This window comes from Heteronotia binoei, unplaced genomic scaffold, assembly GCF_032191835.1.
Source record: "Heteronotia binoei isolate CCM8104 ecotype False Entrance Well unplaced genomic scaffold, APGP_CSIRO_Hbin_v1 ptg000294l, whole genome shotgun sequence".
NCBI classification, from domain to species: Eukaryota; Metazoa; Chordata; class Lepidosauria; order Squamata; family Gekkonidae; genus Heteronotia; species Heteronotia binoei.
In genome coordinates, this window is record NW_026800011.1 from 303,853 (window position 1) to 415,093 (window position 111,241).

The 111,241-nt window shown below is 42.3% G+C and overlaps 1 protein-coding gene across 1 annotated transcript; it reads right to left on the minus strand.

Moving 5' to 3' along the window:
- Positions 1 to 21,517: 21,517 nt before the first annotated feature.
- LOC132590554 (von Willebrand factor A domain-containing protein 3B-like) lies at positions 21,518 to 99,213 on the minus strand. Its single transcript, XM_060263486.1, has 29 exons — positions 99,188 to 99,213; positions 99,023 to 99,064; positions 98,004 to 98,231; positions 96,438 to 96,532; positions 95,139 to 95,389; positions 91,843 to 92,002; positions 90,618 to 90,787; positions 89,773 to 89,897; positions 77,566 to 77,682; positions 74,996 to 75,186; positions 73,171 to 73,325; positions 71,776 to 71,914; positions 71,415 to 71,546; positions 69,922 to 70,020; positions 64,596 to 64,778; positions 63,750 to 63,877; positions 62,706 to 62,890; positions 55,130 to 55,222; positions 53,396 to 53,435; positions 53,146 to 53,302; positions 49,122 to 49,240; positions 43,247 to 43,297; positions 41,797 to 42,016; positions 34,773 to 34,890; positions 33,086 to 33,210; positions 32,845 to 32,982; positions 31,375 to 31,472; positions 29,622 to 29,872; positions 21,518 to 21,829 (listed from the first exon to the last, which is right to left on the minus strand). Exons 2-29 carry the CDS (start codon positions 99,054 to 99,056, stop codon positions 21,522 to 21,524), a joined length of 4,110 nt encoding a protein of 1,369 aa, XP_060119469.1. The 5' UTR covers positions 99,057 to 99,064; positions 99,188 to 99,213; the 3' UTR covers positions 21,518 to 21,521.
- Between the last annotated feature and the right edge of the window lie 12,028 nt (positions 99,214 to 111,241).

Consider the following 111,241-nt stretch of genomic DNA (forward strand, 5'->3'; position numbering starts at 1 on the left):
TCTGTGCTTACAGCTCATTAATTTTGTTGGGTGCCCACAAGTTCTTGTATTGTGAGAAAGGGAGACAAGTACTTCTTTCTCTACCTTCTTTATCCCATGCATAGTTTTGTATACATCTATCATGTCACCCCTCAATCATCTTTTCTCCAAGCTAAGAGAATTCTTGGATGCCATCTGGGCCCTGAAATCTGTCAATTTTTAATTTGTCCATCAGTCACAGCCTCCTCTCTTATCACCTCAATCCACCTCAGTTCTTTCAACATCCCTCTAGAAATTGGCAGTTCTGGAGTGAGCAAGCACCTTCCCATCTTCCACAGTGAAGACAGAGGCAAAACATTTATTCGACCTCTCTGCCATTTGCTACTTATTGTAGCGCTCCATTTTCCATTGTTCATATAACCAGCAGCAGCTACTCCCTGTTGCTTCCTGAATCCCATCTGAAAACTCAGTTTCATAAGGTCCAGTTTGTTGAAGGGGTGGCATTTTAAGACGCTCACGTGGGGGAATTCCGGGACTCCTTGGAGCAAGGGTTTTTCATTTTCCCTCACTAACAGGCCACAAAAGAATCTTAACACACTGGTTTTGGCATTTAATGGGGGAACTGGCATGACAGGGTTAGTCAGCAGTATTTTCTTGTGGGCCCCTCTGTGCGTCGTGTGACTACAAGCTGGCCCTTTTCAGAGTGAGGAAAGACTCCTGGCCCCTCCAATATTGTTTCAGAAAATTGACTTGAATACAGCATTCCTCTGCTCTGCAGCAAACAGTTCAACTGTCTCTCATATTGTGAGTTGCAAGCATCCAGCCATAAAGATATAACAGGCCGTGGGAGCAAATAATATGCTCAAGCTACTTAAGCTTTCTGTTTGAAAGGACTGAAACCCTCATGTATTTTTCCAGGATTTTGCTTTCTGCTTGAAGAAGCATTTACTTTTCTTCCCATGTCATTCTTATTTTACTTCTTTTGAAATTATCCACTTGTGTTTTATCCATTCACTCTAATGACTCATTATGAATGAGTCTCTCCTTCACATTCCCCATTGACAATGGTGTGTTCTTTCTTTCAAACTTCCACACAACCAGGTTTTTTTCCCAACTAGAAACACACCAGTGACAAAGACTCTGCATCAAGCTGATGGACATGGCTACTTACCTGCATATTTAGTTTGTACTACTAGCCCAGAGGCACACCAAGGAACCATATTTTGCACTTACAGGCACACTAGAAATATGAGAGACACTCTATTAGAGTTTATTTAATTCCAGTAGCTTCCTAACACAAGATGTTAAGGTAAGCCATCTATGCTCTTAGAGAAGGTAGCTAACATCTCAAAGGAGCCATTGCAAGCTGATGTGTCTGCAATAAGTTTGGGGCTTCCTGGAAGCAGACTATTTTGGGAGGCAAGGAAGAAAAACAAAGCAAAGAAAGCATCCTGGACTGAACCTGCAAGCCAAGGAATTTTAGCCAAAACCACAAGGGACTGGTCAGCAGAAGTATTCATAAGGGGTATCTCCATGCATATTGAATTAACCAATCATATCTAGATAGCTAATCTGCATAACTAATAAAATCTGCTTTGTATAATGATGAGTGATGCCATTTTAAGTATAAAATGACCTGCACTTTCTGTATTCCTCAGAAACTGGTAGGATTTCATTGAGGGTCTTTTTCCTCTGTACAGCCTCTCATAATTTATTAATAAATTATTTTCAGCTTCCTTTTTACTGCAGGACTCGAGATTAGATTATATTAGATTAGATTAGATTAGATAATTTTATTTGTATCCCGCCCTCCCCGCCGAAGCAGACTCAGGGCGGCTAACAATATCATACAAATTTCAATTATACAAAGAAAGCAAAAAACACAAAATTACATTTAAGCATTAAAATTCTGATTAGGTTTAAAAATTAGTTAATTAAGTTAATAAAAGTGCTAATACTGTTCTTTTAGGATGGCGGTTATCATTAGCAATTTCTTTCTTCGTCAGCGAAAGCCAGTCGGAAGAGGAAGGTCTTGCAGGCCCTGCGGAATTGTTCAAGATCCCGCAGGGCCCGCATTTCCTCTGGAAGTTGGTTCCATAGGCTCGGGGCTACAGAGGAGAAGGCCCGGTTACGGGTACATTGCAGGCTGACTTGGCGGTGGCTGCAATCTGGGCCTCCATTGATAATGAAGGCTCCAGTAAAACTCCCAGACTCCTAACCCGGTGCGCCGCTTTCAGCGGTGCCCCGTCGAAGACCGGAAGAGGTATTTCCCCTTCCCGAGCGCCCCGACCCAGACAAAAGACTTTTGTCTTCGCTGGATTCAATTTCAGCCCGCTCTCCCTCAACCAAGTTGCCATGTCCTGCAAGGCCCGGTCTAAATTCTCAGGGACGCAGTCAGGCCGGCCGTCCATCAGCAGATAGAGTTGGGTGTCATCTGCATATTGATGGCACCCAAGTCCGTATCTCCTGGCAATCTGGGCAAGAGGGCGCATATAGATATTGAATAACATTGGTGAGAGAACTGCCCCCTGGGGCACTCCACAGTCCAGTGTGCGCCTCCGGGACCGCTCGCCCCCAATAGCCACCCTTTGTCCCCGATCCTCGAGGAAGGAGGAGAGCCACTGTAAGGCAGACCCCCTCACCCCTATGTCGGCGAGGCAGCAGGTCAGTAGCCGATGGTCGACCGTGTCGAATGCGGCCGACAGATCTAACAGCATCAGCACCGCCACACTGCCCCGATCCAGATGCCGTTGGAGATCATCTACCAGGGCGACCAGTACTGTCTCCGTCCCATAGCCCGGGTGAAAGCCGGACTGGCAAGGGTCTAGGATGGAAGCGTCATCCAGAAAGCTCTGCAACTGCAACGCCACTGCCCTCTCTATTATTTTACCTAAAAATGGTAAATTGGAGACCGGTCGGTAGTTTGCCAATTCGGCCGGGTCTGCTGTACTTTTTTTCAAGAGGGGTCGGACCAAAGCCTCTTTCAGAGATGATGGAAAACGCCCCTCCGAGAGGGATCTATTTATGATGTCCCGTAAAGGACAATCTAGCTCCCTCAGGCAGGATTTAATTAGCCAGGAGTGGCATGGGTCCAAATCACAAGTTGTAGGGTGCGCAGAGGAGAGGATTCCGTCAACTTCCTCCAGGCTGAGCAGGTCGAAATGATCCAGAGTTAAATCAGAAGACAGGCGTGGGGCCTCGGGCTCATGTACTGTGTCTAAGGTGATGGGCAAGTCCTGGCGGAGCGACGTGATTTTGTCTGCAAAAAATCTCGCAAAAGCCTCACAGCCTATTTCTAATTCTCTAGCGTTTGGTCTGCCCTGGGGCAGTGTAGTTAATTGTCCAATTATTTTATCGAGGTATGCCTTCAATTGGGTGAGGGGGGCACGCTTGCCCATAGGTTGTTTCGCACCAGGAAAACAATAGTTTTTCCAAACCATTAAATTCTCTGTGCTGTGCCATCTCCAGAACTTCTGCTGAACCTTTCAGTGGTACTTACATTTGATATAACGCAGGGCGCTTTCGCACTGACCTTCAAGTGGCGCGACCACCCGCTTCACACCGGAGGATCTGCGCGGATTTCGCACAAGAAGCGCCGGAGCACCCAAAAGAGCCGGCGACTTCCGTCGCGAAACCCGCTCAAACGGAAACCGCCAAGAAGCAGGAAAATGTTTGAGCGGCTTTTGCGACGGAAGTCGCCGGCTCTTTTGGGTGCTCCGGCGCTTCTTGTGCGAAATCCGCGCAGATCCTCCGGTGTGAAGAGGGTGGTCGCGCCACTTGAAGGTCAGTGCAAAAACGCCCACAGAGTTACAGCAAAGGAAATGAAACCGAAGAGTAGCCCTAACCACAGTTACCTTGGAAAAAAACAGATCCTATTTGATTTTATTTCCCTTTTCCTCTCCTCCAAAAAGTGGCTTGAAGACTGCCAGTGAAAGGAGATCACTACCTCCCTCAATAGCTGATTCCACTCTTACTGTAAAAAGGTTTTTCCTGATATCCAGCCTGTACCTTCCTGCCCTTAATTAAACCCATTATTGTGAGTCGTCTGCTGCCAACAGGAACAGCTCCCTACTGTTCTCTAAATGATAGCCCTTTGAATACTTAAAGAGAGCAATCATGTCCACCCTCAACCTTCGCTTCTCCAGAATGAACATTTCCTAAGCCCCTCAGCCTTTCCTCATAGGGTTGGTCTCCAGGCCCCTGATCATCTCATCACTCTCTGCTGCACCTGCTCCGTTCTGTCCACATCCTTCTTGAAGTGAGACCTGCAGTACTGCACACGATACTCCAGGTGCAGCCTGTCCAATGCAGTGTACAGCAAGGCAATGACATCTTGTGAACTGGAGGTTATGCATCTGTTGACACATTCCAATAATATGGCTTCTGAATTTCTAGTAGTGGTGGAAAGTACCTTCAAGTCACAGCTGACACAGGACTGTAGCCAGGATTTCATGTTTGGTGGAGCCGCCAGCATGATTTGTTGTTGGGGGGGGCAGGGGGCCACCCAGTTCAGCAGCCCAGAGCTCTCGGCACTGTAAGCTGCCTTGAGTTCCATAAGCAAACCCCCCTTTGTGCCTGGGCAGTCACAGCAGCTTTGCTCCCCCCACCGCTTTCTTAAGTGCCCCTCTCTGAGAAACAGAAGCCTCTTGACTCTCCTTCCCCCTTTGCTCTGCAAGGTGTGTTAGGGAAGGGGAGGGGGGAGAGTGAAAAGACCATCAGCAGTGCTACTACTTGTTCAGAGTGGTGGTGAGCAGATTGGGGGCCTTCCAATGGAGGGGCCAAATAGTTGGAAGGGGGATTGAAAGCAATGGGCCTGAGCTGACATATGGTGGCCGCATGGGGTTATCAAGGTAAGAGATATTCAGAGTTTATTTGCATTGTCTGCCCCACATCACAACCCTGGACTTCATTGGAGGTCTCCCATCTAGGCACTAGCCAGGGCTGACCCTGCTTAGCTTCCAAGATCTGACAAGACTGGACTAGCCTGGGCCATCCAGGTCAGGTCAGCTTCTGAATTAGCTTATAGAAATTAAAAACGTTAATTGAAATCTACGATAGTGAAGTCTCTGTCTAGGCACAATAGAAAGATGCAACTATTTCTAACAGACATTTCTAACTATTTCTAACAGATGCCTGAGTGTTTCTTTGTCTTCTGGACTCATTGGTGGCAATTCTTAGCATCTGGAATTTAACAATCTGATCTTCAACTTCACAAAGAAAACAATCTGCTCACACACATCTGAGGTTTTTTTTAGAGGTATGAGAGAACACTAATATTTCCCATTCTTTCTTCATGCAAGCCATTCAGAAGCCATGTCATTGAACTTGCCCACTGCCATCTCAAGTGTTGTGCCTCCTTTAGCCTGCCCAATGCCCATCGTTCACTGTATGTTCCATTATTATGGAGAAGCAGAAAAAAGTTCTCTCTCCACTTTCTCTGCCCCTTGCATAATTTCATAAATCTCTGTTACATCTCTCCTTAGTTGTCCTTTCTCCATACTAACAAGACCCAAGCTCCACATCCTTACTTTGTAGGGAAATCCTCCAGCCTCATGGCTGCCCTTTTCCCAGTGCTACAATCCTCATCAATACCCAAAGCTGTACACGATATTCCAAATGTGGCTGATCCATAGATCTATACAATGAAATCATCTATTTAGTTGGTAGGTAACAAAGAAAATTGACAAACGGCCTAGTAACAAAGTAAATGACAACTCAGCCCAAATCTCTGGATGACCTCATTCAGCTGTTTTGTGTAGATGTTAAAAAAGATAGGGGACAAGATGAAACCTTGCAGAACTCTGTAGTTCCCCAGTACCATTGTCTGAAACCTAGCCTTCAAGTAGGATCAGAACCACTGCAAATGGTGCCTCCCAATATCAGTCCAGAAAGGTAACTCAGAAGGGCAACCAAGGGGAAACCAAGGCTGTTTCTGTCCCATAACCAGCCTAAAACCAGATTGCAAAGGATCTAAACAATTTATTTCATCCAGGAAAGCATGAAGTTGTTCAGTCACCAAATGTTCAGTCATCTTGCTCAAGAATGGAACATCTGAGACTGGTTGATAGTTATTGAGATCTCACGTTCAGCCTTTAGTATTACAATACTAACTATTTTGTTTTCAGTCCCTTTCCTAATAATACATAGCTTAGAATTTAGCTTTTTCAACGACAGCAGACACTGAGCTGAGATTTTCATTGAGCCATCTACCATGACCCCAAGCTGTCTTTTCTGGTCTGTCATCAATAGCTCAAATCCTATTAGCATATAACTAGATATAAAGTTAGTATTTTCACCCTTGTATAAATCATTTTACACTTATGAACTTCATTTGCTACGTTGTCTTCCAATAATCCAGCATCTAGTTGGAGAGAATGTACCTATTTCTTGTTAGCATATATTTGTTTCTACAGTAAAGTGCACAGCATATTATGTGAAAATAGTTGTCTGTTCAAGAGATAACTTACAATAATATCCTAGGCAGAATCACACCCTTTAAGTCCATTGAAGGAGTGAGGAGGGTATAATTCTGCTTAGGATTGTTGATGACATATAGTAGATCTGACCATGGAAAGAATCTCTCAATGCTTTGAAGACTACATGCTCTCCAAGGAAGCTGAAAGTAAGAATCCAAGAGGAATCCTTAAAATTGACTTCAGTAAGATACACGACAACAGTGGCATCACCATCTCTTAACTACCAATGCACCTTTCTTAGTCCATTGACTTTAATAGATGTAGAAGAGTGTAACTTCTGCTTAGCATGGCACTATATGTCTGGCACTTTAGGTGTGCTTTCTTGAGCTGAGTTCATTGGTCAGTGACAGAAACCCAGTGAAAATCTGAACTGGAATGGCTATTTCTGATTTCAATAAATGATTCATACTTTTAAAAAGAAACTAAATCTAATTCCTGTTCAAGTATGAATAAAATTACCATAGTATATGGGCACCTTTTGATTTAGAAAGGATTAGATATATAATATTTTGATAAATATATAAGATAGATATGTAAGATTTTGTGCTAGAGAATAAATATAGGTAGCATTGTGTCCCCTTATGGGTTAGGAAGTCTCTAAAACAGTGGTTGAGAATTAGTATTAGATAACATTTCATATTAAATAATGCCAAAAATTGTCACTTTTCTGACTATTCTTATCAATGACTACCAAAGCACTCCTGCCTTGATCGCAGTTTTCTCTCTCTCCTCTTTTCCATGAAACTAGATAACATATGCAATCATTTTTAACAGTTTGCATTTCTGCATTTCAATGCCAGTTCAGATAGTTCAAGAACAGCAATATATTCAACTGATCAGACAGAGTAGTTTTTCCAGATAACCACCAGACATATTTTTTATTTCTTTAATACATTTTACCCCACGCTTCCTTTAAAAGGAGCTAAAGCTGCTTTCCTTTGTGACATGCCCCATCATCCTTTGAAATGTTATTGGAGCGCTGGTTAATCCTTGCGGTACTGTATGGGCCCATTCCCCATTACTGGAGTAAATGATGCTTGGGATTGATCTTCCTTCTCCATTTCAGTTTGGTAAATTTTATACCTGCCAATCTTTGGTAAAAAAAAATTGTCATCACTAAAGTCTGCTACTACATCATTGGAAGATATATTTTCTTTATTGAAAGGGCACCTAACTTCATATCACCTCCTTCCTGAGTACTAATGACTTCAAACAACTGATGCACCAGTTCTCTTGTCACTCTGTTCTGTTTTGTTTTAACCATAGCTTAGGAGAAAGGATACAATTGGGATTTACATTACAATAGCCTATCTGACAACCCATGGTTTTGTGAACTAGAAAAGCAGTTACCAAAGAAAGAGGGAAAGTATTTTCTCTTGAGACAGGACAATTGCATCTTGTTTATTAAATAAGGCAATTGTCTTCCTTCCTTTGTCCTCAGAGCCATGATAATACATCTAGAGATAACCCCAGAAATACTTTACTTATATCAATCCAATTAACTTCACTTTAAATTGTTTTTTATGGCAAATCAAATCTGTAAAATTGTGTGACCATTTTCCAGTGGCTGGCAGTGCAGTCCTAAACAGAGTGACATCCTTCTAAGTTCACTGACTTCAGTGGACTTAGAAGGGTGCAACTCTGCTTCAGGATTGCACTGTAAAAGGCTGTCAGTCTTCCCTGCTAGCTGCTACCCAAGTTTTCAGGTTCCTTTCATCTGCAATATTTAAAGAAAACCTCAGAGCCTTTGCTTCAAACATTAGGTTGATATGCAAAGGGAATCTTACATTTTCCTATGGAAAATCAGTGACATAACTGGTACTAGTCCATTCAATCTCTACTAAAGAACCATATGCACAAAACTACTTGTAGATGGACTTTTTCACTTCCTGAACTCAACTATATTGGGGGGGTTTGACAACTGGATGATATACTTCAGCTTTACCTTATTTACCTTTACCAATTATTTAACTTTACCAATTTACCTTATGTATATATAAACCTACCCTGTGCTTCAATATGATCAGGATCCTTAGAGCTAATAAATATTAATATAGCTCAATGCTATGAAACATCACCCTTGAAAGTCTTTCCCATATAGGATACAATATACAGCAACTGTGACTGAATATCTAACCTAATATAATTTACCAGTAGAGGAATCTACAGAGAAGTTTTTGGATTTGTTGATTGTAGGGAACCAAGATGCTGGTCACTGATCATATGAAGATCTAAGAAGAAGCCAAATGACAATAGTGCATCATTAACTGAATTAATGCTTCCTTGCTACTTTTATTTTATTAAATTTTTTTTGGATAAAACTGCTAATACCTCACTGGATTCCAAATAGCTCCTAAGGAAGGTGCTTCACACAACAGGCAAAAGACAGAGAAGAGTGAGTGGGAGTTTCCCATCATTCAGTGTCCTTTTCAAAGGAAAAAAGAACTGGCAGTGGAAAATGTGGTAGGAAAACAGGTGGGGTTAGGTATATTACAGGTTTCTTGTACCTGATAGGCAAACGCCTAATGATGAGGTACTAACTTTTACATTTGAAAAAAGATTCAGAGATGGAACTATAAAAGGGGCAGGGGTGTGGAATACTACAACAGTGTATATAGTTCACTGATGCACCACACATGTGAAGAGTGGCTGGTAGAGTCCTAGATGATAAAACTTGGCGGGAAGACTGGACAAGTTGCAGGTATTTGAAAGCAACATTTCTGAAACCATCTCTATATAGCTATATGCATCATTGCTTAACAAACCAGTTAATGTTCAGTGAACAAATGACACAGAAAATAAATTGCATTCCATGATTACAATACAGCTTAGGCCCTGAATATAATAGCACCGAATGAGAGAGAGCAGAAGAGGCAGGAAAATACATTATGTGGATTGCAGTAGTGAAGTTAAACACCCAACTTAATGCATACATTAAAAAACAGAAGACAAAGCAACCCCTAAGATAAGTATCTAGAGCTTTAAAGTTGAAGTAAAATAACACAAAGACTGATGAGAACAGTCAACAATCAGATTAACATAAATTTAAAAAGACATTTGGATCCAGAGCATCAGCCTTAGGGAATAATATGTTCTAACCTGGCTGATAGACAGATAACCTGGCTGATGGCAGCTAAGTACCTTATGAAGGCAGCTGCAAGTTATTATAAAACAGAATGTTATTACTAAGCAGGACTGGGTAAATAATAGCAGGCAGTCCTGCCTCAAAATGTTCCTCTGCTGGGTTTTCCTCTTCAGGAAAAAACAAATATACTTTATTATTATTTTATCATTATAATTTAAAAATATTTATTATTAAATATTATAGTTCATACTATTTGTGTTGATCAGAATGCATTACCATTATTTTTCCAAGCTGATCACCAAAGACTGAGCATAAATACTTTCAATCTGTAACATTAATTTATCATTTGTTTATTAAATTCGATTTTTAGACTGCCCTCCTCTGAAAGCATGCTTTAACATCTTTCCTTATGACTGGGGAAACACTCATAACTCCCATGTCTGTAAGCAATCTCCAAACCAGGGGCACTGATCTTGAAGTGCACTCCCTGGCACCTAGTAGAGACAGCCATGTTTGCAAGAGCAATCAGTGTTGCTCTTCACAGAGCTATGAACTGCTAGCCTTTGTTTGTTCAATGTTGCTTGGAAAGTTGCATAGTTGTCCATTAACCAATAATGTCCCAATTAAACCACACTAGCTTACTTCTCTTGTGCTTGTTATAAGAAGTCTAATCATAGCAGACTCTTCTGCAGCACTGTCCTGCCAATGGTGTCATAAATTATTTCTCAACCATTAATTAAATTAGGCATCACCAGCCTTGGAAAGAACAATTTACAAAAAACTTGGATGAAAAGCAAGATGCTGTTTAGCTTCCTAAAGTAAACACAACCAATTAACATTCAGTTCAGTAGAGACAATTGGATAGAATGCAGGATCCAATTGAAACAACAGGAGATGCAGAACCTTAATACCTGAACTGGAACTTGGCCAGGACACTGAGATTAATCCCACCATGTTTTAGAGACTGTCGTGGGATCGTTAATGAGTGCAAGCTGCCAAGAAGTTGGCATGGCTACTCATCTGAAAGGCAGAAGCTGCCCCAACAGCAAAGTATCCACTAATGCCACACCAGAATGTCTAGTTTTAAAAAGTTTTATTGATTTCAAGGAATTAGGGAAAGGGAATAAGAAAGGATAGGGGTAGGAGTACATATTAGTCTTATTCTGCATAAGAAATACTTTCAAAGAATATAAGTCTACATCTGCAATACTTTCTTAAAATACATAAATTGTCACATATTGTTGTCTCTAAACTATGCATCAACAACATTTTGATATTTTATGTTATAAATCTTTTTGTTAAAGTGTCTATTAAATTTGACAATTCCAATAAAGTCAATCTTGTGATACAAAGTACAGGAAAAAAGGAGATATGAGTTCACACCAGAGAATCTTAAGAGTCTTCAGTGCCTAGCCAGGCATAAAATTCCATCCAATATTTTCTTGCTTCTTCCTTAGATTTCCCAGCCAACAGCTGGGACAAAAAGTCCAGCTCTGCTGTTTCCAGGATTTTTCCCACTAAATCCATTCTCGTGGGCATTTCCTGAGATTTCCATTTCTGCACCAAGAGAATCCTGGCTGCTGTACTGAAATGTGCCAACAAATGTCTCATTTCTTTGGAATAGTCCTCAGGAAATATATTCAATAAAAACAATTCTGGTTTGAATTGAATCTGTGTCTTCATAATTTTCTGTAGTAGTTCATGAACCATTATCCAGTAGTTCTTTACTGTCTCACATGTCCACCACATATGATTAAAGGAACCAACCTGTTTAGTACATTTCCAACATTTGTTAGACATATTGGTATAGATCTTACACAATTTCTGTGGAGTCAAGTACCAGCTATAAAACATCTTATACAAGTTTTCTTTAAAAGTTACTGACCTAGTTAATTTAACATTGAACTTCCACAATTTCTCCCATTCTTCCAATGTAATGTTTTGACCAAAGTTTTTCACCCATTTTACAACTTCATCTTGCGTCTTCATCTGTAGTAGATATGCATATAATTTAGAAATTAGCTTTTCTTGAAGGCCTAGAAGTATTTTGTCAAGTGGATATCGTTCTGTGTTGAAACCTGTCGTCTTATCTTTGGCATACCTAGATTCAACTTGCATTCTCAACCACCAGTTCATTTTAATGTCCATATTTTCCAACTCTTCTCTAGTTTTTAACTAATTATCTTTTCCCAACAAGTCATCATATCTATAGTTCTGATTTGGTTTTAGAAGATTTGGATGAGTAAATGCTTCCACTGGGGAGACCCATCTTGGAATTTTTTGATAAATTCTCATTTTTAACCATGACACGTATGACACAAAGATTTCCAAAACCAATGGTTCTTAAAATAGGAATGTCCTTCAAGTCTTTGATACCATAGGCATGCATGCCACTCCATAGTAAGATCATGTCCCTCTATCAACAGCCTCTTGTCATTCAGTAATATCCAGTCTTTCACCCACACAAGCACAGAAGCTTTATAATACAATTGCCAGTCTGGAAGGCCCATACCTGCTCTTAATCTGGAGTCTTGCAGTGTCTTTAGTTTGATTCTAGGTTTTTTGCCTTGCCAAACATATTTGGAGACCATCTTATTCAATTCTTGAAAAAAACCCACTATTTAGAAATACTGGAATAGTTTGGTACAAAAATAATAATCTTGGGAAAATATTCATTTTTATTAAGGCTATTCTTCCCATGAAGGATAAGTTCAAGTCATGCCATTTTTCCAAATCTTTTTTAATTACTTTGAGTAGTTTATCATAATTGTCTGTTTTTAGATTGCTACACTTATTTGAGATAAGTACACCTAGATATTTGATTTTTTTCTCATACAAAACCCGATTTTTGCTGAACAGATTAGATTTGTTCCATCGTCATATTCTTTGTCAGCCACACCAGAATGTCATGTGCCTGCTTCCAGATAGTGAGGCCTCTGGAGCCATTTGGAAGCATTCAAGGTTGCAATCTGACACAGTTTTGTTTGATGCAAATACAACATGGACCCATGGATAGGGTGTGATTTTTTTTTCACTGCCCCAGTGTCAGCTTGTAACACACATACATAGGCTATTATCCTGTCCCATTCATATAGGCAAATGTCATGAATAAAAATCTATGTACTAATAACCAAGTCACTCAAATCTTTGGATACTTAAATCTAGTGACTGGAGCTGTGAATGGGCAAGGCAAATCTTTCTACAAACCTGAAAAGGGCCCCAGGTTTGCAGAAATATGTGAAATATTTTAAAAAGCATTGAGGGGAGGGGTTAAACACCCTGAAAATGATAAAAGGAGCACCTGCAGCTTTAAGCAATTGATTCCTTCAGTGACAGTTGCTAGGCAACCATAGCATTCCAGACTGGGTTTCTATGAGTAAAAGGCAAGGAGAGGGAGCAGGGTCTTTTCCAGGCTTATTTTGGCCTTAAATATAGTTGAAGATCGGAGGCAGATAAAAGGTTGGCTGGTGAATGACTGAGAAGGAAGGGGGAGAGGATAGGGGGGCTGCCAGGAAGTGAGAAAGAGGAAATAGTGTGAGGAAGGGGCATAAAGGAACGTGAGGTGCTGCCCCACAAGTCCTTGAGGATTCCCTAAAACTTGCAAGCAGTCCTAGCCAAATGGCCACACAACTGGGCTACAATTTTCCTTAGTAGAGGCTGTCAGGGAATGAGAGGTAAAGTTTAAGATGAAGTGGCAGATAAAGGTAGGTTGGTGGTTTGGTGGGAAGGAGACAGGGTTGCCAACTCCAGGTTAGGTAATTCATGGAGATTTGAGGTGGACCCTGGGGACGGTGAGGCTTGAGGAGGGGAGGGACCTCAGAAGTGTTCAATACCACAGACTTAGGACTGCCAAGCCCCTTGTCCAGGTGGGGGTTCCCCCACCCGGGAGGTTCCCAACCTGCCAGCCCACATTGGGCTGGCGGGGGGGAACCTCCCCCGATGTCATCAGCACGAAGACATCACCCAGAAGTGATGTCATCATGCTGGCAATGTCACGCAGCAGCCACTCTAGGCATTTCCAGGAAAACTCTGGTTTTTCTGGATGCTCTAGCCATTTGGGAGGGAAACGTCTATGGTACAATAGGTACCATAGAGTTTTCCCTCCCAAATGGCTACAGCGTCCGGGAAAACCATAGTTTTCCCAGAAATGCCTAGAGTGGCCACAAGCAACATCACCGGCACAATGACATCACTTCCGGGTGACGTCATTGCACCGATGACATCGGGGGGGGCTCTGCACATGCACGAAAGTCCCCCGCTGGGCAATGCTGGGGACTTTGCAATGCTACACAGACTCCACCCTCCAAATGAGACATTTCCTTCAGAGGAACTAAGGTTGCTAACCTACAAGTGGGGGCTGAAAATCACCCAGAATTGCAGCTCTCTCCAGATGATAGATATCAGTTCCCCAGGGGAAAAATGGCTGCTTTGGAGTGTAGACTGTATGGTATTGTGCTATGCTAAGGTCTCTTCCTCCCCAAACTCAACCTTCCAACGCTCCATTCCCAAATTTCCAGGAATTTCCCAACATGAAGCTGGCAACCCTAAACGGAACTGATCTCTGTAGCTGGGAGATATGTTGCGATTCCAAGAGATCTCCTGGTTGGCAGTCCTAGAAGGAGAGAGAAAAGCAAGAAAAGAGGAGGGGCTATAGGGGCTTTCAGGAAAGGGAAAGAGGAAATGATGGGGGAAGAGAAATTAGATGCCTCCCAAAGTCCTTGTAGGTTTCCACTTGTTCTTTTTATTTCTGCAATGACATCAATAGACCCTACTGGCTTTCAGACCAGACTCCCCCAAACACACACACATACAATGTCCCACTGTCAATAGAGTATACCCTTTCTCCAGCTTAATGTTTGCCTCCTATTCAGAATTTCTCCACAAGGGAAATTTAGTTATAAAAGAGAGATAGTTAAATTTTAGAATCTGTCTAATTTCTGTCTTGGATTTTTAAAAATATATTAAATATATATATTTAATATATATTAAAAATATATTGCCATAGCTTCATTTTAAATCTATTTCTGAGGAAATGTCACCATGTCCATCAATTCCTAGCCTGCTTTTAAAAAGAGAATCAGAAAATACACTAATCCAGAACAATTGAAAGTTATATTGTCAACAACCTGTAAGAAATCATCCTTGACTAAAGATTTGCTTTCAACATTGTTTCTTTTAGACAAAAAGAGTCCTGTCATTTTATGGGTGTAACAAAAATCAATTCATGTGATTACTTTTCCAAAGAAATTGGTTACCACGCAAATGTACTAGGACTAATAAACAGCTATTTGTTACAGAAAGAGCATTTGCTGAAGTGCTCTTTGTGATGTTATGGAACACTAATCAGGAGGCACATTTTGTACCTCAAATTCTCACCAATTCACTCTGCCCTACAAAATAATTGTTGACCTCCTCAGCCCCCTTTGTCAAAGCCCAGAGGAAAACAGCTGCAACTATAGCAACAATTCAGGTGAAAAGAAGCATCTAAAGCTACATGGAAAACCACAACAAACAGACTTGTTCTGTGCAAACCAAAGGAGGAAAGGATTCCTCATTAAACACAGCATGTCCCTGAAAATAGCATACCAATTGCTAACAATTTCTCCTGTAAGCTTATCAGCATGACTTGCTGCTGGATGACAACTACTGTCTCTTTCACACTTCCCTTGGAGAATCTGGCAACTGTTTTGGAGGCTATGAACATGCTTCAGTGAAGTATCTGCAACTGGAGGAAGACTCCTATTGAGCTTTTCCTCCAGTGGAAGGATTTCTCACTTAGCAAATAGGAACCATTCCAGTCCTAAGTAGCTAGCCTCTACCTGGGAATTCCTATTAGGTTTTTATCCCATTCCTCCTCTGGACAAGCTTAGACAGTATACACAGGTTATGCATTTTATTTTCCCACACCCCTGTGAAGTAGGTCAGGCTCAGAATCATCCAGTGAGTTTCACAGCTGGTCTGCACTCAGGTTGTAGCCTGACACTAGCACTTATAAGAACAAGAATACGTATAGGACTGATTTGAAGGAAGTTGTTTGCCTTATCTGCAAAGCATGCTGGGCCCATAACCCAGAGGTTGATGGATCAAAACCATTATCTGCAAAGCAGCAGCAGCTTCTTCTTCTTCTTCTTCTGCATTATTATTAGTCACAATCAGATATTTGACTGGTAGGTGGTGTTCTGTAATTCAAGATCTAGCCAAGTTCTTGGAAACTGCAGCTATATCTTGACAAGATTCTTGCTGTTCCAAGCAGCACTATCTTCTGGAGATGAGCTGGTGTTATTTGCTCAGTGCTCAAAATATCCAGATGTTTCTTGATACTTCTAGGCACTGCTCCAAGGGCTCCATTGACAACTGGCACGATGGCAGTCTTCTTTCCCAGAGGCACTCTAATTTTATTGGTATGTCTTGGTGTTTCGTGATCGTTTCCTGTTGCTTCTTTTCTATTCTACTGTCTCTTGGGATTGCAATGTCAATTATTCAAACCCTGTTTCTCATTTTTTGTTATAATTGTGATGTCAGGTGTGTTATGCTCCAAGTGTTTATCTGTTTGTAATTGGAAACCCCAAAGAATCTTTTGTCTCTTCTCCATCACCATCATCATCACCACCATCATCATGATTTGTATTCTGCCTTTCTGCCCTCACAAGAGCCACCAAACCAGCTAATTTAAAACATACCTGATAAAATCAGATTTGAAAACCATTAAAATCAACCACATCCAAACATGCATTAATAAAATATTTAAAAAACATAGTTAAAATACATACAAAACATAAAAACAGCAACTAAAACATTGGTTAGGAAGGATGGATCACTCAGAGAATGTCAGACGAAACAAAAAAGCTTTTATCTGCTGGCAGAAGATAGCAACACAAGGGGAGAGATGGGGAGGGAGTTCCAGACCGATAGTGCCATGACCAAGAAAGCCCTCTCCTGGGTTGCCACCAATACTCCTTCTAAGCTGTGGAGTCTTGTGAGCAAAAATTCTACTTTGTGAGCTACGGCATAAATTAGTTTGCTCTGGGACCATCCTTCCTGAGCTGACAAAAATGTGTGAGCCAGAGGCTAAAAAACTGTGGGCTTGTACTAACTCAGCTTAGAGGGGACACTGGTTGCCACCTGCCTCATCTCAGATGGCAGGGGCACCTGAAATCAGGGCCTGACTGTAGTTGTCAGACAAGTGAAAACTTTCCTCCATAGTGAAAACTGTTTATTAATTCCTACCCCTGCTTCCTATTGTTTAACAGTAACTCATGACAGGACCTATTTTAATTTCCCATTGCTAAGTTTACCGAGGAGCCTTTGGTAAGTTAGGGTTGCCAGGTTGTGTTGGAAAGTGCCTGGAGACTTTGGGAGAATATAAAGAGAAACAATGCATTAGTGGTCCTGCAGTCAATATAACGTATATAATCCAATAGTCAAAAATCTTCCACAGCATCCATTTCAAACCCTCAATGGTAGGTATATTCTAGTTTAATATTGTTGTAAACTTTGTACTGACTTTTGTTAATAGCCTTAATTAAATTTATTATGATTAGTTTGTCTCCAATGGTCTGTCTTGTTTTGCTACTGCAGTTTTAAAGATTGTAGTTTCCCTTTAGTGTTTATCTCTTGGTCAAATCAAATGTGTGACCAAATCAACCCACCGCAGAGCTTTCAGTCTCTAGCACTTTCTATAATCGGAAATATTGAACAGAACCTCTCCCAGATGTCAATCGGCATTATTCAAATCACTTTTCTTTTAGCCTTAACATTTTAAAACAGCATTTTATTCAAATATTTTTGGGTAGTTGATATCAGCAAACTTGAACCTAAACTCTCAGGATTTTAAGGAGTAGTTGTCAACACCAAGTATCAGCGAACCCTGGGAAATCCAGCTGATCTACTGTAATCCTGTAATCAAATGTTGCTAGGTCATCTCATCTTCTATATGAGCTCATAAAATTATTCACAGGAAATCTCAGCAGCAGCCAGTACAACTAAAGGAAGTTTTGATCAAACTGATGAGAACCCAGCTCCTTCCTTTGAATGACAATGTTTAATATGGGAGGAATCAATGGGGATTTAGATTAAAAACTCCACAGGACTACTCTTGTTCATTCTTTTTGGGGGTTTTTAAGCAGGAGGTAGTTCACTATTAAATTGTTTTGTATATTTGCATTTAAGTCTCCATGCAAAAAACTCTGATTATATTATCATCACATCAGACATGTGACACCACTCCTTTAAACCATTCATATGTAGTCACATCTGCTGGGAGGAGCCACACTGTGCTTCATATGACAGGGGTTCTAATGTCCAGGCACAGAGGCTCAGGTTTTCCCAATGACCAATACTTCCTCTCCAGCCCAGAATGTCCATTCTTAGGTTCCTCAGTTGTACTGGCACTTCTGTGTCTGTTGGGAACATCCTAGATTCTGGCAAGCATCAGCCTGGGCCTTCTCCAATTGTTCCCACAAATGCTGCATATACTTACTTGGGAGTCTTCCTGGACCTGCACCACATATTGCTCCTCTCCCAGATCTAGGAATCCCCAAGGGACCTGCCTGTACACTGGCTCAAAGGGAGCAAATCCTGTGGAGGCTTGGGGTGTTCTTGGATGGCAAATAGCAAGGGGTCCACATACAAGTCCCAGGTAGAGGGTTGGTCATAGACAAGCTTCCCGAATACGGGTTTCACTGTCTGGTTAAGATGTTCAACCAGGCTGTCAATTTGGAGATGATGCATTGAAGTAATCTGCTGGATTTCCATGGCCTGGTATACCTGGCACATCAGATGGGCTGTAAAGAGCATTCCCCACTTTTCATGTTGCACATGGGGATACTGGGTGGCTTGCTCCATAAGGACCAGCAGGTATCTGGCCTCCTTGGGGGCTTGAGGTAACAGCCATATGAAATCCATGGCTATCCTGTTAAAAGGGGTTTCAATTATGGGAAGTGGGGCTGGCTGCCCCAAAGTTTTATGACATATGGCATAGGACTTACAAAACTCCTGCACATCTTTGGCCACTATGAGCCAGTTGAAGACCTGTAAAAGGGTATTGTGGGCCCCCTGGTGGCCAGCCCAAATATGGTCATGGGCATGCACCAGTCCATCCTCCCAGTAGCTGGCTGGTATGAGGAACTGGTGTTGCAATCCTCCCTGGCCCTGGTTCAGTTTATACAAGACCTCACCCTCCTTAATCTTGCACAGCAGCCATTATCTCTGCTGCTTGTCCCATACTTCCTCCTCACTCACCACTACCACCCTTCATAGGTCTTCCAGGGTAGGGTTATCTTTTTGCATGGTCAGGAACTAGGTGTTGTGGCTCCACACCCCAGCCCCATGAACCCCACCACTGGGCCACTTCCTCAGATTCCTCAGGGAGGGAGCTCAGGGGGGATGTGATTTCACAGTTTGCCTTCTGAATCTGCCATTTTCTGCAGAGGAACTGGTCTCTGTAGTCTGAAGGAGAAGTGACAGCCTGCTAAGAGTCTAGTTAATGTCAATCCTGCTGAAAGAGTCGCTCAGTCCACCTGTACCCTAGGGGGAGCTTTGGTGTACTCTCTAGGGTTTATGGTTTATTGAATGTTTTTGCTTGCAGTTCAGCCCACCTCTTGTTTCTCTTTCTGCTGTGTGTTAGTATGTGTGAGTGATTCTGCTCTGAAGGCATCTCTGTTGTATTAGTGGCCTAAAGTCAGTTATTGGCTTTTTGCAAAAATCCTGTTGCAGTAAATTCATTGAAAGCAAACTCCAAAGGATGGATCGGATTATTTCCTGAACTCTGCCAACATGAAGATCAGTTGTAACTCCTGAAGAATGCCAGGCTCCACTTTGAGGATGGAAACTCTACAGCCCATTTTTCAAACCACTAGGCTGGGTCCATGAGTATTTGATAGCTCTTAACCTGCTCTACAAATACCAGTTCTACTCTACCCATCCATGAGTGGAAACAATTGCTCTAGAACATTAGCCTTCCCCACCAGCATCACCTCTCTCTTATTTGGATTCATCTCCAGCTTGTTCTACCTTAGCCATGTGACTAATTTAATTTTAATTTAATTTTTAGATTTATATCCTGCCCTATCCTGCAAGCAGGCTCAGGGAGGCTTACAACAATAAAACAACAGAGTTAAAATAATATAAAAACAGGCATTACAAAACAGGAACAGCTAGGTAAACAATCTTACAGACATAGGCAGTAAACAGCATGCAGTTGATGGCTAAAAGCATAGCATAACACCATAATGGTGAAATGCTGGGGGAACTGATGACTTTCAAGGACACCAGCCGGATTAATTAAAAGCCAGGTCAAACAGCTCTGTCTTACAGGCCCTGCAAAACCTTGATAAGTCCCACAGGGCCTGGATCTCCAGCGAGAGTTCATTCCACCAGGTAGGAGCCCGGACCTAAAAGGCCCTAGCCCTTGTTGAAGCCAGCCGGCCGTCCTTAGGACCAGGAACTATGAGGAAATGTTGAGCAGCAGACCTCAGATCCCGGGGGCGGGGTTCATATGGGAAGAGGCGGTCCCAAAGATATGCAGGCCCCTGGACATAAAGGGCCTTAAAGGTAAGGACCAACACCTTGAACCACATCCGGTAGCTAGTACAGTTTGTGCAGCACTGGATACATCCACACCCATGTAGGCCTTGATGCCAACAACCGAGCTGCTGCGTTCTGCACCCATTGGAGTTTCTGGAGCACTGTCAAGGGAAGCCCCACATAGAGAGAGTTACAATAGTCTAATCTGGAGGTGATCATTGCATGAATCACTGTGGCTAGATCATGGGAGATAAGGTAGGGGACCAACTGCCAGGCCCGCCTCAAAATGGAAAAAGGCAGCCCTTGCAGTGGCAGTGACCTGTGCTTCCATAGATAAAGGGGCATCCAGGAACACCCCAGGCTCTTCACCTCTGTCAATGGCATCGATTGGGTGCCATCGAAGGGTGGGTGCCATCAAAGGCTGCTTACCATCTTCCCACTCCCCACCCCCTTCTGACCCAGATACAGGACTTCTGTCTTTGATGGACTCAGTTTCAGCCAACTCTGATGCAACCAACCAGCCACAACCTGCAATACCTCACCCAGTTCTTCAGGGGCAGAGTCCGGGCGGCCATCCATAAGCAGATAGAGCTGGGTGTCATCAGCATATTGGTGACAACCGAGCCCATATCTTCGGACCATCTGGACGAGGGGACAAATATAGATATTAAATAACATCGAGCCTCACAGCACTGGCAGCTACTGAAGCCAGACCTGAAACATCTGACGACGGCGACAACATTGGATTTATATTCCGCCCTCCACTCTGAATCTCAGAGTCTCAGAGCAGCTCACAATCTCCTTTATCTTTCTCCCCCACAACAGACACCCTGTGAGGTAGGTGGGGCTGAGAGGGCTCTCACAGCAGCTGCCCTTTCAAGGACAACAACTACGAGAGCTATGGCTGACCCAAGGCCATTCCAGCGGGTGCAAGTGGAGGAGTGGGGAATCAAACCCGGTTCTCCCAGATAAGAGTCCATGCACTTAACCACTACACCAACTCAATCTGAAATGTTATAACTGAATATTGACAATCCATGTCAATGGGGAAATGTACTGAAGTAGTTAGGTGGGTGGCTTCACTCTGTGCCTGTAAATAAAGTAGGTTTTTGTTTTGCTACATGGACAGATTTTAAAAGATGTCAGCCAAAAGATGTTAACCACTACACCAGCTGGCTCATCTGAAATGTTATAACTGAATATTGACAATCCAGGCCAATGGGGAAATGTACTGAAGTAATCAGGTGGTGTGGCTTCACTCTGTGCCTGTAAATAAAGTAGATTTTTGTTTTGCTACATGGCCAGATTTTAAAAGATGGCAGCCAACACATCTCTGCAGTAATTGTTCTATACTGTACAGTTTTAATATTAAAAATTTAATATCAAATTAAATTGTTTATTTGGCCTTGATCTGATAACAGCTTTGTAGTTGGCAAGTACTCCCCACCCCCACACCTTCACAATTGGCACTGTTCCTTTTTTGCAGCCTTTTCACCTTTCCTCTGAGCTATGTGATACTGCTGAAGCCGCCGCGCCAAATCTTCCACCTTCTCAATACTCGAAAGGGAGCAGTTGCTGCTGCTACTGCTGCTGCTGCTGCTGCTGAGAGTGACACTGCCAAGCTGGGGGGCACTTTGCTGGCGCTCAGAAGGGCAACAGGAGCAGTGGAAATCCATGTGCAGCTTGTGATCCGAAGTGCTTAAAGGCAGCCACCCAGGTCTGCGCCTTGGATGAAAAATGGTCAAAGAATCGCCGTAAGCAGGTGCTGGCAAACAAGAGATCAGGAGAAGAATGATAAATGTTTAGTGACATAAAAGTAAACTGGTGGCCAGTTAGATATAGAAATGCAACAGAACAAACCATTAAGCATAATTTTAAAGTACGAATCATAGGGTTGCCAAGTCCAGGTTGGGAAATTCCTATAAATTTGGGAGTAGAATCTGGGGAGGGTGGTGCTTGGGGATAGGAAGGACCTCGCTGGGATATAATGCCATAGAATCCACCCACTAAAGCAGCCATTTTCTCAAGATAACTTGATCTCAGGAGTCTGGAGATCATTTGCATTTCTGGAGACTGCTAACCCTAGGTCTTCTTGACATAGGTCATAGAGTTGCTGCATTGTGGGTCATTCCTTGATAGTTTTTGAAAGGGCCTTCTGCTTGTGTGCATGCAAAGATAGCCAGATCACCATGACTCCCTGCTCATCTTTGCCCACATGATGTGAAGAGCAGCGGGAAAAAAGGCAAGATCCACACTGGAAATAATTCCTTTTTATCACAGACAGGTTAAGAGATGCTCCTTTGCCTTCCCTCCACCCCTCACAGCTTGGTCTAGCCATCTCCCACTTCCTGAGATTGGTCCTTCAGTACTTTGTGTGTGCTTGTGGTGTGGAACCACCTTCCCTGAACCAAGTCACAAATCTGGTTATTCCTCTTCCTGTCACATGGCTGTTTAGTAGGTTTTGTGTTGCCACTTGGGGGTTGAAGATCTGGAAAGGTTGAAACCACTGTCGTAAGTAGATGAGGAAAGAGACAAATCATCAACTGATGCAAAAGTTCCCCTTCTGACAATATCTGTAGTTTCTCTGACAAAAAAATCACTCTCATCAAAGTTCTAGCATTAGACATACAAAACCTATATATATATACAGAGCTCCGTTTTTATAGCAGGGAAGAGTAATGTAGATGAACACAGAAAGAGAGAAGCACATTAGAATACAAATGAAGTTTAAAGTATCTATGAATTCTCAGTGTAAATCTTGTTGGCTTTAATGGGTACTGGTTAGTGTTCTGCCCTGACCTAGATAGTCCAGGCTATCCCAATCTGATTGGATTTCAAAAACTAAGCACGTTTGGCTATGGTTAGTAGTTGGATGGGAGACCACCAAGGAAGTCCAGGGGTACTATGTAGAGCAGGCAATGGCAAACCACCTCTGTTTGTCTCTTGCCTTGAAAAGCCTACAAGGTCACCATAAATCAGCTGTGACTTGACATAAAAAAAAGCAGGGCTTTTTTTCCTGGGAAAAGAGATGCCAGAAATCTCAAAAGGGAAATGAAGGAGAAATACATGAGTGCCCCTCATTAACTTTTAAACATTTTTTTGATAACTTTGTTTGCACACAGATGTTCTGGAACTCCATTCCACTGTGTTCTCCCAGAAAAAAAGCCCTGGAAAAAAGGGTTTTACAGATGTCTTAATTTAAAAGCTCTTTAGAACATCCCCTTCTACTAGAACTAAGTTGGAGTCCAGTAGCACCTTTAAGACCAACAAAGTTTTATTTCGAATGTAAGCTTTCGTGTGCATGCATAATTTGTCAGACAATGAAATGGGGCACAGTAAACAGTGCTACATATAGCTGGTGGGCAGTGGTTAAGCATACAAAGTAGTACCAGGGCTTTTTTTGTAGAAAAAAACCAGCAGGAACTCTTTTGCATATTAGGCCACAATCCCTGTGGCCAAGCCAGCCGGAACTGTGTTCCTACTCAAAGGTACCATAGAGTTTTTACATGAATACTAGAGTGTACCCCACACAACATGGCCAGCATGATGATGTCACTTCCAATGACATAATCGTGCCAGGCATGCTGCATGATGACAGAGTTCTTTGGGGATGGGGATCCCCTAGCGGCCTGCTCTGTGTCGGCAGGTTGGGGGCCCTCAAGCCGGGAGAAACCCCACCCCCAGTGGGAGTTTGGCAGCCCTAGGGTTATGCCTCTGCCTGCCTCTATTTAGCAAGTCTGGATTTCTTTGGTGGTCTCCCATCTAACCAGGGCCAGACTAGTTTAGCCACTGAGATTGGGCTAGCCTGGGCCATCCAGGTCAGGGCAATTCCTGATTAGTTATTCACCACAACTACATTCCTGAAAACACACCTAAGCCGTAAACATTTATAATCCCCTTGAACCAAGAGGAAAGGCAGAATATAATTTTTAATAAATAAATCATATAATATGTTAAGTTTCAAATCACCACCTTAAAATCATTTAACATGACACTGTTAAGGCGGGAGACTGGTTTTTGCAATAGTGGTTTAGCTTCCTTGAGCACGTGAATGGATCTGACACTATATTTGGGAAACTGCCGGCAAAATATATGAATTTTATGATCTACTAATATTTGAATGGATGTAACCCAGTGATCTCTGACTCTGACTTATTTATACAATTTGATGAGTCTTTCTGTAAACTCTAACTAGTGATGTGACGGTATTTGCAAGGTTATGTATTGGTTCCCCTTGTTGGGGAATGTTATTTATTCAAATTTATTTAAATGTTTCAATAAAATTTAAATTTAAAAAAAAATCATTTAACATGCAAGTAAGCTTTCTTACCAGTTATCGGGAATGAACATGTATGAAGTTGGGAGAAAGAGTGAGAGAGCTGACTACAGACAGGGACTTCTTGATAGCTAAAGATTTGGGCAGGTAAAATTAAAACAATATCCACTAGCTCAGAATGAAGTAGTTCTATATGAAACACCAGAAAACTAAAAGAACGGCATCGACTGTCATAGCTTCTACCAAGGTTGTGGACAAACAACATAAATGGGAGAGAGAAAGAATATGCCGATTGTTGAATAATCCTTGTTGCCTTACTTTCAAGAACAAACTCCTCCTCTTCTTCCCTCTGCCGCACCCCCCCCCCCCGTGACTGTGGGTGGAATGGCAGCAAGAGGGTACAATTTTGTCATAGACAGGGCTCTAAAGTTCCACAGCTTTCAAACAGACATCCTGAACTCAGTGAGGGTTACCTTATTCTCCTTACTGTCCAAGAAAGGATATGCTTATGCTTCTGATAAGCCTCCACATTGATTAGATAGAACATTTGTCAGCATCAAAGAGAAATGCATGGCTCTTGCTCAACGTGTCATTAAATAGTTAAGTTCACTGCCAGTAGACATGCTGATGGCCACTAGCATAGATAGCTTTAAAAGGAGATTAGACAGATTTTGGAGGATAGGTCCATCAGTGGCTACTAACAATGACAACTTATGGAATGTGCACATCCAGAGATAGTAAAACTAGCACTGTTAGGAGGCAATATCAAGGGAAGGCATTGGCTTCTATGCCCTGTTTGTTGGTCCTCCAATTTTGTTTGTGTATTGTGCAAAATAGAATGCTGGACTAGATGGACCAGTTGTCTGATCCAGCAGGGCACCTCTTACATTCTTATGCAGAACGCCATAGCCATACTGCTGTGAACACAGAGTTTCTTGGTACCAATAAGAATGACTCCTGATTGCAAGAAAGCACTGAAGCTACATCTACCTCAGGCTTTGGGACAAAACCAAAATTAGATGATGTTACACACTGCTCTTCCAGATTCAAGCTGTTTGTTACCAGAACTTCTTTAGTACAAGAAAGCAAGCAAGGTGCAGAAAGATAATAGGTTTATCTGGGTTACAAACATAAATCTTGGATTAACACAGGCCTGTTGGAGATTTAATAGGCAATGGAAAGTGCTGAGCAAGCAGAAATGAAACAAAAGATGTGGCACATTTGTCTCTGTTGGGTTGCAAGAACAGGGAGGAACACAGAGATTCCTCTTGTGCTTACACTTTATAGAGGCCAAAGAGAGCAATGCTAAGCAGGTCTACTCAAAAATCTATTCAAGCCTATTCCAGGGAGTTTAGTCTCAGGAATGAACTCTTCAGATTGCACTGAAAAGTTCTCTAAGAGTTTTTTAATCTGAATTCTATCAAAAAGAGATACCTCCAGAAAGGCTAGAGTCACCACATTTAAAACAGAACAAAGTAGCAGTCCAATAGCACCTTTAAGACCAAGAAAGTTTGATTCAGAATGTAAGCTTTCATATCAGACAATGGAATGAGGTACAGTGAGCAGAGCTACATATAGCTGGTGGGCAGTGGTTAAGAATGCAAGGTAGTACAAAGTTAGAATCCAATGGCAAAATAGTGAAATTAACAAATTGAAAGAGCACTTGGTAGGGATAGCAAAAGACGTATGGTACCTCATTCCTCATCTGAAGAAGTGTGCATGCACACGAAAGTTTACATTCTGAAGGAAACTTGTTTGGTCTTAAAGGTACTACTGGACTCCTACTTTGTTCTGTTGCTTCAGACCAACACAGTTTGCCAATCCAGATTTAGAAATGTAGCCCATGAATAAAAATACTCCAAATGCTACTTTTGAGCAGATTTTACAAGGCACACATAGCAATTTGTTATCAGGCTTCAAGGAAAACCAACATAAATTGTTGACATATAACCATGTTGCTGCATGGAGCTTAATGAAGAAATGCCACCACATCAGTAAAAGTCATGATGGTCCAGTTGAACTTTTTTAATGCAAAAAAATATTCTAAATTTAAAAACAAACAAAAAGAACCAATCATTTGCCTCATGCTTTCTGGTTAGAATTGGAGCTTGAAAAATTAACTGCTCCTTGCCAAATGATAAGCTCTCCACTGAGAATTATTTCACTGCTGGTTTTCAAAGTTGTATGAAAACAAGATAAGCTGCTAGTTCAGGACAGCACATCTGAAGACCAACTAGATTCAGACTTTCTTTGCTCAAGAAGACCAGGACATGTAATTGCAGCTCACAATGCCAGCCCAGATGATCTATCAAAGCCATCTGCCCATTGAACAAGGTAGCAGCAGCAGATGGGGGCATTCCATTATCAGTGTGCCTATGGCCTTGCCCAAAAACTGAAGGCTTATTTATTTAGAAGAGTTATATACCACATCTCCAGAGATCTGCTCAAGGCAGATTACAACTGAAACAATAAAACAAAACCATTAAAACACAGCCATAAAAAACCAAACTGAATCCATGCAAAAACAAGCTAGAGCATAAAAGCAGGATAAAACACACATCAAGCAGCCTAAAATTCTATAAACAGTCCTCAGGCCAGAAGCTGACCATAAAACAAATAAAAGAGATATAACCCTTCAAGTTAAAAGTCTGGGTAACTTGGTACTTTAAAAAAAGTAAGGCAGATGCCAGGCAAGTCCAAAGGCATTCCAAAAGTAAAGTGCAACCATTGGGAAAGCCCTGTTTCTGCCTCATCTTTGCATACACAGCAAAAAGAGCAGGACTTCAGAAAAGGTCTCTACTGGTGGTCTAAACCAGAATCAGCGTGGTAAGACAAAGAAATGAGATTCATCCTAAAATTGCAATAGATTCATTCAATATATTTTGTTTCACTGCAAAGCTCACTTTCCCCCAGCAAGCTCAGCCACTTATTTTCAAGAAAACATTAATCTTACCATGGGATCAATGACTAATGAGTTTGGCAAACCAGATTCTGAGAATGGGGCTTATATGTGCTTCTCTACCACAATTATCTTTTTTTTCCTCCCCAACGTATTAATAGCTGAAGGGAGGAACTAAGTTAATAGCAAAAGACATATGGTACCCAATTAATCATTTGGGGGCAATGAAATAAAACCAGATGAAAGGGAAGACAATATACTTGAAATTTTGAAACCCTAAACCTATAACAACAACTGAACATAAAGCTGATAAAAAGCAAATATTTATTATTATTCTTTATTATTATGACATTAGCATACAATGTACATTCAGGGAAAACATGTGAAACGCAGATATAAAGTAAGTACAGATTAGGGTACAGCCATTCAAAAACTAACAAGAATGAGGAAAATGGTACAATAAAAGGAAGCAATTCAAACAGCCATCAAATTTGACACAGTTCCCTAGACATGGGATACTTCTTTATTTGAATATATGGAAGCTACACACATTTAATCAACAAGCACACATTTAATCAACAAGTGAGTGGATTTAGTACTTCAAAACTTGTATTATTCAGCACTTAAATACTGAAACCTAGCAATTAATGACCTTATTAAAGTTATGCACACTACTGAACATAGTAACTCTGGCTAGCTACTGAAGACTAGATTTGGCTAACCAATGTGAAGTATTTGTTACAGTGTATTCCACAAAAATCCATTGTGTGAATGTGAATGCAAAAAAAATGCAGTGTGCACAATATACACAGATGCTCTACCACCCAGTAATACAAATTATTGCAAGCCAATTAAACAATAATATGGGCACCGTGGACTTAATTTACTTTCTTATTTCAAAGCAATTGGCCTAACAGTCAAAATCGTTTCAAAGTTCTAGAGAATCTGGCAAGTGTGCAAGATCTGTTCAGGGTAAGGGAACTACAGTACATGACAGAATAAACAGAGAAACCATAGAGTTGGATCCAGAGAAAAGCTCATAGAATGAGCTGAAAGAGTGGAAGCCTGCTTCCTCTTCCCTAAGCAGGTCTACTGTTTGCTTGAAACACCCTCTTAGAGTTTTGAGACAGCCTCCCAATGACCTCAACTAAATGTTATGTGTGACTCAATTTGTGGTACACATAACATTCAAGAACTATCATTCCCAAGTTCTGTGGGGCTGGTTTCAGCTCATGAGCACAGAGCTGGGGGGGGGGGAGGACTTCAACCTTTTATCCATCATCATTTTCTTGACCCAAAATGGCCATATTTGCCCCTCTCTAGCCTCCATGTGTACTTACTGTGACAGTGGAAATGTACTGATGGATGAGGGAGGAGAAAACACTTTTGTTCTCTTCCTCCAGTGTAGAAGTCTCCCTCTAAACATAAGTTGTTAAGTCTATGAGGATCCCAAAACTTTGGGAATCAACTCTTCTAGGATAAGAAAGGACTGCTGGAGGAAGGAAACATGGGAAAGATCCTTCAAACTACAAATTGCTGGTTTCAAGTTGTGTCAAAAAGTTATTACAGCAACATAATAAAAGCGTTCTAGCTCAAAAGGAGAAGGAAGGCATATGCTACCTTCTAAAGAAACACACTATAGAACATTATGTGAACTTGGAAAAAAAACCTGATTTGGGAAGTTTTCTAATATTTTTGTTGATTAAAAAAAACTAAATAAAAAAAGTTTTAAAGGCAATAACTGAGAACAAGAAAGTTCTTACAGCTGGCTGGTAGAAAGAAGAGAATTTCCTCTAGTGCCCAGTATGGAATACCAAAGAAGGATCAGCCACAACAATATCTGCCAAGGAAGGGCACTGGTTTTTATCCTTGTCAAGTGGCAAATTACTAGTGCTGGAACCATATCTAGTATGGGAGCAATGTGATGTAGTAAAGTATTGGATTATGACCAGGGTGACCTGAGTTAAAATTATTTTAGCCATAAGCCTTGGTTCAATCATTCTCAGTAACTTACTTGATATGGCTGTTTGTGAAGATAAAATGTGGGAGGGAACCCTAAGTTCCTTGGAGAAAGAGCAAGATAAAAGCAAGATAGACAATTGTAGCATTTCAAAAGATTGCCTATGTGAGAATGAACAGAACAAAACAGGCCACTGAAGCAGAGAGGAAACAGACATCAAAGGTTTAGGACAGGGAACTATCAGGAAGACCAGAAAACAATAGTCAGGTGATGTGAACAGACCATCAATACCTACTATTCAGGCAAGAGTATTCATAAGATGGAGACAAGGATGGAGTGATGGGCCTAATGCTACTTTTCTGTCTCTGAGACATCCGATATTAAAACTTCACTAAACTCCTTTTCCAGCTTATTTATGGTACCTTCACTTCCTTCTTTGACATAAGACGATGGTGATGAACTCTTTGCTCTCCGTTTTGCTGTCCTTCTGGGGACAAACAGCTTCTCATCGGAGTCAGAGGAAGTCCACTCCTTGCAGAGCTCCTTCTTGCTCTTAACTCTTCCCTTTCTGGCCTTCTTCTTGCTCCAGTCCCCCCCTACACTTAAAGTTGAAATTTCTTTCTCTTCATCTGGGAGCGCTCTGTGGAAATGCTTCACAACCTTTACATTGGGTCTAGAATTCAAAGAAAGAGATGCACTGACAGTGAGTAGAAATTGTACGCCTAAAAGTTCAGCAAGTAGGGTTTTTTTCATGAATGACAACTAAAAACACGTGAAATATAACATACCATGGGAAATATATATTTTCATCCCCATACACATCAGCACACACACGGAGAGAGGGAGGGAGGGAGAGAGGGAGACAGAGACAGACAGACAGACAGAGAGACAGAGAGAGATAGAGAGACTAGAAGTTCATGCTGGAATAGTTGTGTTATCTCACATCTCTACACAGCTTACTACACTCAGTACACAGCCCCATTCTGTTCCCAGGCTCTTTATGCTGGCATCAGAGTCACAGCAGAAAGAATATTATTGAACATTTTAGGGCCCCACAGCAGCACAGATGTTCTGAGGATCATAGTCCCCACCTTCTCATCTTCTCAAAAACACCTGTGCAGGGCTGCTTCAGCACTGTGTGCGGCGGAAACAAGACTACCTGCTCCAGCCGCACAGAGGGCCCTTGTGGCATTTTTCAGTGGCTTCATTTTTAAATGACATCAGCAGTCACAAATAGGACAATGGCCACTGTGACATCTCATTTGGGCCTCAGTCAGCAAAGGGGCTCATTTCCACAAAGCTAAGCTAGAGCTCTAACATTTAAGAGATGTAGACATAGCAGATAATGTCCATGACAAGTTGGGAAGGCAGAACTGTGATTTGTTTTTCCTTACAAGATTGATAAAGAGGGGGTTTTGGTTGCTGCTTTTCAAATCTGTATTGGCACTGATATCACTTCAGTCTCATTTCAAGGACTACCCTAACTAAAGTTGTCCCTTCCATGTTGGGAGATTCCTGGAAACTTGGGGAAGGGTGGTCTCTAACGAAGGTTGATTTTAGCAGGGGTAGGGAGCTCAGCAGGGATGTAAAGAGTCTTGCCTCTGAAGCTGCCATTTCCCTCAGATGAACTGATCTCTGCCGTCTGAAGATCAATTGTAATTCTAAGAGACACCAGGTCACACCTGGAGTTTGGGAAATCTAACCCTAACAGCGCCATCTTCAAACAGATTATACCTTTCAAATTCCATCAGCATCAGTGGGCTTTGAAAGGCATAACTGAAAAGGATGCACTGTAAAAGCCCTAATACCTTAGCTGGAAGCATACTTTGACTTTCCTGTTTGAGTAGAAGCAATCACATTTCAAACTTCTCCCTCTTCTTCAAGAGCCACCTGCCTGGACCATACTGCCCAAGTGACCCAAATAGAACACAAATCCCGCCCCCACCCCCAATTCCCTCACAGGAAGAAGGTCTTTAGCTTTCATCCTACTCAAAGCTTAGCCAAGTGAGAGCTAAGCCTCTTCCATCACCAATCTTCAACCATCATGGGTATTCTTAATTTCTAATTTATTGTGACTACTGATCATTCTTCCAGCAGGTTTATTCCAGCTTTGTTTGTGATACAAGTGTACACCTATTTAATAAAGTGGAAAGAAGACGATTTATGCATACTCACACAAACTGATCCATCATCTGTGTCATGTTTATGTAACAACAAGAACAGGTATACCTTCTGCGACTGATTTTAATAAGTCCATTTCGTATACAATGTTCCTGCAATAAAAACATCATTATTAAGCTCATTACTGACTTTTAAACCACAGCATTAATGAAAGAAAACTGTATGTTTTAAAGACCTGAGGCTATATACTGCAGTCCTATATATGGCACAATAGAGAAAAGGGATAACATACTGGAATATTCAATAAATACGGCAGATGCACTAAAAATATTTATTTATTTCCTGGGATTTCTATCCTGCCCTCTGCCACAAGCAGGCTCAGGGCAGGTCACAACAAAGTGATTAAAAACAATAAAACAATTGAATATAACACCAGTGAAATGGTTAAATTAAATAAAAATGGTTGAGATACTCAAACAAATGTTAAGAAAAAGATTTTTGTGAGTGATGTATCTTCAGGCCAATGAAAGTAAGGGCCAAACTACGTGTTACAGTTATCTCGAGGCAGGCCACAAGGATTTTCAGATGTTGTTTTGAAACTTCCCTACTAGGAATGGAACTCTGAGGCATACAAGCCCTGATTCAGATGAGAACCATGGCACGCAGAGGAGGGGGCTTCAGTCTCATCCTGTGTCATTTTCCCAACCTGAAACTGCACAGGGAGCCACTATTGGTAGGATTGCTTGTTCTGGGTTGGAAAATACCTGGAGCTTTGAGGTGTGGAAGCTGGGGAGTTTACACTTCAGCAGGGTATAATGCCATATAGTCCACCTTTCAAAGCAACCATTTTCTACAGGGGAACTGATCTCTATGGTCTGGAGATCACTTGTAATTCCAGGGGATCTTCAGTCCTCACCTGGAGACTGGCAACCATAAGTTCTGCTCCCTAATGCAAAGGATGAGCCATGCAAGAGAGAAGATATAGGAGACTCCAGGAGAGAGGCCTCAAGAGGGAAAACAGCTCTGCAGGTCTCTTGGACTGAGACACAATGGAGACTCACCACCTTTCTCCCTGGCAGCAGGTGGCCATTCCTCTCTGAAATCCTCAGGAACCTTCCCCCCACCCCCCCCCCCACACACACACCTGCTGAGGAACTTCCAGTAGGGCTGCCAAGCCCCTTGTGGAGGCAGGGATTCCCTGTTGCCCACCGCCACTGTGCTGACAGGAGATAGAAGTAAAATAAGACCTTGTCTACTTACAGGAAATTCTTGCCATAGAGTTCCTGGAGATTCTTAGAGCTACTCAGAAACTTACTCTATGGCAATAACTTTCTGCAAGTAGAGAAGGGCTTATTTTCCTTTTTAGTTTTTTCTCCCAGGATGCTGCCCCCACAACCCTCCCACCAGCTGCCAGAAAATGCCATTGAACCCTAATGCCCAGTTGTTTCTCTTGCCAGTGTGGCAGCTGGTAATTATTTGGGTGCCCCACACCATGACAACCAAACTGCCTCCCTCTCTACTTACCTTCTTGTTGTTGTATTTCAAAACTGTGAAGAGTTTATCCTCAGCTTCAGCTCTATTAGGTGTTGCTATGACAATACCTGGCACATAATACTCCTCTCCAGACTGTTTCCTTATTCGGGTAAGTACATAGTCACCAACCTGCAGAACCAAAGAAGAACTAGGTTAAGCCCATCCTTTTTAAATGCAAAACTCTCTAACTGATGATGATCCAAACTCTCAAGTAATATTAATGATCAGTTACCTGCAAAGGTGGGCAAGGCAGTGCTCCTCCTACTGGCAAAATGAACTTCAGTGGTACAATCTCAGTCTCCCCATCTGCAAAATCAATAAGTGCATAAGAAGAAGTGATGCTCCTTAGCACTGTCCCTAAAACAAAGAAATAGGGGAAATCTGTTAGTCAGATCACAAGCTTATATTTTACAGATTATGAAAGGAATCTAAATGTCCTTTAACACAAATTCTGCAAGAAGCTAACCAATAGATGGCGTGCTTTATAAATCCTAGATTCAATCTCTTGTATCCCCAGTTACAAGGATCTCAGGTAACTAACTATCCAGAAAAAGACCAGAATCTTAGATCTTGAAAAGGGCTGTCTGTCAGAGATCCACCAGAACCTAGACCAGTGTTGTGATTCACTACAAAGAAGATTCATATGTTCATAACCCTGGCTGTACCACCTGTTGCAACAAAAGGTTAATCTACTTCAAATTCTGTATCCATTATTTATTAAAAACCAGAGTCCCACAATGTTATACTAACATTGGGAAACTAGTACTGCAATGAATTTGTCTATCTATTTTTGCCTTCTAAATATGGTATGAGAGGCTTGTGAAGACTTACTACAGCAGTGGGTTGCCTATCTCTACAATCTGCACAAGCCAACCTCAAGGCTGAGCTGCCTATCATGTGAAAATGCTTGGAAGTGTGAAAGCAGTATTTTAAATTCAGAAACAAAAAGTAGAGTCTAGGCAGGCATTCCAATAGTAAAACTCAAGATTTCTGTATTACACACAATTGCCAAGCCTCAGACCCTGCCCTTAACGCAAATTATGCTCCTATACTAACAAATCCATGCACTGCTTCCCTTTCCCACATTCACACTGCAAGGACTTGCAAGACAAACAAAAAAGTTTTCTGTGTTCAAAATTGTTTCAAAATACTACACACGTTTTCTTTCTGATGTGAAGATTCTAGACATTTGGGCCAGCACTGCCATCCACCCTCTGAAATGTGTGTAAAATCAGGTAAACGCCCATGTAACCAGGTTTAGAGGCAAGTTTGGCATTTCAGTGCTAGCAACCTCTACAGTGTAGAGGCTATACTAACGCTGGTGGACTCCAGAAATCTCAGTGTCATGTGGATAACAACAGCAAGCAATCTAATGGGGCAGGCATGGAAGTTTCAGCCATTAAGGGATGGAAAATAACTTCACTCCAATGTACTTTTAACTAGGTTTCTGTAACTTTCTGTTTTGCAGTAGATGTTTAAGGGGTCAATGGCACAGCAAAGCTGTCCACCCCAGGGACGTCCTAATACAGTCAATTTGTGTCACAATCTCAAGCCTTGGTTTCCAAATCTGCAAGTAATGCTCATTCATGACAACTTTCAGAACTTGCCAGCTCCCTCAGGCCTGCATGCATGCTATTCTCCCTCTGTGTCACTCACCTTTTCCCTGGCTTCTCTCTCCTCGCACCCCCAAGCAAAGCAACAGTTTTTCCAAGTCACAGGCAAGGGAAAGGGCTGCTAGGAAATGAGCTGATGTCATTGTTGTTCACTTAGTGCAAGCACACTAGTTGGGGCTTTCCACTCAAATCAGTTGAAGACGTATCTCAGGTCTTGAGACTAGGTCCTTAGACCATAAATGGTTTTATGACAGAACTCTAGACTACATTTCTGCTTACCACACATACCACACATACAATATTTACCTGGATGATAAAATCCTGTGCTTTCTGATCTGGCAATGACCTTTCGACCTCGGAGAGTGTCAAAAGTTTTTCCTTTTTGCTTCTTTACCTGTGGCCTCGGTCGAAATTTCTGTAGTATCTGTGAAAGGACAGTTGTTTTCATTGCTAGGATAACTTTCAAATCAACAGCATCAGTAGAAAAGAAAGGGTATATTAGTGGGGGTACAACCAAATATTTACACCTTAAGAAATATGTGTCTCGCACATTTTAGGTATTGTTAAAGAACACCAACTCTTTTCAGCTTTCAAAATGAATTACTGGTTAACTGGGGCTCCAGTGACAGAGGAGCAGGTGTTTTGCATGCAGAAGGCTCCAAGTTCAATGTTTTTATACGAGGATCTGAGGCAACAGGACTGGGAAGGACCTCTGAAGGACCTTGGAGAGTCACTGCCATTCTTAGAGGACAGTATTGGGACAGATGTGCTAAATGTGGGATTGAAGGCATTTATTGCAGAGATACTTTTAAAATGTTGTATCTGCCCTGGAGAATGCCGATCAAGTTTCTCAAAAGAAACTACTGATGAGTGAGCAAATAAATCTAGCTTGAAAAGGGAACTGATTTTTACAGCCAGATCACTTTTTTTTTTAAAGGAACTATTCTACAGCTCATTCGATTTCTTTTTTTTTTAATTAAATTTTATTTATAATCAGGAAGACCCCAATACAAATACTCAAGAACAAAGCAGATACAGAATATATGTGGGAACAAAACAAATAAAAAAAAGATGTAGTGTTCATTCAAACTCTTTATCAACACTGATTAGTCATCACTGAACTAATGTCTGGACTGTTTGGAACACCTGAAATTAAATGCTAAGCATTATTTCTCCTTAATTATAAAATCCCAGGATTCAAAGTATAAAGTGTAATCAGAATATTTCATTTTCTGTATTGCTAAAATGAATGGGTACTAGAAAATCTTCCTAGCCTAAGCCATACCTTCTACTTTCCCCTGAAATCTAGTTTGGACCAAAGGGTTGGATCTGATGGATTCATCCTACTGACAGTAGCATCTTTCCCTGGAACAAAGTGCCTTCCCCAATGCAAGAGGCTCTTGGAAAATGCTACCATTAACAGAACAAATCCATAGGATCCAACCCAAAATCTGCAATTGCCATACTTATTTCTGCCTTCCAGAAAGGCAAATGATGAAGGCTGAAAGATATATTTTGTCCTCTTCCAAAGTACTTGAGAAAGGGCCAAAAGCTTAGATTCTAAACGTTGGTTCTGCTTGTACTAAATTCTTTTCCATTGTGCTGTGAAACATATTCTTTATTGTGGTCTGGTCCTCCATTGTGCAGTGCATTCCTCCATCACTAGGAATTCCTTTCATAAAAGGCTGGCATTTTTCAGTGGGCCACAATCTGAGGCTTGCAGCCTGCGGCAACACTGCTAGGCTGCTTCAGCCTGGTTTGCCGCCTTGGGAGGAGGGAGGAGAACTCGCCCGTTCGGGCGTGCAATGTTGTGGGTGGGGCCTGGCTGTCTTAACAGCCAGACCTCCGCTCTTCAGTGTCAGTCCTGCGGATGATCGGCCCTCCCACCCATCCTGTCTGTTATGTAGGTGATTGCTGGTTGCCTCATTTGGGGGGCCGGGTAAGAATTTTTTGCGCTCCAGCTGATTGGCAGTTGCTGGGGTGTGTTTTTTGCCTACCCTACATAGCAGTTCAGTGGATTGTGGATTTGGCTATCGGGAGGTGCTGTTAAATAGGCGGTCACTTTAGTTGGCAAATTTTTGGGGGTTAGGGCACTATGCGGCTAGGGGAGGACTATGAATCATCCCCCTTTTGGAGAATTAGGGGTCTGGCATGATCAACCTTGGGGTTTGGTGACCCAGGGTGTGAAGAATGCAGACTGTCCTGGAGGCTCGACTAGAGGGTGCCTTCCGTCGAGATGTGCGTCTGGGTTGGGCCCTCTGGTGCGTGCCTCCCTGCTGGGCCTGCCTGGCAGGAGCCGAGTTATACAGCTCTGGCTGGGGGGCTGAGTCTCTCGCCCGTTAATGGCAGGGGAGCAGTCTTGGTGACCCCTAGCCCTGGCCAGGCCGCTGGTTGGGTGCCCTTGCCGTTTATTATGATGTTTAAAAAAGTGGCCCAGTTATTATACCAATGCATTGTGTCTGACTCTTTATTCCGACCTTGGGGGGCAAAGCATAGTGCTAAAAGAAAGCACTCCATGGGGAGGACCATCTCTGCAACAGACAAAAAAGGGTACAACTGGAATCAGTGCTTCAGGATCTGGTCTTTAGATAACAAGCAACTGTCACAGTTATCCACATACACTATAGCAATCTGGCTGTACAACAGAAGTAGAGGAAGTTTTGACCCAAGCACTGAAAGAAAGCAACATTTATGGGTGAACATTTTTCATGTGTTGGAAAATAACAGTGGGGAAAGACATGGTATACTTGGTCACTGTGGTTGTGCCACAGTAGCGTTGCCAGTACTTCAAGGGCTTCTATTAGACTCAGTTGGTGTCCACACATGTCTAGGAAGTGATGATGGGCATAAGCCATGCCCACTGCCTTCTCCCACAACACCAGTCCAGCGGCTGAGTAGTTTGCCTCAGTTGCTTAGGCCAAGAGCTGGCACAGCATGCCAAAATGGTCCAGCATCCCCTTGTTCAGCACACATGTCAGAGTTTGCTTTTCTCTTTGTCCTTATTCCACCACACAAAGCTCCGATAATACAACTCTTGAACTTGCTGGTAACACACACTATTCTAAGCTCATGCATCAAGGACATTAATAAATTATTACTGTATCTCTATAAATGGCAGTAAAGGGATTCAGTTAGCAATTTTTAAAAAATGGCTTTAAGAAGGATTAAGAAAACATGTCTATTTTAATTTACAACTGAAATTACCCCCTTCTGCCTGTTTTTTTAAATTGTTTTTTCCATAACAAATATCAGGTGGAAGATTATGTGTGTGTTCATTCATTTAGGAAAGTGAAATCAAACAGAAAAGCCTAGCGATCATCAGAAACATTTCATTTCCATGAGCTCAATGCAGTTTTGAAGGCAATTTGCATTTCTGTCACTCACTCTTAAAGCATTACAGTTGCAGATTAGCAATTACTGGTGCTCTGATTAGACTTCTAAAGCAGGTTGTCTTAGGATAAGTGATTGCACAGCACTAATCACATCAGTGGTGTGGTCAGACAACAGCACATCAAATATGCAGCATGAGCCAGCAAAACCTAAAAATATTTTGACAGCTGCTAAGTTGAAGTATAAAATGATGTCAGGGAAAGATGAATGACCAGTTACCTTCTTAACTGAATATATATAAATTAAACAGCGTATAGAAAAGAGCAAAAAAAGTATTTATTTGAAATAGCAATATTCTGCCTTTCCCTTGAAATGTTCATGGTTGTTCAGTTATTCATATTATAAACTTCTAAACCAAATAACAACCAACACATATTGTCCCAAGTAATTAAATTCTATACATCTATCAATTCCATAATCTCAGAGAATTTTGAAATGGTCCCAGAGGTTGTAGTTCCAGCACCACTTGTAGTGAGCTACCCTGATGTTACACTTGTATCTTCCAAATCAGAAAATTACAGAGCAATTCTAAACAGAGTTATTCCATTCTAAGCCCATTGACTTCAGTAAACTTAGAATGGCCCAAGTAGGTGACCACAAGGCCTTGCGGGGGGGTTTCATTTCCCCCTCCCTTACAATTCCTTCCTTCCCTTCCCAGAAAGCCCCCATTGCCTCTCCCCTCTTTTCTGCTTCCTTCTCTTTCCTGTCCACTTTTCTCCTTCTCTGTCCACTTACCTTTATCTACCCCCTTCTTTATCTCTCTCTCTCTTTCCCTCCTCCTGGCAGCTTCTACCCAGGAAAATGATTGCCGAGTTGTTAGGTGCCCTCCACAGTCCTAGTTGTACGATAGGGAACCCACAAGGATGTGCAGAGGCACCTCAGTTTCCCATGTATCCCCATCCTCACATTACTTCCTCTTTCCCTCCATCTGCCAACCCCCATACCCTTTCCCTGGTTCTTCTCTCTTCCCTACCCACCAATCTTTTATCTGCCCTTCAACTTCAGTTAGATTAACTATTTCTTTACTTCCATTTATATCCTGCCTTTCTCCACAATGAGGACTCAAAATAGCTAACATCATTCTCCTCTCTCCCACTTTATCCTCACAAAACCCCTGTGAAGTAGGTTAGGCTAGAAGAGAGTGGCTGGCTCAGCCTCAGCCTATGAACTACCATGGCAGAGTGGGATTTGAAACTGGGTCTCACAGATTCTAGTCTGAAACTCTAACCACTACATCACAGAAGCAGGCAATCAGACCAGAGTGAGTCATGCAAGTACCATGGTAGCAAGTTGTGTAGTGTTTGCTGCCAGGCCTAGTCCTCATAAGTCCTTCCACAAAGACCAAAATATCCCTGGAAAGGGCCCTGTTCCCTCCCCTACCGTTTACTGAGAGATATCAAGGCTAGGCTGGCAATACTGTTGTGGTTATCTAGCAACAGCCATTGAGGGTGTTTCTTAAAACTACAAGGTCCGCTGTTATCATTTTGGAGAGTTTTAACCCCCAATGTGTGTTTTTTTAAAAAATTCAGATGTCAGGAAATTTTCAGATTTGTAGAAAGGTCTGCTTTATCTGCTCACCCAACCTCCAGTTTAACTATCTGCAGATTCTTAATTGAGAATTAGGTATATGGCAATGTTACAACAGAACTAGAAACCAGCTACTGCCTCTGCAAACAGTGCTCATTGTCTTAAGCAATTCATTGTTATTTGTGCAGTAGTAGATTTCTACAGGATCCCCATGAATATATTTAAATGCACCTAATTTTGTCCATAATTAATGTCATAATGTTAATACACTACTGAAAAACTCAATTTCATTGATATAAAGTTTAACTCTCAACATCACTCTAGATCCTTCCATTAGTCACCTTTATAAAGCCTTTGTCAAAGAGCAAGTTTTGCCCATAAACACCCTAAAGAAATCCTAATAGTTAAGTTCCAATGTCTTCTTCACATGTTATGTTGTGTAAGTGTTGGATCATTAGTGTTTCAGATTATTAATCCTGCAATTGCATGGACACTTCTTTGGTAATGTCTCATCACTGAACTATTCTTGTGAATAGATGTGTCTATGACAGGATGGAAGTTCTCACTCTTGGAATTTAAAAACTTTTTAAGTTCAGAGACACAGAGGACTTCCAGTTCTAATCTATACACACTTTGTTTAATTGGGAAAGAAAGAAAGAAAGAAAGAAAGAAAGAAAGAAAGAAAGAAAGAAAGAAAGAAAGAAAGAAAGAAAGAAAGAAAGAAAGAAAGAAAGAAAGAAAGAAAGAAAGAAAGAAAGAAAGAAAGAAAGAAAGAAAGAAAGAAAGAAAGAAAGAAAGAAAGAAAGAAAGAAAGAAAGAAAGAAAGAAAGAAAGAAAGAAAGAAAGAAAGAAGAAAGACTTTTCTTTTGTATGATTTAGGGGAAATGGACAGTTGAAAATCTGCCTGTCCATTTCTCAAAAGATAATGTCTTTCTGTTATGCTTGTCAAGCACCTCTATTTTAAAAAGCTTTATTAGCATTTTAATAACCGTCCTTTCAATAATTTCTTTGTTTCTCTGATTGAATGGTTGGTTTAGCATAATCCTGCTAGGCAAAAGTTTTCATTTATTAACTGCCCATTCCAATTACAGATTACATCAGTCAATCAAACACAGAAAGCATGGCTTCTCCATCTCAAAATTGCCCACTGCCATCAAATGAACACTATTTAAAGATGAACTAAGGACTGCTAGATATGTTACGTTTTCCTTACCCGCCAGATTTACACAGGCTTAAGGAAACACATATATCTGCAATGTTTACAAGTGCCAAAGAACAATGGCTTATCCCCTTATATATATCTGAAGAAGCCACCATTCTTGTGGTACCTAATGTATGGGCTGCATGCTGCCCTACATGTGATACAAAGCAAATATGCACCCATATAGAAAAGGGGGGGGGGGAATCAGTAAACTAATCCTTAATTTGGTCTTTAGCATTCTTCATTTAACTGACAGGTTAAGATGCTGTCTGGATACTTTCACGTCTAAGTTGTATTTAGATGCCATGATCCACCATGATCAAATCCCAGTTACTTGTGCTATTTTAAATACAGGCAATACCAAAGGGATTTCCAATAATTCTGCAGGGCCTGTAAGACAGAGATGTTCCACAAGGCATATGGGCAGGGATAGTGATAATAAAGAGCACTGTCCTTCCTCTTATGGTTCTGTTCCCTCTCACCTACCTCAACAGTAACCACCTGTGATGCTTTGATCTGATATTATTGAGCACTATTGTAGATGGAATGATTATTTTAATATTGTAAAGTTATGTTTTTTAATTATATATTATGATGCACCCTGCTCTGAGCCCTGCTGTGCAAGGAAGGGAAGGTTAAAAAACCTGAATGTATAAATAAACAAACAAACCCATCTTTGTACTTGGTTTCTTGCTCAGATTGTATTCATTGTGGTTTCCTGCAACATGAATTCACAAAATGCAGTTTGCTGAGTAGCACATTATGACCTCCTGACCACAAAGACCACAGTATAGAAAAGATGTCCTCATTGATGGGAGAGAAGCAAGAAGCAGATGAACTGGGACATTTATGATGAGCAGGTTAGTCAGAGTTTGTTGCAAAAACCACAGTTTAAACAAACTCAGTCATATTTAAATGCTGAGAAAAGTTAAACAAGTAAGTAAGTCTGCATAACCAACTGTCTATACACTGAGGGGGGGGGGGGGCTTCAGCGTCCCATCTTTCTCTGCTGTTCTTTTTCAACAGCAATATTGCAATAATGTTGCTGCTCACAGAAATGTCAGCTTTTGCCCTATATTTTAAGACACATTACGTATGCACCTGAGTTATGTTCGCATGCCTAACAAAACCTACCAAGATTCGAAATAAATTCTGCGTACTGGACCTTTATCAAAAGGAAAGGTTTTTTCCCTCACTGCTAAAGATACCTACCTCTTTACTGTGACAAAGATGAAATCGGCATATTTTCTGAGCTTCCTCTTTGGAAGCTTGCTGAAGTTCAGAGGCCTGCTCTATATATGTCAGCCCAGTCAGAATCTCATCCTCCAGCAACGTCACATCTTCGTAGGTGATGGGCCATTTCAGTTTTTCTAAAGCCTGCAGCAAAGTTTCCTTGTTTTCCATGTATGAGACTGGATGGTCCTGTCCATACCTTAAAAAGAAACAAGTAAGTTCTAATTCTGCATCACTGTCAATACTGTGATCAATAGCTACTAGGTACACGCAATGGGGGGGGGGGGAGTAGGAATAGCTTGCCACTTTCTTCTTTTTTTAAGGTCCTGAACCTTTCACATATGCTAGATTTCCTGACATGGAAACACAGTGGTAGGGTAAGCTTCACCAGACAAATTTTGACTGTTTTGCAGCTGTTAAAACCATAGAGGACCTGCAATGAAAACTGGCAACAGATTCACTCCACATAATTCTGAGAATATGGTAAGAAAAATCTTTTGATGACAGATGTATCAATTGCCATGATAGGCACTGGGAACCTTTGTATTCAAACTAAAGGTATTCTGGCTGTATCTATTACAGTGCTATCCCTCTCTTCTCCCAAAGGGCAACATACATACATGATTCTCTCACTTCATCTTATTTTCACTAGTTAAGGTAGGCTGAGAGAAAGTAAGCAGACCAAGGTTTTCTGGTGAGGCCCTAACTGTATGACATACTAGGAGTTTCACAAACAGAGCACTCACAGCACAAGGGGAAGGGGCTTTTAAGCTGCCCCCCTGCTCCATTTTCCCAATAAAAATGACTCAGAGAAAAACAATTGTGGAGGGGGGGGGACCATGTACTGGTATCAGATGAGTGTGCATTTTCTCAATGGGAAAAATAGTACTTTCCTGGGTATATTTTTGATTGGGAGAATGGAGAAGGCTTAAAAGCCTCTTATTGTGGGGTCCTCATCTGAACTGGATTCCTGCATGGCTAGTGAATTTAACAAAAACACTGTGATCCAGACGTGGAACTCCCAGAGTACAGAGAAGCCTGAAGAAGCTGATTCCTACTGCAACACTCCACACTTTCCCAATACCATCTACTGTGGCAGCCCTACTCAACTGAATGAGGTTTATTAAAAGTTCCATCTTGCAGACGTAAAAACAGCATCTGTTTGTTATTTCATCAATAGCCACATGAAGCTGCCTTATACGAAGCCAGGGTCCGCCAGGGTCAGTATTGTCTACTTTGATTGAGAGCAGCTTTCTAGGGCCTCTAGTAGACGTCTTTACCATCATCTATTATTTGATCTTTTTAACTGGAGATCTTTTAAATACTAGTAGGATACATTTCAGAAGACACTGAGCACCTCTGGATCCCATTCTATCTATCTCGTAAAAATTAATTCCTGGGCTGTAAAGCTAGAAATGAACATCCTTACTTGTCTCTTTCCTCCTGAGACAATGCTCTCCAAACAATCAGATCAAGGCGCCTGTTAACAAAAATACAACAGTTTCTTATATCAGTCCATGTGAAACTGGGTAGCTAAATATCAACTAAATAAAATGGAGCATAATGTCATGCAGGTGACTGTGATAAGTTGTATTCCAAGAGGGTGAAGTGTTAAACTCTGTTCCTAGTCAACAGTTATGAAATTCAAATTATCATTTGAAAAGAAAGGTGAAATAAAAATCTCTCATAGTAGCAACATGATCATTTCATTCACAGTAGCAACATAATCCATTCAGGATCAGTGACAATAAGAAGCAAATACTCACTGCTGCCTACAAGAGTTTCCCATCCAGAACACAGTATTATAAATAAGTAAATGTTACCAAAGATTACTGTTGTTTCAGTCATGTTATGCAATGGCTTGTTTCAAAGCCTACCGTACACCTGAGGAAGGACTATAGCCTGCAGGTATATCCGTAACATACAAGCTTCATACATAAGTATAGGATCCAAGACAGTGTACATATAATAAGTTTATGGAAGCCCTTTACCAGGGGTGGGGAACAGTGGCTCTCCAGATGTTTTTTGCCTACAACTTCCATTAGCCCCAGCCATAGGCCATGCTTGCTGAGGCTGATAGGAGTTGTAGGCAAAAAACATCTGGAGAGCCACTGTTCCACACCCCTGCCCTATACCATTGAAAAGAAATGTAAACTACTTTATCCACTCATATTTTCTTTGTATCTTCGCTTGTGTATCTTTTGGAGCCTCAAATCTTGCATACCCTCAGGTATACAACCTGAAGGAGGTTCAAGGAACGTAGTTAAGATTGTGCTGTTAAGACTTTAAGACTGCAAGACTCTGCACTACACCAGATTAAAGGGGTTCCGGGTATGGGACTCATTGTAAGGCACTGGAATGCAGCAGGTTATCTTATGTCTACACACTGAAGGGACAAGTTGCAGGACTTCTTTTTCTGCACTGCAGCATCACCACTATATATGGCCAGAAGGGGTCAGCTACCTACTTAGACGGAATCTGGTGACACCAGAAGGCAAGTAGGATTCTACCTGATCCTAGCAACCTGCCAATGCGGACTTGTTCCTTAGTCTGAAGAGCTTGTTGCTTAGGTATAACTTGAGCTGCCTCTTAGACTGCCCACCATTCTGGTTTGGCATTCATATTTCTGTTACATGGGGTCCAAACAGATGAAATGCTGAGATCCCCAAACAGATCTTCTCTGTGCCATTGAAATGCTAACAGAAGTCATGCAGGGGGTCTATTCGACTGCTTGGGGGGAGGTTTCATACTCCCCTCAGTGCAACTGCACTGAAACTGTCCTCTGTATTGCTATTGCCCTTCAAAGGTCAGGACAGGCATCTTTTTTTTCCCCTTCTGTGAAAACTAACAGCAGCAGGAGGAACAAATTTAGATCAGCAAAATTACTGGCAGGGAAAGACTTAAAACTTTTTTTTAATGTGGACCAAATCCAGACCAGGTCAAAATCCAAAACAGCATTTTAAAGATCCAGTTATGGACCTCCCACCATGCTGTCTAGTTTGGTCCACAGCCTACAAATGGGGAATGCAAATGTCGTGAAAGCAAAAGATAATATCAGAGCGTTTTTGTCTAACACACCACACATAATTTGAATGTAGCTTTCCCGACCTAATTTGTTTACCCTTAAATGAACATCTGACTATCCTTCCACAGAAACACATTCTTCACACTAGAAAACAATAACCATAATCCAGAAGATGATATCTACAATTAAACACTTTCGATATCTATGGAACTATGGAAAATATTATCTACAATTAAACTTTTATATCTATGGAACTGGAATACTTAGCTAATTAAAATGGGTGTTAGCTGTGATTAGCTTTCACTTGATTGAGCCTATAGACCAGGGGGGTCAGATCTGACACAAATGGGACTTTGTGGGGCTGGGCCATGTGAGTCATAAAATGCAATGTGAGGTAGCAGAGATATACACTTTATAAAAGACACAAACAAAATTAAAGATATTTTTAATTTAAAATACAAACATGCTTAAAACTCTTGCGATATTTTGTTCAAATGGAAAAGTGGGGGAATAGTGGGATTTGAAAATGCAATTTAAAAAATAAAACATCAAGAAAAAGCACAAGGATCACAGCAGGAACTAAAAATATAAAATGCTCAGAGCCTGGGAAAACAATGTAAAGGCATTGCAAGCTTCTCTCCCTCCCCCAGGGTCTACTCAAATTGGCAATGGCTCTCCAGTGTAATATCCTCCTTTGACTGTGAGTTCCCAGGTTAGAAACTCACTAGGTCAGGTCCACTGAGCAGAGACAAGCTGGCTGAAAGCATCAACCCTTTATTTGCAAGCATACAACTCCAGGAAGCACAAGCTTCAGCTGTCTAGATAGGAACACTGAAACACATTGCAGCACAGACAAAGGTGCAAGGAAAATGTGGAATGGATTTTCCATTAAGGTCTCTGAACCCTATCTATCTGGGCACAGAGATCTTGATGGAAAAATCCATTCCATGTTTTCCTTGCAGATTTGCTTCCTGCTCCAGCCTGCAAAGATAAAGCAGAAAAGAACATAAAAACATAAGAGAAGCTGAAAGTTTACTGAAAGAGCAGGAAACTTTGTCAGCCTCAGAAATTCAAACTGTGAGGACAGGAGGGATAGGAGGGTGGAGAAAAAGCCCCAGGGGGCTGATTAAAGTCCTTGGTGGGCCAGTTCTGGTCCACGGGGTAGACATTTGACACCCTTGCTGTTAGGGTTGCCAAGTTCAGTTCAAGTAATGTCTGGGGACTTTGGGGGTGAAGCCAGGAGACTTTGGGGGTGGAGCCAGAAGCAAGGTTGTGACAAGCATATTTGAACTCCAAAGGGAGTTCTGGCTATCACATTTAAAGGGACTGTGCTCCTTTTAAATGCCTTCCCTCGATTTGAAATAGTGAAGGATAGGGATAGCTTCTTTTGGGGGTTATAGAATTGGACACCCTAGTCCAATCCTTTTGAAATTTGGAAAGTGTTTTGAGGAGAGGCATCAGATGCTATACTGCAAATTTGGTGCCTCCACCTCAAAAAACAGGCCCCCCCTAAGAGCCACAGATACCCACGGATCAATTCTCCATTATACCGTATGGCAGGGGTGGCCAACGGTAGCTCTCCAGATGTTTTTTGGCTACCTCTCCCATCAGCTCCAGGTAGCATGGCCAATGGCTGGGGCTTATGGGAGTTGTAGACAAAAAACATCTGGAGAGCTACCATTGGCCATCCCTGCCCTATGGGAATCAGTCTCCATAGGGAATAATGGAGTGCCCAGCAGACATTTACTCCCCCCCCCAGTGTTTTCTGATGACCCTGAAGTGGGGGAAGAGCCTCCAAACTGGGGGATCCCCTGCCCCCACCTGGGGAATGGCAACCCTACCTGCTGTAGAGTGACCATACAAACTACAGACAAACCTGACAAGAATTTGAACCCAAAGGTTACGGAAAGAACAAATGTTTGTTGTTGTTTTTAAAGTCATTGGCTATAACAATATTTGTATGACATTTTTAAAAAAACCCCACAAATTAAACTACACAAAACACATGCTACTAAAATGTTCAACTACCATTAGCAGGATGTTAATAAGGCATCATCATTCTGACAGCAAATCAGTATTTCATTAATAAAATCCAACCAATTTCAACAGTTGCAGCAACAAGCAGAACAGGTCCCCCATCATTCCCTGGGGCTTCCAGTATCAGATACTGATAAGTGAGACCTGCAGAAGGTGCCCGTTCATGTAAATAACTGCAAGCAAGTGCCAGAGTCCTCAGGTGCAACAGCCTGATGGAAGCTGGCAGCAACCTTGGACTAATTCATCCTTCCCTGAACTGCAGCTGTATCTCTCTGGCAGTGTAGGGCCAGAGCAACCACAGCAAGCCAGAGGCATTTGTGCCTTTCAGGGTAAAACAAAGCCCGTCCCCAGGATAATGTGTCTGTCACATGTGAAGGACCTCTTAGTTTATTCACAAGCATGAAATCTGTTTGCTAGGATATTTATTTCTGTCTGTCTGTTTGCCCCTTGCTCATTTTTCTACGCCTGCAATTATTTTCATAATTCTTCACAGCTTCAGCACTCAGGACTGGGAGGGGGGTGTCTCTCACTCACTGCAGAGAAGAAACCTTCTCCTTGTAGAAGGCATGACATGATTACTATTATCCCCTCTGGCTTCATCAGGATTTCATGCTAATAACATTTAGAGTATTAATCTTCAGAAGAGAAGTTAATGTCATGCAATCGCTTTTTAAACTGTTGTTGTTAAAGCTGTTTGCATGCAAAGACAAATTGTGCAATTTAGCAAGTGTCAAATACATTTGTAACCAATCGCAATTCAGAAAGCTGTGCCACAACCCTTGCAAATTCAATTCCTCAATATGTTAATGCAGCATTCATGGCACAAAAGATGAGATAGAACAGATGCTCGAGAGTGAAAAATTTAGTTAGTACTTGGTCATTTACAAACGGCTCCATATTGAAACTTGGCTTGGATATATTTTAGTTTGGAATGGTCAGATGGGAAAATAGCAACCCTTTCAAAATGTGATTCTAGTTTGAGACTGGAGGTGCCCCCCCCACCGCAATGATTCACAGGATATGAAGAACTCCTAGAACTTGATGAACCTACTTCAACATCATGACCCATAAGAACAACATTGTTCACTAATCCTATGCTCAGGACACTGTTCCATTGTTGAAAGTCTGATGGAGACCTCTCAGAGACCTCCTTCCTATTGTGAGGTCCCACCACAAACCATTTGGGTAAGTTTGGGCAAATGGGAGAGAGCTGCAGAGACGTTGGGGCAAGTAGTCCCAAAACAGCCTTAGATCCGAATGGGGTCAAGATGAAATAATCCAGCCCCAAGCTGAATTGAATTGAGCCCAAAATAACTTGTTTGGAGGTGAGCTAATTCCAAATCAATATCCAGGGGAGCTCCCCCCTACCACTGCTTCAGGTAGATTGTCAGTTACAACTGGTTTCCTTATGAGGAAACTCCTGGTGAGTTTAAAGGAACTTCAAGTTCTTGAGAAAATACTGTTGACCTATATAATTAAGTAGCTAATTGGCATGGTTTTCTAACATGTCTGGGTTCTGTTGGAGTTTTTTTTTTGAAGGGGTTGCTTCCAAAATACATCTGAAGATAACGTAAGCATTGCTTTGAATCTGGCAAGAAAATGTTGATATTTTGCAATGGAAGTATTTCTCAGAATAAAGCTTTTATCAGCAGCAACTGCCTCAAAATCTACTGCATGTTACAACAAATTCTTGAGGAATCTCAGCCAAATGACAAAGCAGGTGAAGGCTTAGTAGCCCATAGCAGAATTCCAGTACAATTTAATGGAAGGGGTTTAATGAAAGCAGCTTTACAACATGTTTTCATCTCTCACAAGTACCAGCAGCAGTGGCAAAGAAAGGATAGCACCATCTTGCAGGTGGCATACAAACATCTGCATGTATATGCCCTGGAGCAATTGTACTGGGAAGATAATGATTTTGCAGGCATGCAGGCTTAAGTTTGTGGAGGAGAGGGAAATGGTACATTAAAGACAGCAATTGCTCTCAAGACACAAACTCAATGTCCACCAACATGGAGCACTTCGAAAATGCCACTGCCCTATATTAATCTACAACACTAGCACAAGATGAATGAGGCATGTACAATATGCAGCCAACATTTCCCTTCCTACTGTTACCAGGCATGTGGGGTCGGGGGCAGTGTCAAGTCACATGCGGGTTACTGCGCAAAAAGTTCAAGTGGTTAGATATCCAAGTTGAATCCAACTTGCTATATGGGAAATTTCTGCTGAACAGACTTGCCTTTCATATGTTTTTATTGCTTCCAGCAGCCTCTTCTTGTAGGCATCAAGATCTACTGCCTGAGGATTAATCAATGTCACACACTTCATATCATTGCTCATATGGGCAAAGGGGAAAACCTGCAGCACAAAGGAACAAAGACTTCAAAACATTGCAGTATTTGAGACCAAATGATAAGACCAGACATGGGAAGTCTGAAGATTCACAAAAGTAAGGTATAACAAAGTTTGAGTCCAGTGGCACCTTTAAGACCAACAAAGTTTTATTCAAGGTATAAGGTTTTGTGTGCAAGCACACTTCTTCAGATAGTGAAGTGTGCCCCCACACAAAAGCTTATCTTATATATAATGGAGGTGGCCAAATGGAGCTCTCCCATTGGCTTAGGGGTGCATTTCATGCACTCCATAAACCAATGGCCCATAACGGCTCAGTCAGAGCGTCTGGCCTTCCATTGGCTGACTCCCCTGCCCCTTCCTACTGCAGGCCAGGGAATATTGGACAAACTACAAAAACAGTCTTACTTCAGGTGACAGACACATCTCCAACTCATCTCTGTGTCCTCTCTGTCAACTGGCCTCACAAAAGGCATTGCCAGTAAGACCTCTGCTGCCCTATCCATGGCCCACAGAGATGGCCTCCCAGCACACGCAGCCTCTGAAGGCCACAGAAATAGCCAGGGAGCCACCACTGTCATAATGTAACTAGGTGGCAGGGTTTTGCCCTGTTGAGAGCTTTTCCTCAGAGGCCTGTCACTCTCTCCCTCCTCCCCTCAGCCTCACACCTAGCCAGAGGCTGTTGCTAGGCAACCAAGGCTGCTTCTTTCAGTAAAGGGAGAGGCCTCAGGTAAATAGAATGGCACACAGTCCATCCTCCAAAGCAGTTATTTTCTCCAGGGGGAGAGAGATCTGTTGTCTGAAATTCAGTTGTGATCCCAGGAGATCTTCAGGCTCCGCCTGAAAGGTTGGCTACCCTAGGCTTGGCAGCACCCTTTGGGTGACTTGATGCCACCTGGTTGGCATGACTTAACTAGGTCTGGCTGCTTGCTCCTGTGACAGCCAGTGTGACTGAGCAGTTGCCAACTCCAGGTTGGAAAATTCCTGGAGATTTGAGGGGTGGAGCCTGCAGAGGGGGTGGGACTTCAGACAGGTACAATTGCATAGAATCCACCCTCCAAACCACTCATTTCCTCCTTGGGACCACTGTTGCCAATCTCCAAGTGAGGGCTGGAGATTGCTCAGAATTACAATTGCTCTCCAGATGACAGACATCAGCTCCCCTGGAGGTGGGGGGCAGAATAAATGCCTTCACTTGGGTGGGGAGGGAGACAGCAAGGATGAGATGGCACTTGCCCAGAGCCTCTTTCTAGAGCCTGTTGTATTTTTCTTCACAACAGGTCTTATTCCTAGTCCCTTGAATACATTTTGTTTGTCTTGAAAGTGTCACTGAATTCAGTCTTTGTTCTGCTGCTTCAGACCAACATGCCTGTCCACCTGGATTTAGAGTAAGGTATAAATAAGCTATATTACCAATGTAAATAAACTCTCATCTCATCCCTCCCCCAATTAATTAGAAATCTAATTAATTAGAAATCTAATCACACTGGGATGGATCTAGAGAGCAATTATGCAATAAGCACAGATCTTCCACACTTTTCCCTTCCTCTGCAGACCCTTCTGATCCCAGAATAATTGATTCCTGGGATTACAGCACCTATTGTTGATTTCATTTAGTTACAGCCTGTCTTTCTCACTGAGAGTCAAAGCAGTTTTTTAAAAAATCCAGATAGCATAAAACATCTAGTAAACAAAGTTTCACTGAAGAACAACTCCTTCCATTCTTTGAATGCCATATGAGGAATCATTGTCCAATGGAAGATTCTTTACCTATTGGAAGCGAACTGCTGGATTCAATCTAGTTGGTCTCAACTGGCCAATGAGGAGCCTTGCACTCCTGCCCTCTTCTTTTGCCACCTGCAAATAGGCTGGATGAACTCTGGTACTTAACTAGGGGTTAATCTCAGCAGGAGATGCAAGGGTTAATTGGAAAGACTAAACAAAAGTCGAATTCAACATTAAGCCATCCATAATTGTGGGAAATTATTTCTGGTCTATGACATGGAATACATTGCTTAATGCCACAGGGGATTAAAAACCCTGAGAAAATAAATGCTAGCTAAGGGGTATGCAACCTGTGGCTCTAGAGCCAAAAATAGGTCAGTATAGAATGAAATATGACTCTATAAAAATGAAATCTTTAAGTTAAGGTGCATTGGAGGAACAGTTAGGATGCTAGAATAACCCTAATAATAATGCTAGAGAGGAATGGCAGGCAAAGATTTTATGGGGCTAAAGGGTTTTTTAGAGATGTATTACAAAAAGAGGTCAAGTAATCAAAGTGCAAGCCATGCACAGATTTATGCCAGTGCACTAATACAGTCAGGTAGGGTGCTCCGGAGTACATTAGATTTATTGTGACACATCATGTGTGCCACTTCCTAACAAAGGATTCACAACAACCTATGTTCAGGCTTTTGAACTTTGTGTCACTGATCAGATGAGTTCTGCAGATTCAGTTAAATGCAAATAGGCTTTTTCAAACTGGCTCATTGATAAACCTTTGCTCTTTAATTATAAAAGGCTGTTTACCCCCTGAGCTAGTTTCAAGTGAGGTATTGAGCTTTGATTATCTGTTTTTGTACAGCCCGGGCTTTACAGCATTCAGCATGTCTTTTGCTGTTGTGGTTTACACAGAACATTGTCAAGCATATGCAAACACAGTGATCCAATAGAGTCCAATGTCCTTTCCCAGTGACTCAACTCTGTATTTTGTAACATAGCAATGACATAGCATAGATCCTGGTGGGCAGCTGTGTTGGTCTGAAGCAACAGAACAAAGCTGGAGTTCTGTAGCAACTTTAAGACCAACAAAGTTTTATTGAGAATGTAAGCTTTTGTGCGCTAAAAGCACACTTCACCAGACTATTCTGATGAAGCACATTCTCCATTCAGACTATTACATTCTCCATTCAGACATCAGACTATCGTCTGCTGAAGTATGCTTTTAGCACACAAAAGCTTACATTCTCAATAAAACTTTGTTGGTCTTAAAGGTGCAACTGGACTCCGACTTTGTTCAATGACATAGCATGTAACGCTAGTGACCACCACCCACAAGCAGTTTTCAAATACTTAGCGGCTGCATAGTGACACCTACTGGCAAATAAGGGTGGAGAAGACAAGAAACACAAGGCTGAACACTCCTTCCTATAAGAAGCAGCTTCTATTCAATTTTCTCAGGCAGTGATCATTTTACTATGACTACCATGTATACTTATGCACATCAGACAGAGCCAAAAACTACTTCCTATATTTCACAAATATGGTCAAGAGCATCAAAAAGCATCTCATCCCTTCAACAGATTTTCAGCAATGCTCGCAAAAATGTTTGCCTATTAATATCTGTACTCCTATAGGCTTTGTTAACCTTCAATAAACCCTCATCTAATTGATTAATTAACCCTCAGCTGACTGGGATCACCCATGTGAAGAGGGGAAATGGCACAAAACCCAACAGCAAATATGGCAGAAACAGTACTGAGAAAATATTGTCACCACTGAAGAAATCTGGTGGAAGTTCTTCTAGACATACACTAGATTGCCAGCCTCCAGGTGTGGACTTGAGTTCTCCCAGAATTACAATTAATCCTCAGACTCCAGAAATAGTAGCTTTGGAGGGCAGATTGTGCCATTACATCGCTACAGAGTTCCCTATTGCCCCAATGCTCTGCCCTCCTCAGGCACCACTCCCAGTCACCAGGAACTCCACAAACTGAAGTTTGTAACCCTCATGCTCACCCACACAAAAAGCACTGCTTTTACAAAATGGAAGAATAAGTGGCTCAATGCTGGTTGTACATGATATGTTCTACGCCAGGAAAAAATAGCCAGTCATTTGATACTTGCATCTAAAAACAGTTGCTGATTTGAAATTTTCCCAGAAACAGCATTTTAAAAAATAGACTTACGTCATCAAATACTCTTGAAACAACGTGTTTGTCTAGAATTGGAATGTATTTTGCTGTGCGAGGAACAGCTGTTGGAGCTAAGGCATCCATTATGGTGAGTCGCCTAGCAACCAAACCATGAGTCTTCAGCCACTGAACTGAAGGGTTATCTAAAGGGCTTTATAAAAAGAGAGAGAGAGTGCAGTGTAATGAGAGACAATAAGACATTCAATCTTTAAAAATCAGGTTTTTTTATCATATATGTACTTACTCTCTATCCTTTCTTTTCTCAGGCTTTTGAGTCTTCAGCTCTGCATGGGAGACATTTTGAAATTAAGAAAGTTAGAAGAAAGTTACATAGGTTTGCATGTTTGGGGCTGTAATGTAGGGCAGTCAAGAACATCAAATTCTGGAGATACAAGTCCCAGGAGAAATGGGACAATAAAAAACAAACTGGTTTGTGAATGACATACATGTAGATGGAAGAAATTGAAAAGTTTGGTATGAATTGGGAAGGCACTGAGAGGGTTAAACTGGCAGGATCCAACCTGGCTATTGCCAAAACTAACAGTGCCATTATAAATAGAATTACAACCTTCCAAGTCTCAAGATCCACATTTAGTTACAACAATGCTGGGAAGAGACCAGTAGGCTTCTGGGGTGGGTGGATTAATGCTGGGCCTTTGCTCTGCACCCTTGAGGAGTTCACCAAAACAGACAGAACTGGAGACCAACAGTACTAATATTGGCTGCTCCCGAGGGCATGGAAGATTGCTAAACTAACTGGACCCCTTCCCCCAGCTCCACCTTTTTCACACAAGGCAGTGGCTATCACACATGACTTGCCTCCAGTCCTTATTAGTGTCCTTATGGATAAGACCTGGAGTACAATACAAAATGCTAGCATTCTCATGGTCCCCCACTGCCAACAGCCAGCCAGGTGAGCAGTGACTGAGGACTGCTGCTTGGAGGGAGAGGGGATGGGAGCAACAGATGCTCTTGTGGCTTCTATCCACTCAGGAACAAATGACCAGCAGCAGTGTGGCAATAAGCCAATGGCCCAGGATAGAGAATGCGGAGGAAGAACCATCTAATCCACCATACAGAGCATGGATGCAATGTGCTGCTCTTCAGGCTGGCAAGCTAGCTGGAGGTGAGGGAGAAGTCAGGAGCCTCCACCTGGAATGGGAAGAATGAGAAGGGATGACTATTGCCCTTAGTCACTATCTAGACATTAGTGAGGACACAACTGGCTGGTAAAAATGGGATGGAGCACACAGTGCTGCCACCAATGCCTACCATAGACAGCAGATCAGAAAAGGAGAAGCAAAGCAATAGGCAGGAAAGAGGATCCATACCCCTCAGGACCCCACCCACTCCCCCTATCATGATGACAAGGAGGGAATGGAGACTCTGATATCTTGGTTCTCCAGGAAGGTCCAATACTTCCAGTTGTGCGGAGAGAAAGAGAGAAGACAAGCAAAAGGCAGGAAGGTGGCCTCTCCTTTCCACAGCAGAAGCCCTCCTGGGGTAGTGGACCCTCAGTAGCTGCCCAACGATGCAAACCCCCAACACCAATCCTGAACCTGCCTTTTAGAATGGCTTGTCAGTCAAGCCTCTTAGTGCATTTGGATGGAGAACACGGAACATCTAAGTAGTTCTCCTGCACACTGGAGCACCCGGAACCTCTCCCATTTTGCAGGTGCAGACATGGCCTGATATTCTTTAAGTAATGAAGAATGAATTCTGTGCAGCTTATCTAAGACACAACAGTGACGCCACAATCCTCACTATAGCATGGACAATGTTTTGTTTCTTGTGGGTACAGAATGAAATTCAGGATACAATTAACATTCTGAAGCCTGACAGACTTTTCAGAGAAGGCAAAGTATACCGGTGAGAGGAGGACAATATTGGCTGAACAGTCTATCAAATAGGAAGGAAGAAAGGGTTTTACCAGTAAAAAAAGCATAACATTTGCATTTGAAGAACTCCTGCAGCCTACCTTTTCTTTCAGGAGATGGCCTCTCATTTGGACTATGTTCAAAAGATTGTGTTGCAAAGCGTACAGTTCTGAGCATACTGCTCCTGGTTTGCTCTGTGGAAAGATATTCACAGAGAAAAATAAAAACTCCTTAGAGTTTATGCTTATAGCTATTTAGGCTGAAGCTAGCCTAAACAGGCTCCATTAATTGTTTTCTGCCTTTCCCAATCACTCATCACTTCAAAAAAAAAAGCCAAGATGGTCCTTCCGCAACTGCAGGCTCATTAGTTACTGAAGTGAATATCCCAATATCCCACAAAAAATTTAGTAGACTAAGAAAAATTTAAAGGAAGGCCCAGAATTACACCCAGGTTTGGAATTTGCCATCAACCCACAAGCCAGATGTGGGTCACTGCCACTATCAGAAACTTTTCCTACCCAGGAAACTGGGGGAAGAAGCTTGCACCATTTCCTCCCAGACTCAAGAATATTTGGTTGCCTCTTCCTTCAAACCTGATAGATATACTACACGGTACTTCTAATCTAGAATAAATGTGGTTAGAGATTTTCCTCAAAATTATGAGGACTAGGACGGACAATTCACATAACCCTACACAGTGATTTTCCCGTTAAATGTTCCAAAGCAGGAAAAAGACAGGTTGCTTATCTGTAACTGTAGATCTTCGAGTGGTCATCTGAGCATTCACACTCATGGGATAGAGCGCCTGCGCCGATCCCCAAATTGGTACCTAAAAAGCCTGGGATTTTTTCACGCTCGGCACCAACGGGCAGGCGCAGGCGTCCCAGTGCCGGCGCCAGAACGAGGATCCCGCCAGTTCCTTCCTGACCGCTGGAAGCCCCTACTGGAGGGAGACCGTCAGCAGTGGGGAAGGAGGGCGGGTAGTGTGAATGCACAGATGACCACTCAAAGATCTACAGTTACAGGTAAGCAACCTGTCTATCTTCTTCGTGGTCTCTGTGCTTCACACTCATGGGAGATTAGCAAGCAAGACATACCTGGAGGCAGGAAGACGGTCAACCAGAAGAAACAGCTTGCAGCACTGCAGCTCCCAGACGAGTCCTCTGCTGAGCATGCACGTCCAGCGTGTAGTGCTTCATAAACGCATGCAGAGAGGACCAGGTGGCAGCCTTGCAAACGTCCATCAGGGAAACGCCTTTCAGGAACGCCACCGACGTCACCATCGCTCTTGTAGAGTGTCCGCGAATAGGCCCAGGTAACGGCTTCTTAGCCAACAAATAACACAGTCTCAGTGAGCCATTTCGAAAGCCGCTGATATGAGATCCTGGAACCTAACTTAGGAGCAGCATAAGAAACAAAAAGCTGCTGGTCCTTTCGAAAACTCTTGGAGTGACTTAAATAAAACAATAAAGCACGCTTCACATCTAGAGCATGCAACCTACGTTCCTTATCCGAGGAAGGTGTAGGATGAAAAGTGGGCAACCAAACTTCCAAGTTGAGGTGAAACTGAGAAACCACCTTGGGGAGAAAAGAAATATCAGGAGCTAACGACACTCCAGCCTCCTGAAAAACTAGATATGGATAGTCACAATGCATAACCATGAGCTCCCCTACACGGCGTGCTGATGTGATGGCTACCAAAAAAGCAGTCTTCCAAGAGAGAAGCTGTAACGAACATGTGGCCATCAGCTCAAAAGGATGTTGAGTCAGCCTGTCCAACACTAAAGTCAAATCCCACAACTGTGAGGGTGATCTCGATGGAGGCTGAAGCCTAAGCAAACCCTTCAAAAACCTCTTAGAATAAGGTGTGCAAAAACAGAGTGCCCCTCAACTGGTTCATGGAACGCAGAAATTGCTGCCAAATAAACCTTGATGGAAGAAAAAACAAGGCCAGCATCCACCAGAGATAACAAAAACTCAAAAATTACTGACAATCCCAGCCTTTGGGGTGAAACTGAGGGATCAACTAAGAACTGCAGAAACCTCCTCCACTTCCTATCATAGGAAGCGTGGGTAGAAAGTCTCCTGCTGTTCAAGAAAACATGTTGGACTCTGCTAGAGAACCCACAGGGTCTATGAACCACACTGTCAGCTTCAGGTGGGGCATGTTGTGATGGAGTACATGACCGTCCTGAGCTAACAGAAGGTCCGGTTTCGCCAGAAACTGGTAGAAGACCCCCCTCGCCAGTTGGAGCAGGATCGGGAACCAGTTCTGGTGAGGCCACCAGGGAGTCACCAGGATACAGCATGGTCTCTCTCTCGCGATCTTGTTGACCACCCTCGTCAGTAGTGGCAGAGGTGGCAACAGATAAAGGAACCGACCTTTCCACAAGAACAGCAGACCGTCTCCTAACGACTCTGGATCTGAGCCCCCTCTGGAGCAAAACAGAGGACACTTCCGGTTTTTGGCTGTGGCAAAGACATCCACCTGGGGATACCCCCAGAGCTGAAACACAGGTTGGAGGAAGTGCCACTGTAACTCCCACTCATGCGGGGAAGCCGCACCCCTGCTGAGGGAGTCTGTTTGCAAGTTGAGGACCCCTGGGAGGTGCGCTGCCTTCACAAAAATGTTGTGGTCCAGGCACTCTGAACACAGATCCAGTGCCAGTGCACAAAGCCGTCGAGAAATTGTCCCTCCCTGCTTGTTGATGTAACACAAGGCAGTGGTATTGTCTGTTAGCAGAGCAACAATCTTCCCCGCCACCATGGGGCGGAAAGACCGAAGAGCAAAATGAACTGCCAGCAGTTCCAAGTAATTTATGTGGCAGTGGGTGAATTTCAAAGGCCAAGGACCCTCCACACACAGATCATCCATGTGGGCCCCCCAACCCCATAAAGACGCATCTGTTGTGATACTCACAGTTCGTGCAGGTAGATGGAAGGGAGCTCCCTGACAAATGTTGTTCTTTGACTTCCACCATTGCAGTGTTTGAAGTGTCACAGGTGGAATTACAAACTTCTTTCAAGGTGAGTCCCCTAACGGGCAAAACTGACGAAGACACCAAAGCTGTAAGCCTCTCATCCTCAGCTTCGCAAAGAGCAGCACGCTTGTAGTTGCCGCCATCAGCCCCAGCATCCGCTGCAGCTGCTGCGCCATGCCCCACTTTCGACTCTGCAGAAGGTCAACAAGGTTGATAATGTCCATCGCTCTCTGCTGAGGCAGAAATGCGCGATGAAGGTTCGTATCCAGCAAAGCCCCTATGAACTGAACTGTCCTTGATGGAGTAAGGTGTGATTTCTCCAAACTGACCTGCAGACCCAAGGTGTCGAGAAGACGAAGAGTGACAGCAATGTGGGATGACAAACTCTCTTTCGACTCCACCACAAGGAGCCAGTTGTTGATGTATGGAAAGACGACTATCCCTTGAAGCCGGAGATGGGCAGCCACAACGCTAATCATCTTCGTGAACACCCAAGGTGCAGTGGACAGGCCGAACGGAAGAGCTTTGAACTGGAAGTGCTGAGAACCTACTGCAAACCAAAGGAAACGTCTGAACGCTGGATGGATGCTGACGTGGAAGTATGCATCCTTAAGGTCCAGTGTTGCCATCCAATCCCCTTGGTTGACGAGGGGCAGAATTGTTTGCAGAGTGGACATTCTTAACTTCTGGTACAAAATGAATTTATTCAGATTCCGAAGATCCATGATTGCTCTTAGACCCCCGTCCTGCTTGGGAACCAGGAGGTAACGAGAGTAGAAGCCTCCTGTCCTGGCCTCCATCGGGACCCTCTCTATGGTTTGTTTTTGTAAGAGGTTGCTCACCTCTGACAGCAGAGGTGGGGAAGGGGGAGTGGTAATTACCACAGATTGGTTCAGAATCTGAGCAAAGTCTATTTTGTGGCCTTCCGCTACGATGGAAACCGCCCACCTGTCCGTAGTGATGGACTCCCAGGCCGACAGGAATGGGAGTCCATCCCTCCCAGGCTTTTGAGGGCGAGTGCCCTTGGACTTGCTGGTGGTCTGTGAAGCATAACAGTTTCTGTTGTTCCCCCTTGTTTGGGGACCTACTCTCAGGTTGAGCAGAGCGAGGTCTCCACTGCTGTTCCAAGGAGAACTTTTGGTACGGCTTCTTTGCCCAAGGCTTGTGCCACTGTTTCTGTTTCGCAGCTCTGGAAGATGCTGGTACGCCCAGTTTCCTGGAAGTTTTTATACTTTTGTCCATTTCCTAAAGCGCATTGTCGGTGGTAGAACTGAACAGGCCTTCGCCCTCAAAGGGCAAATCTTCAATGAAGGCTCTGGTGTCCTGCTGGAGAGCCGTAGATCTGAGCCAAAAGTGGCGGCGGCGGTAGCAGACGGCAGAAGTGATGGTCCTTGCTGAGACGTTGCCCATGTGTTTTGCTGCAGCCAGTTGTTGTTTGGCTACAGCAAAGCCTTCTTTCTGCAACTTCTTTGCAGCCGACCTCTTCTCCTCACTCAGGGAAGACAGGAGGGGGGTGAGCTGTTCCCATACTGAGTATTGGTATCTAGCAATGCATGCGGCATAGTTAGATACCTTTACTCCCAGCGCCCCAGCAGAATAGAACTTCCTCCCAACGTTATCCAGCTTCTTTCCCTCCTTGTCTGGTGGAGAGGAGTGCATCTTGCGGGCCTTTCACAAGGAGGAAATGACCACCAAATTTGGCTTTGGACATGGTACATATGGTCCAACCTTCTCAATGACATGGGTGTAGAAGCAGGCTTTGCCCAAGGCTCCTTCACCGCCTGTAGGATGACCTTCGTCACCGGCAAGGCAACCGCTGTAGACGTATCCCATTGCATGATGTCGAACACGTTATCGTCTACAATGGGTTGCGGCTGTGACACCAGAAGCAAGAGGGAGAGTGACATCCTCTTCACCAGGTCCCCATATGACTTCAGATCCTCCGACAGTGAGATGGAAAGATCCTCAGCCGTATGAGACACCGGGGAAGGTTCCAAAGCCCGGTCCGGATCGTTGGTACCGAACTCAGAGTCCGACAATGAAGACTCTCTGTGTAGAGACTGTTCTGAGAGCACCGGAGTAGACTCTGATGGGCAACCGGATCGACCCCGACGACCGAGGTTGGACTTCCTCCACCACCACGCCGTATCTGTCAGGCAGGACAGCGATCAATGCCGAAGGATGCCGTCTAGAATGTTGAGACAGCCTGGACATGTGGGATGCCTCGGACTGCTGGTCCCAGTCTGCGAACTCGCAAGGAGGGTACCATTGGTATGGTGGGTAAGGATAAGGGTAAGGAGGCCATTGGCGCTGCTCCCATGGTGGAAGCGGTGGGAAGCAACGAACTACTGCAGTCGGTTCCAGCTCTCTCTGGCCTCTCGCCTGATCCATTGGTGCCAACACCTCCACCTCCGAGACCGAGTCGCTCTCACTGCGACGCCTGGACCCTGAAGAGTGGGAGTGCTGAGTCAGGTCAATCTCGTGCTCCGATGCCAATAAGCGCAGCTGCGAAGCACTGCCTTTCGATACCGAAAGGCTACAACACGGGGACACCGAGATCTTCCTCAGTGGGGCTGTCGATGTCAAAGCGTTATGCGAAGGCAAAGGGGTGCGGGAGGGTCTCTTTTTCTGCTTCTCCTTCGATTTCCCCTTCTACGGCGTGGATGATCGGGTCCCTGAATCATCCCGACGCCTCTTAGCCGGGGTGTCTACTGACCCTTCAGAAGGCCGTTTCATGGAACGCCCGCGTTCGACCGGCATCTCAGTCCTGATTGGTGAAGTCTCAGCCAATGTGACCGTCAGGGCTGCGGCCTCACCCATCGGTACCGACGGGCCCGATGCCATCTTCTGCGGACAAAGTGCTGACTCGACCAAAGCTGCCGAAAGCCTCGCCACACGATTCTTACGAGTTTGTTTTGAGAAACTCAGACAGTGAGTGCAAGAATCGACTCGATGTCTCTCACTCAGACAGAGGAGACAGAGGGAATGGCTGTCGGGGGGGGGGGGCAATCACGTTGGCAAACCCCCAACGTCTTTCCATAGACACATAGAGGGGGGAAAACGGGGGGGAAACTGAGCCCCGAAGGGCAAGTCCAACAAACTCTTTTTTTTTTTAACAACACTAACTATCTAACAACTAACTAACTAACCTCACTAAGAAAATAACAAACGGGCTATATACAAAGACAAAAAAGCAATCCAAGATTACTTTACCGACCGGGGACATGAAAGGAAATCCACTCAGCGCAGCGGTCAGAAAGGAACTGGTGGGATGCTCACACTGGCGCCGGCAAGCATGCGCACTGGGACGCCTGCGCATGCCCGTTGGTGCCGAGCGCGAAAAAATCCCGGGCTTTTTAGGTACTGATTCGGGGTTCAGCGCAGGCGCTCTATCCCATGAGTGTGAAGCACAGAGACCACGAAGAAGATCAAGGTGACACCATTGTACCTCCTGTCACCACTTCCACATTCCTTTCCCGTTTCTTGGGATCAGCAGGACTCTATTTTTGCCTCACATTAGGCAGGACAGAAAGAAAGCAAACAGAGTACTGAAGGAATAGGTCAGGAGATGCAATAACTGTTTCCTCATCTGATGCCTTGGAATTGTTGAAATGATTGCGTTGGGGTTTCAAAAAGAGGTCACCTACTTCCATTTTTTGAATCATGTACTTTTTTAAAATATATATATAATTTTCAATTTTTAAGTGAGATCTGTTTTCAGCTGTATATTCTGATGAAAACTACCAATCAAGTATAAGTTTCAGGTTTCCTATGTACTTCCTTCACTCTTCACCAGAAAGTAAAACATGAACTGCCCTATACTTATCTCTTCAGTCACCTAATGTTTTCCTCGTCAGAACATGGCTAAGTGAAAAACTGCATTCAAATAAATGCAAAACAGCCCAGTATTATTTTCTGATGCAAGTAAGGGGAACAGCTCACCACATACACACACCAAAGATTTATAGGAGGTAGGGTTGCCGGTCCCCAGGTAACCCTATTTTGTAGGCTCTTTTCTGCTGCCGGCCAGCTGGCTGGAGGGGGAAGCCCCAACACCAACAGCCATGCCCCCACACAACATCTCTGATGTGATGTCACCCAGAAGTAACATGATCGTGGTGGGGACATCGCATGGCAACACTCTGGTTTTTGGGCAAAACTCTATGGCTTTAGCCCAATTTTACTATAGAGTTTGCCTATAAAGCAGAGTGTCACTGCACAATGTCCATGGCATGATGATGTCATTTCCACATCATCACATCAGGGACATCATGCGTGGCGATGTGCCCCATTCTCTACTCCTGGAAAACTCTCTTCCACCCCCCACCAGCACAAGGTAATCCTAATAGGAGGTAAAGAGAACCTGCCTAAACAAGTTCCTTTCTCCCAGGAAGAGGTGAAGCCAACTGTGCATCATAGCCGCCATAAGAAACAGTCAATATGAAAGAAAGCTAATGAATAGTTACATATCCAGAGTGTGTGTCCTCTTGATCAAAACACCTCAACGCTTACCTTGACTCAGGAGTATTTTAATTTTGCTGACAGAAGATGAATTCCATGTAACATTGTGCCTGCTATAGCTGTGCTGAAATGAAGGCAGCGTGGGATTTCATGAAAGCAGTACTTTGCTGACTGCACTCAATACATGGCAGAGAAGGGACAAGCTTTATTGAGTAATCTCCAAAGTCTGTTTTACCTGCATATAATGCTTTCTTCTTTCTGGTTAGACTCTCAGGGTGTGCCTGACGTCCATCTGTACCAGGCTGAGGAGAAGCTGATGCTGGCTCTTCAGAGGCACAATATGGCCTATCTGGAGGTGGGGGATTCAGCCTCTCAACTTGTTTGCTTATTGTGGATGCAGTAAAAGCCTGCTTGCGATGTCTGTTTAAGAAACAGACGTATCACTAGCTGTGCCAAGAAGTGTGATGTCTGAAATACTGCACGTTTAATACATTTTGTTTGTGAAATTGGAATGGTGGGAAAGCTGATCATGTGAACCTGAAGTTTAATGCTCAAAGAGATTCCTGGAAAATCAAACCATACAGAAATGTATCAAGTAATTCAACAGCCATGAATATATTGTTTCAGAGTATAAGGACAACTACTTTATTATAAACTAGTGGGAACTGCTTACAGCCACTTGTTTCTCCAGGTACAAACTGGGTGTTTTCAGAATGCAATGTTGTGCAAGGAAGAGATAACAATGGAATAATACACCTGACTGTCCTGTTTATAATGACCACTTGACACATGTGGTTCTCTCCTTACTGTGATTTAGTCCTCTGAGTGATGTATCTGTATACCGTTATTCAAACCACATTTCGGGCATGGAAAAGGCAGCTTATAGTCATGGGGAATGAATCAGGCCATAGGCAAGAGTTATTATGAACAAAACTAAGGAAACATTGAGACTGGATGGATGAATTATCCAACCATGAGAAGAAAGGAGCAAAAGAACCACACACACATGAAAACCTCTTAACATTTTTCAAACACACACTATTTTTCTAATCTGCATTAACTTTTACAAAGGGACCCCAAATAAATGTCAGGGAAGTAATCATTTTTTTTCTATCAAGATAAAAGTTTTTACTCTTTGAAAAACATCAGTGAATTTTTCCCTGTCAGGGAAAATATCTCTTCTTGTAATTTTTACCTTCTAGTATTCAACAGTCAAGACAAAACATGCAAAAAGCAGCCCAAGGGTGATATAAGAGGTAAAACCAATGAAAGCACATACTTATGTTCCCGACTTTCTGCGCCATTAATCCAATCCATCAATAAGTCATCAGTGTAGAATGCTTTTGTTTTCTTCAGTTCTTTTCCCCCTTGTTCAATCTCTTTCTTAAGGAGATATATATCCTCAGACTGAAAGAGATATGAGCTATTGTCAGTTCATTAGAAATATATATTTATTGCTGAACTAAACCAGTGCTGAACATTATAATAAATTGGCCCAATAATTCCAAGTGGAAAAAATGTTACATTATGACCATGTGAAATTAGTATCTTGGAACACTATCCATTAATCTTCGTTTCTATATTTACTCTCTATTATTCCTTGCATTTCTTTTCTGGCATTCATTAAATTTCACTTCTGCTCCTTTCTGCTTTATATACTTCAGCTCTCCCTATATTTTAAGAGTAATTTTAATCAAGTTAAAGTGTTACAAGAACAAGTATCCCAGAGCAGACTTTTGGTTGAAAATTCATATTGTGTTATCTTTGCAAAAACTGCTGATTTGACAATACATCTCTGGTGGAGTTACATTTTTCAACAGATTATTGTATTCCAAAGAATCATTGCTATATTACTCTTCATTTTACAGTCTTACATTTACTACAGAGTTCACAGCATCTTGGAATATTTAATTAAAATCTTAAAAAAAAAATTTGCAATCACTAGTGGTCTTAAATACATAAATAAAAGGCAATACATGAATGTAGCGAAACCATAAACTTGTTATCTCAGTACTGCATACCCCTCTCATCAGCAGTTCTTGCACTTGATAGGTTTAATAAGAAACTTTCACATGACCTTAATATTAATTTTTGAGAAATTTTTGTCCAGCTTTTCAATACTTGCCTCAAAAGGTTTAGGAGCCTCAGGGTCCATCAAACAAATATGATAGTAATGAAACCGTCCACCTGTTTCATTGGCCAACTGATGTAAAAATTTATTGGCTCTTGTATCATCACAGTTGAAGGAAATTGTGTGAATGGGAATTTTTCGCTGAAGTTCAAGCTGGGCTAAAATGGTTTGGGGAGGCTGCAAAAAAGGGAGAGGGAGATTAATTAATGCAAAGGTAGTCCTAGAGTCCTAAGGTTTGTAAGGGACCTTATAGGTCATCATTCAACCCACAGCTTAATACAGGAAATCCAAAGCATGTTTGAAGGATGCTACTCAACTGCTGCTTAAAACTGCCTTCATACTACATCTTCTTAGGCAAAGGGAAAAGAATGGACATATGGACATACGAAGCTGCCTTATACTGAATCAGACTCTTGGTCCATCAAAGTCAGTATTGTCTACTCAGACTGGCAGCGGCTCTCCAGGGTCTCAAGCTGAGGTTTTTCACACCTATTTTGCCTGGACCCTTTTTTGGAGATGCCAGGGATTGAACCTGGGACCTTCTGCTTCCCAAACAGATGCTCTACCACTCAGCCACCGTCCCTCCCCTATAAACTATTAAAGATTTTATTGATTTCCACCATAACTTTCATTTAGAATAAACTATTAAAGATTTTATTGACTTCCACCATAATTTTCATTACTCCCAGTAGGAATACATCTGACTGAATTATCAATGAGAAGAACTGCATCCTAGGGATTGACAGTTTTATGCAAATGGATTTAATTTTTTTATCAGCACCTCCAGTCCAACAGTCCAGGTACTTGGGATATTTCAAGATGAACTGGTCTCAACTGCTCTGTGTAGCAGATACAATCAGAAACAATCCTGCAGTATGTATAGCTCATCTCCTATACTGACTATGGTGGCTTACCAGAGCGGGGTGGTAATGGTCCAGGATGCTTTCTGTACTATTCATTGTGCAACAAAGTGCATAACAGTGAGCAGAGCAAACCACTATCAAGACAAAGCTAAGGTAACCCTGGCTGAAATTTAGAGATGAACTATTATTCTACAGCAGCACACCTATTTCACATTTATAATATGGATATTGGGCACAATCCACGGCAAAACTAATTTTAAAGGCTCTCAGGCAGGAGGGTTGGCTAAAGCTGAGAGCCACTATGAACCATAATTCTGGGATGGATAGACCATTGTAAGGAAACTTCCTTTATGTTAATTTACCAAGTTAGATAGACATTCAGTCTGAAAACACTGCAACATATAAGATTTTTCAAATATTCAAGTCATCTTCTATTCATTAAACCCACTGCTTAAAACTCAAAGAACTTTAAAATATATGTATATTAACAAATTGATTTTTTCCAGTTAAATTATAAACCAGGAGCATTCAACATAGAGCCCATGAGTGCCATGGTACCCACCAAATACTTTCCTGGTGCCTGCCAAGTGTTATAGTGAGTGAGAGAGGCCAGTTGTGGCTTTTACCCAGCTCACATAAAGGGGATAGTCAGGTCTGACTCCTGAAAAATGAAGACAGGTACTGGCAGATACTAGCTCAATATGTTTACCTTTTTGTGTATGCAAGAAAGTATTTTCAAACACTATGTTCATTTTTAAAGCCATCCTGTAAAGGACAGCTTCTGCTTGAAATGTAGAATTGTTACTGTTAATAATGAAGTTATGCATGACCTCACTTCATAGTATTTTGTAGATGGCTCTATCTCCAGTGGCAGCCATTTTGCAGTCATACCCCAATCTGTGTTAGAATTCCAAAGGTGCCTACAGGCTCAAAAAGGTTGGGGACCTCTGTTATGAACTGTAATTTTCCAAGATAATATTAGCAGTGCAATTTTACTAATAATACAATTGTGAGATCACTGCTGACCGCATACTGTTGCAAGCTTTGTACATCAACATTTACAACCTTCCATTAACATATGGAATAAAACCCCTAACAATGACAGGTGTAATTCAGCAATTAATGATCCACTACCAGTGTACACCATTAAGACAATATGGATAGAGGCAACTTCTTATAATTTATTGTATTACACATCAAAATCAATGTTTTTATTTCCCATATACATTTTCCACTATCTGTAACAGCATAATAAATGTAATATTCTTCCAAAAGAAGTGCAGCCTTTCAAAGGATATTTGAATGTATCCTGGAGAGCTGAATCTCACTCAGTCCTCACCCCCACCCCTCCAGTATCTAGTCTAGACTGTCAAACATGCAGCCCATGGGATACATCCTGCCCCCAATAGGCTTGCCGATCCCCAGGTCCCAGCGGGGGTTCTTCCGCTTTCCCAGGCTCCTTCCCACCCCCAGTCAGCTGGCCGGCGGGGGGAAGCCCCACTCCCAGAGGACCATGTGCCTTTGGAGGCTTCAGTCTCCGATTGAAAGGCTTCCTCTTGGGATGGTATGTCTGTGTTACTTTGAAGAAGTTGGCAGCAACTCGTGAGTAGAGATGCCAATCCGTCGCTTCAGAGTCGCCAGAAACGGGGGGGGGGGACGTCTGCTGAGCACTTCATTATTCCCTATATGGAGATCAATTCACATAGGGTATAATGGGGAATTGATCTGGAGGTTTCGGGGGCTCTGGGGGAGCTGTTTTTTGAGGTAGAGGCACCAAATTCTCAGTATAGTATCTAGTGCCTCTCCCCAAAGTACCCCCCAAGTTTCAAAACGATTGGACCAGGGGGTCCAATTCTATAAGCCCCAAAAGAAGGTGCCCCTATCCTTCATTATTTCCTATGGAAGGAAGTCATTTTAAAAGGTGTGCTGTCCCTTTAAATGTGATGGCCAAAACTCCCTTGGAGTTCAATTATGCTTGTCACACCCTTGTTCCTGGCTCCACCCCCAAAGTCCCCAGATATTTCTTGAATTGGACTTGGCAACCCTATGCCCCCAAACAACTTTCTTCTTCTGCTTCCTTTTCCAGACCTGCTACTGGAGCTACATTGTAGCTTGCTTTTTTCCCAGCTCCCTCAGTGGCTCTTTGCTTCCTGCCTCCTTCCCTCCCCTTCCTTCCTTCGCTCTTTCTCTCTCTCTATCTTTCTCACAGACACACAGAGGCACATAGAGATGCCATGGCTGCTTCCTGCAGGAGAGATATAAAGAAAAGCCCATACACACACACAGCTTGTGTTTCCTTTTCCAGGGCTATCCCTCCTCTTTTGGGGAAGAAGGAAGTGAGAAGAAAGAGTCCCATGGCAGCTTCAAGACCAACCATGTTTGATTCCAGGTATAAGCTTTTGTGTGTAAGAACATTTCTTCTTTGGAGGGAGGGAGCAGAGTCGGTGGGTAGAAGGATGGATGGATTTTTCTGACATGTACAATGTCTACTGAGGAAATTATTTTGGCTTATTCTGAAAAGTTGTTTAAAAAAAAAGATTGGATTTCCCTGTTCCTATCTGGATTTATTTTCTTTCAAAAAAGACCCTGATTAGGAATTAAATACTTGGATTAGTCCTTATATCTTGGAGAGTGGAGTGATTTCAGATGCCAAATGTTAATAGCACACATTGGTAACGAGACTGGAAAACTGGCCCTCAGTTCCGACCAGGAGGATGCATTGTCTTGAGCTTCATTATTAATTGCAATTCAGCCCTCTCTTTCTAATCTTCCTTTGAAATTCCTTTGTAAGAGCACCGCTACTGTTAGGTCAGCAACTGAATGTTGTCGTTTATGATGTCAGATTTATGTCCAGGCCTTTTTTTGTAGCACGAACTCCTTTGCATATTGGGCCACACACTCCTGATGTAGCCAATCCTCCAGGAGCTTACAGGGCTCTTATTACAGGGCCTACTGTAAACTCTTGGAGGATTAATTACATCAGGGTAATGTGGTCTAATATGCAAAGGAGTTCCTGCTACAAAAAAGCCCTGCTTATGTCCATTTATTCTTTGCATCCTCCTGAACTGAATCCTCCTGGATGGAATTGAGACCTAGGTTTCCTGTCTCATTACCAATATTGGTATCTCCACATCTACTACCCTCTGCTTATTACACGTAATCCAATCAAGCCTGCTATTGTCATTCACTTGCTATTACCATTCCATATCTGAAATCATCTTTATAAAGTTTATATATCTGGTATCTTATGTTACATTTTATGGCATGCATGTTATGGCCAGGCCCAACAAAGTGGCATTTATGTCATATCCATCCCTCATAACAAATGAGTTAGACACCTCTGATCTAGACATTTGGAAAAGACAGCAAACTCTGCAGCTTCTATGGTAAATTTCCTAAGATTAAGACTGAAATGCAGGTCTCTTCCTATGGCTGAGGCAGAAGCTGCATGTTTAGTTTCCTTTCTCCCCATCTATATCATCTAATGGAACTTAGCAGCTTATGTTGTGAAGTCATTACATTCTATGTTTCACTTCCCTGGCTGCATATCATTGACTGTTTCTTATGGGCAACAGGGAAATACAGAATGTCATGACATCACAACTGAAAGTAGATGCTATTAAATGTTAAAGAGGTGGAGCCAATAAACGTTGGTGCTGTTTTCAGCAGCGCCCCTGAGTTTAATTTATTGTCTAATTCTAGTCTGGCAGCTATAGCTCCTGCCACAATACCATCATCTCCTCCCCCATTAAATTCCATTGTATTTATGACTTCTACTACCCAAAGGACTCCCACCTTCAAGTCTTGTCTTCTCTTACCAATCCACCAGGACATCTGGTTTTCCTTTCACTGCTACTTTCTAAAACCTTCATCACTGATCAGTTTTGCTCTTCAGTATCCTCCCCCTACTCTGACTGAAAGGTGCAGAGTACCCCAGCCTCCTCAGAATTCAGAAGCTGTGGAGCTGGCCATGATTAGTATTTAAATGGGAGACCACCAACAAAGTCTAGGGTCAGTAAGCTGACGTAAGCAATGGCAAACTACTTCTAAACATCTCTTGCCTTGAAAACCCTACAGGTTCACCGTAAGTCAGCTGTGAGACTTGATAGTATTTTCCATCACCTTTTCCCCCCTCAAACACTGTTACTTTTTCCCACAGTACTTGCACTACTGCTTGTCACAGTTCAACCAAGAATTCTGTTCCATTTCTCCCTACAGACACATAAACACACACACAAACAAGTTTTGAGGACCTACTACTTTGAGGCCTGAAAGATCATGCTTCTTCTGATGTCTCCACTGCTACAACCATGTTGGCTGGGGCAAGAGATGTAGAGGTCTTCCTCTAACTGCCAGCCTAGCCTCACTTTAGCCATCCCTCCTCTACAGAGACTTGTCATACAGCCAGTGTTACATCATCATACTGCCCTGACACAGTTTGCCTCTTTCATAGTTACCTGATCAGGTCTCCCATCAGTAAGAAGATAAATGGCTTGAGTTTTACTATCATCAAAGGCAAACTGAAGTGCTTTCAGTGTATTTGTAGAACTTCCAACCTAATCAGTCAAAGGAAAAATAGAGAAATGAAAACATTAACAGTGTTACAGGTGTGAAATACCATCCAACATTCGTTTAAGTGTGCTAGTGAGATATACTAATTATAAAATTCTGTCTTGATGTAGCATGCATTAAATCATTTGTTTGTTTTTTATTACAGTCACTTGACCAATCATATAACACATTTACACTTAAAAATTCAAGGCATATTATAGACCAGATAAAACAATTTAAAATTAAAATCTAATTACAGTACAGTTTCCAAGCAAGACCTAAATATCACCAAACAGAATCTAGCTGCTAGATGCATAATTCTGGCATTCTTATCAGATAGAAGATAGCCAAGTCTAACTTTTTCAGTGAGACTAGAGATTTTATCTAACAATGGAGTAATAATCTCATCATGCTGTGCTTCCTTATAGTACTGGCAGCTAAAAAACATGTGCTCTATGTTTTCAACCTCTCAATGGACAGGAGCAGAGCCTTTCCAGGTAGGGAGTTTTGCTATATCTGCCTTCCAAAACTGCAGAGGGGAAGTACGCATGTAATAAACTGGCATTTTAAGGTTCAGTTGTTACTTTAAGAAATGCAGAACCTTGATATAGATTTGCAGGTACAAATAAAGCAATATTATGCAGAATTTTTTTTTGTGGGCAGAAATAGAGCAAAGTACATCATTAAATATGTTGCCTCATTAAATATGAACAATGGAGAAGCTCAAAATGGAAGGCTATTTGGCTGTTTGGATTGAACAGAACACTCTTGGGCATTTGATTAAAATGAAAGCCCCTTCAGAGATTACCATGCCATACAGAGAAAAGCTGTGCATGTTCCCCAACTCTTGCTGCTCCTCTGCAACTAACTCACACCCATAATATAGGTTTTGCATCTTCCTCACTGAGGAGATGTGGAAATATGCGCATTCCAGATCAGGAGAAGGTGCAGAGGCTATATTTGGGTGTGATCTTGCTGCAGAGAAACAGGAAATGTTGGGGAACCTGCACATCCTGTTCCTATGTAGCCAAGTGATGTCTGAAATTGCTCAGCCACAGAGACAAAGAGAAATGTATACTCTTGCTTCAAGGACTCTCCCTAAGAAATGTCCACATTTCTAACTGAGGTATTTTCAAATTCAGCATCCTAGGAGGAAAGACAGAAGGAACTGGGCATAATTAGAAGGGGGAGGGCATAATCACATTCTTCAAATACTTCAAGAACTGTCACAAAGGAAAGAGCTAAAGCTTGATCCATGCTGCTCCAGAGGGCAAGAACAGGTTTGACCCTTTTAGCAAGAAACACATACAAATACAGGTAGCCAAATCAATATGTACGAATACAGGTACTTAAATAGATTAGCTTATTCACATTTTCTTGAAGTTATTTCTATATTTACCTGCAGCCCTTTTACCCAAAGCAAAGCATCCTCCAAATTATGCTCGTTAACGTCAGCAGGTTTCTCTTTCCAAGCTATCACTTCAGCATCAAATTTAACAAGGTTAAATTTAGTTTTGTTTTGCAATTGTTCCTGCAAGAAACAGTCTGCTGAGTTCTCCTTCATAAAAAAAATATACATCAAAACTTGGGTACACTTGAAAATCAAATATTTGGAGTGATTATTGGAAATGGAGGATTCAGCTCATAAACTGCCACAAAACAACCCCAAATCTGGAGAAACCACCAGTGTTGTATCAGGAAAACATAAGCATTTGCTTTGTTTTGCAGCCCTGGTGTCCAAAATAGTAATTGTCACTCACCCGGATGAGCTGTAATATTTTCTCCTTCACGACTGGAAGTTTATTTTTCATCGAGTGAGATGTATCAATGAGAATATAAATGTGATCTTCAACTACATCCCCAAAGAGTGCTCTACTCCCTTTTTGCAGCTCCTGAAGTCTGTATAAAAACACTTCATGTGAAATGAAAGGCACAAAGAATGATAGGAAATGCGGTTTTCCTACATCTGAAAAAAAGCCTCTCCCCAATCCATGACTGGGCTCAAATATACCCAGTTAAGTCATAGATTTATTTTAAAAAATAAGGTGCATTTAACCCAAGCAAATATGTAAGTGTATTCAATGGCAATCACAGTACATGAGTACAATTATGCATGTGTGGCTTTGTAAGATCATAAAATTACCCTCTCTTGTTAATTCCTGTGAGTTTTCATAGACCCCTGGTAATTTTCTCATGAATTTTCCCCTTTTGACAAGAGACCTCCTGCAGGTCTAATTTAAAAGAAATAGTACTTGAACAGCTAACACTTCAACATAAATTAATGTCTGTGTTTTTACATTGCAGTTTTATGCCAGGTTGGGTCATACAGCTTGCCAATATCACCAGCCCCTCTCCAATTTACTATAACTGGGGACCAACCCCAAGGCTTTAAAAATGAAACTCTACAATCAAGACATACATACAAAAAAAAACTATTTAGGGTGGAGTCAAAAGCCACAAAACAGCCAGTCCTTATATTATAGAATATATTAGTATATGACATGGAGCATGTTAGGAAGGAAAATATACATTTCTCTACAATTATAACCATAAAGGCATAGAGAAGCTAAGGGCCATATTTGAAAGTCATGTAATAAAATTAGATAGTTTATCTCTGGTTTAAAAAATATCTGTTCTCAGTTTGAACACTCTACGTGAAGTGCTATACATCTGTATATATTTGTTGTGGCACATGTTTAGTGATTCTGCAAGGTGCCATGACACTGATTTTGTTGTTATTTCCACAGCATCTTATCAGAGATGTTAAACATTAGAATACCTAATGCTAATTTATTACACTATGTGGTTATTTAAATACTGCCTCAATAGGGTTGCCAAGTCCCTCGCAGCCTCCAGTGGGGGACTCTCTTTGTGCATGCTTTGCGCATGCAGTGCGATGACGTCACCTGGAAGTGACGTCATCGCACTAGCGACATCGCACGGCAGCCACTCTAAGCGTTTCCGGAAAAACTCTATGGTTTTCCTGGATGCTCTAACCATTTGGGAGGGGAAAACTCTATGGTATGACTGGCGTGCTCGGGAAAACGCCTACCGTGGCTGCCGCGTGACGTCGCCAGCTCGATGACAGCAATAATGTAAATAAATAGATAAGAAGAAATGAGCTTAGAAAAGATTTCAGCAGAAAGTAAGCTAACCTGCATTCCATTTGATTGAGAGCATTCTTCATTCTATCTTCATATTTCAAATAGTTCTCAACATCCAGATGTACATGGGCTATAGTCCCATCTTCCAAGTATATCTGTATAAACTTTTCACAGTATTTTGCATGGATTGTTTTCATGTTAGTCTCCTACAGAGGCAAAAACTTGTGGTGCTGATTTTACACATAAACAAAACCAAAAGGGCTCATAATGCGTAGAAACAGAAAGAAAACATACCAAAGAGCACCATACTGTATGACTGTATACCTTAGGACAGTTTTATAAAATCAGATTAATGATGATTGGGACAGGCTTAAATTCACATATACTAAAGATGTATACAAAAACATATGCAAAAAGAGTGCCTAAAGAAGGACACATGAGCATTAATTAACATACACTAAATGCACCTCCACAGAAAATCCATCCTAAATTAGTGCTGCCAGCTCCGGGTTGGAAAATAGCTGGAGATTTAAGGGGTTGAGGCTGAGGAAGACAGAGACTGGGGACAGGAGGGACTTCACTGGGGTATAATGCCATAGAGTCTGCCTTCCAAAGGGGCCATTTTCTCCAAGTGAACTGATTTCTGTTGCCTGGAGGCCAGTTGTAATCCCAGGACATATCCAGCCACCACCTGGAGTTTGGCAACCCCAATCCTAAATCCACCAAAAGGACAGGGGTGTACTGGAAATGTAAAGAAGTGGATGGCACTTCTTATTGCATGTGGTGGACACGTAAAAAGACGAGAAAATTTGGACAAGAAATACATACCAAAATTCAGAAAATTTTGAATATTACATTTGCCATGAAACCAGAGACTATGCTATTGGGAGTCCTACTAGATAATACTGAAAAAAACTATAAAGGAACAATTTAGATATATGTTAACTGCAACATGAGTAGCACTGGCAGTCAAATGGAAACAGGAAGACAGTCCAAACCTCCAGAATTGGGAGGATAAAATGGGTGAATATGCTGTGATGGCAAGATTGACAAACTATATAAATAAAAAAGACAATTAAAGAATTTGAAGAGAAATGGAAAGCTTTTAATGCTTATTACAAATAAAGGGTGAAGAAAGCAGAAATACCAGTCTGCAGGTTCACTTGTAATAATATGATAAATTGGTTTACTGATTAAATGGTTAATATTATTATTTCAATTATAATCGTTATTACAAAATTAGGAAATTAGTATTTCATATATCTTTAAGCTATTACTATATTATTACATTTTATAGAACTACCTGGCTTTCTATTAAATATTGGTGTTGTCATACCGTAGTTATCAGAATTTAAGATGCGGAATTTAGGAGGTCAAAATAAATGTTTTATTGAATAGAACAAAGTATCAGTCCAGTGGCCCCTTTAAGACCAACAAAGTTTAATTCTGGGTATAAGCTTTCATGTACATGCATGCACATGAAAACTTATACCCAGAATTAAACTTTGTTGGTCTTAAAGGTGCCACCGGACTCACACTTTGAAAGATGTTTCCTTGAAATTCTATTTCACACAGGATACATTAGTACCAAAGTGAAAGTATCTTGGCTAAGCTGAGTCCCTGCCTACAAGATTTCAAGATGGTGGACCACACATAGCTTCATACTCTGATGCACATACACGTTAAAAAAAAATGTCATGCTGAGCAAGAAAAAAAGTTGAACAATTTTGAGGCAATTTTGAAGTAATGATATCAAAATGGTGGCTGTCAAAATAACAAACAATACCTCCTGCTATATAACCAGCACATTTATAACAACATGGTCAACAGAAAAGTCAGGCAGATCCTTCCCCCTCGCAAAAAGTATGCAACTTACAGCATCAGTTTGCAAATATTCATTCTCTGGTTTGGTTTTTATGTCAACCACCCCTTCTGCATGATGGAAGGCATAACTACCAAATGCTTTAATCATCATCAGGTTTTGGGCCTTCAAACCATTCTTCTGAAGCCACCTCTTGGAACTTGCAGTATCCTGGACATCATATGCTGAACTCTCAGTTCTGGTTACTGGGGTAAAAACATGACAATGAGTGTTTGATGATTCTGAGTTTAATATAAGTACATCACCCCAGCAACTAGAGTTCCCAAGTCTGCCTCAATAAATATCTGGGGATTTTGGAGGTGGAGCTAGGAGACTTTGGGGTGGAGCCAGGAGCAATGGTGTGACAAGTATGACTGAACTCCAAAGGGAGTTCTAACCATCACATGTAAAGGGACCACATGCCTTCTAAGTGCCTTCCCTTGATTTGGAAATAATAAAGGATAGGGGTGCCTTCTTTTGGGGCTAATAGAATTGGACTCCCTGGTTGAATCTTTTTTAAACTTGGGAGATGTTTTGAGGAGACATATCAGATACTATGCTGAAAATTTGGTGCCTCTACCTCAAAATAAATCTCCCCAGAGCCCCAAATATCAATGGTTCAATTCTCCATTATACCCTATGGGAATTGGTCTCCATAGGGTATAATGGAGTGTGCAGCAGACATTTCCCTCCCCTCCCCCCACTTTCTGATAACCCTGAAGTGGGGGGATGGCCTCCAAACCAGGGGAATCCCCTGCCCCCACCTGTGGATTGGCAACTCTACCAGCAATCCAATTACTATTGATTTATATCATGCCTTTCACCCCAATGAAGACTCAAAGCAGCTTACATCATTCTCTCCTTCATTTTATCCTCACAACAATCCTGTGAAGTGGGCTAGGCTATGTGTGAATGACCAGCTCAAGGTCACCCAGCAAGTTTGCATAGAATCTTGGGGTTTTAAACTTGGGTCGCCCAGATCGTAGCCTGACATTCTAGCCACTACACCACCCTGGCTCTATGGTGCACCAAGAGGGCAATGTAAAGTGCTGGATATTGGAGCAGGAGCTCCCTAGTTTGATATAGAACATATCTATATAGTTTGATATAGAACATAGGTATAGAACAGAATGGACACCCAGCAGCACAACTCTGGGATTCTTTTCATACCTGGATTTCTTTCAGACGACTTTCTGCCATCAAAAGCCAAACCAACCTAAACTCTTGATCAAGACAGATTCCAATAGGCATATTTGTTCCCCATCCACCCCAGCCTTCTTCTCTACTGAAACTTCCCCCTCCCAGTCTTTCTCATTCTTCTCACTCATATAGGAAAAGCTGAAGGGTGGGGGTTGTAAAAGATGCCACAAAGTTTTCAAAATGTAGTTCTCCACAGACACTCTTCATTTTCTTTAAAAGTTGGAAACCATATATATTTCCTGTTATATAGTAATATCACTTCTAAAACACTCCCTGTACAGGAATACTTCTTGTATAAAGAATTAAAAGCGCATGTTTTCAAACAGTTGTGCCCAAACTGGGATTCCCACAATCTGGAACTGTATTACTAAGTTTTACAAAGGAGCTCTTCCTCTGACATCCAGATCAACATTTTGCCATTTCAGGCAAAATATGTTCCTCCACATATTATAGAGGACACAGATGGCCATTTAATTAATAAGACACACATAAAATCAGGGATTGCTATATGCATTCCTTAATGCATCCATCACTGCAGGAGAAAATTAACCTTATATTGATACCCATATCAAATTGCAGTGATATTTTAACTGCATTCTGTAGACAAAGGAAGATGAAGTTCATTAATTAAGACCTTGAACAATGGAGGACTAACCTGCAAAACAAGTGGATAGGCTACAGTATATGGATGCATGCTTGTGCCTCATGGCCAATAAGCTTGACTCCTGGCTTTCTCCCAAGTGCTGCTCTGCTGCCTACTTCTCAGTATAGCAGACTACAGTCCAACTACACCAAGGGCTTGGGGAGATATGAACAATAATACAAAGCAGAGCCTCATTCTTGAGTCATACCAGCTGTATGGTGGTATCGTTGGGGTCCAACCTCTGCGTGATGTCTTAAAGGGATTTAAAAGTGCTGTGAGGGCCTGATTCTGGTAGGGCCTGCAGTTCAGCAAGCTGTGACATTCTTGTCCTCCCCCCCCCCCGCCCCTGCATCTTTTCAAGTGTCAAAATCCTCCCCATCTGCAGCCACTTCAGCACTTGGAATGGGATGGGGGGGGACACAAAGTGCTTCATCCTGTCATACTGCAGGCCCAGTCAAGAATGGATCCTCAAAGTATTTTATATAGTGTCCATAGGTTGGACCTGTAGACACTGTTGCATCTAGTTTGACCCAGTTTGGACTTGACAACAAATGGCATGCCTATCAACAAGGCTGACAGCCAACAGTGTTCAGCAAACCTTCAGTCTGCAGATGAATAAGTGGGAAATCATCCCCAAACTGGCTACGTTAACTATACATTAAATGCAACTGTCACAGATTGTCTATGTTCATTGTCATTTCCACAATACTGTCAGAAGTTGTGGGTTTTTTAAAAAGCATACCTTTAAGTGATTCAGACTCCCCCAACTCAGCTAAAATTCTCCGAACTTGTAGCTGTGCGTTCCTAGCTTCCTCCAGTTCCTTCCAGATCAAGAACACATCTTCTCTGACACCTGTTCCTGTTTTTAGAGTAAAAGTCAGATGCACAGAAATGGAGGTGAGATTCCCTACACATAGACTGTCTTTCTGGTTGGTTTGCTTGGTTTTCCCTGAGTAATCGTTGAGCAGTCTGAGCAACTGCCATAGATTTTCCCTGAGTTTATCCAGGAGCAAATGCTTTCAAGAAAACACAAGCATGGCTATAAAAGTTTTGGACAGTAAACTGAACTACTTTTGTATTTCCTGAAAGTATTTCTTTTAGTGGGGTTTAGGCCCACTTGTCTTTTTTTTGAATTGTACCTAGAATCTATAAAATAATGCCATTTGGAGTACTATCGTTAGTGAAACATGGAATCACATGTAAAAATCACTCGCCAACAGGGCTGTAGTCAGGATTTTAAAAGTCAGGGAGCACCCTTTCCCATTCACTGTGGGGCTTGCCACTTCTCAGAAGCTGGAGGCTCTGCATGTGGCCAAGTTGAGGCAGCCAACCCTAAAACTCTGGAGTCAAGAAGGGACTGCACCTTGCGTGCAAACAGGGAGTTTCCTTCCACCTCCTTTTCCCCCACCCCGGCCAGTAACTCCATCTGTCCCCCCTCCCCAGCCAATTCCACACAGCTTCCTCCCCATCTCCCTCCTCTCCACCTGCTGCTTTTGCTGCTGCAGTGCACTGCGCTCTGCTCAGCTCTCCCGGCTCCAGCTGCAGTTGATGATGCTTCACTGGCTCAGCCATGGCAAAAAGAAAAAAAGCAGGTTGCATCCCAGAGGGTCCACTGGAAGTCAGGGAGCAATGCTGCCACAGGCTCCCCTGTGGCTATGGGCCTGCTCGCCATTCTGCCATGCTGTTTATATGATCAAGAATCAGAAGAACATAGCAGTGGAGGCAGAACTGATTCTCCATGGCTGTCAGTCACCAAGGGAAGGAAGTGGGTAGCCTCATGTCCTAGGGTGCATCTCTTGACTTATTCCTACATAACTGAATAGTTCTCTGAGGCAAAGAAAAGTGCATGGGGGCAAGGTTATGGTGAGTAGACGGTGGACAGTCTGGCCCTCACCAGTAAGAGATCCCACAGAGAAGTGCACAGAAACACATAACATACAAAAGAGATACCAACTCACATACATCCTCAGGGGTGCTTACAATATAGAGGCCACCATTCATTGCAACAGTGGTATTCAGCAAGCTGATTTATTTTTTAAAAAACATGCACATTACAATCTATGCTGAGAAGTTATGTTATTAGAGATCTTAACATAGACACAGAAAGAATACAAGGAAACACAAAAGGAAATAAAGCAAAACAAGAAGGACCCTAGTTGTTAAAAAAAAAAAACAAAGTCTTAATCCTTAACATTATTCTGTGCAGTATTCTTGAATACATACAAGCCTGTTGCTCCTGCAAAGCAATTAGACTAAAATATTAGTACTAAAATATCAGCACCAGCAATCCCCGCCTACAATATCAGCATAACTCTTTTTCAGTGCAAGTGCAATATCACTGTTTATGATGCTTCTGAGGCACACTGATGCATGTGAACAACTATAAGAAACCATTGCGAGCAGAGTTAGAGTTAGGGAAGGGCCAGAAACTGAACACAATATGTCATTTTTAACCTACAATTTAGCAGACTTTTGAATACATCAGGAATAAGCAAGCTTTGTTTGTCAAGCACATGTGCATCTTTTTGCCCATCCATTCATCAGTCCTTATGAAGACAACAAGATCTCCCTCCTTCTTTCTCCAGTTGCTGTGCAATGGTAATGTGCTACTGTACACTGCCATCTCCTGGGACACTCCTTCAGGGATTCTATTGGGCACTGGAAATCCACATACTAAAGGAAGCACACCATTAAGAGAATCCAAGGAACTCTCCTTCTATTCTTCTGTACAAGCACTTTCAAAGATCTGACAGGCTAACCCATAATTATTTTATTGTTTTAAAACAATCATATATACTTCAAATGGGTGAAAATATGTATAGAAAATTTTTCTAGGTGCCCAAAAGGAAATGAACCCAGAGGGCCATGGTTAGAGCCAGTGCAGTGTAGTGGTTAGAGTGCTGGGCTAGTATCTGGGAGACCCAGGTTCAAATTCCCCCTCTGCCATGAAAGTTTGCTGAGTGACTGGGCTAGTATCTGGGAGACCCAGGTTCAAACGCCCCCTCTGCCATGAAAGTTTGCTGAGTAACTGGGGGTCAGACACTCACACTCAGCCTAATCTACCTCACGGGGTTCTTGTGAGAAGACAATGGACCAATTTCGCACTAGGCTTGTTCCAGGTGGAGAGCCCTTTGGTTCTCAGCACTTCTCTCAGTTTTCACACAAGCTGCCCCGGAGCTGTGAGCTGGCGTGCTGCTTTTCTGAAGCAAGTGAGATTCTCTTACAAGCGGTTTCTGCTTGCCATGGAAAAGCGATGCACCAACTCGCATCTCTGGGACAGCTTGTATGAAAACCAAGAGAAGCACTGGGGACAAAAGGGCTCTCCACCCGGAACAAGCCCTAGTGCAAAATCGGTCTATGGAGTAAAGGAAAACAATGCTAGTTGCCCTGAAGCCCCACTGGGAAGAAAGGCGGGGCATAAATGACAACAACAGCAATAATGCTTCCAGTAGTATAATCGTGTTGAAAATTTAGTTGAAAAGATTAATTTTCTATGCAACTTCAGTCTTGTATGAAAATTATTGCCTTACAGTAAGTTTAACCGTATACTAAGTAGCATTTTAATGAGAGTTTAAATCTATTTTTGTATCTATATCTATATTAGCAATGCACTGTATCTCTGGGCTGTGCATTACATTAACTAATGACTTCACCGCAATGTTCACTAATGGATTTCATTACAATGACTGCAATTCTGTATACAGTGAGGCTGATTAAATCCCACTGATATCGATGGGACTTAAGAAGTCCAACAGTACTCAGGATTAAAGACAAGAAGATCATTAAACTTTCATTTCAGGTTAATAAATAAGAGCTATTAACCTCTGTGCTTTGCAATCACAATTATGAACTCCTTTTACAGTTCTATTCCACTCACACATTTGCACTGAAAGGAAGAGAATGCTCGTCCTTTTTCTGCTATTTAAGCATCTTAATTATGCCCAGTTACCCTTTACCTGCCATAAATGTCCTTCTCTACACAGTTATATGTAAAGCCATCTTTTACTGAAGCAGATCATTGGTTCACCAAAACCAGCACTGGCTATTCAGATTGGCAGCAGTTCTCCAGGGTCTCAGGTGACCTTGGGTCAGCCACTGTCTTTCATATCACCTACTATCAGAGCCAGCTCTTTTTTACTAGAGAAGCCGAGGTCTGGGCCTTAGACCTTCTGCATACCGAGCACCAGCCCTGCCACTCAGCTATGGTCCCTCCTCTGAATATATTAATAGTGCATGTAGAGGGAGTGAATCTAGAGTCTCCCTGGGATGCCAACTGGTTTTAAAGCTAGAAATCAATACTAGTAGATACTGAAAAGTCCATTAGCCTGGGAGGTGACCCCAACTCCGATGGGAAATCTCCATGGGAGTGCCAACTCTACCACCCTCATCCTCTGGGAGTTTATGCCCATGCATGAATAAGTCTTTAAAAGAGTCATTGAGGCTGGAGCATCAGAGTAGGAGTGGGGAGACCAAGGCTTTGTCCGCACTCAGTCACAGAGCTCATAGGTGGCCTTGGATCTCTCAGACTAACTAGCCTCACAAGACGGCACTGAGAACCTTGTAACCACCTGCACTCCATAGGCCAGGAGTACCCAAACTTGCTTAATGTAAGAGCCACATAGAATAATTGTCAGATGTTTGAGAGCCACAAGACAGGGAGGAAAGGAGGGAGGAAATAGGGGAGAGAGAAGTGGGAAGAAAGCAACTTTAACTTTAAATACATTCTCCAAGCTACAGGCTAGCTTGGCTTGAAAAAGTGATTTAAAGAGAGAAATGCCTTCTCCCATCCAGCCAATGGGATGGTGGGGGCTTCAAGAGCCACACAATATGTTTGAAAGAGTCACATATGGCTCCTGAGAAGCAGTCTGGCCACCTCTGCCTTGGGGGGAGGGGAAATGCAAGATTAAAATGAGAGATTTTAAAAGTCGATACTTCTGTATCAGTCCAAAATAAATTATTTATAGAAAATACATGTTTCCACTTCCAAAATACAGATTTCAATCCACAAAAGTAACTGGTCATTCTCTGCGTTTTCTTTTGTATCTGGATGAGCCCACTGCATATTTTCTCCAAATTATCAAGGAAGGTCATTTTTTTTCCAGCTAAGCGGAAGTATGAAGACTATGAAGAACCCCTATCTTATCTACCTTTGGAGGGAAAGCTGATAATAATGTGAGTAATTAGGGAGCTTGTGTTTGTTCTCCATGCCACCAATACAACACATTAAAATTAAGCCAACTAATTAAGAAAATGATCATCTATACATAGTCTCTCATGATAATTCAATCATATTGGCTTTCATCTCATCAACTCTTTTCAGTACTGCTGTCTTTGCAGTCTCTGCATGCCAATACTCCCCTGATATAAGCAATCCCCAACAACACAGGTCTCTATTTTCAGTCTCTGGCTGTTCAAGTTTGCTTTAGTATAACTCAGGGGTGGCCAAACTGTGACTCAGGAACCACATGTGGCTCTTTTACACATATTGTGTGGCTCTCGAAACCCCCACTACCCTGTCAGCCAGCTTAGAAAAGGGATTTATTTAAAACACTTTTCTAAGCCAAGCCAGCCAGCAGCTAAAAGAATGCATTTAAAGTTAAAAGTTGCTTTCTCCCCCTCCCTTCCTCCCTCCTCCATCTATTTTCCTTCCTCCCTCCCTTCTTTCAAACTCTGACATTCATGTCTTGCAGCTCTCAAATATCTGATGTTTATTCTATGTGGCTTTTATGTTACATAAGTTTGGCCACCCCCGGTATAACTGCTGAAGACCCATGGAATCCAATCACTATGATTATCACCAGGACATGACATTCAACTGCCTTCTAAAATCTACTTGAAGTTCCATCCAAGAAAAGGGTCAGTCAACAAGATGATCCTCATAATACTACAAGGGTCATCCAATTAAGTTGACTGAGAAAGAAAAATTATGAAATACTTTGAATAATTAGTTTATGGAATCCACTACTGCAAAATGTGGCAGTGGCTACTCCATAGAACACTCAGGGACAATGGGCAATAGGATCCAAATCCCTACTGTCTGGTCCAATCAGAAGCCCCTTGCTGGTTCAAACTACCCAATGGTGTTCTAGCATAGGAACCCAGGACTGTATATAGTTGGCCCCGATGGCCCCATTCAGCAGTCTTATAGCCTACCAGTTACCATGCTGTAATTCAATAAAGAGCTATGATCACTGCAACCTTGTCTCCAAGATCCATTAACCATGAAGAAAAATGTTTAGTGTCAGTATGTATCTGAGAACCAGATGCTGTGTGGAAAATATAAGGGAATAAGTCACATCCCATGGCTGTCAGTCAGTTAACCATGGGATCTAGGACCAGCCCCAGAGTTTGTATTGTATATTTCTATTTTCTTTCTTTCATTTAGTTGTTTAAATGATATCCTTCTGTAAGGCACTTTTGGGCCCCAGTGAGGAAAAAAGTGTCACATAAATGCCTAAATTAATAAGCAAGCCTTTGCTGCACACTTGTACAAACACATTATTTTAAATTTATTTAATACATTTATTTACCTCCTATCAAGACACCCCAGGCAGAATACAATTTTAAAATGTGACAGGACTAAACAACAAACAGTAGCAATCATCCCAGGCCATTTGTCATCTTCTTAAGAGTTCATAGTATGAAACCTCTTCTCCCCCTTACCTTCCCCTCAAGACACACTTCCATTAGCTCCAGGAAAGGTGGGGGAGGGGCTGCCTCAGTTTCTCTCAGACCACTGATGATTCCTTCAGGAATACATTCTAAAACTAAAGTCATGGTATTTTTTTTCCTTGTAACACTTGTTTTAAATATTTTCTATGACGTTTCTTTTCAAAATTAGAATGAAGAAAAATTATTTCTCCAAGTTCAGACTTCTTCCAATAATAGTACTTTAATCCTGGATCTCATCAAATGGACGTATGTGTGTACTTAAAAATCTTCTTATAGCATCCATAATCAAGATGAAATGGTACACCTTTGTTCAATGGATTATTGGGGAGAGGTCTAAGATCATGCTAGACAACCTCCTTAAAAATAAGAAGTCAATTATGAATTAACCAAGATTGTTTTTATACAGAATCATGGATTTTTAACAGTGTTACGGATGGTTCATATAGCAGCGGCATAGCATTCTAATCATTTGCATGAGGTGGGGTGTCACAACACTCTAGTAATTTCCACAGGAAGGAGCTACACTGGTCACCCAGTTCTCATGATTCCTTCCCACAGACCACAGGGCAGTGATCACCTTTATGTGGCACTGTCTTTCACACCCTCATTAAAACGTTCAAAGGAGAAGCTTCCCTGCATTGCATTGTGCTTTAGAATTAACAGAGATTAAAATCCTCTTAAGTGGAGCCTTTTACCGTACTGAAATTATTTCATTATGATTCAGTCTTTTGGCCAAGATCATCTGCATACTTAAGTGTGTACAAATACCATGTACTAAATAAAGTAATTGCAGTTGAGGCTTGCATGCTATTTAAAATATTGTTTATTGCTGTCTATACAAACTGTGACCTGTAATCACTGGTTGTAACGTTACCTGTCATCAGACATCCAACACCTATAGTCTTGCCAAGCTATTGCTGAACTATTTGAACCCCAGCAGAAAGTTTCTCATACATTGGCTATCAAACTACCAGGAGACAAACTTGTACCCCAATCTAAGCATGTTTTTGGAAGCAAGAGCCACCAAGTTCAATAGGATTTACTTCATAGGAACAACATTCAAGATTACAACAGCAGAATATCAGTGGTACTTGCCCAAAAACATACCGACAAAATCAGCAGTTGTGACTGGCCACAAAGACTGAGGCACACAGCTGGATCTGCCTGTGGTGCCCAACTAGAAGGCAGTACAAGATACCTGAAAGCCACAGCTGCCATAAGCACAAAGGTGTGTTTGAGCTAGACATTCAATATGGCCAAAGAGAAAGAGAGTTATTATCTAATTTCCTTCAGGCACCTGCAACTCAGCAATAAACAAAGGAAGCAATTGCTCGGAATTAATTGTGTGTGTAAAATGGGATGTTTAACCTCTTTCTTGTTGGTTCTATAGACAGCAGTGTGGCCAAAAAGCGAAGTATGCAGCAGCAGGCTTGAATTTTGCTGCATAGGCTCCATATAGCAAAACCAGAGAAGCACTCAAAGAGTATTTTATTTTCATTCTCTGTTAATTTCTGACTTAATAAAGTATGAAATAATGTTCTCATTATTGCATAGCTCCCCACCCCCCCTGTTATATTCATTTCCATGGATTTCAACAGGAAACACATTTTCAGCTGTACTTTTCACCCCATCCAACTGAGATGGAATTCTCTGGGATTGTATTCCCAAGGGATCCTCCTGCCAACATCCTGGCAGAAAGTAATGCTTCCTCATTTTATAGGCAATTAAAATTCTCATTTGGTATGGGAAAGTATTCAGCAATTCAAGTGTGCACAGATTATATATAACCTCATGTACAAGGCCACCCATTCACATTTAAAGCGAGTTGGGAGTCTACTTAGTGTGGGACTATAAAAGGATTACAATCTTACTCCCTCCTGTGCCTTACTTCTTCCCATACTCAAAGTATTTATCTTCTAGCCAGGAGCTAAACTGAAAGAAAAATACTGAAAGAAATGGAGCACTGTGAGGTAAGGTACTCAACAAGGGACAAAATTTAGCTATTTCTATGTTACATTTTTCATTTTTAAATAGACACATACACACTAACCTCCCACTTTATTTACAAAGAAGAAAGCTTGTCTTTCCCCCCCATTGAGGCCAACAACATATAGTGTGGGGGTAATTTGAATTAGCAGAATGGCAGGGTGGGAATTTAAGTCCTTCCCTCAACTGGGCTTTCACATGGGTGCACTGGATTCAAACCAACTGTTACAAAACATCATTTACACTCACAGGTTCAAACTCAAAATTACAGCTTGTTGTGTATTGGTTGTTTTGACTGTTGGCTTGTTATGTCTATTAGTTGCTTAAGCTGGCTGAATTTACTATATAATACAACTTTTAACCTGGACAGGACTCACATTCCTTCAGTCTCACAGGGGGTGAAGAGAACTGCTTTTCAGTTAGTCACAGGGGTCCAGTTCTGCTTGGGACTATACAGCATGAGAGGAATACATGCTTCCCCCTCCCCCACACAAACATACTGTTTTCCTGAGCCAAAACAGCTCTAAGCTTCCGTTACTCTTTTTAATATAGGTTTTAATTTTTTGTTTTAATTAGTTTTATGAAACGTTTTATAATGAACTCCTTTTAACTGCTAGCCATCTTGGGGGAGCTGCTTAGACTGAAAGGCAAGATTTATTTTATGAATAAATAAAAAGGTGCAAAACTTTGCCCAGGACAGCTTCAGCTTGGAAATATGGTGTGGGGAGAGGCAGGAAACCATTCCCCATGCAGCACTGTTTAGCATAATCAGGCCCCTGCAGATCTTTAAAAGATCTCCCACTATTACACTTGATCTCCAGGTGACCAAGAAAATGGCTGTGGTGGAGGGTGGACCCCATGGCATTATACCCTGCTGAGGTCCCTTCCCTAAAAAAAAACCCTGCCCTGCCCAAGCTCTATCCCTAAAATCTCCAGGTATTTCCCAGCTCGGAGCCGGCAATCCTGCCCCACAGCTCCTGCATAGAATGCAAGTGAAGTCTAGAGTACCCATTAAAAATTTCACATCTAGTTTAAGACAAAACTAACTTGGAAAAAAATTTCTTTAGGTAGTTAATTCCCAGCATCAACACACAGGTTTTTCTCTCTCATCCAAACCAGCCAGCACTGGCTTTTTCTCTCTCATCCAAATTACTAATTAACAACTTACCTACAAAAAATGTATTGCACAAACAGTAGAGATATTTTGGTTCTCCTACTTATTTTTTAAAACATTTATACCATGCCTTTCCTCACAGTTCAAGGCAGCTTGCAATAATATTACCAATAGTATATTTCCTTGCTCTATACCACATACTAAGAACCAGAATATTTATATTATCTTTATATGTGCTACCAGGTATGCATATGTTTATGCAGGAGTGCCAGGTATGCATATGTTTATGCATGAGAAGAGAATGGTTCTGGCTGTCTTTCTATTGTGCATGTGTCAGAGTGTGTGACTCTTAATTGCATTTATAGAGCTAGTCAGGGCTTCTTCTGCCAAAAAAAAGCCCAGCAAGAACTCATTTGCATATTAGGCCACACCCCCTGCCACCAAGCCAGCCAGCACTGCGTTCCTGCTCAAAAATAAGCTCTGGAGCTAGTATGTGTATAATGAGACTATTTGAATCTTGGATCACTTCATTTTTTTCAGGTATCTCCTCTCCTTGTTTGAAGCTGGAGTCTGGACTGAACATTTTCTGTGGACTACATCTCCCTGACCTCCCTGCTGGGGAGCTTTCATAATATTGCCCAGACCTCTACAAACCCACTTGTGTCCCCTCCTGTGTTAATGCTGTCATATACTATAAGCCTTTCCTTTTACCATTCCTTCATTTTATTTCTCTTCCTATAGGCAAGATAACTCAAAGGCTTTATCTAAGACCTCAGTGGACCTGGATGAAGCAGGAATGGATCCAGATGACTCTCAGATCAGACCGTTTACAGCCTCAATTCCACCCACAGCCCTAGATCTGCTGCTTCCACCACTGTTACACCAATCCTGGGTCCCCACCACCATTTTAAACTTTAGGGGCAGTGGAGTCAAAATGCCTCTCTATCCTTAAATTTACACATGACACTCATGTTGTTCAATCAATACACAGCATAGAAATCACTTTCCAGGGTGTTCGAAAGCAGTTTTCTTTATTATTTCTTAGAACATCCTTTCAAGAAATACACTGTAAATAGCCTCAAAACGAGCAAAGCAAGAACAATCACTCCCATGCCTTTGCTGCTATAAAAGACACTTGCATTGCCTCCCCCCTGCCCCCACACACGCACAAAGTCAGTCCTGGAACTTTCCAATTGGCTGGGGATGATGTCATAACCACTGCTATAATGTGAGATAAATGCACAAGATTCATTGTGTTCCCTTTTAATGTGTAAATTCTGTCCTATAAAAGCACGACACAGCACACAAAGCATTTCAAGGAGATTACTGCAAATTCTGGGGTGATTAAAACCACTCAGTGAGTCAGTCATAAAAAAAGGGGGCATGGACATAATTTTCAGAGCAGCAGAGGCAGCAGCTCTTAGTCCAGCTATTGAAATATGAACTGGATGGCTAGGGAGAGGGGAAGGCAGCCTTCCCGCTCACAATGGAACCCAGCAGAGAGGCTCTGTTCCCTGTAAGTAATCATTACCCTGCCACTGAATCAAATTAAATAGAGGGGATTAGAAAGTTGTCCCTCCTAGAAATTTCACAGTACTAAGTGAAAGAACTTTGAATAAAGAAAAGGTAGTACTTCTACAAAAGGGGAAATAAAAGGGGCTGGAGGGGTTGGCAATTCTGCTTAACTTATTCATTTTGATTCAGGATCTGCACTGCATTTACAGAGCATTTGGACACGCAAGTGCTGAAGCTGACATGCTTTCGGGATTTGCTCTTAGCCCACAGTCCACTGAAATCCCCAAGACCCAAGAAGCAACACCTTCTCAAATATTCATCATGCAAGGAGTTCAAGCTGCAAGGCCCACAGGGGGGAGTTTAAGGATTGTTCCAACATTATGGCACTCTGTTTTGCGAAAGGGGAAACTGTCCATAGCACTTAATGCTGGTCTCAGAGCTTTTGTACCCAGAAGTCAAACCCTAACCCTCACCTCTAGACAAGAGCTGTCTTTGACACACAGACACAAACACAGGTAAAGAGACAAGAAAGTTGTATGTTCCTTCTGGAAAGCCCAACATGACTGCTTCATGTACCTTTCTGATAAGGCCAGACTGCAAAGAACCTTTCCACTTCATTTTGGTAGGACAGGTTGTGGCAAACAGTTGGCCATCTTCAGGGCCAGCCCTAGACTGTCTGGCACCCTAGGCAAGGCTTACTTCTGGTGCCCCCCTCTGCACAGATAATGTCACTGAGTTATATGGGGGACACCCAATTCGGAGGGCCCAGAATGCCAGCACCCTAGGCAGTTGCCTAGTTTGCCTAGTGGCAGGGCCAGCCCTGGCCATTTAAAATCATTTTAGATTTGTTTTATCCTTTTGTTTTAAAATGTGCTATTGTTTGTCCTGAATGTGAAAGATTAATACAATGGCAGCTCATTGCCAGAACTGTTTCAATATACCTCCTGAGTCACCCATTTTCACAATTATTAACAAAATAATTTCAACATTTTCTTCTTCTATTCATAATATGCAGAGGGGCATAATATTAAAGAGGGACATGCAACTTTCCTTAAGTCAAAAACTAGCTGGACCTTTGCTAGCTCTACATTGCTGTCAGATGCAATTAAGGCATACCAGTCTCAGTAATTATGACACTACCTGTTGCTCCTCTTCTAGATCAAGGCTCCATTTACAGGTGGCTAGCTAGCTAGAGGCATCCCTCCAGAATGAGAACAAATAAATCTCCATCCCAAAATCTTATTGAACACATATGTATATTTAACAAAGTTACTTTTCCCTATGGGGCCAAATTATCCACATCCATAGACTGTTCATGGAGGTCGATCCAATGGTAAATTTCCACTAATAGGAGGGGCATAATTTTCACTGGTTTCCTTGCTCCCACAAGAGCTGTTTGCCCCTCATGCTGTTCTGTAGGCTCCCCCAACAGCAGCATCTGAGGGACCCAATTCAGACTGCAATGGCAGGGGAAAGAAAGAAATTACTACTAGATTGACAGCAATCCCTTTTGTCAGTAGAAACGTTCATTGGATCCAGCCTGTATCTTGTAGCTGATGATTCTGCTATTGATTGGTACAGCCAGCCAATACTGGGGGTGAAGGTTGTTGGTTCTGGGGTTTGTTAGTTTGATTTTTGGTTTTTGTTGTTGTTTGGTCTTACCTAAAGGAAGCTTCCCTTTCAGTTTTCTCAAGTTCTGGGTAGGCAAGTTTGTCTCATCCTCAGTCCAGTCTTCTGATATTTCTGTCATATCTACACAATCAGTTCTTTCAGCAAATGCATGAAACCTGAAACATGAAAATTTTTATACATGTATCTGGTTATTTCAGTTGATGATCTGACACAAGCACCATTAATATGTTATATTCTTTAACCATATTCCATGCCTTTCTCTGCAACTCATTTTTTTTTGTTGTTTCAGCATATTCTTAACATACAGATGCCAAAACTAAATTGTCTGGACAAATCAAGATGTAGCAGCCATGATCCTCTGATGGTGTCTACAGACCACAATGCATTCTCCTGCACTGCAAATCACCTTCATAGTAACTTGTCATTACTAACTAAATTGTCATTGCCTTCCCCTGCAGAATCTTGGGAAGTCTAGTTCACTAAGGTATAAGAACTCTGCATTGGGAGACTGTCTAGCCTAACCCTGAACTACAGTTCCATCACTGGGTAGAAGAAACAAGCCACTAATCTGTGTAATCAAATTGCAAAACCTGGACTAAAACTCACAAATAGCCAAACACAGCATTGTGGCATAATAATTATTCCAGAAGCTATCATTTATCTGTTAGTTTTTGGTTTTAACTCTACCATTTTATGTCCTATATGCACCCACCACCTCAAAAGAAGACTGCCTGATCATTTCCTGCTGCAAACAGTTTATTATTTGGGCAGACAGACGGAAAAAGAGATACAGATCATTTGCAAGGATTTATACATCAGCTCACAAAACAGATTTACAGAACTGAGAAACATTAAATATTACATTTACCTCATACCTGCCACTGGTCTGATGACTCAGTTCCTTTAAGAAAGTAATTGTTTCTTCTTCCCTGGCATTAAAAGACACAGTATGGATTGGACATGGCCTTCTTGAGCTCTTCTGTAGGAACAAGTGCTTCATGCATTCAGGCAAATCACCCACAACAAAATAGTACACAGCTTCTATCTGTGACAGACAAGTAAAAAAATCCTTAGACGCTACTATTCATATGTTAAAACTAAGCCAAAGTTTCTAAAGTGGCATTTTTGGTCTCAGACTGCAGACACAAAAACTCAAATCAGTTTCAACACAGAGGCTACATTTGGTTAAAAATTCTATCCAGTTTCACCATAAGTGTAAATTTGTGTGGTGAATCTCAGTTTGTCATCTGAGTATCTAATATGAAGCCATATCCAAGTAGAATATAATAGGTAAAATAGCACAAGGTTCCTCATGTTAATACTACTCAGCCTTCATGAATTGATCTCATCCCCTTTCTTTTGGTGTAGTAGAGGAAAATAGAGCAGGTTTGATGTGGCTCAGGGAAGAGACAAACAAGGTGAGTGAACCGAAAGATTGCCATATATAGACTAAAAATTGCTACCTTCAAATACCTTTCAACCAGAACAAATTCTGGCCATGTGCACTGTAAACCAACATTATAATTGATCAGATACAATTTGTAGCTAGAGTCACTTCCCAAATTCTTTTCATCTAAATTTCTCCTGAGATTTTAGCATTCCAAATTACTTTTGTCCTTTTTTTTCCTAAACAGAACTGAGGCATCTGGAATATTATATTTTTCTATTTTAAAAAAATTCTACAGAAGAGGCACGTTTTATTATCAGCAGCCATTAAAATTTTCCCTTGCATGTTTCTTGAATACATCATCGTACATAGCAAAAAGCTCCTTTCTAGAATAACATTAATATGAGCAGTCTGAAGAGGTATACTTGATGTTATCAGGCATAATATTTTCAACATTTCTTAATATCATAGAAACACTCCCTCCTCCAATGCTTCGTGGGAAGTCAAATGCAAAGCTTCAGCTTTCTGAGTGTGGTATTGCTATGTACATATGATATTGGTAAGTACCCGTCTGCATATCTACTTGAAAGGAATTCCTTCTAAATAACCCACTGGTATTTTATTTAGCCCCTTCATAATTCATCACCATAAAACTTGCAATCCAATTCTCATGGGGTATTCATAGACTTGACTGGAATTATGCAGAAGATTACCGTATCATCACACACTGCCTCCAAGACAGCTTCAATGGGGCCTGAGTGGCAAACAGCTGGCAGGTGGTCCAATGTATAGAGCCACTTGACAGCAGCCTTAACAGAAGACTCAGTCACAGGAACAGCTTTCTCTTGCCACTTCAGAAGATCTTCAGTGGCCCTGAAACAGACAGGAACTAAAATATTCAGGCGAAATGCTAAACTGGCTTGCAATGCAGCACTTGCGAACCAATAGGAGGAAACAATGCATGATTTGCCACCTACTAGGTTTTACCTGGGAATTCCTCAGATTGAGGGGAGGCCTTGTACAGTGTCTAGACAGACATTTGATCTGGGTACCAAATGCCCAGAAAAATCTCTGCAGCCTTTCTCAGACAAACCACTTTGATCACATTCAGTGACATAGCCCTGCTCCTTCACCCTTCCTAGCAGCTGTCTGTGAGAAAAGGAGAGGGCTTTAGCACTCACTGAAGATCAAAGAGCTCTGTGCCAAAGACTTGAGAGCTGTCACAACAGGATGGCCCACAGATGTCTTGGATGGTCATAGAGAATGTAACTGGGTGGAAGGCCAAGGCCTTAACCATCATCACTGTACCTACAAAAATAACTAAACCTGTGCAATTAACTCCTCATCCCTCTTTTGCTCTTACTCAGTTCATGGCTAGGAAATATTCCTCAAGGGGCTAGATTTGGTGCAGGGGGCTTATAATAATCCCTACCATGAGCCAAAATGAATGTTTCTATGAATATTCCATGTCGCTGAACAGAACCAGTGCCACCATGCTACTGCCATTGGCACAAACAGTACATTAGATCAATCTCTTTCATTCAAAAATTGGGGTTCAGGCTGTCTGCAAAGACTGCTGCACAGAACCGGTGCATTGAATGTACTACTGCCATGCAGCAGAGATGGGGCATGAACTTCCTGCATGTCAAGCATGAAGATCTTAGCTTCCTATCTCAGTGGACATAATAACTTTCTCAGCTCTTAATTTTCCTCAGAATTCAGCCTTGTTTTTTCAATGCACTGGTTTTGTGCATCAGTCCCTGCAGAGAGCCTGCACCCCAATTTTTGAATGAGAGAGATTCTCTAGTTTGATCTAGTGTACTGTTTGTGCCAATAGCAGTAGCATGGTGGCACTGGTTCTGCTCGGGGACATGGCATTGCCTGTGGGGGAGAGGCCCCTGCAGCTGCTCTGTTCTGCAGATTTGAGGGCTCTCCTTCAAACCCTTTGCTCCCCAGAATCAGTTTTCCCACTGTTATTACAGTGGGAAAACTGGCTGATTGCTTTTCCTCCCGCATTGGGAGAAATGGGCCTTTTTGGGTGCCCCTAGAATGGGAACCCCTGGTCCAATCTTTTTGAGACTTGGGGGTTATGTAGGGGAGAGGCCCTTGCAGCTGCCCTGCAAATTTGGGGCCTCTGCCTCAACCCCCCTGCCCCCCCCAGTTGCACTTCATTATACCCTATTTTGCCATTGACTTCAATGGCCCATAGGGAATAATGGAGAGATAGGGGCACCCTATTTGGGTGCCCACAGAATTGGACCATTCATAGTCCATTCATTTGAAAACTTGGGGGTTCTATAGGAGAAAGTCTCCTAAAGCTTCCCTGAAAATTTGGAACCTCTACCTCAAACCCTGTGCCCCCCAGCTGCACTTCATTATACTCTATTTTGCCATTGATTTCAATGGCCCATAGGGTATAATAGGGCCGTATATTTGGGAATAGCCATATATCTCCTGAATCAGATTCAGCTCTTGAATCTTCTATTAGGAGATATACGGCCTCTCGTATTTTGTAGCCCCAAATACCCCCAAATCCGAATTTTTCTATTTTTTTTTTTTTTTTTTGCACAGCCCTAGGTCCCATCTGGGGATTGGTAACCCTATGACATCAACAACTAGGGAGCAGGCCCTCAATCCCATGTTCATGGTGCTATTTAACCCTTTTGTCCTGAATTAATTTTCAGGCCCATTGAAATCAGTGAGCGCAGGCTTATTAGGCCACCTTGTGCATGTTCAAGTAAATGGCCCGTTTGACCTAGTACTGTCAGTTCTCTCTGGCATTGGGTATCAACCCAGCTCCAGGGTCAAAGACAGTCTTGCTGCTGGAGAAACTGTGATTCTTATCCAGGGTAACATGCAATCAAAAATATGCAACTTTGATTTGCATACAGAATGGTTATTTGCAGAATGTATTTATGGCCTTCTGGAGAGAACCACACTATATATATGTAAGTGCTGTCAAGCTGCAACTCATTTATGACAATCTCAGCAAGGGATTTTCAAGGCAAGTGAGAAGCAGAGTTGCTTTGCCATTGCCTTCCTCTGCCGAGCTTTCCAAGGTGGTCTCCCATCCAAATGCTGACCCAGCTAAGCTTCCAAGAACTGATGAAAGGATGCTGCCTTCCTTCCAAGTCCTCTATACCCTAAAATTTTCTCCCTTAACTCAAAGAAAAAGTATTCATACTATGCAGGGCCAGGTTTTCTAAGCAAACAGTGGGTTTTTGATGTTTCTGCTGCCTAAGGCAGAGAAAGAACAAGGGAAGATTCTTTTCAGCTCTTATTCTAAGTCTCCAGCCTATTCCATAACCATTTTGAACTTTGGTTACATTAGCAGAGAAGGCTTGGAGCCATGTCATGCCTCAGTGGTAGAATACTTCCTTTCATACACAAGGTCCTGGGTTCAATCCTCACCATCTCCAGTTAAAAGGATCAAATAGTAGGGGATGTGAAAGACCTCCACAAGACCCTAGATTGCTGCTGCCTGTCAGAGGTGATTATGCTGGCCCTTTTAGACCAATGGTCTGTTTCAGTACAAGGCGCCTGTATTAAAAATCTTGGTCATCTTCCATCCTATTTGGTTTTTAGAAATCTGTATTAGAATTCTTGGTCATCTTCCATCCTATTTGATTTTTAAAAAGCTAATGAGAAGGACCTATTTAACTGGCCAGTATGGAACACAGATTTCTGAAAATTAAAATGCCAAATGAAACTTTGGAGAAAATAATATATCACTTGCAAGCAAATCTTTGCCACTTAAAAAAGACTGGCAGCATTTTCTGACGATCCTAATTAGCAGGCTATTATCCCACCAAACGTAATAAGCATTGCCATTACAGCTTTGCTTCTGAAACAATACAATTATTGTCACTTAATCTTTTGATACCCTTCAAATATAACTTTGGAAACTGAATTAGTTGGCCATACCCTTTTTTCAGATTATTTAATTTTTAGAAATCGAGAAAATCACATTAACAAATCATAGGAAATTAACTGCTCTCCTCTTACTTACCGAATTAGATTAAATTTGGCTATTTGGGCAATCTGCTGTGTGAGGACCATACAAAGGGCCTCACAACACAGGTTAAATTCAGCTCGAGAAGAAACACCAAAATCCAGAACCACAACAATGGACTGTTCCTGGATCACTCCAAATATTTGCCGGCTTTCAGTAGTTAACCATTCCATTCTCTGCTTGTACAGTTCAATAGCTACAGTAAGACTATCCATGAAATGAATGAGGATGTCCTTTTTTGCTGTTAGCTATAGGTAAATAAAAATAGAGAGACAATATAAATTCCAAAATGGTGAGCTGAACACTGAGGTAAGAGATGTAGCAGCTGGCTACTTCTTGGTTTCTTCATAGCATTTGAAGATGGAGGCACAGTCTCCACATTAAGACATGCCATAGCTCCCACTGGGTTGGTCTATACCCTTAAATGTTAATGTAGATCATTTGTACACAGTGGAGGGGCAACTGGAGCCAATATTATACAGGAAGTGCTAAAAAGTATCAAAATAGCATTCATGCATTATCTCTGCAAAAGTCTGGTGCTATGATTCACAAATATCTACTATTGCTCCCACTACACAATCACCAGAAATGACCAGGGAATGCCCTTGTGAAAATGGCAAGAGGAAACCAGTTTCTGGACCATGATTTCATTCCCATAGCTTTTAATGGATTAGTTGAGAGAGGGGAAAACTGTTTAAAAACAGTCTGAGTCAGTAACTCTTTGCTGGATTATTTAAGTGCCAAATAAAAACAGAACACTTTCATATGACATCTCAGCTATTTGAATTACCAACTCCAACCCCAACCCCTTCCCGCAAATTTTTCCTGTTACTTCCTTTGACAATTTAGGAGGTGGATATTCTAAGTCAACTGTCAACATGGCAGTCAGAAGCACTTAAGCCACAGTCCCAATTTACAGAATATGTACAGCCATTTACACATTATAGAAACAGACTATGCACTGAAAAAATACAGTAATATGTAAATTTTCTATCTTGAAGCACTAAAAATTTATATTTATCCTTTTACAATGTATCACACATATGACTGTATAACAATTACAATAGTCACATTCCAAGGTTCATACAGGCAACATCTACTTAAAACCTCGTGCTCTACTCCTTTGTAAATTTCAATGACAATATCCAAAGTATCCAAAGCCTGTTTGTATTATTTACACCTTATAGGCAGATAGCAGGCACTTAATTCTAGCCATTTCATTCTGTCAACATGACATGTTTTTTAGAAAGTGAGAAATTTTATTACTCCACCCAACTATGAATCCATCACACTTACATTATATCGTTTTCCATCTTCTGCTTTTGTGTATTGAGGATACAGCCTGTTTGAATATCGAGAAGCCACAAGTTTCCCCAAGATGGACACATAGTCTAGAATATAAACAGAGGTAATTACTTGTACTGTTTCCATTACCCTGCATTCTTTTTGCAGTCTAGTCATCTGCATCTGTACTCAGAAATGTCCCATTGATATAAAGACTGCAACCCAATGCATGTTTATCTTGAGGGTAGATGCCGCTGAAACCTATAGGGTTACTTCTGATTAAACCTGCAGAGGACAAGGCAAGAGAAGAGGGCTTGCTTTTGAGGTGATGGATTGTTCTTGTCGAGCATAACTACGTTTTGATATGAATCAGAAACAAAAGCTTCTGCAAGTCTTTGATACCATCTCAGTGATCATATACTTATAAAAAGGGAGAAAATGTCTATAACTGGATCCTAGGCTAGTTTATGCAACTGCTGTAGAATGAGCCATCTCTGGACATAGTTCAGCCCCAGCTCTGTTTGTCAGAACATTCAGAAGCCCAAACTGAATCCCAACAAGGAGAGTACTGTATAATCAGGAATGATTTTTCTTACAATACAAATATTACGCTTCTGATTCAAATGGGTTAGATATATAAGTGAGCATATCTAAATCATAGGAACAATTGTCAGATTCCCCAGCATCTCAACCCCTCAGATGTATTGGATGGGGTATTATGAGGTCATATCAAATAGTATGAACAACATTATTTCCACACAGTATTAGTAACTTAAACATAGCCATAACCATGTGGCCCTCAAGAGAAATGCTGTTAATCACATCAAAAATAATTAAAAATTGAAATGTTGTTAATCACATCAAATAAAATTAACTATGTGCTGAACACAAAATATAGTTAGGTGGCTAGCACCCAACCATTGCCTCTTATCATCCATTTGCATGTGCAGTGTTTACCAAATGTAGGCATTCATACAGAAATAAGTGATCATGAGTAGATTAGCTGAGGGTACTAGGATCTGAACCTGCCACCTTCAGAATAAAACCAAAAACTTGAGACTCTGGGCCGGAGCCTGAAATCTGACAGCCCTAATTATAAGGAAATGGGATCCGAAGAAAAGAGACATGCATGTTTGCAAATAGCCACTCACTTCTTAAGAACAGTCTTCAGGCAGCCAAGTAGAGAATTTTTGATAAACTGGAAAAAAAAGGTTGACTGTTTTTCTTTTCCCAACATCAGTGAACCACTCATAGTCAACCTATTTGTGTGAGTGGCCTGGTGTGCCAAGAAGCTTTCTTTCTGGGCTAGTAACTTCTAAACACTACTTATACAAGACTGTGCAATCAGAAGTCAAGATGCTGTCAAAAGAGCTGAGAGGACTCAACCACCATTTAGTGCTGAACTCCAGAACTAGAGGTGCATGTTGTTTCTGTCTGTTGCTTTCTTCTCAGATATCCTAGAGACACCATGCTGGAGGCAGCATAATACATAATTGGTGGGGGTGGGGTGCAGAAGGGAGATGAAGAACATCCCAAAGCCAGCTTCTACAAGCCTCAATTATTTGGTGCATGTCATACCTTCCCTGTGCTGAAATCCAATTTGGGATAAAATCTGAGAAAATGACAACTTATTCCTCTTGAGTCCATGAAGCTGAAGCCATTTAGTGGAAGAGATGAGAGGTCGCACATCCACATCCCAATGAATACTATTATCCCTCCATACTTTTTCTCCAGAGTTGTTCTTGTAGGCAACAAGTGATTCATATTGCTCAGGTGAGCTTTTATGTTTCCCATCAAAATTTACCTCTGTAAAGGGAAAAGATTGTAATCTAAATTGAAACCCCTTTCTTTACCAAACAATTGGTATCTCCCCCACATCTTTTCTCTAATATTTTGTTGTTCTTATGAGGTTCTATTGAAACAGGTTCTCACAAACAAGTTGTTCTCATGTCTACTGTTACGATTTTTCTCTTCCTCCTTCTCTGTGTTAACTTACAAAAAGTGAGTGGGAAACTTTTCAGCCAATGTAGAATGGAGATGGGTTTGAAATTAGGCTGAGATCTATACTTCAGTTATAGTGTGCCTTCTTCATTGAGATTAACAGAATTAATATATAATGAAAAAAGTATACCATGGGCCATAAATAATGGAAGAAAAAGAACTGACTAAAATTTTCAAAGACATAAAACTTAGAAGCTGACCCCCTTTATAAAAAGTGTTCTCATGAAAAAGGCCACTTTGAAGGGTGGACTCTATGGCATTGCACCATGCTGAGGCCATTTTCTCCAGGGGAGCTAATCTCTACCAGCTGGAGATCAGTTGTAAAGCCCCACCTGGAGGCTCCACCTGGAGACTGGCAACCCTAAACCATTATACCAAACTAGTTCACTGTAGACAGGAAATAAATAGCATCAAAATGTAAGATTATCCAGTTCCACAAGTATTTACTAAATCACCATGACTATCAAATACTCATGTTCACTCCAGGCAATCTGTTTACCCACTTTACCAGTCATTCTAACCACACTGATTTCTTGTTTCTTTTTATGTTCCTCTTAAAATATGAAGAATAGAAGATTATTCTATTATGCTTATACCTTCCAAAGCTGTATTCAGAGCCAGTCCCAACATTTTAGGCACTGGAAAACAAAAATCAGGTCCAACCATGTTATTAAACATAGATGTTGATCTATAAAGGCACTGTGATCTTGATCTGCCTCCCCCCAGAAGCCACTTTTATTAATGTCAGTGAGAATACTCACGAGTCACATTTCCCTTTAAGTAGCACAAATACCTAAATAAAGATAGAGTAGAAAAATTAACACAGTTAATAGAAACTTTTCATTGCATATGCACTGATAAACATTCATTAAATCTTCATTGTGTTTGAGCAATTATATAGTTCTGCATCCTAAACTGATGGGCAGACGATTCAGGCTAGACAAAGTATAGCTTTCAGGCAATACCCAAACTAGGAGGTGGCATCAGTGAAGGCCTCTATGCCCTGTCTGTTGGCTGCTATGTGAAACAGGATCCTGAACTAGATGAACTGCTAGTCTGATCTGGCATAGATCCAGGGCATTTTTGGAAGAAAAAGCCCAGCAGGAACGCATTTGCACATTAGGACACACTCCCCGACATCACTATTGTTTCTCACAGGGCTTTTTAGTAGGAAAAGTCTAGCTGGAACTCATTTGCATATTAGGACACACCCCCTGGCACAAAGCCAGCTGGAACTGCGTTCCTGTGTGTTCCTGCTTAAAAAAAAAACCCCTACATAGATCTTATATTCTTCTGTCACATGATACTGTGATGGCCACTAATGCAGAGGCTTTAAAAAGCACTGAGACAAAACCACAGAGAACAGGTCCATCAATGGCTGTCGAGAGAGAGAGAATGTCCATGTTCTAAGACAGTGGTCCCCAACCTTTTTAGCCCCAGGGACCTTTTTGGCCTGCTGACCACGGCCCCAGGGCTGGCAGGGTGGGGACACCCAATTCGGCCTCTCCCCCACGGCGTTTCTTCCTCCCTCCTTTGCCCCCCGTAGGGACTTGCTGCCTCCTCCCATTTTTCTCCCATTTCCTTCTCCCTCCTTTACCCCCCCATGCACAGCCTCGCCACCTCCTCCTCCCATTTTCCTCCCCTGTTTCCTTCTTCGCAGCCGCTGTCTGTGCAACCTCTCCACCTCCATTTTCTTCCTTCCTCCATCCACACAGCCTCCCTGCCTACCCCCCCTCCGTTTTCCTCCTTTGCCGTCGCCGTCGTCCCCATAACCTCACTGCCCCCCCTTCCATTTTCTTCCTTCCAAGTTTGTTGCCACCGTTGTCAACACTGCCTCATCGCCTCCCCCCCTCTGTTTTCCTCCTTTGCCGCTGCCATCGGCGCAGCCTTGCTTCCTCCTCCCATTTTCACCATTTAAAGGTCAGGGAAGGAGCCTTCCCTTCTCCGGCCTTAAAATGGTGAAATCGGGGGGAAGAGGAGGTGCCGTGGGGAAGGGTGGTGAGGCTGCGTGGACCATCTCAAACAGACACGGTCCGGTATCGGTCCCCGGCCCAGGGGTTGGGGACCCCTGTTCTAAGGCAATGTAGAGCAACACCAGGAAAATAATTTAGCCTCTTTGTTGGCTTTCTGTCCACTGTGGGCAATAGGTCACTGAAATTGACAATCCTTGAAGGTCAGTATAAGAAATATTCTTTGACATGGATACAAACTATCCAGTCGGGTGCTTCTGTCCCTGATAGTCCATATTAAGACAGCTGCAGCTCTTTGCAAATAATCATTTTTGTCTATCCAAAGATCTGATTATCCAGCAATGCAGTCCTAAGCACAGTTAGATTCTCCTAAATGCATTGAAGTCAATAGACGAGTACAGATCAGTTTAGGATTGTCACTGTGCTGTGGCAGCAAAGCCAATCAAATTTACAATGGCTATTGAGAAGCACTAATGGGCAACAGACCCACCAGGTTTCTCCCATCTTCTAAAATATTTGGTAGGCACCAGGAAAGGAGTTGGCAGACTCTGTGACACCCACTGGTAACATCTTGGGGAATGGGGACCCCTGCCCTATAGGCTACCCAGTCATCATACTATAATAAACCTGATGCAGCAAAATCAAACAATTCATCGCTTTTTTGGCATACAATTAACCCACTATTGAAAGTTTTCCCCTCAGGAGCTTCAAATCATATTACTGCTGCAGAGTGGGTGGAACACTTTCAGAGGATATATGCCTCTGAAGAGCCCTCTTGCCCCACCCTACGAGCGAAGTTGCTAACAGAGGACATTCCGTCCTGGGATCCTGTCACCTGCGAGGAGGTGAACTCCCTTTTAGGGAGGGTGAGAAGCGGGAAAGCCCCTGGGGGGGATTACATTAGGTCTGACCTGCTTAAAGAGCATCGGGATTGGTGGGCTCCAACGTTGGCTTCCCTTTTCTCATATATCGATGAGACAGCAAACATGCCAGCCGATTGGGGCTGGGCGATTATTGTGCCCATTTACAAAAGAGGGGGTCATGAACTCCCCTCAAACTATAGGCCAATTAGTTTGCTAAGTGCTATTAGCAAACTGTATGCCTTACATCTGAGGGACAAACTTACGGCCTGGATGGATTCTCAAGGCATTATTGCCGATGTTCAGGCTGCCGTCTGCCCTGGTGCTGCAATTTCTGGTTGATAAATATTTGGCCACAAAGGGCTCCAGACTCTTTGCAGCCTTTGTCGACTTTAAGGCTGCCTTTGATCTGATACCCAGATCCAGGTTATGGGACAAGCTTGCAGCTTCGTCTATTGACAGACGGCTGTTGTTGCTAATGGTTAGCCTTTATAGTAACTCGGGCATCAGGATAAGATGCTCATCTCAAGGCCATCTAACCCAACCAATTTTAGTGAACAAGGGTGTCAGACAGGGTTGTGTGCTCGCCCCCTTGCTTTTCAATTTCTACATAAATTCACTTCTAACCTCCTTTAATGATTTGGCTTTACATCCTCCCAAGCTCGCCGATCGGCATATTCCAGTTCTAGCGTATGCTGACAACGTGCTTATACTATCCAGGACGCAGATTGGTATGCGAAGGGCCCTTCGCCATCTAACCCAGACCAGTCTGTAGGAAAAGTTGGAAATTAATCTAGATAAAACCAAGGTTTTAGTTTTCACCAAACGTTTCAAGGCTCATTGCTGGTTTCTAAATGGCAAACCCATTGAGCAAGTAAAAATTATTAAATACCTGGGGGTGATTTTTCATTATCAGGGAAAGCGTTTGGCACATAAGAACTATGTTGCACAATCTGCGCAAAGAACAGCTGATGCCATCTACCGTTTTTACATCTCCAAAGGGGCCAAATTCTTGCTTGCAGCACTAAGGCTGCATACTGCAAAGACCAGGGTCCAGTTGCTCTATGGCGCTGAAATTGCCCCTTATTCAACCACCAAGCCGTTGGAGATAGTACAAACTAAACTCTTGCGCAAGCTTCTGTCTGTTCCCAGTTGTGTGCCAAACACTGCCATCAGGTTGGAATCTGGCGTCCCAAGCATCGAGACGTCTATGTGGTTAAACACCCTTTGTTACTTTTTGAGGGTTCTCTCAAAGCCAGGTGGCCTTCCCCATCTGATTTTTTTCGACTCTTTTGTGGGAACTTGGGAGAAAAGGTGTCTAGATCATTTTAGACTCTGTGATCTCTCCCCTGAGTCCCTAGCAATGATGGAACTGAGGGATGCGAAAGAACTTTTGCGCCTGAGGTTGGTTGAGCTGGAACTGAGATCTGCTAGAGCTAGTCTTTCTGCGCACATTTTCTTAGGGAAGCAAGCCGAAGTACTGTCCCCAGCCAGGTATCTTTTCAACATCACTATCCCAAAATATCGGATAGCTTTCTCAAAAGCACGACTCAACGCACTTTTCTCTTCGGTGCTTTTGGGACGTTACGCTGGGTACCCATATCTGGAAAGATTGTGCCCCTGTAATTGCAATGAGGTCGAAACAACTCTCCACATCGTTTTGCGGTGCCCTAATTACAATGACTTGAGGGCAAGATTAATCTCTCCAATTCTCGGGTCCTTGGCGGGCAGGCCGGAGGATGAGCAGATTGCCTTCCTCCTGTCTGACACTCATTCTGATGTTTCATCTAAGATTGCCCGTTTCTGTTATGTTGCTCAGTTGGAAAGGAGGGAAATTGAGAATGTAAATCTTGGTTATGAGTTTTAACAATATGTGCAATAGTTGGCGTGAGGAATTTTGTGTAAGAGGTGATGGGTTTGTTTTTATGATTTTGTTTTTGTTTGTATTAAGCTGGTCGGATGACCGTGAATAAAGTACTACTACTACTACCCACCCTTACACTCTCTTTTTACCACAATATAAAATATATGAGTATCCCAATCTTTTCCCTGCTGAGAACAAAACAAGAGTTGCTTGATGATCCATGGAAACACACTATGAGAAATGGTTATGAAGTCATGTTCCTCCTGCACCGATATTTCACTTCAAAGTGTAGCCTCAGTGACTCGTATCCATAGATTTTCTCTTATGCAGTAAAAATAACTGGGGTGGTGATTTTCAGCAAAAATATAATGCAACAGGAAATAGTTAAAAAGCCATCACCCTGGTCATCCCCTTCAAATTGCAGTTCCATTGGTAGCATTATATTAAAAACCAAAGCTAAAAAGAAAATTCACAGCAATACATATATATTTCTACCCTATGCTTAAGCTGGTACTTTAGTCATTGTCTTCATTGATCATTGCTAACACCAACAAGAAAAAAACATATTTAAGTTTCAGGGAGTGTCAAGCAAGAACAGTGAAGACTGACACCTGCGCAGTGTGATCATACCAGCATTGCATTAGAGATTTCTTTTTGGTGGAGCTTGATTGTTGAGGAACATGCCTTTAACATAACATGAAGATCTTTTGGCAGGCAAAACCACTGGAATCAAGGAATGTGTTTGCAAACAAACTTCATTTATGGTTAGAGCAGAGATGGGAAACCTTTTTTCGGCCAAGGGCCATTTGGATATTTATAACGTCATTTGTGGGCCATACAAAATTATCAGCTTTAAAAAACAGTGCTCTGTCAAGGGAGAATGATTTAGGCTGGCAAAATTAATGCAAATAATTGTTTTTCTATTTGAAGACATGTCGGGAGAGCCTAATTTGGCACACACACACTCAACCCACCGCCCTAGGCAAATGCCTAGGTCCAGCGCTTTTTTGGGTAGAAAAAGCCCAACAGAAACTCATTAGCATATTAGACCACATCCCCTAATATTAGCATATAAGGTCACATTAGCATATTAGGCCACACCATCTGGGATAATCAAGTGCAAATTGAACTGGTGATAGTTGGGTAATAAAGGAAAATAAAGAAAGGGGAGAAGAAAGGGGAATAAAGGGAAATAAAGAAATGGGGGGGAAGAAAAGGAAAGAAAGAAATGAGGAGGAAACTTACCTGAACTGTGACAGTGACTTTTCCAGGCCCCTCAGTGATCCTGACCAGCCAGCCAGCCAGGCCCCAGGGAGGCCACTGCACGGCTGGACCCCATGATCACTGCCAGTCAGTCGGCCCCCAGAGAGGCCACTGCACATTGTAGCTGCGCCTCACAGTCCTCATCAGCCAGCCAGGCCCCAGGGAGGCCACCATGTGGCTTGGCTCGGCCCAGCAATCCCTGAGGGCCAGACAGTTGGTCTCGAGGGCCGTTTACGGCCCTCGGGATGGACGTTCTCCACCCCTGGATTAGAGGCTCCCAACCCAAGTCTCTTAGAGTTTAACCACCAAAGAAATTGATAGAAAAGCAGAGATTCCAAATAGGCAACCTGCAATTCTAAGTCCATAGTTCAGAAGAGGACAGCCTTCTGAAATGACATTCTCAGTCTGTGTGAGAGAAAGAGAGACTGCAGAACACAGTTCCAAACAGATCATGTCTAAATGGCACATATGATCTTTTCACTCAACTAGAGTTTTCCATTACTCTGCAATTAAATCAACCTCCAATTGAGACTATCCTATTTGTAGGGCCAATTCAGATGTTTCAGTACCTCCCAATTTAAAAAAAAAAACACATAAAGTTTGCAGGGGCCTGGTCCAGATTGGGATCACAGCATGAGAGGGAGAGAGTTTAGTCTTCCTCCTTGCATTGTTGGTCCGCTGATATGCAATGGCCCTCATAGGCAGCCACCATTTGCCCTTTGGAGAAGCTTACAGGTACACAGGTCAGTACATGCAAGTTTCTCCCATGGGGCAAATCACAGCTCTCACAACCATTTCAGGCTGGAAGCAGTGCAGAGAGAAAGGCTTAAACTTCATGTCATAGTCCTGAAATCCTGATCCAGATCAGAGCTCCATGCATTGGAAAGTGGTTCTTCTTCCTTGGAGACGTTCATCACTAAGGCCCATGCTACAAAGAGAGGTGGGTGCAATTCACTGTTAACAAAAGTTTTTGCGTGCATTGCAACACAATGTTAATTGAAAGTGTTTCATATACACTCAGAGCTGCCTCTCTTTAAGCATCCAATGTTTGCTGACTCGCCAAAGGCTCACAGTCATTGCACTTTTGTCAATTGATGATGTTTAGATTAGTATGATGAAATTAATCCCTTAATCCAGCTCTATGTACCACAATAGTTACTTGGGCAACTTCAAGCAAATGAAAGAGAATGAGAAGGCTGCTGACACGACAACTAATAAGCTCTTCAAAATGTTTTTTGTGTGTATATTTGAGTCTTGTGCAAACGTGCACAATTTGGATGTCTACAACAGCAACCAATACATTGCACATGCTGTTGACTCCTAGGAAATAAAAGCTTCTCTCTTACTGTAAATCACTGTGATTCATTGAACAGAATGATGGACTGGGATTCCAGTTCAAATCCTACCTGTATACATTGACTTCATATTTCAAAATCCCTACACAAAAGTCACAGCCATATGAGAATGTACATTAAGCACTTTGTACATTTTAAACTACTAAAAACATTTTTTTTAATTGTAACTGTGATGAGCCTATATCAAACAGTTCTATCTTACTTCTAACTAAATGGCTTTGGCCAGTCCTCTCAGCCTTGATTCTCCATTTGTCAAATGGACATCATCAGACCTATGACAGCAACAAAATGGATGAATTAGGATAGGGTACTTCGCACATGAAAGGGTGCTAAGGTTTCAAGTGTTTATGCAAAGAGGTAAAAATCTATCAGAAGGTGCCAAAAGACAACTCCAGTATTATATGAAGACACTGAAAAACTTCTTTGTGGCAAACTAAATTCACCTATGGATGGAGAAATAGATGGATGGATGGGTGCTTTTAGACATTCATCAAATGCAGTAGTACTGTGCGGTGTATGTAAATGCCATGTTATTTTGACAGCTGCTCAGAGGCTTAACTCCAGAATTTTTTCCCCTTCAGAATGTAAATTCCACACCAGCTGTACAATATCTTTTCATGAACTGCTCAGGCAATTTTATAGTAAAAGATGAGGGACACGATGTTTATTTTTTAAAAACCATTACAAATCAGAAATGCTCTAAGAAAAACTCCACACAAATTACTGGAAGGCCAAGCTGGTTAGAAAAATAATAATGTAAGGTTTCTCTTTATATCCAACATTTTAAAACATGCTCGTGAAAAGTTCAGAAAGAGGTAATGAAGCCAGCCTTTTTCTTTCATCTGGGTATACACATAAGCATGTCATTCAAGCCTTTTGCTTGCCATGATGTCTGCAGTTGTAACACATACAGCCATCTGTGCTGGGAACCATATCCCATCTTATAAATGCATGGACTTCTCCGGAAGCCTAGGAGCTTAAGGGTTCGAGGTGACAAACTGGCAAGAGTCCAGCCCAAACACTGAGAAACTTGGGAGGTTGCCTACATACAGCTTTTTGCATTTCACTGGTGGGGGGTGGGAATGGTTACAGTTCATTTTCACATGCAGAGAGTATTTTAATTTGCTAAAAGACAACTATCCACTATAAACACGTTGTCTTCTATAATCAATCATAGGGCTGAAACAGATCTAAAATTTGCCCAGTCTAACTCTGTACCCTAAGGCTAGGTCCTCTGCGCATTCATATATGTTGACAATATAAATCAACAGCACTTAGGCTTCCCAATCCCCAGGTCCCAGCGGGGGATCCCCTGGTTTTACAGGCTTCCCCCCTCCCCCAGCCAGCTGGCCGGCGGGGGAAGCCCCTCCCCCACAGCCATTATGCACCTCCATGAACAATTCCCATAGGGAATGATGGGGAATTGATCTGCGGGTATCGGGGGCTCCGGGGGGGCTTTTTTTGAGGTAGAGGTGCCAAATTTCCCATATAGCATCTAGTGCCTCTCCCCAAAATACCCTCCAAGTTTCAAAAGGATTGGACCAGGGGGTCCAATTCTACGAGCCCCAAAAGAAGGTGCCCCTATCTTTCATTATTTTCTATGGAAGGAAAGCATTTAAAAAGGTGTGCTGTCCCTTTAAATGTGATGGCCAGAACTCCCTTGGAGTTCGATTCTGCTTATCACACCCTTGCTCCTGGCTCCGCCCCCAATGTCTCCTGACTCCACCCCCAAAGTCTCCTGGCTCCACCCCCAAAGTCCCCAGATATTTCTTGAATTGGACTTGGCAACCCTAACAGCACTTCACACTTTACTCCAAGAGTACAGGACCAGACCTGGATTACTTCCTACAACTGTATGGTGTAGTGGTTAAAAGTGTCAAGTTAGTATCTGGAAGTCTCAGGTTCAAATATGAAGTTGTGCCATGAAAGTTCGCTTGGGCCAAACACACTCTCTCCACAGTCTCCCTCACAGAGTTGTTGTGTGGATAAAATACAGGAGAGGAGACTGATGTAAGTCAGTTTGGATCTCCATTGGGGAGAACGGTACGGTACAAAGAAATAAAACAAAATAAGGAAATAAATTTCTACCCACGCCAACAACTTGCCTATTTGCAGGGCTTTTTTGTAGAAAAAGCCCAGCAGGAACTCATTTGCCTATTAGGCCCCACCGCCTGACACCAAGCCAGTTGGAACTGCATTCCTGCTCAGAAAAAGTCCTGCCTATTAAGAAAAGCCAGCCTGAGGTGATGGCCTTTAGTAGCCATGACTCCCATCTGAGACAGATGTGGGTGAGCTGTAGGAAATGCCAGCACGGTAAATATTTGCTTTGTAATTTACATACTAACTTTCTGCTATTGCAGACTATCCTCCCAAACTCAACTACAGACAGTATAATTATACTGACCTTGTCCTAGCGTTGCCAATCTCAAAGTGGGGGCAGGGAATCCCTCAGTTTGGAGGCCCTCCCCCTGCTTCAGGGTCTCCAGAAAGCAGGGGGGAATGTCTGCTTGGCATTCCATTATTCCCTATGGAGACTGATTCCCATAGGGTATAATGGAGAATTGATCCGTGGGTATCTGGGGCTTGGGGGGATAGGGGGGCTGTTTTTTGAGGTAGAGAAACCACATTTTCAACATAGCATCTGGTGCCTCTCCTCAAAAACCTAGTTCCAAAAAGACTGGACCCAGGGGGTCCGATTCTATGAGCCCCAAAAGAAGGTTTCCAATCACGATTTCCAATAGAGGAAAGGCATTTAAAAGGTGTTTGGTCCCTTTAAACGTGATGGCCAGAACTCCCTTTGGAATTCAATTATGCTTGTTGCAATTTTGCTTCTGGCTCCACCCCCAATGTCCCCTGGCTCCACCCCCAAATTCCCCAGATATTTCTTGAATTTGACCTGGCAGCCCTAGCTGAGGGGGAGGGGTGCAACAGTGGGAGGAATTCAGAAGTTCCAGCCCTGCTGGTGGTCCTCCTGATGGCACCTGGGGTTTGGCAACTGAGTGACACAGATTGTTGGACTGGATGGACCACTAGCCTGATCCAACATGGCTTCTCTTATGTTAACTGCTTCCACAGCCTGTGGCGTTTTATTTATATATCACCTTTCCTCTCAATGAGGGGCCCAAAGCAGCTTAGATCATTCTCTCCTCCTCCACTTTATTCTCCTAACAACCCTGTGGTTAGGCTGAGAAGTATGTGACTGGTTCAAGGTCACCCAACAAGTTTCCATGCCAGAGTGGGGATTTGAACCTGGGTCTCTTAGATCCTAGTCCAGCTCTCCACCTACACCACACTGACTCTCACTAGCTGTTTAGGATGAAAACAGTGTACTGCCTTCCATAAGAACAACCAAACTTACATTAAAACAGCTTGAAATATTTTTTTAAAGTTTAGGCAAAGAAGCCATACACAATGAATGTTACGCTCACTTTAAGTTAACATGTCCTCAGAGACCATGGCTTGGTAACAGAGCATCTGCTATGCTTGAAGGTTTTTCAAGTGTGGAAAACTGATGGGTCACTCTAGAATATTCCCAGTGAGCCTACTAGTTCCTGTACCAGAATCTGGCCTTTACAGGTAGCAGAAAGAAAAGTGGGCCATGGGAGTTTCCTTCTATATGCCTTTTGGAAGGCTGTCTTCGAAACAGGATATTGTAACCACTGTACACATATTTATCAAGCCTAGAGGTAGAAGCATTAAACCCAAGTTCTGGAAGGACTCCTGGACATTTAAAGGTTGCAATCCCACCCTCAGTTACCTGGAATTAAGCCCTATTTAATTCAGACAGATTGATGGCTGAGTAAATAATGAAACTGAGTAAATAATACTCACAGGATCAGCTATAAGAACTGCACAAAAGCCATAATTTGCACTGAATAGAACGCGCCTTATACATCCCTGCAGGGCACAACCTAAAAAAGAGCTGTACTTTGCACAGCTCTTAAAGGTACAGGTATTTTTTTCAGGCAGCACTGGGTTGGAGAGAACAGGGGGTGCTTTCACGTAATTGCTCTCACTCGCACCTGTTTGTGGTCCTTCGTTCCTCCCAAAACAAAGCAATTTCAAAACTGTATAACATAAATTAAATCGAATACTCATCAACAAGCGTCTTACTTATGTTAGTTGTTTGCATCAAACAGCTCAACAGGCTGCTGGTGCCCCTTGGCAAAGGTATCTCCGGAAGGGGGTGGGGGTGAACGCAGCTCCGGACAAAGCTTTAATTGCAGAAAAAGCAAGGACGGTGAAACTCACCGGCTAGAGCACGTATGGAACGCCCCCCTGCAAGCCAATATTGGGCTTCTAGCACTCCCGAGCGCCCCCTGCAGGCGCCCCCCTCCTCACCTCACCTGATTCGGACTGCCGCGTTGCTTCCATCCCATTGTGACAAACAAGCACATGGAAATTCCAGTCCGCCGCCCTCCCCATTGCTTCGGCTTGGCTTTTGTTGACGCTGGAAACAGATCGGTTGCTAAGCCTGGGCCAGTGAGGGCAGCGCTGTCCCTGACCCGCCCTCAACAGAGGTGGAGCTCCTGAACTCGGACGAAGGGAAGTCACCCGAGAGGCGAAAGTGCCGCCCTGTTATTAAAGGCTCGGAGTCAAGGCCGTTTGCTCGTGGCTATGAGCACGAGTCCTGTGCTGTGGGGCTTTGGCTGGGGCGTAATTATAACAAGGCTTGAAAGAATATCCGAAGCATAGTCGAGGGCATGGGCAAGTAGGGTTGCCAACCTCCAGGTGGGGCCTAGAGAACTCTCGAAAATACAGATCTCCAGATGACAGCGATCAGTTCCCCTGGAGACTGCTTTAGATGGTGGACTCTATGGCATTATACCACACTAAGGTTCCTCACTTCCCCAATCCCTGCTCTCCCCAGGCTCCATTCCCCCAAATCTCCAGGAATTCCCCAACCCATAGTTGGCAACCCTACAGGCAGAATGCATTTCTCTCCTGACCTATTCTGTAGCTGCTCCTACAGCTCTAGGAGAAAGAAAAAGTTTAGTGAGACACTCTGAGCAAGCAGCTAGCAAACTGGATCTTTTTGTGAGATGAGCACATTTCTCTGTATGAGAACTTACCTGGCCTCTCTGGACTCCTGTGTTTGTGCATATCCATGTTTCCAGAAAGTATGAACCTATCTGGTTACAGATCCACGTGGACAGTCATTTCACTGGGCAGGGCAGGGTAGGGGAGCAGATGAGCCTAGTCCATTACTATATATGTTGAAAGGTCATTTCAGAAACATAAAACATTTTGCTTTGCTAACTTATACAGTGTTGTATCAGGCCCAGAGAAAGGATGCTTGGCCTCCAAGTAGTGTTCCTTGAGAGACAAATTAATGACATAGTTACAAGCTGCTGTGACTCCGAAGTGCTCACCACAGAGAAGGTTGCCTGCCCAGTTACTCTGGTTTCATCTCCTTACATTAAGCTGTTAATTAAATGATCCCAATGCAGAATTACTTGCCCCAGAGGATAGAATCATAGTGTTGGAAGGGACCAAAGATTGC

Excerpts from the sequence above, each read along its gene's own strand:
- LOC132590554 (XM_060263486.1), bottom strand. The coding sequence starts at position 99,056 with ATGTTGGGACTGGCTCTGAATACAGCTTTGGAAG. Across the intron at positions 53,436-55,129 it reads GCCATCTCCTGAAAGAAAAG|AGCTGAAGACTCAAAAGCCT; the intron begins GTAGGCTGCAGG and ends TCTCCCATGCAG. Across the intron at positions 34,891-41,796 it reads ATCTTTGTCACAGTAAAGAG|ATACTACAGAAATTTCGACC; the intron begins GTAGGTATCTTT and ends GTCCTTTCACAG.